The sequence below is a fragment of the Amblyomma maculatum genome, chromosome 1 (genome assembly GCF_055883805.1).
Source record: "Amblyomma maculatum isolate TAMU_Amacu chromosome 1, ASM5588380v1, whole genome shotgun sequence".
Taxonomy (NCBI): Eukaryota; Metazoa; Arthropoda; class Arachnida; order Ixodida; family Ixodidae; genus Amblyomma; species Amblyomma maculatum.
In genome coordinates, this window is record NC_139344.1 from 370,778,455 (window position 1) to 370,922,633 (window position 144,179).

At 44.9% G+C, this 144,179-nt stretch overlaps 1 pseudogene; it reads right to left on the bottom strand.

Annotated features, from left to right (window-relative positions):
* Positions 1 to 10,321: 10,321 nt before the first annotated feature.
* On the bottom strand, positions 10,322 to 93,093 carry LOC146208190 (radixin pseudogene; annotated as a pseudogene).
* Positions 93,094 to 144,179: the final 51,086 nt, after the last annotated feature.

Below are 144,179 nucleotides of genomic sequence, written 5' to 3' on the forward strand. Positions count from 1 at the left end.
TATTCCTACTATATTCTTAAAGACGTAACCTTGATTTGCCCATGTGGCCCTTACCGTTCACCCCGCCGGGGTGGCGCAGTGGTTAGGGCCCACGACTACTGTGTCCACAGATGCGGGGTCGAATCCCAGCCTCGGCGGCCGTTTTTCGGCGGAGGCGAAAAGCAAGGCATCTATATTGTACTGTACGATATCAGTGCACGTCAACACCTCAGGTGGTAGAAATTTCCGGAGCACTCCAAAATGGCGTCTCTCATAGCCTGAGTTTCTTTGGGAAGATAAACCCCACAAATCTAACGAAACCAAACCTAACCTAACCGTTCGTAGTTGTGCTAACACCGTGTGGAATGCAGTGCATGTCTCGAAACCAGAGCTGTAATGTCAGATCGCGGGACGATGCACATTTTCCCGTTCTCGCCGACTGTTGCCTGTTCCGACTTACTTTGACACCGGCCGTACCCTTATAAACCAGTCTTATCACGACGCACCGTAATCGACGCCACAACAATCATCCCGTCATCAATTGAACAGTCTCTGCTGATGAACTTCTGGCAGCGTGCGAAGTAAGCACAACACCGAACTGCTGGGCTGCGCGCAATATGTAGGCGTTTACGCATTTGTACAGCATCGGAATACTTCTAGAGGCGACGGAAGTTGGAAGATTTTATATGAAAAAAAGAAAGAGAAAGGTACACTTCATGCAAGGAAGCCAATTCACAGAAGCCAGCAACCCTACAGCGAATAATTTTTTGTTTGGTACAAGATACCTTTCATAAACTGCTGCAAGGGTTTTGAAATGTATCACGTAATTTTCAGGAAATCTTGTACATGCCCGTCGCACTCAATATTTTCTTTTGTTTTCTTAGTGAGCAACGCCCAGGAGTATCTGGAACGATCTTGTGTCTCCATCTCTCCCTTGCCTGGCTATAAAACCGACATCGGCGCGTTGTTTCTTTTCCTATAAGAGCCCATCGTAAGATGGCACTGTCTCTGCGCGTTAGACGCTAGACATACAGACAGCGGACACACTTTTCGGGAGCGCTCGTAAAAGCAGTATCGCGAGCAGCATCTAAGAGGAGGGAGACGGGAAGGAGCGATACAGAATGAATGCTCGTGGTCGAGCCGCATTTACGGCCAAACTCGACGGCGAATGGTTCCATGGGTGAGCTTCGAGGTGGCGTAGAATAAGGAACAAATGTATCCGAAAGAAAAAATAAAAACAACACAACAAAATCATCCGTTTTTTTTTTTTTTTGTCTCTAATTTCCTTGCTGGCGGGTTTCCAAAGACCGCCCATAGCGAAGCACATTCTGAGCAGTGCTAGTAGGACTGCTCACTGGTTTGCATCAAGAAAGCATGGCGCGCGAAGTGAGCGAATGCATTGATCTAAAGAACGCAACTGTATGATTTATGAACACTTGGATCATGCAAGAAATAGACTAGAAAACGTTATGACCTATTACTACGGGTTCCTAACGACGAAAAATAAAAATAATTGAAAACAAAGAGCAGCTCATAAGATTATATATGAGAGAGTTTAGTTTGGAAGCATAAAAGTTTAAGCTGTTTGGCCAGAACCGTATTGCGCGAAGGAAGCGACCACAAATGCGTTATTTTTCTTTTATTTCCTTATTTCTCTTTCTTTATATGTTATTAAATTACAGAGTTTGGGAATCATAAAATAAAGCAAAACCTTTTTTTCCTTTGCTGCTAACAATAATTGATTGCCTGCTTGAGATTTTCAGGCCCGCTTACCGTTTATAACCAACATATTTCATTCCATGGAAAATCAAAGTGAGGGATGCTACATTTTACAGCTATTCCCATGACATTGCTACGGCGCAGCACGGTATACTGTATGGTGTGGTATAGTATGGTATAGTATGGTACGGTATGGTATGGTATGGTGTGGTATGGATATGGTATGGTATGGTATGGTATGGTATGGTGTGGTATGGTTTGGTATAGTATAGTATAGTATAGTATAGTATAGTATAGTATAGTATAGTATAGTATAGTATAGTATAGTATAGTATAGTATAGTATAGTATAGTATAGTATGGTATGGTATGGTATGGTACGGTATGGTATGGTATGGTATGGTATGGTATGGTATGGTATGGTATGGTATGGTATGGCATGGTATGGTATGGCACGACATGGATACTGTATGGTCCGGTACGATACGGTACGACATGTTATGGTATGGCATCCCATGGCTTGACTGCGTTCCAAAGCTGCATGATATTTTCCAGCCTTTGCATGTCTTAAGGTGAACTGACATTGCAGAACGGTTTGGAGCTTTTACTTATTTCCTCTTCTATCAAAATGTGGCCACTGTTGCCAGAATTCGATCCTGCAGCCTCTATCTCAGCAGCAGAGTGCGACAGCTACCATAAACCATTGTGTGGCAAGCCATTACTGCAAGGCTTTGTGGTTGTGGTAACGTTACCTCCGGGGCACATTCCAGGCGGAAATCATATATTTTTTAGCATGCTTTGGTTCTCTGCGGATAATGGTCAACATTTTTGATGATAGTAAGCGCATAATGCACAGTAATGTAAAGCAAAAATCTAAAGGTAAGCAAGGAACCGTTCTCAAACCACATCACACTCGTGGATCCTCATAAGAGCGCTGAGCAGCAGCCGAGGATTACGTGATGCAATCTGGGGCGAAACCTGTGGCGAGCCCTATTTTATTTTTTTGAAGATTAGGAACTAATATAAATTTAATGACATTCTTGAAGTGATCAGAATATAGGAACAGTGCGTGACTTCTTGGGGCAGATAATTGCATGTAGCCATTCACTTCTTAAGTAATAAAAAGGGCAATAACGAGCTTGTACTCAGAGGGTGTACTGGCATGCACGCGTGGGGGCATGCGGAGGGCTATTTATTATCAATGACTCTAGCTTAAGGACTGCAGGAAAGAAGGCTGCAGGCTAGCCTTATCACTTGAGCAATGATTAAGTATGAGGTACGTACAGGGGGTGTCAAAAGTTCCCAGGCCACAGGGTCTGCTTCTGAGCAGTATAGTCAGGCAGCTACGACGGCCCCAAATCTCAAAATACATGTGGAGGGTAGAAGAAGCATTGTGCTAACCTCTGAGATCATTTATAGCTTTAATGGGATCTCACGCGTCAGAATATGCTCACCAGAAGCAAAACCTGTAGCCTGGGAACTTTCGACCCCCATATACATACCAAACGCATTGATCGTTGTGTCGTACCTCGTACAAAGATCGCACTAGAATTAAGCAATTTGCTATCTCACTGCCTCTTATTTTACCTTCAAGCTCTCCATTGACGTCTGAGGACTACACAATGATAAAAAAATAATCGCATTGGTCTCTCTCTTTTTTTTTTTTTTTCGCAATGTAAAAATCACAAGCGCTAAGATGCAATTCAAAAGGTGCATGACGTACGCATCTTCTAGAGAAGAAAAGAACCGACGGTCATTACTGAACGCTGCAGCCACGCTGCGGGTCCTGGTGCCCTTGACGACGTTATTTCGTAAGCGGCCTGTATTGACGCCACTCAAGCGGCAAAAAAAAGGTGCGGCACTTCAGGCTGAATAGGCACGTCTTACACAAGGGGCGGCTTTGGCTCTTAGGAGGCGATCGCTAAAGGCACGTTGGCTTTCGTCCAGACAATGCGCGGGCGCGCGGAAATTCCTCGCCTCAAAAGAGCAAGCTTTCACCGAACGGCTTTTGTCAGGCCAGATACACTGCATGGATAGCTTTCGAAACCAAGGCGCCTGGTTTTCTTTTGTGGGTGACTTATCGATGAGAACAGGCTAAAACCTGTGTTCCAAAGCGAGAATAACGGGACATCACGCCATCATGGTAACTCAGTGAATGGGCACGGTGCCTTGAAAGACCTCATACTTGCGGTTTTGCCCGCGGCGCAATCAATCAATCAATCAATCAATCAATCAATCAATCAATCAATCAATCAATCAATCAATCAATCAATCAATCAATCAATCAATCAATCAATCAATCAATCAATCAATCAATCAATCAACGAGTCAGAAATTATAAAATGACTCAAAGTACTCGATCAGTCAATCATTCAATCATTATATAAAACAATCGATCTACATTATTCAGGCTAAACGGAGATAACGCTCATTCTTATCGAAAGCGAAGCTCTATATTCCTGCCTTCCCCACGCGTTAGGCGCACTCAAGAAACTCAGCGGCGCCGCCTGGAGTGCAGTTTTCTATATGAATAATTGCAAGACTGCGCCTTGCCGCAGGCAGCGTTTGTGAATAAATTGACCATTCTGGGTGGTGGCGTGGCTCTCGGGGCGCTAAATCGAGATTGCCATGGTGCGCAACAGGCAGTGGCGGCTCCTTTCTTTCTCGCACCTGCTATGACGCGTTGGTGGTCGCTTCACGATGAGCGGCGAGTAATTGCGCGGAAGCGCGGGCTTTGCATAATGCAGCAGCAGCGGGAGCTGCCGGGCAGCGCTTGGCTGCCCGCCGCGTCCGCACGTTCCGTTGCTGTCTCTGTTCCGCTGTATTCTTCATCGAATGTGTGCATATCTTTCTTTGCTCTCCCTTCAGTGTGCATTATGGAACGGAGTCTGCCCGTGGCTTTTATTGTGCTAGCACTGGGCGACTTATGTATTCACGTTTACGACGCCACCTTCTCTCCCCAAGGAACAACGCTTCCCTGTGCAAGCTAAGGTATACAAGACGGAAGGAAAGTCGCTAACATGCCTGTGCCATCTGTTGCGAGATAATTTAGTGACACCGCACTCTCGTCTTCTGAAAGCATTACTATTATTACGTGATATATGCTGCATGACGTCATTACCTATAATGCAAGCGGACGATAACAAACAGCATAACAGAGCGTACTTGATCATTGTTTTTCTTTTATGCGCGGTACTCCGAGTTAGTCCCGAATTAATTTTCCCATCACACAATCTGATTTGTGTTCGAATTGAGTGACACGACTAGGAGAGCTATCTTATAAGAATTCATTGAACGGAGGAAAGGCGGCATTAATACCTCCTGCAGTTCATGACTTGCCCAAGTTGCAGTAATCAAGGTCAGTCAAGTAATCAAGCGAAACAAACATGACTGCCTGCTAGGAAAAGGAACAGGAAGGGGACAGCCCAGGGGGCAGTACTCTAACTACTAAGCCGCCGTGGCGGGGTCAAATTGGAACGGCATGCTGTGTTGCGGCGCATGATCTTATTTGGTGCGCTATGGTAAACATGCTGTCGCGTGGAGTATGTTAAATGTCATGTATGCAACTTCAAAAATGTGTGCAATGCCATTCAAGATGTTCTAGGTCTGCAGCACACTGTTGCTGACATTGACCGAATTTGTTTTATTTGAGCGCCCTGTGCTTCCTATTACTCTGTTTCGAAAGATCTCTTGTGGTCGAGCGAACTCTTTTGTAATGGCAAACAGCGGCGCGTGTGTTTATGCACACAACCTAAGCCTAATAGCGTGATTTGCTTCGTTGTGAACGGGGCGCACAAGGCTCTCCCAGGGGATCCTTCGGTGAACATCATTTGGTAGGGATTTGAGTCTGTCGGGTTAAGCAGGGAATCGAGTTGTGGTGCGTTGTACCTGTCAGCAAGCCCACGCGTTTGGGCGGCGGCCGTGTACGCGACTGTGCTTCCCTCGTCCTCGTCAATATGTCCTGGTGTCCATAAAATTTAAATTTTGCTTGTAACTTCCTCCATACGCCGCAATACTTTCCTGATGTTGCTGGTTATCACGTTTTCTGTCATTGGTACCGTCACCTCCGCAATCACTGCGTAAGATGCTGTTACAATTAAATTTGTTTTTGTTCAATTATAAAAAAAATCAGTTTTACTACTGGTAAGGTGATCTGCATATATCATTAACTGCAATGACGTGCCTGCAAGTAATAGCTGTAAAGTTCACTCTTAGAGCTGACAATTGGCTTACTGCTTAACGCAATTCATCTCTCTTCTGACGTCCGCCATCACTGGCGTTACTATGCCACAAGACCCATCTTTTAACCTTGAAAAAAAAAAAAAAATGCTATTTTCAGATAATAATGGACGGATTCTGTGAAACACTTAGTATATTGCGTGTCTCGCGTAGGTTGCGGTGATGAGACGTCGAGCCTAAACACGTTTGTCGCATGGCAGAAGCCTCCCCTGGAGGCGTGAGGCGTAGCAGGATAGGACATTAGTTACTAAGTTAAAGGGATACTTTTTATTCGTTTTCTTATTAAATTAGTTTTTTTTCACAGTACATATGGGCTATCCCTCGTTTTCCGCGTAATGTTATACTTGTATTTCATTCGGAGACACATTTATTGCATATTTATTGCTGAAGTTTTAAGGTTTTCCGCCACTCGTGATTTACTCGTAAGATCTAAACTGAGCAGAATTTTTTGATCACCGTTTCAAAATTAGTTCCGATGGATTTGAGGTTAGAAAAGAGGCGGAGGGCCAGAGATTCCTCTCAAAATTCGTCGGTGGTGGCCACAATAGTATTTCATTTTCCTCACTTTCTCCTGATTATGAAAACTCATTAGACTTTTTATGATGACAATGCGGTAACCTATTGATAAAAAGCCTATTTCGATTTGACCTCACTGGTCTTTTAAATCAGTTACGAAGGAGGTCGATTCCTCATCGATTTTAAATTGCTCGACAAATAGAACCGAAAACTGTCTGTGGAGGTCGAGTGCGGAGCCAACGTGTACGCACGAGAAGCGTGGCTCACCGAAATCTCTGAACATATTGGTGAAACTAAATTAACTGTAGCGAGCCTCCCAAAAATACAAAATGAACAAAAGAGACAAAGAAACAGGCACCATCGCTACTGTAAACAATTCGCTATCTCTAGGTGTGCTGTCTAACATGCCGCTTGATGACGCTACCAACAAAAAACAAGCAAGCAACCACAAGAAATTCTAAGAACCTTTACGATTCTTCCTACTGCAAAATTTTAGCGCAGCTTTCGAGATGTTTTTATATAAGTATGTGCAGTTATAAAGCACTCTCTATGTTTTTAACAGCCAGAAAGAATTTCCTAGAAGAAGAGAGAGAAGATGCACGAGCGAACGGCGCAGAGCTCTTGTCTCTTTTCTATTTTCTTCTGAGACATTTTCTCCGGCTCCTGACTCTCTTTAGCTTGGTTACACCGACAACAACGGCAACGTGGTTTAACCGCCGAAAGGCCGCATAAAAGCTGAGCTCTAAAAAGTCGCAGGTTGGCGCTGTCTCCTCACGCGCAAGTAAGATGAAAACATCCACGGCGGGACATATCTGTCTGTAGGCATTGCTTTTTCTCGTGTTAAAAAATAATCTTCCATGTTATACGCCAAGTTTCGTCAGGCTCATTTTTAACGATAAAAGGAAGGAGGAAATGGATTGGAAGTAGTATTGTCAGTACGATGGAAAATCTTAGCAACAAATGCGTTTTCATTCGTAACAGTGGTAAAAAAAAAAACAAAAAAAAAAAACAAAGATTAAAGACGCCTTGCGATAATTTTAAGACAAAAATTACGATAAAGAAAGGCCCATGAAGGATGGCCGCATTATCGGGACAAAAGCTGTTACGCAAGCATGGTCGGCACGGTTTTTCTCATTTCTCATAAGGGTACGAATAAGCCGATTTCCAAGAAATTTCGTCACATTACAGCCTTCCAGAAAGTTTTCTATTTCGTATTTCTCTACTTCTTCCAGTACCGCTCGGAGAGGTCTGCACAATGTGGAGCATCGTGTTATCGCAAACACAGAGGAAAAGAACGCTGGCAGACATCTTTGGAGAAACAGACAAGTCGCATGTTCCCTGCGGTCCAATTTTATGCTTGCCCTTGATAGCGTCGTATTTTGAAATCGAGAGATTAATGGCTTCGGATGTTGCAGGTTGTGCCTGGGCAAATAATGTTTTATGCGACTTGAGCGTAAGAACATCTCGAGGACTGGGGCGCACTCTGCCGCGAGCGCAGTCGGATGGAGAGCACTTTGGAATCGCAGTGTATACATCCTGGTGTTTCAGGCAGCTCCTACAAAGAGGAGGCCGTGTTTGTTTGCTTGTTTCGTGCCTCGCTTTCTGGAGCAGAAGTAACTATGAATAATCGATTGGAAAGCAAGCTTTCTTTTTCCCCTCACTGACGCCATGAAAGCCTCGAGCAAGCAGTACGCGTGCCGCCCTGCGAAGGAACCTCTGTGTACCTTATACGTACCTATTTTCGTTTCCCTTCCTTTCTTTTCCTTGAAAGACAGAAGGGAGAGCGAGCGGCCTCGCAACTTGGCGTACATTTTTCACTACAGCGCAGTTGTAGTCCCGACGAAATTTCCACTCAGTTTTCTCGTTTCATTTTTTTGTGTGTGTGTGCTAGCTGCGTTCTCCGAATACAGTGAACCAACGTTATATGTAGCTTTCTTCTGCCATTTCATTTCGCTTTTCTTACTGACTGAAGTCTCAAACTTATTTTCATGGTTGGAGAATGAAAGGCATCGATCGTTATATTTTGTGTGTTTTTTTTTTTTCTGAATTAGGCAGCTCTATCGCGCCTAAGGACGAAGTGTCCAAGAAAACCATTCCCGCGGAAAGTCAGATCTACGCAGCAAAAAAAATAAAATAAAAAAGTTGCTGGCTTTCAAATAGCGCAAAGAAATCTGTGTGGACATGGCAGCCATTGAGTTTGGTTGCGGTTTCTTTTTCTTGTTTTTTTTTTTTCTCAAAAGAAAAACATGTGATAGATGGACTGGCACAGAAAAGAGAAGTGATGAATGGGCCCAGCCGAGGCGTCGATGAAGGGGCTTTTGCCGCCAACTGCTGCGCTTGCAGTGTCTCCGCTCCCCAAGGCAGTATATGCGCCCTTCTACTGAATACATTAGCGCGGACTCTATGATGCGAAGTTTGTGTAACTTTGTCGACGTGTTTATAAGCGACATATAGATCGCTCCGTTTGGTTCAAGGTCCACCCTGCCGTTGTGGCTGGCCAGCGCAAATGAATGGCTGCAGAGGCGTTCCGTATTCATGTTACATGCCCCAGTCACCAGGCCTGGTGAACCTCTTTTGTGGGAGCCCAATGTTTATGCCAATCACTGTGAGGGAGCAACAAGGCCTGCGTACGCCGCCTGGCGGCCGCTTTTGATTGTCGACAACGGCACTAAGTCAAGAACAAATTCTTCGATTTTCCACGCCAACACGAGAATCAGCAGCACCACGGCGCGGTGGCTCAGTGGTTACGCAATTCAGATACTGAGGGAAGTGCACGGTCCTGATAAATTGTATTCGGAGGTCATTTAATCAATCAATCAATCAATCAATCAATCAATCAATCAATCAATCAATCAATCAATTAATTAATCAATCAATCAATCAATCAATCAATCAATCAATCAATCAATCAATCAATCAATCAATCAATTAATAAATAAATCAAAACACAACGTCAGGCAGACTATAGATCATAGCGCATAGCTACTGTTAGAGTTCTTTGATACTTTTTCCATCCAGAAAACTTTTCGTGTATTCATTCCGCTTTCATCCTCTGTTTCTCCGCCTCAACGGATAATAAATATTTCAAGGGCTGACTTTCACCATCGTGACTTTCTAGCCTTTGAGATAGAAGCCGTAATAATTAGCTGTGGTTTAGCTCGTGGTTAAACCTAGAGTTACGCAAGAGCTACCTGCATGGCTACGCTTAGGTTTGGCTTGAAAGTAAAGACATGGCTTTTGCAAATAACAGTTTACTCTGTGGTTCCAGCTTTATTTATTCCATAGGGGGCACTTTTTACCCCTAAGATGCGATAAGGCGAAAGCGTCTCTTGCGCGGGGGTCCGAAACCCTCCACTACGGTACCCCTTCCTCTCTGTTTTAAATCCCACCTTCGGGATGACGCGATAGCGTAAGCTACCAGCCAACATATAAAGCCCCGCTTTAGCCAAGCCGTATGAACGTGCCAGCGTGGCGTTCGGATGAAGTGAATGCAAAGATTTTGGCAGGGTGATTGTGGTATCACCCTTCCATATGTAAGGAGAGACCCGAGTTGGAGTTGGAAGCTCCTGCCAAACGTATTGTCAGGAAGCCCTACGCCCAGTTAGTGCTCGGCCATGTCAGCTGCCAGCTACTGTTTCCTACGACTTCTTTTTTCGCTCTTCGGACAGGCACTGGGCCGGCACGGACAGGCACGGTGAAATGGCGAGACTGTGGCCAATGCAGCTCTCGCTACAATAATTTTTGTGTCGCGAAGACTGAGAGCAAGGCTAGTGTAAATGTAATCTAGCGCAAGTAATATACGTTTAGCCTATCACATAACACGAAGACAGGGTTGAATCGTTTCACAAAAAGGAAACACCCAGTGCTGTTTAGCGTTTCCTTTCTTTCTTTCTTTCTTTCTTTCTTTCTTTCTTTCTTTCTTTCTTTCTTTCTTTCTTTCTTTCTTTCTTTCTTTCTTTCTTTCTTTCCTTCTTTCTTTCTGCCAGGATACGCTTGTTGATCTGCAGCCGCGGAGCAAAGAACACAAAGTATGGGGCTTTCGTGTCGATGGGCTTGGTCACAAACTTCCTGTCATTAAAGGAGATGTTCCTGATTTCACTCCACGGGAAGCCATTCTTGGGCGTGAGCTTGTCATCCTTCTCGTAGATGTTCAGGCCAAGGGCAACAACACCAAGCAAGAGGTCAGTGCCCTTTTTGTTCTTGATCTCGAAGTAGTTGACGACCAACATACATTTCCAAGTCCTGGGAAATCTTTAGGTATTCCATCATGGGGGGGGGGGGGGGGGGCATCATCGCCGTGCAATTCTTTGTGCTCTGCCCACCAGTTGGTAATCCGCTCGTCCCACTGCTCCTTGGTCACTTTGTGCTGGTCCATAACCCTCTGGGGCAAAAGCCTGTCGTTGGCTAGGCAGCCTGGCTTGTGGATCTCTGGCCAATAGTTTCCATACTTGGCCAGCACAGCATAGGAGGCCAACAGGATGGAAGTCTCTGATGGGCAGTAGGTCCCGTCTGTCAGGATCACACTTTTCACTTGCCTGGTAGAAAAGGCGCTGCATGATCTTCTGGATAAGTTCCTCTGCAACTTCTTCGGAGTAGAATTTGGCACAGAATTTGAAAAGCAACGGGTTTTCTACGTGCTAGCCTAGATTGCGAACTCTAGTTCCACGTCCATTTTAACCACCCTCACATATTCACCGGCTTCGGCATCTTGCTTTAGTTGCCTGCTGTCCACCGGCGGAAAAAAGGAGGTAATTTTTTCTTTCTTTCTTTCTTTCTTTCTTTCTTTCTTTCTTTCTTTCTTTCTTTCTTTCTTTCTTTCTTTCTTTCTTTCTTTCTTTCTTTCTTTCTTTCTTTCTTTCTTTCTTTCTTTCTTTCTTCTACTCCCTCCCTCCTTCCCTAGTGCATTGAATGACATATTCTTCATCAACTTCTCTTACTGTGCTTGATGGATAGAGTATGCGATTTTGGGAGAGAACACACCGCTATCGCATTGCCCTCTTAAGGTGCTGGCCTGGCGCCGCAAAAACGCCAAAATATTCCAGCCTTAAGGTGGCTCTCAAATGTGCTTTCGCACGATATTACGTTGAATGGAGGAACTAAATAGCCCGTCTCTCTTTAATCGAAAGCTTCACCACTGCAATGATCGAAACACTCATCGCCGGCGTCCCACTCTCACGGTCCGTCGTCAGCAGTACGAAGGACGAAATACGGCCCTTGCGTGAGAGAGGAGCAGTGGCGAGAGCCGAGGGTAATCATTCGGCACTCGCGTTAAGGACACCCTTTACTTCCGTACTTGTACGGTTCTCTTCGAATTTACGCGTCATAAACATGTGAAGAGCGGACCATCTACATTGGCTTGGCTAGGCGGAGATTTTCCTCATGTTCTATGCATGCCATGGCGCTTCTTCCGCGCGTGGTGGCGAGCCTCCTACTGCCACAACGCGGATCGACATGTGTGATGATTTGAAGAAATGTATGCTTTCATAGAGTAAGTCTTCATTCCGTCAGCAACCTAAGAATTCCGATTTGAAGCATCTCTCAGTACTTGAGCCGAGCATTGAGCACAGACAGCTTAGTGAGTGGACTCCAGCGCGTGAGTGCTTGCATAAGCACGGAAGTGGCGGCCGTGCCGGTGCTGCAGATGTGCAATGTGAGGAGGCATTCGTGGAATTTGCGGTGGCGTTCATGTGTTCGCATTGCAAAATCTGAACTGTCTTAACTGCTCTCCACAAATCTGTTTCTACGCGGTATCACGTAATATGCTTTTTCAAATTTGAACACGGCTAATACCGGACAGTTTTACCAGTGTTGAAAGAGATCAGAAACAAGAAGAACAATGTAAACTAGTAAGTTGCCTGAAAAATTCCTCATAATTAAAATTTTAGTAGTTACATTTAGGCATCTAGGTGCAATGAGAGCTATTTAGACGGCCATTCATAATGGCCATATTAGATTTTAGAATTCAGAAAGCGCAGTTACCTTCGGCGCAGTGTCTCAACGAGTTTGGCTCTTCCTCCTTCTGCTGAAATTCGCTCCGTAATCCTGATGAACCTACATTTTGTACCAATAATTTGGCCTGCTCAGGGTTAATCTCATCTCTTTTAATTCGATAGGGAGACTACCAACCTCTGCTGAGTCATTAAAACACGTGCTGCTCTACTCCGGCCACTTGGTGTTGCCGACGCCATTGTTTCCTTTTCAACTTAACAAACGTTAGCAAATTCCCTTGTTAATCCTAAGCCTACGATCTACCAACGCACATCTTGGACTAGAAGCGGAATTGCCAAAGTGCCCGCTTCATGTGCGCCTCACTTTTCATTGCCAAGACTAGTCAAGGCAAAGCGGGCTTTTACGAAAGCCGAATGTATTCTACCCAGTTAAAGAAAAAAAAGACTGTTGTAGGATTTCGACTTGACACACACACACAGGGCGACGCCAAACAAAAGAAAAAAAAAAAGGTATGAAACTGAAGTAACAAAAACATTCGCTGCTCAAACTTTTCTACTAGTCGGCGCAATACCACGAGCTGCATCGCACCATCTGGCTCCGCCGCGATGCAAAGCACGTTCACGCTCTGCATCTTCGCCGCAAGAGCGAGTGACGCGCCGGCCAAGGCACGGACCCTCTCAGCTACGCGCCGCAACGAGACCTGATGCACCCCTTCAAAATTTTGTTTACTACTCCCTCCGATTCCTTGGCTTCTCAACGCCAGTTTTCTCAACGAAGTAAGCTCAACAACCCCTGTGGTGTGTGCGAGTCGCTTATGCTTGAAATCTATAAATAAGCGTAGAGCTAACTATCGTTTCCTTGTAGTTAATTCCAGATTTCATCACGTCGGAGTGAGGCTGAACTATCTTCTGTCTTATCTGCAATGAGTGAAAATGCGCTGTAGTCTGTTTTTGACGGTAGTAGCTAGACTTGCCGCAAGCTGAATGGGAGCTATATGTATTATGATTAGTAGTGAGAGAACATTTCAAGCTTTGAAATCGCTGATCCAGTCAAATAGTGATTTTTTAAAACAAATAGAATACTATTTCATGCGTATGTATATCGTATAGACACACACACACACACACACACACACACACACACACACACACACACACACACACACACACACACACACACACACACACACACACACACACACACACACACACACACACACACACACACACACACACACACACACACACACACACACACACACACACACACACACACACACACACACACACACACACACACACACACACACACACACACACACACATACATACACACACACACACGCACGCACACATACAAACATAAATACACACACACACACGCACACAGCACGCACGCACGCACACACATACATACATACACACACACACGCACGCACACATACAAACATAAATACACACACACACACACACACACACACACGCACACACACATATACATATATATATATATATATATATATATATATATATAGTGGTACTGAACTTAGACCATTTATATTCGATTCAGTTTCGCGGTAGAGCTATTCCCTCACATCTGATTACTAGCTTCGTACTCTGGAATCTTTGTTGTTGCGTAAATACACGAAAGCTGAAAAGTGCGAACAATGATGTATCGAAAATTCTATCGTGCCATGCATTGCATTAAGATGATCGTCACAGTTTCGCTCGAAAAAAGATTACCGGCAAAAAAACATGTAAGTTGATGCCACAGTCACTGAAACACTGTGGATGACAGAAAAATGGCAACAATAAAAATTAATATTAACTTTAGTAAAGGTTCAGACGGCAACAAAAAAAAAAATGTCAGGATGCAGTCGTCTCTTGTTAAGAAGATATTATCGCGGCCTCCCAAAGAAAAAGACAAGGACATAACAAACATGGCTTATGAAAGCAAGCACTAACGTTGTTAACTATAGACTAAGTAATGAGATTTCAACAATAATTGCCCAGATTCTTAATCGGTGTAAGAGGATGTCGCAACAAGAATTACACGCTGCCACTGTGAACAAGACGGCAGTTTCAAACTCATAATTTAGCATAATGAATGAATAAAAAAAATCTTCGCTGCCAATAAACTAACCGCGTTCGCACATGCGTTTGCTAGAAGGTGTTTCAAGCACCATCCGTGCCTTAATAAAGTTTTCGTAACCGGCGATGGTTGTCCTGGAGTACAAGAGACAGCCGGCCGTTTGAACTTCGGCCGCAATATATTAGCAAGTTTAGCACCTTATTTAGCTTATTTGCGTAACAGAGCCCTAGCGAAGCACTTTTATAAGTGCTCCTATAGAGAGCGAAAGCGTCCGCAATTTTGTTTCGATAACAGCAATAACACCGTGTAAACAACTCTGAGCGAAATATGGCGTGATTAATAACGCGCACTCCAAAGTAATACCGGCCGCTCTAGCGACGGCCCTGAACTTTTGCGTCGCTCCATAGAAGCGAGGGGGCGAACCTTTGAGCTTGTTCTGGTTTAGCACGCATTTCGCAACAGTCGATTGAAGGGCTTTAAAATTATTTTCAAATTCCTGCAGCAAGTCTTACACTGTTTTCTCAGGCCTGGCATAAATTATTATTATGGTGACCTTTATACTTCTGTAATGAACAACACTCTGGTCGGTGAAGGCTTCTTACGTGCGAAAACGCAGGTGATGGCATTTTGCGAAACTGACGATGTACTGCTTTCTTGGAAGCCCCGCGGCTGACGCTGGAGACATCCAGCTTGAATGTGACTGTAGATATTTTAAAAGAAAGCTCATAAAAGAGGAGTAGTTGTGATGGATTCGGAATTGCTCTGTAAATGTGAAATATGTGGCTATGCATGTAAAATGTTCCTTCTCAGCTTAAAGGCGTTTCTCAGCTCTAATTTTATCATAAGTAGTAAGTGGAAAATGCGAAAAATGTACCGGAGGCTATTGTCGTGGCAGAAAACTATTTGTGTGTAGTTTTTATCTTGGACTGAGTTGCATTGTAACTCCGCGCGATTAGCTTCAATCAATCAATCAATCAATCAATCAATCAATCAATCAATCAATCAATCAATCAATCAATCAATCAATCAATCAATCAATCAATCAATCAATCAATCAATCAATCAATCAATCAATCAATCAATCAATCAATCGATCAATCAATCAATCATTAAGACGCCGAAAAGTACATATATGAAAAAAGAAATCTCAGGTGTAGAATGAAAAGGCTATTCAGAGTAAGCCGAATTATGAAACCTGCCACAGCGATCTAAAAACTGGGGTATTCTTTCCGAAAACGATTTCACTCTATCGCGTTCTCTGCCATTGGCCGGTTAAAATTTGAATGTGTGTTTAATGAGTTTGCGTTGCAGGACGTCACAAGACGTCAGAAGTAAGTTCACGTTGTCGTCAACTGCTACGCAATTTTGACGTCATCGTCGAGATTTGAAATCGCTACATTATTCCATGCCTGCTTCCTGATCTTCCGCACAGCAAAGCAGATGGATCGTTCATGAGGCTCGTGTACCTCCCCAATCGTCCTTCACGTCATTGGTGGGACAAATGTCTTCAACCTTTCTCGCATCCATTCCTCACAACGCTCCCCCGATTATTCCCTCAGGTAGAAGCCGCCCATCAGATCTCGCCTTTAGTTACATACCCTGTAGCGAACTAACCATTACCTACATATGAGCGGATATCTCGGCACTGCAGTTCAACTCTTACAAAATCCTTTTCCTATTGACTCGCGTTCTTCTACACGCGGTTCCTACCCAGACCCGCCGGACATCGCAACCCTGGTGATCTTGCGAGTTTTGCATGTTGCTCAGGAATTCGCTCAACTTCCTCCGGCCCTACTGTACCTCATGTGCACTGATTCCCAAGCCGCTTTCTGCGCAATTCAACAGCAATCTAACTACACTTCCGAATACACATTGTGATCTGGTGATCTGGATAGGCCGCTCCTGGATCTGAAACCTTAAGGCATCAGATAATTGGCTGGGGAACCTTGAGGTTTCAGATCCCATTAAGGTGAATCCTTTGATCTCTGGGAGCTCTTAACCAGGCTCCAACTATCTATTGGTCGAGCTCATCAACTTCTGACGAACAAGGATCCTTTCGTGGAGTAAGCCATATCCCACTCCTACCCCAATACGGGCTGGAGCTCGCTACTCTTTCTGACTCAACACCTTGTATCTCCAATTTTGAGGCTCCTACCCTTTATAAAGTTCAGATCTACGCAGATATTACACGAGTTTGACATTTTGTTCACCGCTTCCTCTCTGACTTGTCCTGTTCCACCCTGCAGCTGCTCAAAAATTAATTTCCATCGCGAGCACTGCTTCTTCTATAATTCTCCCGTTGCTCAATCATCTTTATACCTGTCTCCTTCCTACCTAACTCTATCCTGGAAAACCTGGCTAGCTAATTCATCAATGACCAGCTCGGCCTGGCGTGGCAGGCGGTGCCATTTTAGCAGCTGATTTCTGCCCTTAAATTTGGTTCCTGTCTAGTATTACTAGCACTACTACTATATCACCACTACTAGTACTACAACTACTACTCTAATGCAAAATGAAGCATAACGCGCCACGGCAACAAGAACAACTACGCATTCACGAAGCGCGACGAAAACTTTAACCAGAAGATAACATAACCGAACCACCCAATGTTCCAAGGCTCTGTTCTCTGCATAAGCACCGAGCTGAGAGCAAAGTTCATGCCCGCATGAACATGCATATAGTCGAGCTACCTTGGTTCCCTGTGCCTTGCGGACCCAGCAAGCTGTCCCTGAAAGCGCTGAAGTAAAATGAAAGGAAACCCGCCTCGGATGTGGAAGCAGAGACCGCGAGAGACAGCGAGGGGGAGGATGGCACGGTGTGAGCCTCAGGCAGCCAGCCAGGCGCAGTCGGGCCACGTTCGCTCATAAATCGATGCGGCGATGCTGAGGAAACGCTGGGCCCGCAGCAGCCGCCTAGTCCCAAACTGCCTTCGTTCTGGCGGCTCTCATTTTACTTTCTTGTGTTTATTTCCCCGCTGCTGTTGATGCCGTTCGAGCTAGCGGCCGGCTGAGCTGCAAAGTAAAAGATCGCAGGGCGGAACGAAACGACGCCGCTTTGGCTGCGGCTGCTCCGTTGACGGAGTTTTGTTTCGACGGCGTCGCCGATAGCACGCTGAGTGGGATTGCCGCGAATTTTAGGTTTCCCCCAAAAAAACTGCTGCCTCCTTCTGAAACGTAAACAGTGCTAGGAATAGCTCGCTCGCGGGAGAAATTTGTGGGGAAGAATAGATGAATATGTGGAGAACTGAAGCACCTGCAGCAAGGAGCAAAATGCTGTGTCGATGGTGGCGCCTCGCGAGTCGCAACACTATGCCGTTTCGGATGGGTCATTAGCACGAGCAAATGCAATCGTTTTTGTAAGCTGCTCCCGTTTTGTGCTTGTTGGCAAGAGTTATCTGGTGCATATCGGAATAGCTAGATCAGAGTGCATAGTAACTCGCGTGAGGAAGAATGTCTGAACTTAACACTGGTGTTTTCTTGCCGCGGTTGATCGGCGTCGGGTGATACGCCCAAGGCCGTGGAATCCCAGGCACGGAGAAAACATTATGACGGAGAAAAAAAACAAAAAAAAAAAAAACAGAGCAACGCCTGTTTTTACTGGGTGATATATGTGCACGTTACAGAACTACAGGCGACCGAAAATAATCAATCTTGAGCTCAATACTATGGTAACCTCATTCATCAATTTCCCGCAGAAAAAAATGTTAGGTGTTCACCCAGAATTATAAAATAACGGCGCCTTCCATTTCCTCGCAAAGCAAGCGCATTCAGTGCGCATCTTTTTTGCCGTGCGTGGAAGTTATATATATATATATATATATAGGATGCGAGAACATTTAACGTACTAGATAATGCAATCCACAGCACTAGCTAAAAGCACCCACTCAAATTTCAAACATTTTATACGAGAAGATTTAAATTGCGATTCTAGCAATGTTGTTTACATGCTCGAGTGTGGTGACTGTGGTATGCAGTACATTGGCCAAACAGATAATTCCTTCCGATTGAGATTTAATAACCACCGCTCGCACGCTCAAACCCTTCCCAACCTCCCCCTTTCGAAGCACCTTCGCAAGGAGGGACATGAGTTCGATAATCTTAAAGTCACAATATTACAGAGTGGCTTCAAAAACACTCGTGAGCGCGAACAACGAGAATCATATTTCATTTTTAAATTTAATACTCTACAACAGGGCTTAAACGAAAACCACGGGGTCCTGTCCTCTCTTCCGATGTCACGAACACAGGAAATGTGCACACCTGGCCAAGTCGTCTGAGGTCATCACCTTTTTTGAATACCAAAGTGTTGGTGTGTTCTGGTCTTGTCAGAGCCACTTACCTCCTACCGCCCTCCCCCCTTTCTGTTTTCTTTCGCTTGCTTCCGGCATTTTTTTTTTTTAAGCTAACAGCTTTCCTTATCCACCTCCATCCCCCCCCCCCCCCTTTTTTTTTTTCCCTACTCCCACTCTTCGGCCGTCGTGGCCAGGAAGAGTGAAAATAGCCCGCATTCTTTCGCAGCAGAGACTATGCATCCAGGCACCTGTGTCAGCTCAGTTCGACAGGCCTGTCCAGCACCTGCGATGCACCTGCGATGGCACACCTGGACATCATCCTTCCCTACTGTATCTGTCTCTTTCCTCTGTCTCCCACGTTTTGTTTTCCTACCCAGGTGTGGTCTATGTCCAAACGCTTAAAAAGCCGCAACACTATCCAAGAAGATTCACTCTTGAGAAAGATCGGTCTCCGATCGAAACGTCGAGTCTAATAAAATGTTTCTTTAAATGAAGCGTACCCTTCGCTATATATATATATATATATATATATATATATATATATATATATATATATATATATATATATATATATATATATATATATATCAGGGGTAAGCTTTTTCTTTCAATGTGCTGAGAGAGAGAGAGAGAGAGAGAGAAAACTTTTAATGAGCATATAATCAGTAAAAATTCGCAGGAGCTGGGTGGTCGGTGCCCCTAGTCCAGGGCTGCGCTGGCAGCAGCTGACTTGCGGACTAGCTGGATAATCCAGGCTTGCTGGTCCAGGTTGTCGCTGGTCAGGGCCGTCTCCCACTGCTCGCGTGTCGGGCATGGCACTATTAACGTTGGGTCAGGTTTGTCCTGGCATTCCCAAGAGATGTGATAGAGTGTGGGGCTTGCACCGCACCAAGGACAGTAACTCGTGTATTTTGTTGGGCTTATCTTATTTAAAATTTGAAGATTAGGGAATGTGTTTGTTTGTATTTTTCTCCAGTCTATAGCGTCCGAGGAAGGAAGGCACACACAGCTGAACTTGAATGATCCTATTGATGTGTTTTAGGGAATGTGTTTGTTTGTATTTTTCTCCAGTCTATAGCATCCGAGGAAGGAAGGCACACACAGCTGAACTTGAATGATCCTATTGATGTGTTTTTCAGCACATTAAGAAGAATTTTCTCAATGTGCTGAAAAACACATCAATAGGATCATTCAAGTTCAGCTGTGTGTGCCGTCGCTCTGTCTAAGCTGCTGTTTTACGTCATTATGTGATGAGGTTATTCGACGTTGCCATAGCAACCTGCAGCTTGTGGTTGACCTAAAAACCACATGGACCCTGGCACCACCCATTTGAAGCTCGCAGCCTCAAAATTCATCATAACCGCTATCCTGACTACACTCACTCCAAGAAAAAGGCCTCTCCCACAATTAACCTAATCCTGTGCCAGCAGCATACATCAAATCTCAGCAAGCCTCTTAATATATCCGCCTGCCTAAAAAAAATCATAAGCATGCATCTTGCAAGAGACAGTTGTCAGGCACCAATGCCGGGCACTCATTGGCCGGCGAGTGTTGCACGACATGACATCTGAGATGGCATGATCGAGTAGGAATGATATTTACGAACTCGGGCAGCTCAAGTGGCACCACGTCTTTTTCACCAGAAAAATGAGCGTTTTTTTTTTCAATCTTTATCATATTGTCACGCATGTCCTGCGGTGGTCCTGTATAGGAGGAAGATGAGGGGTTGCAGGAGAAGCTGAAGAGGAAGAGAAAGCTGGTTTGGCTCGATCTGGGTGTGCTAACGACCAGCGCATCTAACACCCACCCTGTAAATAAACCACGTAGCAACTGTGGTGGAGGTGCGGGGTAGGAGAGGTTCCGTGGTGATCGATACCCGGAAGCTACTTAACTAGTCTATTCAATGTAATAATTTTTTGTAATTCTTCGATTTTTGTACAAACACCACAGGACTGGAATGACCTTCCTGCTACCGCTCTTAGTCATTGCAATCACATCCACTTCAAGCACTTCATCGAAAAACTCATCTGCATCACCTAATGCCCACCCTTCATGTAAAATCCCTTGACAGGGGCATTTGAAGTATGGAAAAAGAAATAATTGCAGTGCCACTGGAATATGTCGGTATGCAAAACGGCAATTTGATCGCCGAAATGATTTTTCCTAGGAACCCAAACCAGCGCTAGATATGGGACACCAAGAGATGAAAGTCCGTTTCGTGTCCACCGATGATTTCTGCTGCTATTGTCAGGTCTGTTCTTCAGTTTAGAGTTCCTTTCTAGCTGAATAGAATATTATGTTATTTACAAACACAAGAAACACTACAGAGCATGACACGCTTGTGGAGAATACTGATGTGGTGATTATCCCGCTTATAGGTTTAATTCTCGCTGCCATTCTGAAGTCGTTCCGGTAGTTCGCGGTTGTGTGACCTATATTTTCCGTCAGGCCGACTTTTTACGGTTTGTTTCACTCTCGTATTATCTGCACCATTTCTGCGCTGGCCCAGCGAATAGAAAAGAATGCTAAGGGTTCCGATGCCTTTCTCAAAAGTTTTAAAATTTTCGCAATCATGAGCCAAGTTTAAATTGCTCGCACAATTTTGAACATGGCAGCTGCGAAGGCCGCTTTTCTAGCCTGTCGAACAGGGATTTTCTGTTAACGTTCCCCGCTGAATCTCGGTTTTTGTGAGCACCATATACTGCCACTTTGTTTGCACAGTCTTCTTAAAAGATCACAAGGTTTACCCGTAAACCTTCGAGCCGTCATTTCGCTTCAGGCGCTACAGTTCAAGATGAAAATAAGGCACGCGAGAAGTTGGATTTCAAAACGGCCCTACTTTCTTTGTAATAATTATACTGCCACTTACAGTTTCACCACTGGGATGATCAGTCGGCATGTGACGTCCCAGTGGCGATCGATTCATCGATGGAGAGAGAATGTAATCGTTCAAGAATGAAATATTAATAGATTGACCATCAAAAACACCTACCCTGTTCCATCTGCCCAAGAACACAGAGATATCAAGAGAAATAGGAAGCCGAAGCAACTGATCTTAACTAAAGCAGGATATTTGTCGGTGTAAGGTATAAACAAAGAGCAAACAAAAATGTTTGAGAATGAACGAAGGTAAGGATGGTTAGGCTGCGTGAGCAGTTGGTTAGAAACATGTCTTAAGTACGCTCCTAACCTTCTTTGTTTTTATTTACTCGTTAGTAGTTACTTCAATGATACGATACATCAAGTTTTCGCGAAGGGCAGTAGCCAATGGACCTGCTTCATCTCTGAACCTAACCAGTACAGCGAAAGAGACAGATGCTCATCGTTCTCGAAGGAAAAACAAAACAAAAACGGGCTGTCACGTAGTACGGAACACAGACAGTGCGGCTATTATTAGATGGTGGACCTCATCCGGAATAGATGGCGTTTGTAGCTTGCCTGAGGTCAGTGCATTTGGGTTGATGACGCCTAGAAACGGGCTAGGGAGTTAGTCGTGTGCGCAGGGCGTAACCGCCTCGCCCAACCGCGCAGCCGCAGCTGTGCACCAGTCACCGGTGAAAGCCACGCGCGTGGGGTCCTCGCGACAGCACGCCTCCGACCTTGGTTGCCCGGCTGTTCCGGCCGCATCGGCGCCTGCCTGACAGAGCAGCTCATAAAACTAGCAGCTGCTGCATGAATGAGGTAATGGGGCGCGCGCAATAATAGGTGAAAGCAGCGCTTGGCGGCCCTGTTGCCCAGAATGACTACAGGGTCGGGTCGCTGAGCGATCCGCAGAAAGTCTGAACCGTGAAAGAAACGGGCGCGACCGAGGTCTGCAACAAGTTTGCTCATGATGAAAACTGTTCATAATTTTTCAGCTGTGTTTGTTTCGTTTACATCTGGAACGTGATACTACGTTCGACAACCAGCTAGATTTTTATTACAATCAGGGAAGCGTTGAGCAGGAAGTCGTTCAGCGTCCTGTGCAGGACCGCAAAGACGAAACAGAGGGTAATCCGCGCATGCGCGCAGGAAGTGGTCAGACACAACGTCGCATGCTCGTTTGTAGACGACGCTGTGAATGGTCAGCGCTCTGTGCGCATGCGCTATCTCTCCTCCGTTTCTGTTCTCCGGACGAGCATGGGACGCGGAACAACCCTATGATCGATGCTTCCGAGATATTACAAAAAATTACACAGCTGCTAAAATTGCTATGATCTTTGCATACATGTGTCCGAGTGCGCGCGCAAATATTCTATCGCTCGTTTCGGTATTCCGCTCACGGTGGACACTCAGAAGGAGGGGGCAGTATCAATAGCCACGAGTCCCAGATTGCGCTTATAGACATAATCTAGCACAGTGCTCCGAAAGGTGATCTATCGCATTTATGAGCAATACTCTGCAAAGACAAATGTTAATCTATTCCGATTGCGCAGAAAGGCAGTGTGTGTAATGAAAACCAACAAAGGAAGGTTTTCGGCCTAAGACGCCAGGAACTTTCAAGAAAAACAAAAGACTTTGTTCTTGCTTTCCTTTTTTGGTTTCAGCCTTTTCTTTTTTTTTTTTCGGTCGCGACGGGCAAAAGCTTCATTTTGAGAAAAAAGTGATAGAAGACCATCCTTCGCTTGCGGGCTCATCAATATAGGAATCCAATCGTTTCTCCTATCTAGTTGGCCCGCGCGATTAACTTTTGCTAGTCGCACGAGCCGAAATTGGATAGAGCACCTTGTCATCCCATCAAAAGATACTCACCAGTACGCGATCTTCATTATGCGAATAAACGAAAATGACTGGAGAATTCTTGATAGCCGATAAAACAGCTCTTCAAATCGCAATTTTCGCTACTCCAAGTACTTTTAACGAAGCCTTATCAGGAAGCAAATTATCTCTAACGTGCCTCCGAGGGGTTTAGTTCTAGGTTGCATTCAGCTTTTAGGCCCAAAATTGGACTTTCAATCACTCTACCGGAAGAAGTGTTTCAGTCACGTTTTTAAGTTACCTTTCAGAAAAAACTCAGTTGCATTTAAGCCATTCAGAATGCGTGTTACAATTTAGTTTATATTGCGAGACATTTCGGAGAAATATCGCCATTTAAGCAATCATCACCTAAACTGGGCTACGGCTGCGTTTAAGCATTTGGCGAGGACAGTGACTCTTCTTAAGTGCGACGCGAAGGCACGAGCCTCGCCCGAGATGACGAGCCTCGACTTCCTAGCACGAGCCTCGCCCGAGATGATGCCCTAGTTTTAGTTAGTGTGCGCGTGAGTGTGTAGAGGCTAATCACATGACAGTAATAATGTAAAGAAACCCGCGTTCACTAATAGGAAGTGAATGCCTGTATTTCATGGATTCATAGTGAAAAACAGCTCGGGAAATACGGGACTCTCGAAGACAGACACAACACAAGCGCTGGCTCGTCACCGAATTTTATTTGAAGAGAACGGTCTTTAAATGCTTTCATTTCCAGACAAACATCAAAAGTAAAGAAGAAAACCAATACTACTAATCATGCATGACGGTGACAAGACACACCACACCATTGCCATGGTGCATGTATGAACGACAGTTAGATGCCTTTATCGGATAAATGGAAAATTTCTTTATTCTTGAGAACGATAGAAGGATCGCTGATGTACCCGCTGCTGTTAATAATATAAAAGGGCTAATTAATTTTACCTGTTAACTGGCCTTTATGATGATGGTGCTAGAAAAAAGAGAAGTATATGTGTCTTTCTTCCAATGACAGGCAAGATTACATGAAGAATCACTTGAACGGAAATTGTAATGCTCGCGCAAGCAAACATTTATGCATCGCCCCATCTGATCTATGCAAACCGCTCCGCAAGTTCAAGGTATCCTGTACACCATCTCCCCACTGCATGATACAAAGCGATTATGATGGTTTATATGGCAACCACTCATCTTCTTCCTTTTTGGATCTGTTGCATTCGCTTTTATTTTCACTAGTTTGCACATGCAGTAAAGTTTCCTCGATTATGAAAAAAATAACGTCACCGTTGAATCTCCTACTAACATTCTTTAAACCATGCACAACACCATGAGAGTGTGGCACTGTCACAAACATTTTTTTCCGCTTTGGCTTATCACCCTTCTTCACTCATGCAAAAAGTTTATCACATCTCCTAGAAATCAAATAGGAGGGGTAATCGTTTGACCTTAATCGGGCAGCCTCACACATTGCACTCTCATTTATTCTATCTTCACAAAATTTGCAAATGGCGGATGTCAGGCACGAGTGGATATATAATGCCATTTTTACCAGTTCTGTGTGACCCGACCTGTGATAGTTATAATCCCTTCGGTCGACCAAGAAAGACTTGGTCGACCGAAGGGATTATAGCCATCACACGTGATTCACTTTTTGGTGCAGTCATAAGTCGAGAAACTGGAGTGCCCCCTCTTTCGGAAGTTTTATCTTGAAAGTTGGTCTTAGCGCGCTTCCTCGCTCGTTATAGAGAACCTGCATTGCCTAGGTGACGCAGCAATTATTTCGCAGCACGCTTTAAAAATGCTGCTGTTAGCCGCTTGGTTCGCATTAACGACCAATCACAGGCAGCATCATTACAGATACGCGTGTGACAGATAACGTCCTTGCTCAGGCGCTCTCGATTTATAGCCCTGTTATCTGACACACGCCATGCAAAGTTTCGAGAGCGCGTGCAATCTGATCCCTGTAAGTTCATGCAGGTGGCGTGAAAACGCCTTACGAAAGCGCCTCAAAAGTATTGGCTCTTCTCGCTATATGGCGCGACGATCGGCACAGCAAACTTTATTTCAGGCTGCCTATGACTATCGGCGTTCGCAACGAAACAATATTATGAGTGGGACTAACATAGAGCTAAGTCTTCTGACAAAGAAAAGATGGAATACATTGGAAAGCAACTCCGAAGGTAAGTGTATGTTGAGGCCGGGTAGCTGCTATAAGCAAAAACAATTAAAAATAAGCTAACGTAATAACCCAACCAAAGTATGACTGGGTTGCGCAGCCCGGCTAACAATGTTTGTCGCCTATGTTGTTTACTGCCAGGGTTTGTTTATACGTGCAGCGCCGCTGTCACACCTTCGCCGTATTGATTGACTGTCGGGTTTCGCTGCCAAAAGCAATCCCTGGTGGTTCATGGTGTCGTTCGCTCCAATTACAACACTGGTGGTTGCTACGAAGGCCCGCATGTCGAGGTGCTCCACGTTTACAAGTTACGCTCTAAAGCAAAGAAAAAGAAAACGGCAACGAAAAACGGGGGATTAAAAACGGGGCCTCAGAAACCATCTCTTGAGTGCCGCAGAATAAGCACCGGCGGTTCTTTTGAACCGGCTTCTCAAAGAGCTCTTCAGCCTGATAGTACGCGATGCTGGGACATCTAAGTTCTCTCTATGGTGGAAGGACCAATGCAATACGCCACGGTAAACAGGCAGTGTGGTTTAATCAGCCTCCCAGAACTCCCGCCTCGCAATTTGATGTAGTGCAGGTCTAGACTGACAGGATACCGAATTCATGCTCGCAAAAGGTTGCGCCTGGCTTATGTTCATTAAAAACAGACAGCCCTGTGTTCTGCGAACCGGCGATAACGCCGGGAAAGCTTTTCTTCTTTCTCGTCGATTTTTTAATCCGCACAAACCTCTTTACTGCAGCAGAGTCAATCGAACCAAAAGGAAGAACCCATATGAAAATGTGGTACTAAACACGACACATAAGAGAAGGACACAAAGAACAAGGCTGTTTTATGTGTGCTTCTCTTGCGTGCCATGGGTTTAGCGAATTTTGCCATGGTGTTTCCAAGCGATCCGCAACTAATCTCGACAACTACTCTTGCTAAAAAGAAGAGCGGCGCAGAAACGTCTTTATCATGTGATGCTGATTTTAATGAAATAAGGGAAACAGTGACTGTAACCTGGTATATAAAAATGTTGACATGAAGTTCATATCCCCTTTTTGAAATAATTTTCAATATCTATAACAAGTGAGATATGCTAGCAAAAGGTGAACGTTAATTTCTGATTTCAAGTCAGTGATTTTAACATCACACTCACATCACGCACATCTGATTACTTCTGATTTTAGTTTCCGATATATTGGTGAACAAACTGGCCGCCTCATTTCTTATTGAGATTTGATGAGTATGTTTTTGCTGAGGCTCTAATTAATTGTGACTTAAAATGAAATACTTGGGGTGCCTTCTTGCGTGAACTATGATAGCTTTTAACCAGTGATTTGTGTTTCTAACATCACACACATGTTGCTGTAATCCCCTCTTCAACGTAGCCTAAAAACGAATATTGTAAACTTTCGCTTAATGTAGGAACGAACCAGGGCTAAACCAGCCTTTCAGCGAACAGCTTTCATTTTTTACTTGCTGTTTTCAGAAGAAAGAAACAAGTACCGAAAATGTTGAGAATACGACACTAAATTTAGTATAAATACGTGCCACTCCGATGCATATCCCGGATTCAAACATCTTGATGCCCGCACTTATTTATCCCCAATGGGAGGCCCCCCATTCAAATGTTGATAGGGAGCCAATATTAGTAATCGGAATTTTTGTAAAAAACAACTGGAGTGATATACATAGTCTATAGCGGACAATAATTGAGAATTTTAACTGCAAAGCTCTGCTGCTGATGTGCACCATTGCTCAGCGGGCAACTGAAAAAAAAAAAAGTGCAGGCGGCGATAGAAAATGATATTTCTTTGATGTCTAAGCATTACGACTTCTACTGACTTTTTACATCAGAAAAATTCTGGAAAATCCTCATGAAAGTTTTATGATGTCAGTGTGATGCAAAAAACCTGATGCAAAAACTCAGCAAGAATTTATGATATTTGTATGATGTGAGAAAACAAGAGGTGTCGCTTTCTTGATAAAATTTTCATGACTCCTCATGGTTACACCCTAATGTTACAAGAAATTTGCTATTGATTTTTTGCGGGTGCTCCCAGGGAGCTCATAATAACCTGAGTTCTCCAAAAAGCGTCAAGCATAGTGCGTGTAGCCTGCGGGAGGTATCAAGAGATTTAACTGCAAAAGTCTGTTAGGTGATGTGCATCATGTGCGAGCAGGTGAAAAAAAAATGCAGGCGGTGATTGAAAATAACATTTCTTTGATGTCTTCATGCACCACAATTTCTGCTGACTTATCCGCCACACATGTTCAGGAAAAATGGACATCAATTTTTAGGGATGCGAGTTTGATCCAAAAAAGTTAACAAAATATATAGGACGCATAAGCTCTACCAAGACGCGATAGCGCCTTCAAAGGGCAGCTGAAAAGGGTTCAGATTTCGAAAAGCTTAAATGGAATAAATGTATTAAGTGTGTAGATAACGAATGCGAAGTTCTTTTTTTGGGCTTGCATTTCAACTGCCGGCGTAATCGACGAATACAGTATGCGTTGAGACTTGTCCGTAATACACTGCACGGGCTGTGGCCGCAACAATGACGTCATGTATAGGGGCGTTATGTTTCAAGCGAAGAAACGGTACCTTGAAGTGAGAAAAGCAAAGCCACCGAAGATATACATTGTGTAGCTCATGAAGAGGCATAATCGGACGACGCACGAGAGCATGTGGGCGAAACGAGGGGAAATCTAGAAATTCGGCTACAACGAAGTCATTACAAGTTTCTCTGCACTACTTCTGCGTATTGAGAAGAAGATTTAATTTTTTTCTCTCTTCTGTGATTACGTCATATTTTCAAAATGCTGACGCAAAACCAGTTCACATACTTTACCTACACAGTTTTAACATTATAATCGTTTTATATCCTCCAGATGAAACAAAAAAAAAAACACTTCAGTTTCCCTATAATATCGCCTTTTCATTGCACAATTTTCCGACATTGAGAGACTGGTGCAGGGTTTGGCAAAATAATAAACGTCTTTAGCTAGCTTGGTTTTTGGCTAAAGGAACTCGGAGTACCTGTCACACTTTTCGGTTGACACATGCACCATAACAATGAATCCCAGTCGAAAACTACCCTCCTAAATGACACCATGGTATGACACCATTCTTGAAACGGCGCAAGGAAAGGCTGCCAACAATTCTGACACAAAATTATATACATATCGTTTTCAGCGATGGTGATAACACAAGGTAAAAAAGCGCAAAACCACACTCAGGACTCAGAAAGGTGAGACAAACACAGGCACTGAGACGAACAAAGGCACCTTTCTGTATCTTGTGTGTGGTTTTGCGCTGTTTTACCTTGTGATGATCAACCAACTAGCCCGCAATGCGTTATTCAAAATGGTGATAACATTGCATAAAAATTAAGGTTTTACAATTGTCGGTTTGATGCGAGGACAAAATAGACGTTGCCGCTGTGATTAATTTCCGATCTCTCATCATGATTACATATTAATATTGTCAGAAATTCAATATTCATTGTTCTAAGCTTACCAAAATGCTACCTAAGCTTACCAGGGTTAAGCTTAGCAAAATGACTGCAAACAGTTCAAGCATGAAGAAAATGAGAAACGGCATTTGTGAACCTAGCGAAGTGCAGCGCTCTGGTAAAACCGCTCCTAAACCCCTGGTTGCATGCTGGATAAAGTATTGCCTGATATATGAATTCGCCTGACCGGCTTATGAAGGACCTGTTCCAGCATTTTACATAACTGCGAGGTCACTGCAATTGTCCTGCAGTATGACAAACACTGCGTATGAACAGAAGGTGTGCACAGTGTACCATACCCGCTTGGAGAGGAGAGTATGGACATTAAACTATCTAGTAGCGTGGCACTGCGTTTTCTTTAGAACGGCCTGGATTCACACACACGCACGCAGGTATGGACACACACACACACACACACACACACACACACACACACACACACACACACACACACACACACACACACACACACACACACACACACACACACACACACACACACACACACACACACACACACACACACACACACACACACACACACACACACACACACACACACACACACACACACACGCACGCACACACGCGCGCGCGCGCGCGCAGTGTATACAATGCGCAAGCATAATCTAGCAGCAGCCGCACCGCTCTAAACTAAGCCGCCAGCACGTCCACTTCATTGCTCACGCTAGCATGCGCCAGGCCGATCGCAGTTTGGACCAGAGAGCGAAGCAACACTTGCTCCCGCGCTAAGCTCCCGCGTAGCCTTTTATGACAAAGGACGCTGTCCCATGCTATCCCGGACGCCCTGCTTCACTGCTGTCCCAGTTTCCACGCGGCCGCAGAGCTTGCGAAAATCCAGCGCCACGAACTCTGCAAGTTTTGAGTGCAAGGGCTCAGCGCGTTCCATCCCAGCCCCTCGCTGCGTTGACCGCTTCTCGCCTTCCACATCTCCTCGGAGAGAAGGGAACGGGCACTGCTGAGAGAGAAGTATGAGAAGGAGGAGGGGAAAGACGCTGAGAAATCACTGTCTTGCACCGCAAATCTCGCGGGAGGGTGAGTCGAGGCAGCGAAACGCTATCGCGCGCTCGTGCAATTTGCAGCAGCTTTCTAGCGAGCCTAACGCGATCCCAGACCTCTCTGATTACCGCGGTGGCTCGCTACCCGCGTAACGGTGGAGTCGGCCGAGAAAGCACTGCCGCTTGGCTCCATTCGTGTACGTGAGGAGCACTAGGAAAAGGGGCTACTCGAGATTGAAGACTCAAGCGACTGCTATCATGTGCGAGGGAAGTGTGCAGCCACGGTGGCGTTACAACGGGCTTGTGATTGGGCGTGTCTGTTAACATTATTCCTCGATGTACAGTGAGAGTAATTATAGCAGAATAGTGCCGATCTTGCTAGGTTATATGGGCGCATGAAACAATCGCTCGTGAAGGTTCAATATGTTTGGAACGAAACATTTAGCTCACTAAGTTTACAGCATATGTTTCGCCTGAAGCGTTTAGATGACTGGTTTAACTATATCGAATTTGACTGTGTTTAAGATGTGGCTTCAGTAGGTTTTCAAGTGAGGTGCACTGATTTTTACGTGTTGGTAAAGAAAAAACCTGCTTCAAATCGCGATTTCACTAAGGTTGGGTAGCTTGTTTAGGCCTGCAAGGACGTTATTCACTTATTTAGAACGGCATTAATCGTGGCTTGAAAATGTACTCTCTGGACCACTCGGCCACACAAATGAAAGAGAAAAACGAAAGCTGGTTTTATTGTATTAGTGTCGGCAATTTCGTTCTTAAAACCAGTTACTCGTCATGGTCATACGGCCCGTGTAACCACCCGATTACGGACGGTTACAAATAAGGCGTTTCTTGCGTAACAGGCGCGAATCTGGTTCAGATGATAAAATAGAGAGATAATATCAAAACTAAGACGAGCGACGCGACAAAAGCGATAAGGGAAACAACGGGCGCCAGCAATGGACGACCGCGGGGGCAGCGGCCACAAAGCTGCTCTCTCTATTATCGGCTGAAAAATGGCTTTTGCTGGGCACTTTCTGCTCTGGACATTGTCCCCCAACATCTTAGTCTCAGCGCTCCCGTCGCGCAGCGTAGCGCGTCTTTTGTCCCCGACTGCACCAGCGGCGGCCGCGAGAAGACGATCTTTCCCTTTTTGGCATTTTCCAAAGCCGTTTCTCCCTTTTCTCCCGTTCCGCTTCAGTTAACTTGCCTCCGCAGCATCATTTCTTTGCGGCCATGCCGTATTGGTGGGGGCGACGCTTTTATCCGTGACGGCCGCCGCCTACGCCGACGCAATGCTTGCATACGTGTCCATGTATCGCACAATGAACTTAGTCGCTCACACTGGGCCGAGCCGAGGACTCCGCACCCCGCCCTCTTGCCTTCCCTCCCCATACTTCTCTCCCTCAGCACCCTTGTTTCCTTTTTCTTCTTTCTTTTCTTCATATTTTATTGCGTAGCCGCCTCGCGTGGATAGGAACCCTGCATAGTGGGGAAACTTGGGGAAAATTATTGCCATACTGAGTTGACGCTATATAGCTATATAGCTTCGCGCCTAAAGCCTGCCTTCCTATGCATTCTTTTTCTTCCCTTTTCCTTTTTTATTTTGAGCTTTTTTTTGCGCTGTCCTGGAAGCAATAGTGCTATTCCCTCACTTCGTGAAAGCAAAGCGTGGCGTCTTGAGAAACTGTGTCTTAAAACGCCTTGTGGCGGTTCATTTTCTGTTAGCCGGAGCGTCCGTCTTTCGTGTTTCTCGTCCGATAAGTATTTACTTTTTTTCTGCGGCGAGCCTACACCCCAACTTCGCTCTTGTAGTGAAAGATGCATATGAGACGCATCTTTGGTGGTTGCCGAGGCGCACTTCAGCCCGCGCAATCACGTGACCACCGCCTGCATCTAGCTCACATTGCTCCGTCGCACACCGCATCAGATGAATGGCGCTGGCATCGCTTGTGGTGGGAGTACGGTTGGAGGTTAAGTAACTAGCTGTATAATAACGCCGAAAACGGGCCTCTATTCTATGCTTCTTAATTCGGGGAAACGCTGAGATAGCGCTATCATCAGTCAGCACAGGTGAGGCTTTACAAACGATTCTTAGCACAGCTCGAATTACGAGCATCCTGGTTTGTAAATATACAGAGGGTGGGCGTCAGCGTAGGTGTTAAAGGCCAGGTTTTGAAGTTTCGGTGTAAAGCAAACTAGAAACGGTTAAATTCTATTAAAGTCAGTTTTTGAAGTTATGCTTGAACCGAAAATATCAGCATTCACGAATTCCGTACTGCATGTGAAAATTAACAAGTACGTAGAGCAATACAATAGGAGCGTTGTAGAACGGTGGTACTGTTTTGATGCATTTCTCCACTTCTTTACAAACATGCGCACGCCATCAGGTGCAATGCCTGTTAGTCTAGCTCCAGAGTCTGGTAGTGCTGTTCTCTGTTAGCCTTGGTTAAGCACGATTTTCATCTCATGCAAGAGACGTTGAGGCGCACCTATAATTGTTATGCATCTCGATAAAAATCTCATATTCGGGCTAAAACAAGCAAGGTGATGATGTGACACGTAGGTCCTGTCCAGTGCCCTCGCTTAAAGGTATACTGAATAAAAAAAACTGCCGCCGAGATTTCTAGCGCAGGTGGTAGATATCGCATTGACAGTGACCAAAACGACCCACTTTATAAACGGAAATGAGTGGAAAGTATTTTAATGAATATGTCTCAAATCGCCTCACCAAGTGGGCTCCTGTGAAAGCTCTGGCAAAATTACGGGATATCACGTCACAACTACCCCCATCGCGGCCGGTCGCACCTGTTCATTTTTCCTTTCCCCGTGACCCAGAACGCAGGGACGGACGTGCTTTTCTTCTTTTCTTTTTTGCTGCTCGTGTTTCTGTGCACTATTCATCGTTCCCTCCCAGCGCGCAAACAATTGTCCGCAAAACGCGCCCTCTCTACGCGTCCCAGTCGACACCTCCCTCGTGTGCAGCATTCCACACTTCGCAGCATTGTGCACGGCGCGACGCGGAGGAACCGACACTGCGTGTAGCCGGTCAACCAACTTCAGGTGCGGGGGCGGCGGCGGCGGGATCGCGGGGCCAGATGCTGAGGGTAGTTGTGACGTCACACCCGCCGGCTCGCAGTCGGGAGCGCGCTGCCTCTGATCCGGTGGCCGTTCAGAAAACGTCAAAAAAACAACCATCCGATGAAAACTAACCCGAATTATGTGTCCTTACTAGTGTAATCATGTCTTAAGAATGCAACTGAGGTGCTTTCTCAATATTCTTGGATATTTGTTCAGTATACCTTTAAGTCATTGTAATGAATTCAACAATTTTATGACAACTCTTTACAGTCCACCTGCACGTGAGTTTTTCTGACCATTACATGACTGAACTTTTATTGCTCATCTTTAGGCCACACAGCATTTATGAGAACAACACTAATTGTGGCACCATTTGCGTTATTTAGTTGGTGAGAGCTCGCGCTGAGACAAATGCAAGATAAACTTTAAGTGACCTTTGAATGCAAATTAATCCTTCATTATATTACCGAAAAAATAAAAACAGGCAATTAACTCGAAGAAAATAATGTTTGCTTAAAAAAAAAAAAAAAAAAAAAACCTCACAGGGCGTTTAGCGCTATGTACTGTGAAATTCAGTGAGAGCCGATAAAGAAATTTCGTTTCATAATATACTTAGGTGGAGCAGTTGAGAGCGACGTTCATAAGAGTGCAGTTATAGAGCATTCATTTTTTTTTTCACCAGTACCACCGCTACTTACTATTAGCGAAATCATGGAAAAGAAATTTCACATATGCTGGTGTAAAAATGAAATACACTTCTACTGCTAACCTCCGACTACGTAATCCTCCGCTCTATGCATATCTTTCTCATTCTGCGGTAACCCTAATTTTTCGTCGGTAACAATCATCCGCATGGTTAGTAACAGCCAACCGCGAAGCCAGGAGAGGAGCCTTTAACGAAAACTAAGTCCCGAAATAAAACATCGAAAAATAATTACGTGCCGCACTCTTGAGAAATCAAAACGTGAAAGTCGATATGAAAGCTTATGTAAAGAATAGCCATGAAGCAGTTCTGTAAGTTGAGCTTCAGAATCGCAGTGTACACGAAGGAAATCATGAAAGGGAATAGGGGCTCTACAACTAAGCTACATCTCTGTCTAAATAGTGGGATGCGCGCAACGAACGTAAACATTGATTTTCGGTATCATTCTGCGTCTGGGTTGGGATGGTAAGGTTACGGACATTGGACTGCGATTTCAGAACCACTCAGCGATGAACTTGTCTTATTGTCATTTTTTTTTTCGAAGGCAGCGTATTGTTCGGTGAAACCAGTTGTGAGTGTGTGTGTGCAACTAGAATGAATGCTTGTGGGTATTGCATATTTGTTGGGAAAACAAAAATTGTATAGGCAGTTACCGCCATCACGACGCAGATATATGTACTTACGTGGTAAACATACAGGCCTAGTTCCTTGGATATACATTTAGATTCATCTACTTCCTGCACATTCGATTGAGAAACGTTTACCATGGTTTTATAGTTTATGTGCACGTGTTTGCCCTGTAGTTGAAAATTGTGTGCTTTAGTTATACAGATGATATGTACTGTTAAATGCTTTATTTATAGACGGAAGTCGGCTTGAGCCCGGTACTACAGCGCGAAGATTCTGAGCTTCATCGCCCGTGTATTCCTTTTTCTTGTTCATTCTTCGGCATCCGAAGGCGAAGTTTGACGACATGGTAATAGCGCGTTCCTACCGAATGTTCTTGATTGATAGCTGAATATTTCTATCGCTTGTGGTTTGTAAAATGAAATATATCCTAGAATAAAGATATCGTAAACACAGAGTTTGTTTTATCAATGCGAGAATATGTTACCAGTCTTATTAGCGCCATTTTCAAGTCGTGGTCTCGTTAAATGTTACCATTGGTTATTAGCGGCGTTGGAGCTAAATAAAAAAAACTAGCCAAGCGAAGGGTGTGACCTCTGTCATCAAAAGGTGACATAAAAGTAATGATTCATTCCCGTAACATTAATTATTCAGTGAAGGAGCAACTGGCCAGGAAAAGATTCGTGCAAGAAGCTACACTAACATTAATCTTAGTTAGCAACGCGCTGCATAGCACGCTTTCTTTCAAAGAAGAAATAAAATAATGGAAGGAGGGGGGGGGGGGGGTGGGGGGAGCTATCTGAAAACTTTGGTCAGCTGCCTTTACGATGGACAAGTTCATTTGATGAACCAGAAAACAAAGTTAAAGATATAAAGAAGAGTAGAAAGGCACAAAAGATCTCTTCGATGGACCAGAAAAAACGACTTTCTCTAATGGCTGTCCCATTTTCTTCTATTCTTTTATCAGTGTCCTTACAGGGTGCCATGAGAATGAAAAGAGAAGCTGAGACGGCAAACAGTGCTCTCGACACAATGAGCGGCGGGTGGAATGGAAGGACATTAAAGGAGATCGCCACCATCGGAGCAAGCAACAAGGGGGACCCGTGTTTTTCACTCGGAGTTCAAACCCGTCCAGCCTCGTCATTTTTTGGTTTCTTTGTTTTATGCTCCATCTACTCTCGAGAAACGCTCAGCAGGAGCAAGCCCGACCTCAACGTCCAAGTTAAAAAAAAAAGAAAAGTGCGAATGGAAGGTAACAGAGTAAAATGGAGGCTTCGATATATTTAGAAGCTATTGACATTGGCTATTAAGAAGCTATTGACATTGGCTATTCAATAGCAGTCAAGCGAAGTGCCAAGAAAAGAAGCTAAGCTTTATTGTCGTCATATGGTGACAGAATAAAGAAAAGAAAACCCGTTCACAAAGTATCTGTTCGGATTGTTCTGCCAACAGGCATCGTAAAGTCACTGGCCGGTTGATTGATGCCGCTAAGTTCAGGCGTGACAAGGCGAAAATTGGGATGGGAACGAGGCTCATAGAACAAAGGCAGTGAGGTAAATGAACTGTCGCTCTGGAGAAAGACGTGCGGATTTCGCAGTAAATTTCAAGGTTGGCCACTTTTAACCGCCGCGCTTACTTGTTTCAGCCTCCTTGCTCAGCTGCAACAAAATAGCGGGAACCTCGTAGCATCGCCTTAAACTGTTTTTATTCGGTGACAGACGCTGTCACTTGGTCTTGGTTTAAGATATATTAAGATACTTCGAGAAGCAAGAACTCTATATTGTCTATTAGCAATCCCGCACGCTGATGCAGTGCTCAACTGTGCACTCCGATGTGCATGGCCACTCATAGAAATCTGTTGGACACATTCTTTGTGAGTGCCCAATATGCAGTGAGGAAAGGTAGTGTCTGTGCCGTACGCTGGAGCATCCAGATGGACGCCCATTGAGTGAAACTAAGATATTAGGTCCCTGGCCACGGCGATCGTCGGCGGTGAAAGCCTCAAGGCCTCCCAGGCACTGCTCCGCTTTATGAAAAGCACAGGCCTAATCGAAAGACTATGAGTTTGCTATGATATGGCTGTGACGTGATGTGATGTGGCGTGTCTGTTATCAGTGTTATGTGACTTTACTAACTTCAACTATCCCTCTCTCACAACTTTTATATCCACTCATCCCCTTCCCCCAGTGCAGGGTAGCAAACCGGTTGCTTTTACTGGTTAACCTCCCTGCCATTCTTCCTCATCTTCCTCCTTCTCCTCCTGTTGGCATATATCAATTTTCACTTCTAAATACGGTAACTCTCGCCCGCCATAGAAAATGAAAAGTTTCAGCAAACATCGTGCTTCCCAGCTGGGACTGCGTTATGTACTGGTTTTTGCTGCCCTGGGCGGTCATTTGCGTTTCTTGTTTTCGTAACAATTGCAGTCACTGCGGATGACCGGGATTCTCTCGAATCACTTCAACGCCAAGAAGCAAGATAAGTACTCTTTCAATGGGTACTCATAGCCCAGCATTACTACATGAGCTGCTAAACACATGTACCGGTGCGGGCAAAAGTAAGCAGAGCACGTCATTTCCTTCTATTATTTTCCACAGGTTCTGTAATTGAAACTGGCAGTCATAGTTTGTACACGCCGGTAGCCGACACCTGCGCGCTTTCACTTGGAGAATTACAGTTTTCACATCTTCAATATGGAGGATGTGATTGGAATCTGAACGGAAAAGCGTACTCCGTTTACTTATGTTCGCACCTGCACGTGTGCTCGCTGAAATGAGCCGTGGTAATATGACCGCTGAGAAGTCTGAACGACCGCCGCGTAGAGTTTATGCCTGTCTAACTGAAAATAAATAAAAGAAATGGATAAAATCTGTAATATGCAGTGCTCATCAAACAATGAACAGGAGGACTGTGCTAGCCGCGTGTACCCACTTGGCAACGAGGGCTCACAGCGAACGTCAAGACAGAAATGCAAGATCGGCGGTGTGTACATAAGGATGTTCTAAGTCGCCAGGCTTGAAAGAAACCGAAGTACGACCAGTGGGACGCATAAAAGAAGAAACGCGGAAGTTGGAACACCGTTCCCAATCATTTTGCCCAACAACCATGAAGTGCACCCCCGACACGACGATTTCCCTGACATACAGACGAGCTCGGCGTCCAACTCCGATAGGGGCGCATTGGAGCGTGTCGAGTCCGCAATGCCCTCTTTAAAAAGCTCCAGTTCGGAAGGAAGCCCTTAAAAATTTATTTGCGCTGGTCCTTAGTGGACCGACTGAAAGATGTCGTGTTTTCTTCAATCTAAAGGAGGTGTATTGACTTTCCTTCTGTAGCTTTTGCCTGCTGGGAATTTCGGCCGTATTCTTTCTGATGGCCAGTGCTCGTCAGTCGTGAAAGCAGATCAGAGGAGCTTTGAAGAGGAGTGGAAGTTAGGACAAGAGGGGGCTTTGAAGTGGAGTGGAACCTATCATATGTTCTTGATGTATTTCACTCTGTAATGGTTAGGAATCCTTCGATGTCTATACTGGGTTATATTAGATTACTGCGACTTTTTTATTCGCAAAGAAGACAGAGTTAAATTGCAAAGGGCCCTGTGTAGGGCTGTCAGGCTTCTCCAGGAAACCAAGTAGGCTGAAACTCTAGAGCCGGCCTAGCTTCCTTATCAAGCTGGCGCACAATTCGTAAATTGAAGAATAAAGTTCCGTACCGTCTGCGCCATAGGGACAGATATAGAGCGAACTCTGAGTGACACGAGGTCTTGAAGGACAAAGTGCTAAATGTTGTATTGGTGTCTCTTAGTGATAGTCATTGCAGAAGAATCTCAAGCTTTTGGTTTGTTTTCTTTTTTCTTTTTTTTTTTTTTTGCGAAAGCAGCACTACGTCAGTCAGCTCGGCTCGTGGCGTATGCTTATATGCCGCAGTCGCAAATGACCGGAGCTACCAACTTGGGTCTCTTGTTTCACATGAGACGGTTATGCCAGAATCAGCCTGCCAGAACCTTGGTATTCACGTTACCCATATAGGCCACTAAGGCATGTTCATACGGCTTGGCTAAAGTGGGGCTTTATATGTGCGCTGGTAGCCTACGCTATCGCGTCATACCCTTAAAGCGGAGCTTAAGTACCCCCCCCCCCCCTCCCCCCTTTTTTTTCCTATTTAGATGCAGGTGGTGTTCGATACAACGCTCGGTTGCCCGCAGCCAGAGCTTTCGCTCCACATTCGTATGCCGTAGGCACAAATGACAGGCCTAACGAAACCCTCAGGAGACGGCGTGCAGAAGGAACAGATGAAGAGCGCGCTGCACGTCTCGTGAAAAGAAGGAAGAGGGCTCTGGCCTGTTTAATCGTCGAGCCTGGAGACGTCGAAGGTAGATGGCGTGCAGACTTTCACAAAGAGTGGGCGAGCACGAGTCGGCCACTCGTGGGTTAAACCGCCGTTTCACGAACAACCCCTTTGGAAGTGTGTGTTCTGCGTGCGACCGGCTATGGCATAAAAATTACCTATCACCGGTGAGTGAAATTATGTATCTGACTCTTCATTTGGCTGCAAGCGTATCCACGCAATGGATTCGGCTAGGGTGAACCAGAGCTAAATCACAGCCAGCTTTATTTTTTTACTCATCCTTGGTGTCGAGGTTAGTTATGGCGAAGATGCCGATAAGTATTTACGGTAACACAAACCCGGATTTTACGATTTATGATCAACCTTCTTTGCAAGTATGTACTAAAATATAGGCATCAAAACAGAATAATGAAATAGAGAAAGAATTAGCTTATCATCAGCCTCAGTCAAGTGAGCAAAGGTAAATTCAAAAAATTTGAATTGAAAAATAACAGACGATGCTATAACCTCCATTCAGGGGAAAAAGCTGAAAACTAGCAAAATGCAGAAGTGTTTACGATGCTGCAGCTTTTGCATGGCTCAAGTGACCCCAAAACCTCTTGTGCATGTGATGCCAAAGTATTACTTAGATCCACTTAGATATGATGGTTACTTAGGTCCACACGCCAGCGCGCCAGCGGCATTGCTAACATATTGTTACGCCGAGTAGTGGCTTACTCAGGAGAAGGATGAATAAGAGAGAGACGCGTGCAGACTGATCGGGGCTTGGAGCCGCCTGTGACCAGCTTTCATTCGTCAAGCTTTCACCTGTATTAAAACCGTTTCGTCTGCTACATTTGGTGGAGGTGCTGGGTGAAAACGCCCTGGATTTGCCAGTACTTTGTCACAGCCGCCGTGTAGCATGTTTGCCACCTTTGTCACCTCAAGAGGTTCTTCCGATGGCTACCAACCAAGAGACGCAAACTCAAGAACAGCGAGCTGAAGAAAAGACCTTGACCCATCAGCATCAGCCACTTTCTATCAATCGATAAGTTACGGCTGAAAAAAAAAATGATATTGCTATGACCTACGCTGCTTATAATTTTTGGAACCCTGCGTCACTGCCACCACTGAGGTGTTGAAACTGAAGCAAAATAAACACGAGAGACAGAAATGAAATATTCATTATGTACGAGCCACAGGACAATCCCACACGGGATCTACGTTTACTAATGTCTCATAAAACTCTTTGAACGAAGAATACACTTAAAAAATGTGGTTTCCTTGCTTTTAAGATCGCGATTATTTCTTGAAAGTAGCACAGATGACGTTAAAGAAATAAAATAATCCTGTGTGGTCAAATTTACATTGGATTCATCAGTACGGCTTATATTATAACGAGGTGCCCAGCTCTTAAGCAGAAAATTGAACTGGAGATGAAGGGTTCGCTATATTGAGCTAACGACAGAAGCCAGCAGTTGGTGAGGCCAAGGAAAGTGTGGAGGATTTTTTTTTCTGCTGTTGACATGATTAATACTGTAATCATCACACTGCTGACTGGTTTGGTTTGTGGGGTTTAACGTCCCGAAGCGACTCAGGCTATGAGAGGCGCCGTAGTGGAGGACTCCGGAAATTTCGACCACCTGGGGTTCTTTAACGTGCGCTGACATCGCACAGCACACGGGCGCCTTGCTTTCTGCCTCCATCGAAAAGCGGCCGCCGAGGCCGGGATACAATCCCGCGTCCTTGGGAACAGTAGTCGAGCGCCGTAACCACTGCGCCACCCTGGCGGGGCATCACACTGCTGATGGGATCTGAACCCCTGACCTCCGTGGGTTAGTATTCCGCTATGGCGTGTTGTTTTTTCTTCTTTTACCTTGTATTCGATTATAATTATCCTTCAACCCTAAACTGATTACATTACTAATACAGGTCAACAAAAAATACAAAAAAAAAAAATCCCCCATACTTTTTTGGTCTCGCCGACTGCTCGTTTCTTTCATTAGTGGTTTCAATTAGTTACTGAAGGAACCGACCACACGTGTGGCATAAAGTGTGCAGAAAAAGCAGTAATTGGAGCAGGAGGAGAGGGTCGAACATAAAGAGGCTTGCACTGTACCAAGCGCGCTTTCGTGCTCTTTATATTGAGCCAGAAAAACAAATCGGAATAAAGTAGGAAGAAAGACGGAAAGATGTGAAGTAGGCGACACCAGTAACAAAGGGTGACATTGTCCCGATGTCGTTTTTTGCGACATGTCCGCTTTGATCGCGTTGATAATGCCCAAGTTGGCCCGAGCCCAAACTTTTAAAGACTCGCGCCAGTCGCAGTGGACGCCCGACTGACTCGACAAAGCAAAACTTGATGATCACGTCCGGGAGCATCATCTACGCGATAGAGGTGGACGTGCAACAAACTGCGACAGCGGGATAATACCATCTTTAGTTGCTTCGTTTGCGTGAATAATTTCTGCGCAAAGCCATATGTGCTCAGTCTATGCATGCGCCTGGAAACGCTTGTCAATTAGATTTTTGTGTTGGCAGCTTACCCCGGCTCAGTTCAGCACCTGCTCCCGATCACTTCTACCCTCTGCTGTACTGTCTCTCAAGAGCTTTGTGTCATTTAATTGGTGCGCACAGCAACATTTAAAGCTTTTCAGATTAGCCGCTTACTACAAAACGCCGGCTAGCTATTAGGAAGTTTTAACGAACGCTCTACGGTATTAAACAAGAGCTCTATGCAGTTAAGTTGTTCCAGCTTAAAGCATTCGAGTACGTTACCACTGCACTAATTTTTTTTTTTCCCTGCGTCAGCGACCATTTGCACAGAGCGCCGCGATGTTTTTTTTTGTTTTTTTTCGGAAACCATTTTATTCCAGGGTTAGGCCCCATTGTTTGAGGAAGCGGGGATGACTATTTTTGCTCACACTGAGCTGGCTTTGCGCCGTTATTATGGTCCCTGAAGGTTAGTACGCTTTATTCCTTTACGCGACTTATTTCAGCTTCCCTTCAAAGCCAGAGACGGGGCTCAGACGGCTCGCGCCTGCCATTCCAGCAGAGTTCCAAAACAATTGAAACTTCCAGGGCTGTCGGGTTCTTACGTTTATCTTTTTTCTTTAAATCATTGTTCTCTGGCGCTACGGTTAGAATACCTCGCCTTTCAAAGCAATCCGCTAAGGTGGCACATTCAGACGAGGCAGTGTCAGCACAAAGCGCGCTCCCGCTGAGCGCGGTGTCAGAAATTAAACGCCACCGAGGTTCAACTTCAAAGCATGAATGCCTTACTCGCTTTCAGAAAAAATAAATAAATAAAACGATACAAAATGACGGTAGCGTTTACTTATGCAAAGTAGGCTCAGCGGGGCTAGCTTAAGTACTCGGTAGGCTCGTTAAAGTCCGATGTGACCTCGAGCTTAAGGACCGCGGGTGCTTTAAAATGAACATCACTTCCGCATTTTTTTAGTTTCTTTTTTTTTTTTTTTGAGATATGTGGGGGTTTCCAGAGACTATGAGCGCCGGATTTTATTCTAAATGGTCTTCTGCAAGCTCGGCGCGAAGTATTAAACAGTTGCTAATTTTATCGCTGCCATGAAGTAACTTTGAAGGCGATGAAACTTCGAGCTGGAGGAATAGGACGTGGGCGGAATTATTGTGCATGTCATTGAGAAAGCCCATTGTTGCTTCTAGATTTTCATTCGTACCGTTGCTCTAGGCGGCAGCACGCTGGGCAAACATTTTAAATTGCCGAGAGGAAGTTAGTTTTCATTCTCGTCTCACACTCGGGGTATCCATTGTATCAAACGCCGGTTAGATACTACTATGCGGTCTCGTTCAGTGCATCCTGGTCGCTGAGTGCTAAGAAGATGTCAAAGTAGTGAGTAGACACAAAATAAGTAATAATGCCCGATTGGTTGAAATCTTGGTTGGTTGAAATACGCACATTGAAGCTTCATGTTCTCTTAAGATGCTTTCATACCTGCTGAGTACCAAATCCAAAGTCGCTAACTTAAAAAGCCACTAACCTGACAACTGAGATAACTAAGTGCGTAATTTGTTTCGCATTCTCAGCTTTTCTTCAACACAAACAATACACACATAATGTCCTCTACAGTGCGATAATTTTCCTCATTAGAACAAGATGCTGCGAAGAAACGAAAATGAAAGAACTGGCCTTCCATCGTTTCCGAAAGACAGAGTCCTCCGCCTATACTGCCATCAAAATCACGCTGCTCAGCGATGGAGAGTGATTGTCCACCAGGTTCGCCGACGGAGAAAGAAGCAACACGTCGCAGCACGGAGAGAGTGGTCGCGAGCTTTCGCACTCTTCTTGGGCATGTTTTTGAACACACCTGTCCCACGTATGTTTCCGCTCCGGGGGGCCGGCAGAATAAGGTGCCAGCGCTTTGCCGTCCTTTCTCCGCATCGCCCGTCGATTCTGGGAGGTCTGTCGGAGACTTAGCCCGGGCCTAAGGGATTAGGCCGGAATAGAAGCTCGGCTTTTGTGGTCGAGGTGCCGTCTGGTAAAGACGGGGAAACCGGGAAATAGATCGAAAGAAAGAAAGAGAGAGAGAGAGAGAGAGAGAGAGAGAGAGAGAGAGAAAGAAAGAACAAAAGAAAGAAACAAAGACAGAAAGAGAGCAAGAAAGAAAGAAAGAAAGAAAGAAAGAAAGAAAGAAAGAAAGAAAGAAAGAAAGAAAGAAAGAAAGAAAGAAAGAAAGAAAGAAAGAAAGAAAGAAAGAAAGAAAGAAAGAAAGAAAGCCATGCTGGCAGCTACGCTGACGCTCGCTGTGCTGTGTAGGTGGCGGTTAGGGGATTGCTAGAGCGGGAAAATGGGTAAAGGGGGGGGGGGGGGGGAGACGGTCAGAATGCGTCTTTGAGTTCGACCTCAGCTATGCCCGAGGCTTCTACTTGCCTTGGTGCAAGGTAATGGAGACGTATGATCGGCCGGTCCACCGCAGAGGCAAGCTACCGCCACCAGCTAAAAGGAAACTCGGCTTCGTCGAGGTTAACACTTTTCTGTTATTGTTTTTTCTTTTCCTCCTCTTTGCATTCTGCTTTGCCTTTTCGTTGCGCCCACTGTCCTGCTTGATTGTTCGTTTTGTTATTAGTAACGGAGATGCTGCGTAAACATTCAACGGCCTCTTTGCGTACAGGAGGATGTACTCCTTTCTTCAAGCTGCCACTAAAAGAGCACGGAATACACACAGAATCACAAAAAAGAATCAAGTTAGGCCCTATAAACATCGCTGTATCGATCATCGGTTTCTCTGCAATCGAGACACGGGAGGAGGTGACGTCGTTTCCCTTCATCACATGCCTGCCCGTTCTCTTTCTTCGCACTGCGCCCGGTAATGTCATGTCGTTGATGTCCATCGTGTCAACGAAGAAAGGAATAAAACAAGAAGGTATAAAATATACTCGAAATCCAACAGCACGAAAGAAGGCCACGTTGATGACACGACTTCCATCGGAATGGAAGCAGCCCGGTAGAGAGCGCCGCACCGCGTCCCGAAGAACGCCATGACAGAGAGCAATGTAAACGTCAGAATGGAAGGGAAGCGTATAATGAGACAAAGAAACGATGACTCGGAAGTTGTGTACAGCACTGCTTATGCTGGCGATGCTGCACAGAGGCAGTGATGATGCTTTTTCGATCAGTGGCATGGTTCCAGGCGGAACCGTCCCAACTAGCAGCTGGTAGGGATTCGACGATCAGAAAAGATACGTATTATAATACAAGTATTTACTGCAACACCTCAAAATTGAGAGGAATGAAGAAAAGCAAGTAAGTGCTGGAAATAAATGGATATGGCGAGACCGACACGTTTGTTTACTGTATCGTTGTTCGAAGGGTGGGCTTCATGGCCCTAGCCGCATTTCGCACGTAGCACTGCACACAATTTTCAGAGCGCAGTCGTGCCACAGTGGCGGTTTGTTTTCTCCCATTGCGAGCTTTTCCTTTCCATTTTCGTCTCGTCGAGTCTCTTAAAACTTCTCGGTTGTCATTCCGGATGCCGTTCGTATAGAAGGCGCGGACGCTCCCTCCCGACAGATGACCGATGTCCGAGTTGTCAACCGAAGCACGTAGGGAGAAACTCGGCCTTTTTTTTTTTATTTCTGGGTTTCCACACACTTGACTCTATGGTGTGCGCTGCGCTGACGCTCCAATTTTCTTTCTATTTCGCAAACTTGATGTCGTGTTATAGCTTCTACATGTGCGTAGAAAGTCAAGCGGGTATAAATTGGGCTGCTTTGTGCTCCTACCTTTACTTTTGTTGTCAACTCAGGCATCGGAGCCAAACAAGCTTTTCTTTAGTTTGCAGGCCGCGAATGCCGAGCAGTTTTATTCAAAAGGTTTGACTGGCGGTTACTTCTTTGTGGAGGAATTTAAAGTGAGATACGGGTGCACTTAGTTCTCGATGGGCAAGTTGACCACTTATGCATTCCGCGCGAATAGTGTGCACAAAACTAATGACCGAACCGTTCGAGTGCGCGCATTTCTCACCTGAAAGCATGCACATGCACGCACGCACGCACGCACAAAAACAAACACACATACACACGAACCCCCTTCCCCCCAAATGAAGCAACAGAATCCATGGAACCAGTGTAAGTTTTGGTACGCAATCCACCCGTGTACAGTCGATTGGTTGGTTTATGTATGGTTTAACGTCTTCAAGCAACTCAGGCTATGAGGAACGCTGCAGTAGAGTTCCAGGGAAATTTCTACCCGTTGGGAATCTTCAACGTGCATTGACATTACACAGTACACCAGCGACTTGCTTTTCACCTCCATCGAAAAGCGACCGACACAGACGGAATTCAATTCCGCATCCATACTAGGTATAGCAGTCGAGCGCTCTAGCCACACGGCCCGTTTAATTTAGGGTGAACCATCTACTGATTAAACTGCTACACTTGTTGCGCAATCAGCACTCTGTGTATATGTAAAGTCGATAAAGAATCGCAATGGGTATTTTATGCTATATGGTCGATGGCGAAGCAAAAAAAAAATGCATGGTTCCCACCTAGGAGGCCCCACGAAATCTGTGTTTGACTTTTGAAACGTGTGTAGCGTCCGGGAAGCGTATAGGAATTTATGCCATTGGCATCTGCTTTTCTCGGAGTGCACTACCTGCTAATATTACACAATATTTAGACCAGAACCTCATGCCACTCTAAAACGGCTTCATTCCGATGGCAGTTTCCTGGCCTGCTCATAAATGTGATGCAGTTTTATTTTATAATTTGGAAGATAGCAGTGCTCGAAGCCTTTAAAGGGGCGTTAATTGCTGCAGAAATGAAGTATTTCAGCATAAAAATTGACGGATGCCCGCCCTCCTTTGCTGCAAATAACCCAGCGGATGTCATTCCGTGCGTAATGAAAAGAGGAGAATAACGTTGAACACCATGGAAGCATCAACCAAGACTGTGCGTTCCTAAATAAATACTCAACCTTCTATCATGTAAACGACATATGTATGATTACTGGGAAACCAAAACTGTTTTGCAGTTTAACCGCCATTGGTGGAGTGGTTAATAATTTTGTTCAGTGTAATAAGTCCTGCTAAAGGTATAAGATAGACACTCTGAGCAAGTGGCGCGAAAAGCGGCCAATAAAACAAACACAGAGACGTTTGTGCTCTCTGAGAGAGCGACCTCGAAAAAATATTGTAAAATAGTAACACTTAGTGGGGAAAATTCACGGAATCTCACAGTCTCAAAATGAACATGGCGTGATTCAGTGATTAATAATCCCTACTGAATCCTGATGCAGCGGTTTGTTGATTGATAAACTTTATTGGGGAAAATTGGGGTTGGGGGTAGTGGGTTAGGAAAGAACAGTAGTCGGCAGTCCTCTGTCCAGGAGTTCGTTGGTCCTCAGCAGCGGCTCTGGTCCACTGCACCAGCATGAGCTGATGCTGTGCGGCCGTCGACTAGAAGGCCCTCCCACTACTCAGGACTGGGGCTATCTCATTCTATTTTAGGCATTATGGGACTTGCCCTACATCAGCATATTGTATGGTACAGTGTAGCAGTGCCTCCGCACCGGACATATTCGCTTTTGCATTGTGTTGGCCATATCTTGTGGTACAGGGCTCTGTTTGGATGTGTGTTTGTAGGCGCCTAAGTGTAGTGACTTGTTCTCGGCTTAGTGTGTCATGTGGAGGTGCTTAGTTTCTACACCTCTCCCTACAAGCACGTATTGTTTGCCCTTATGCTTCTGGTGTTGTGAAATACTTTACCGATGGCTCCGCCGCCTGGCTAGTGAAACCTCGGACTACGGCAGCTACTTTAATGTTACCCCCCACCCCAGCGTCGGGGACTTAATCAATCGTGTGTTGCCTACTTGGGTCTGTTCCTTCCGGCCGGCCGGCTAGGAACTTGTTTGCTATGCGATGAATCCTGCTGTTTTGGGAGGCTCGATAGGCGGCTTGCGAGTCCAAGGCTATCAAGTAACTGTGTTGTCTTCGGTTTGCTTGCGAGATTCCTACGGCTATTGCCACCTCTTTCGCTGTGCAGATGCATCTGGTTCGTATACTTGTTCCGTATATCAGCTTGCCTCCTAAGCCAGTGACCGCGGATGCGGTCGCCTCTCTGCCTTTGTACCTCTCTGCGTCGACGTACTTCGTTCAGGTGTTTGTCAAGAGTTTTGGCTCTGGCATTCCTTCTGCCCTTATGATTGACAGGGTCCAAATTTGGGGAAGTGGTTTGACCGTGAAGGTGTCCCTGATGTCTGGTGCGATATTTGGGGTTTCTGCGCTAGAGTATCGTAAGGAGAGCATGACCCGTCTTGGTCTGTTTAATTCTTACGATCTGGGAGTCGAGCCTAGCTTCGCTATGTTCTTCGAAGGTACAGTGCATGTCCAGATCGTCAAACTTGCTATTAGAGGCGTATGGTTAGCACGTTTATCTTGTTACTTTCCGTCTTGGTTGTTTCAAGATAAGAGAGGCTGTAGGTGAGGAGGCCGGTTTTGGTCGTTTTAGAATTCAGTGAGCAGGAAACTTTAAATATAAAGCAGAACAAAAGAAAATGTGCAGTAGAAAGTGGGCTAGAGCTTTGCAAAAAGTACACTGAGGACCAATTAATTTGTGCCCTATGTTGATGCGATGTACACCAATCTCAAATAAAACGAATGTTTCTTGTGGACTTGAAGAGCCATAAAAAAAAAAAAAACTGAAGTACATGTCTTCAGTAAGAGCGCAGGTAGAAAGAAGGGATGGGATATAACACAAAAGAATAGAGCGCGGACCTCTACCTATTTATTGCACCAAACGTGCATGTATATACATACATATATATATATATATATATATATATATATATATATATATATATATATATCATTCAAACAGGATGTCACACAACTTTCCCGATTATCTATTTTATTCCAACAGTTTCGGACGGTGGACCGTCCTTCATCAAGGAAGAATTGATAATTGAGAAGATATATATATATATATATATATATATATATATATATATATATATATATATATATATATATATATATATATATATATATATATATATATATATATATATAATTACGGACGAAGGAGGAAGAAGAGGGCAGTGGCGCGGGCAGGAGCGCGCGAGCTAGGCCCGCTCACAGATTCATTAAACGTCATCTCACGACCATCGAACATCTTCTCTCTGTCCTATGTTTTGATATTTGATTTTTTATTTTTGATTTATATCAATAGCATTGCCGAAAACGTCGATGAAAGTGTAAGCGTGAAATTGTCGACGATTGTGTCTTGTACAGTGTCATAGACAGTGTTTCACAACAAACTGTGTTGAATGAAAGCCTTTGTAAACTTGCGGACTGGTGTGAGGAGAGCGGTATGAAGGTTAATTTTGTAAAAACTGTATCTATGTCAATAACAAGAAAGAAGAAGCCCCTTGGTTACAACTATCACATACAGGATCAGTTTATTAATTCTGTTTCAGCTGTTAAATATCTAGGGTTAACGATTACAGACAGCCTCAAATGGGACACCCACGTTGACAATATTACCATGAAGGCATTCAATAAGCTTTGTTTTCTTCACCGAAAATTAAAACGCGCTACTCGTGGCGTCAAACTTGAAGCATACCGCTCTCTAGTCAGACTAGTTCTCGAGTATGCCTTGGTAGTTTGGGACCCGTGCTATAACAAAGATATAGCATTACAAAGATATAGCATGGCGTGACATGGTCCATAGGGTCACGAAGAGTCGGACACGACTGAACGCCTGAACTGAACTGAACATAGAGCGCATCCAGCGTCTTTCAGCCAGATTTATTTTTTCTGATTACCGTTCAACATCTTCGGTCTCTAACATGCTGAGTCAGCTTAAGCTAGAACCCCTTAAAGTACGCCGTCAGGTCTCTAGGCTGAAATTCTTTCACATGCTGTATAACAACAAGTCTGGTTTGTCACGTGATACCTATATTTTTGCTGCAACCCAGAGATCTAGTAGACTGAACCACTCCAAAGTAGTAAGCCCATATTTCGCCAGAACCAAACTTTACCAGAATTCATACTTTCCCCTCACAACACATCAGTGGAACCGCTTGCCTCAATTTATTGTTGAATGCACCAATGAAAATATGTTTGCTGAACTGTTATTGCAGACCATGTAACCCCTCTCCTGCTTGGGCAGCGCTGCTGCCTGCAGTATTTGGAAATAAATAAATAAATAAATAAATAAATAAATAAATAAATAAATAAATAAATAAATAAATAAATAAATAAATAAATAAATAAATAAATAAATAAATAAATAAATAAATAAATAAATAAATAAATAAATAAATAAATAAACGTTCTCCTGTTGTCATTGCTTGCCGCCACGTAACATTTGGTGGAGGTGTTGGGTGGTGATCTCCATTCTCGCCTTGGAGCATCGACGCTATCTGTAAGCCGGGACCATCGACCGAGGGCCCTGGGACGTCGCCGAGCAGCTTCGCCCCAGCCCTTCAATCCAAGAACAGACACACCAACCAGAACCGAGACAAAGAACCCAAAAGACCCGAAGGAACCAATGGACACGAACACGCAAACCCCGCCCAAGCTGCCCGACGTGACCTCGAGCCATCGGTCCCATGGACTCTGGTGACGGATGGTTGACAGCTCCAAGGGAGGCGGATCACCCACGCATCAGACATCGTACCGGCAAGCCGTTCCATTCTTCCTTCTTCCTCTTCTTCTTCAAGCATCCAGACACGCCCATCATCATGCCATGGAATCATCATCGGTAAACTTTCTCGTCTACGATCGGGACGATCGCTCGGTGGCCTCGGGTCATGTTACGGACAAAGGAGGAAGAAGAGGGCAGTGCGCGGGCAGGAGGGCGCGCTAGGCCAGCTCACAGATTCATTAAACGTAATCTCACGACCATCGAGCATCTTCTCTCTGTCCTCTGTTCTCGTGTTGTCCTCTCTTCCCGCCACGTGATAATATATATATATATATATATATATATATATATATATATATATATATATATATATATATATATATATATATATATATATATATATATATATATATACATAAGTGAAAAATAGCTTCCTGCTGTTTCCAAGTTTATTCGGAGTCGACGTTTCGACAGCAGTCCTGCCTTTTTCAAGGCTTGATAAAGGCAAGACTCCAGCCGAAACGTCGACTCCAAATAAACTTGGAAACAGTATGAAGCTATTTTTCACTTGTGTATAACCTTTAGCAACCAAGTACGTCTATTAACTTATGCTATATACATATATATATATATATATTTGTAAATCAGCGCTATATTCTCTTGTGTTCTATCCGATCCCTTCTTTCTACCTGCGCTGTTACTGAACTGATGTTTAACTAACTAGCCCAACAAGCATCAATCTTGAAGTATATGTGTCACCAACACCGCACGATTCGGCAAGTTTAAATGCGTGCGGCGATGTAGATCTTCGGTTGCGGATATCAGAGGCCACGGTGCACCGCATCTCGCTTGAAACAATGGCGGCCTGCCCTTCTTGGTAACGACGTCAGTAGTTTGAATTGCATAATAGCAATACTTTTTAATCAAATTTAAGGCCGATATATGGATGTGCCGCATGCTTCTGTAGAAATTTCAACGTAACAAGAGCCAGGTTAACAATTTTGGCATTAATGGTATGGAGTTGTCCTGAGTGTCTGTCAGCTTAGAACATTCGGCGAAAGCCATCCCTGAACCCAAATCTCACCTGGAAGCAGTGGGTGTGCAGCGCTAAAGCTTTCTTCACTCTCACCGCTGCGCAGTCTTTTTCTGGTCCGAGCTTCTTCTGAGATGGCAGCTCAACCACATCTCCTTCGAAGAAGAAATCTGTGTGCATGTGTGCGTATAAAGATAGGTTGGCAGGTGGGTCCTGGTGCTTCTGAGGAATGAAAGTGGGCGTGTAAGGAGCCCACCGAGCTTTTTTAGAGGATTGCACGCAGCGAATCTGGGAAACTTCTGGTCACCCAAAATGCCCAACAAGTTCCACAAAACGCGCCGGAAATAGACCGAAGGCTGCACCCCCGGGTACCTCATAAATTACGCGGCACATGACTTCAATAAAAGCCTGTGTAGGTTCCACTTCACGCACCGTCAGGAAAAGCGTCAGTGATTCTACGTACAGTATATACATTTGTTTTGCTTGATTTGTGCCTTGAAACGAATTTTAAGGCAAAACCTTTTCTTGTCTCATGGGTGGCTTCCGAAGGAATATGTCAAACGAGACATATTCATAGCTAATCGAACAGCATCCATATAACCAGCCAACATTGGCTAAATTGGCTAAAGTATATGAACATTGGGTAATCATTAGCCAAAAATCATAAAACTATCCAGAAAGATCGTTAATAAATTCAGAAGTCTAGAATCCAATCAAGCAGCCACATAAAAAGCTGACATTAGCTTAATAGGCTAAAGTATCTACAGACTGAGTAATGAATTGCAAAAAGCCATATAATAAATATAAAATAAATTAGATAACAGAAAGGAAACAAATAAGATCATAGAAGAAAAATAAAATAAAAATTTTGAAATTCAAAATGAAAATTATTAGGAACGGCTTTCGCTTTCCTGCCCCTAAGCAGTCTTAAGTGCACGCCTCCCAGAAAATTTTACTGTTGCCTTTTGTGATAAACTAGATATATAAATCACAGCCCTGAACAGGCTTAAAACACCGGAATCTCGGCTGACCATCGTAAAGGCAGTTCCAAAGCAGTAAGACAACGCACTGGTACCATGATTACGCTGCTCGCTGGCGTTAGATTGGCACACTGTAGTAATTAGTGAACCCCTTTGCGCTGGGAGTTTGTTTTTCTCCGGCATTTTGGAGGCGTTTCACCATCTCGTTTATGCTTTTCAGTGCAGCGAAGCGTACGTTCATTGCCGCAGTCAGGCTGGAGCTCGCTGCCGGGAGTGGCCTTTCGTGTTTTTTTCCACGCCCTCGAGCAGGCTAATGAACGCCCAGACATACTCGGTTTTTTTTTTTTCCTTCTTAAAACACCCGGCACTTAGGCTATTTTGTTTGTCTAGCGATGGCCTTCATTTTTCTTGGACATGACAGCGAGAGCGCTACAGCTGCTTCGTACACCCACGAAGACGGTTAGATTTTACTGTTTTTTTTTTTTTTTTTTTTTTGCTTTTACTTATTTTCGACTTCTGGCGAATCTGGATTAGTGCGGCTGTGTGATTAGTTCTTTCGTGGTGTGAAAATATTGAAAGCAAGTTATGGCCATTCGCACCACACATACGCGCACTTATTTTTAAACCGTTTTTCGTTCGCGATTTTTGCTGGCATATTATGGTTTAATTAAGCATGAAAAAAAAAAAAAACAGTTTTCGGAATCTGATGGCCTGGTATGCAATACTATTTCACAGTACTGAAGTCCTAAGCTTGTTCATTGTGTTGAGTATCCAAGCTCGTGACGCTTGGAGGCAAAATCGACAACGCCACTCGTTTCCTTTTTTTTTTTTTTTTTTTAGGAGGGTATATACTCTGTTCTTATAAGTGTCTTGACTAACGTACGCTATTTAATATTGCTCTGGTGTTGAGTCATAAATATATTGTGCGTTGCAGCCGTACCATGTTGGGAACAACTTTGTCAAATCCTGTGCTGAGTCATCTCCTTCAACGAAAAGAAGTGGCCGGCAGCACCTGTTAAAAATCAACCCCATTTGGCGTAACAAGTTTTTCGCGGCCTCTCACCGCAAGAAACTTCGCTGTCGGCTTTTGTTTGCCTAAAAAAATAAAGGAAACGATGAATGCTATGTAAAAGGACACGATGCACAATAACGGAACGAATCGAAGGGTACAGTTTTCAGATTGTCCTCATCGGTGACAACGCACTACTGGAATACATATGGTGGTGCAATTGTCACAAGTCTGCATGTCGAAGTAGTAAGAAAATGCTGGGCTTCCGTCCTGAAAGATCAACCGCAATGGCTAGTACAAGTATCCTACTCGGTTCTATTGGAATGATCTTCGATATCAGTAAAGCGTTTTATCAAGCCTAGTTCTAATTCCCGGTATAAGATAATTTTCTTTTTGGATTCATTCCCGAACGTGTTTATTTGTATTGATCGGTGAACTATGGCTAATAATGAGGACTGAATACACAGTAGGGTGCACAAGTTTGAAAGCAAATGCGGAGAGCGTAAGGTTGATACCGAATCTAGCACCTTTTTGGGACGAAGCGAAGCTCAATATGCTAGGCAACCACAACCATTAACTATCGCTCTTTTCAGTTCACGCGGACGCCACCACCTAGTGGATAAGATCGAACGACAGTAGTGTAGTACATGCCAGTGCCATAGAAGACCTCGCTATTTATTCCGTCTTTATTTAGGCTACATACTAGAAAAAAAGGAAACAAACACATATTTTTTATTAGCCTATAAACCGCGCTTCCAGCTCATCCTGTTTTTTGCACGAATTACCTGACAGCTTTATATGCGTTGCTTAATTATGCTGGATAAGAAACTGCGGTGTCGACTCCACACAAGAGGAAACCACTTCTGCCGCATGCCGGTCCTTAATCAAGAAACGTCGGGGAACAGATGGAGAAAAGGGAAAAAAGTAGAGTAAATGAAATAAAAGACCACGAGCGATGCGATGTTGGTCGACAGCAGACACGCTAGGCAGATGCAGGAATTGAGCGAGCGAGAGGCGCTCATATATCTCTGTTTCATTACGTTATTGAGCCTCCGCTGATCTTATCAAAATAGCTGCCCCGTGGTGAGGCCCCGAAAGCTGCAATGTTTTAGAGACTTCCTTACTTGAAAGTAGATTGCCGAACCTTTCTTATTTTCGCATTACACGTCATTCATTTGTGGGTATACTCAGGTACAAAACGTCGCGTTGTATCCTAGGTTACGTTTCACTGCGCGGTGACTTTTCATACCGCGCCCCAAACACTCGGTACTACGTTAACTTATTTTATGCATTTATCTCTCAAGAGCATGCTTATAAACGCTAATTTTCATGCCTGCTACCATGGTTTCAGCAGGGAAGCACCATACCTGGTGATGTCCAGTGAGTAACTTAAGATCCATCCGCTACGATTGCTTGAAAACGGCAATAACGGCTGGGGTGACCTGAATTGCCTGAAACCACGTGCAGAGAACAGGTCGTGATGTTCTTCAGTCTCTCTGATCTGTCGGTGCAATATCGTGCCAGCGCTTACAGCCTTCTCCTTCCACCGCGATGTTTCCCCCGTCTCTATGGGTACCTATACGTCCCGATGCCGTACCATTTCCTTTCATAAATCGGCGAATCCTTACACTTCGATTTCGTGCAGTCTTCACCCTTCTATGCATGACCGCACTCCCGTCATCGCTGATGAAAGAGCTACGGCATAATCGTTCAAACCAGAGAGGCAACGATGGCGTATCTGCTACATGCCGGCGCGAATTCTGGGTCGCCCTTCGTATGCACACGTACGGGGAGCGGTATTGGAATTCGTTAATCCCGACGGCCAGCCCCCCGTCTTCTCATGCGGACGTTACCGCCGCCGCGAAGCCATGCGAGTCGTCTCTATCTTTTCTTATTTTCCTGCCCTCCCTCGATTCAGCTCCGGCCTTCCCCTTTCTCAGCGTCTCCGAGCTTCACTTACCGGTACATAGCAGCCCTTTCCGGCTTCCCAGCCGAAGCGCCATTCTCGGGCCGGTCGATAATGGCTTCGAGTGCTGTATCGGAATGACTCACAAAAAATGGGAAATCGCCACGACGTATGGCAGCATCGACACAAGACGGCCTTTACTTCCTGTCTTCATCCTGAACTGCCTAACATCGATCTGCGCTGTCCTTTGGGACGTTCGTTATTAACAGGAAGAGTGGGCTGTTAGCCTCGGGTTAGTTCTGCGTGCCAGCTGCTGCTGCGTTGATATTGCAAGCTGGTGAGGCTAGCTGTTTGTGGGCTCAGAGAGGAACCCGTCTGGTGACCAAAGTCTTTCAAATATGTAGCTTTTAAGATGCTTAGGTTAGAGCTCACTGACGTGCCCGTAAGCAATTCTGGTCTTATTTTTTTCTAAATTTCTCATCTTTTTTTTTCTCTTTAAGCACGTGACGTAGTATCGAAATAATAATACTGAATCATTCGTTAGATATGACCCACCCGCTTACACGTTACTCGTTCACAAAATCACTCACTGAGGCCCGTCCATTTACTCAAACACTCTCTCATTTTGACCAGGTCGCTTGCTCGCTCGCGCACTCACTCACTCACTCACTCACTCACTCACTCACTCACTCACTCACTCACTCACTCACTCACTCACTCACTCACTCACTCACTCACTCACTCACACACACACACACACACACACACACACACACACACACACACACACACACACACACACACACACACACACACACACACACACACACACACACACACACACACACACACACACACACACACACACACACACACACACACACACACACACACACACACACACACACACACACACACACACACACACACACACACACACACACACACACACACACACACACACACACACACACACCGAGCCACAGCCCCGGTGCCGATTTCTCGAGGCTGCAACCGGTGCTACGTGCAACTAAGCGTGCAGCGAAAGGTAAGGAGATATCTCATCTTCAACTTCCCACAGCTGGGGGAAACAAAAAAGTAACGGGGCCATGCCCAATAGCAGTCCGCTGTGCTTGATGCTGGCGCTTACAACGACACTCATTGAGTCCACTGTTCTCCACAACATCCATGCAAATCGTCGACCGGTCGCAACCATTGGTCCGTTTCGGCAGAGACTAATGCTCAGGCACGCATCTCCTCCGTCTCTCGGTACATCGTCACCATATGTAGAGCAGGAGTATCTACACGAATCTCACTTGTACGCAGCATCTTGCAAGGCTGCTCTGCTGCTGTTCCTTCATTCTTTTCTCGCGGCCTCCTCTGGTATCAGGAACGTAACAATCTGCTGGCAGGCTCGCGCTCAGCTTCCGAAAGCAGCTCGCTACACTCGCCCACACGAAAACACAAAGCGATGCCCGCTTTGTGCTCGCTTGCTCTCGCATACCACGCACTGGTCGGCGCGCAGCCTTTTTTTTTTTTTTTACTTCATCAGAGTGTTCCTTTTATCCCATTTTCATTTGCTTTCTTGGATCGACTTCTTACTTTTTTGCTTGTTTTTTTCCTTGGTGCTCACTACAGGGAGAGTCCGGCGTTCCTGGCACCATCCGCTCAGTGCGTTCGTATTGATTTTTCCCGCTAGTGCTTGGTTGCAGAGTTCCCGAGGAAAAGCAGGAAATAAAGTAGAAATGGAGGGTGTTGCTGCGGTTGTTAGTATTGCGACGAGGCCGTTCATATTTTCCCTTTTGTATTATCCCTTCTTTTCCTTTTCGTGTCTTCCCCCATCTGCCGCATGAGGAAAGTTCCCATGCATGCCCGGGGAAGTAAAAAAGGGTTTGGTTGAGAGGACGGGTCCGTGTTTCTTGGTCGAGGACACACACACTGCACTCATGCCCTAGTGGAGGCCCGCTGTATCGGCTGCATCCACCACAGCCTTAACGGCTACACCAAGAAGCATCCACTTCCCTCGCCCATTTCCGTCCCCAAGGCTACAGCAGAGTCTTCCGGTCCTATACCGGCTCCTTTGTCGCATTTGTCCGGCTTTGCTTTATTTCCTCCTTTGTTCGCCAAAGTTTTATGCACTAGGCAACTGATTTTATACAAGCAGACAAAGCGAAAAACAAAGATAAAGCGAGGTTGCGAGATTTGTCAACGCGGGGATAGAAACAGTAGTGTGTGGGTTTCTATGCAGGAGCCCACTGCCGCTTTAATCTTTTGCGATCTCACGTCAAGCGTGCTTTTTTGCAAGATACTCGGTAATAGGCTCCGCTTCCTGTGTTTCGAGCTGCTCGCACACCGAGGTTGTCCCTCTGGCGTTGGGTAACTCCACTTTCCGCAGGAAAGAAGATGGTCTGGTTTTCTTGGGCGGGTGTCCGTTTCTTGTTTTAGCGATATCAGTGGTACACCGCAGGTTTCTGGATGCCTTATCTGTTGCTGTGACCGAACCCCACAAGTGGAATTCGCCTTCCGGTGAAGTAACCAGAGGAGCCAGAGAAAGGAGTCTCTTTCACCGCGACGGTCCGGATGAAATGTGCGTATTTCTCAGAAGCCAAGCGTATGCAGGCTATTTTCCCCGCTCTTCCGTGGACTGTGGCTTTGAGTTTGTTTATACAGTCGTCTATAATATTTTTAGTGCGACCTGACGCCATTCAATTTCTCAGCGGTATTCTACCGACCGCTGTTTATTTTTTCATAAGTGATGCCGGAACACGGTTTACAAAAAGATGTCACAGAAATCATCATTCAGAGATCATAGTTAATAATTTGCATTGTTTGTGAGTTTTGCGTTCATAAGACTGGTGAGCGGTCGCATATATGGTAGCCCTCTAGCCTAGTGTGGCCGGCATTGTCGATCATTGCAGGCGCGTCCACGCATGAACTGCAGCCACTAACGATTAAAATGAGTAGCAACAATATCCCACTACATTTGTATTAGGGACCGTATTTCCAGTTTGCCTCGTTATCGAGTCATCCGATTGGTTGAAATGCCAGAACATGATGTTCCCACTTCTTTTGGTTCCGCAATGGCAACATCCGGTTCCGGCGTTTCGACCAATCGAATGACTCGAGGTCACGTGAAATAGCGCCACTTCGATAACGACGCAAAACTCGGAATACGGGCCAAGGTGTTTTTCTGAAACCGAAATCTTTTTTTTTAACGCTAGGCTTTATAAGACATAAAGAGGTAGTGCTTCTGCGGCAGGATTGTAGTTGTGTTGAGAGGCATCAGACAACAGAAGAAAAAAAAAAAAAAGAGTGTATCTGGAGAATGGCGAAAGCCTACCCCTCCTCTCCTATCATTTGTCTCTCATCGTTTGCCTGTTATCGGCGTTGGTTGCAGGGTTACATATAATTGGGTCACAGGAAATGAAAGGCGCAGTATCTGTCACACTTCCTCCGCAAGTGTATTTGGCCGGTTCACCATCGCTCCTGTCGCTTAACGTTCCTTGGCGCGCCTCGAAGTGTGGGATTGCAGATGTCAGGAACGCTAAACAAGAACACACCTCGCGGAATCTCGCGAAATGTGACAGATCTCGCGCACAAATATCGCGCACGAGATTTCGTCCATGAGCCTAAAAATGCTTTTGCCTTAATAAATTCTTGTAAACTGGCTAAATAATTTCGATAATTAAAGTTTTACCTGTTGCAGCTAGGCGTGTGTCGAAATAGAAGCACTTTGAATAAATCCAGTACTGTCAAACAATGGTGTAAGTGCCACGTCACTTTCTCTCTCCTGTCTGGATTGCAGCAGCAAGCAGTGGCTGGCACAGCAACGCTGGCGGAACAGAGTTCAATGTTGTCGTGGAGGTAGAGCATCCGCCTGGCGTGCAAATGGATTGTGGTTTGACCCCTGGTACACCGTACTTGGTTGGTTTGTTGGTTGGTTTGTGGGGTTTAACGTCCCAAAGCGACTCAGGATATGAGAGACGCTGTAGTGGAGGGCTCCGAAAATTTCGACCACCTGGGGTTCTTTAACGTGCACTGACATCGCACAGCACACGGGCGCCTTGCTTTTCGTCTCCATCGAAAAGCGGCGGCCGAGGCCGAGATTCGATCCCGCGTCCTTGGGCGCAGTAGTCGAGCGCCGTAACCACTGCGCCACCCCGGCGAGGTGGTACAGCGTACTTCTCCATAGCGTTAAAAAGGGAAGAAAAAGATCTACGTGAAGATGTTTTTGTTGTGGCTGTAGGAAGAAGGAAAAAAAAATGCACGGGCCTGCTACTGGCTCTGTAGCTGAGCCACCTCCGCCGCCTCGTGCGGACAGAAGAAAAAACAGAAAAGAAAGAAAAGGAAGAGGAAGAGAAAGATGCGCGCCGCAAAAACAGCCGTCGTCCACCACCGAAGCGGCGGCGGGCGCAATGACGGCCCACAACAGATAAAAATTCGGTGGCAGGCCAGCTTCCGCCGCAAGCGGCGGTGACCCACCTGCCCCAGCCCCATCAGGGGAGACCTTCATGCGTGAAGAAGGAATGGCACAAATCAGGTCTTGGCTGCTGTCTGATCCCGGTGGCCACCAGTGAGGGATCTAGCCGTAATACTGCAGTAATTAGCCGCCACCTCATATATATGAACGCTGCGGTAAACCCCCGGCACCCAGTACCAAGCGGCTGCGAAACAAAAAAACCACGGTGACGGTCGAACTTATAACGCAGCGGAAGGTGCTAAGAATCTGGCTTCAGACTCTCCGCTATCGTAAACTGAACCTGGTAACGTTTAACGCTACAGCCTTATCTGATGATATTCGAGGAACGCTAAAAATTTATCCGGCGAGGATATTCGAGCAATTAGAGGGCAATCTATGGGAAAATGAAGGCAAATGACAAATGAGTACTGTGGTTTGGCCGCACATGTACCTAGTGATGTGGTTAACGATACACATCAGCAATCTATAGGTAAGTGAAGTGCAAAACAATCTGAGCAAAATCAAGAGTTCTTGGTTAGGTGCCACCTAAAGTAACCAAAGTGCCTATTATATTATGCACGTGCAAGTTTGGTAAGTTAAGTGAACCGTGCGCCATTTGAAGCGCCTTAGAAATTATGCGAGGAGCAGATATATTGTATTCAGTATATAAATTTACCAGACAAAGCTGAGTCTAGACTAAAAATTATGCAAATTAGGAGCAAGTTAGCTCGTGTTAAACTCAGCTCAGACGGCACTAAACTTATTCTCTGCATAACGTACAGCTGGAATCAATATGAGAGGGAACACGAGAGCGCGTGGCTTTTTGATTTCGCAAAGGATTGCTACCAACAGAGTACCTCTAGTTTACCTCTAGTTTACCTCTAGTTTACAAAGATGTTTGCTGTAGCAAGCAAATATTAATACAACTCCGGGAGCGTACCCATCGAAAGTATGACTTTCTGCAAATTTGTTGCCAATAAATTATTATTATTATTATTATTATTCATATTATTAATATTATTATTATTATTACCTACAAGAGCCCTCATCGCCTTCGCTTAAACGCCACGCTTACTTCTTGTTTGAACGCCACGCCTCTTTCTCAAGCCTGCGTTTTACCAAGAACCACCGGAAGGTGCTGCACTATCTTGTTTTGAGTTCCACCCCGCACTCTTGGCATAGTAGAGAACATACCTCATCAATGCCTTATCACTTAAGGTACCATGACTAATCGTACATAAATAATGACTAAATGCCTCCCGTTGCCTATAGTTATTATACTCACAGTTCGTGAACTTTGGTAAAGAAAATTCTCGTTGCAAATACAGCTGATATGCACTTGGGTAAGGCGCGGATACACGAAGCAAAAGCTAGGGGGCCACTTAAGACTCCTTCATTAAAGTTCTTAGCCTCATTTCCATATAAGTGCTTGCGTCAGTTTAGCTGCTGCGTTCATCATCTCATCTCCCGACACCTGATGGTGGTTAAGGTGGACTCAAAATAATATAGAGAAGCCAAGGAATATCCTTGAATCTCGCATCTTTAGAAGGAGCCCAGTGATACGTCCCTCGTGGTTTCGTGCCTTCTGTAAGGTCATCACCATGACGTCCACTCAGGCAACTTCGCTTTTTACGGGGCAGGGTTTTGATGAGACTGCAGCTCTAATGCTGTTGCATCGATGTGCAACATTAATAACGCTCACAAATACTAGAAAATACTGCCCGCAGAGTTTTCTCGGAAGTAATAACCACATTTGAGTTGGTTGGTATAATGTCTCAAAAATACGCAAAGATGCGACGGACGTGTAAAGCACGCACTCTAATGTCGACAGCAATTGAGCGTTTATTGATAAAGTAAGCGACAAGAGCAAATACTGGCTGGAAAATATATGCAGTATGACACAAAAACACAGAATGAATTCAGTGTGGCGCTTTTAGATATGGTGACTTTCTTTCGGGAAGGGCTACTAATGAATCACTCACAGTTGTGTGCTCAAGCATAATTATAGATATGACAGGACCCCGACACTACGCTGCTCAATTTATAATAGATATCAAACCAGAATGGTCACAGCCACGGTATTCACTGCAGTGATTTTATAGATTTGAGTACGTCAGTCTTCCAAGAGGCGGATCGCACTTGCTAGCGCCGGCCACTTTGTCCGATATATATTATACGGCAGGAGAGCCCCGCTATGATTCGAGTTGGTTAATGTATCTCCATGTAGGCCCGCCCACCCCATGACGCAAACACATTCAGGCAACTTTGTTTGAGGAGTAAAATAGCCTACTGACACTGTTCTGACTGTCCCCATTTTTCACAACACTGAACCTAGAGAAGAACAGAAACATTTCTTCCCTCCCCCTCTTCTACAGTTGCGGGTTATAACTTGTTTGCATGTAGTTCCTTAAGCAACTTTTTACAAGCATGAGACAAGGCATCCCCTGGAAAATCAGCCATCCTTAATCTCCCTGTTTAACAAAAATAATTCATTCAGCGAAATCAAATATTGTGAAGAGACGATTCAAAACAAGCTACTTGGTTGATTTCATCTGTTTTGTTGTTCTTCTTGAGATTCTTTATTCCTGACTATGCACATATTCTGGCACATATTCTGCGTTTTGTGGATTAACGCTTGTCTGCAAGCCAGCGCTTGTGATACGCGTTTTTTTTTTTTTTGTGTGTCTGTCGTCTTTTCGACTTGTTGTTTCCTTCAAGGTGCGGCTACCTCTGTGCGCGCGATATACTATTTGCGCCCTATTTTCTGTCAGTGTTTTGCGCAAGTGGACTACTTCACGATGCAGTCGGCGTACGTAGTTATCCGCTTCAAATTGACATCTCTCGACACTCCTGGGAAGAAACATTAAAAGCCTAAAGAAAACAGTAACACGCCAAGCAACAAGTGCAACACCGGTAGCAGTTCCTTTTGCAAAGAAAACGGCACCAAAAAAGACACACTGATAGAAAAACAAAGCGCACAGCGCACAGCGTTGCCTTCGGCAAGGGCAACCGATTCTGGTGCACTAAATACTGTGCAGCTTCGTGGAAGGTAAAGAGTCACAGCCAGTCCTCCTGGGGCCGGCATGACAACGCAGTGCGCGCGAAAGAAGTGTTCATCATTGTGGGGCAAGCCTTGCCATGCTGCAGCGCCCATCAACCACGGCAGGTACACGCAAGATCCACTCGAGGATGAACCGTTCTCACTCAGAAAACCACATTTTGTGAAATTGTCCATGATTAGGCAGTGTGCTAACTTAGACAACGCTGCACTAATATAGAGAGATGGATTCTAAGACGAAGAGCCAGTAGACACCGCAGATTTCAGGAACAACACATTGGGGAGGACCGCGAGGCACTAAGGGGAACACGTCCGGCCACTGACGGGATCTGGAGGGGGCGGGGGAAAAGAACGGATTTATTTACGGATAGGTCCCAGTCGGCCAAGCTGTGCTCAGCGCCGGGGACGGCCACCTACGTTGACGAAGGATCCTGCGGAAGCCTTTGCGAACTGCTCGGCATGACGTCGCTTGCCGGCGTGATTAACAAGCCTGGGCACCACAGGAGGGGTGAGAGGGGTTATGCAGCAAAGCGGAAGCGGCCCGCGGTGGCAGGTATATGGGAGTTAGCCTTCGGTGGCAGCAGGGATTTGTCGCGGGAGACGAGCAGCGTGGGAGGAAGTGCGCCGACAGCTGCTGCTTCTGCAGCCGCCCAGGATGATCTTCCGCCCTTCTTCCCATTTCATCCCCACGCTCCGTCTCCCTCTTGCTCCTGTTCCTCCCCATGATTCTTTTTGCTTCCTTTCATCCCGTCTTTCCGATTTCCCCTCGCTGAAGGTCTGCTACCGTACAACTGCCTCCCAATATTCCCAATTCTGTCCAGTGCAGCTGAGATGCATTAAATACAGAACCTCCCTCCCAAATAGCAATTTTCGGCTGCGACCGATTGGGTAGCTTTTTGTTTTGTTTAAAGAGAAAGGCTTTTATTACCATCTTCGACAATAACAAGCGTTTTTTATCATATCTATTAATAATAAACGGTGCGAACAAGAAGCTTGACATAAGCGATGATACGTTTTTTTTTTTTTCTTTAGGAGGTATTAAAAAAAAAAAAAAGAGAAAAGAAAGCAACAAATGAGCGACAGTCAAAATGCTTCCCTCAGATAGTTGCTGCTTGATAGCGTTTGCTTGTTTTTGGATACCAATGTAACGCGAGATGTGCTATTAATATTACAATAGGTGGTGTTGTCTACAGCGTTTGTCAGGCGGCGAGAAGATGTTGTAAAAAAAAAAAAAAAAGGTCGAATAACGTCGCCTAATAGCTTCCTTATAGATTCTAAATCTTCTAACTCGGAATACAAATGACGGGCGATATCAAAAGAAGCGGAAGAGAACATTCGGACGTAGAACTTCAAATAAAAAGCGAAAAAATAGGAGCCCACCAGAGGAAAAGAGCTCGGAACACGGAGACTAAATCAGGTATGCAGATTGAGAATCGGCTTCGCAGCTTTCGATGATTAATAGCAACGACCACCTTGCGCACTGGAGACCGGCCTCCAGAACATCCGACGTTTGCAGAAACATCGCTCTGAATTACTCCCGCCGCACCTCCTCCTTTTTCTCAATTTATTTTTTTTTTCTCCGCCCATCGCTTGCTTCGTTCTTGTTCGCATCTTGTCCGCCTAGCCCAATTCAGGCACGAGAGCGAGTTTCTTTTTCGTTTTAGGGCATTAGGTGCTGCATTCCTATAGTTTTTTTTTGTTTTGTTTTACAAGTAAGAAACTTGATTTTTAAATCAGTTGCTCGGCTCGTCCCCTTTAGTTTTTTCTTTCTGCCAGGATGCAGCCTTCCGAAAAATAGAGGAGTTGTTAGCCAGTGAAGGTGTTCGTTTACCGAACAGGAGCCTCGTTCTTAGTACGCCATTAATTTGTCTTTCTTTCTTTCTTTTTTTTTTCTTGCAGGTTGGTCGTCTTGACTGCGTAACGAAATGACGAAATATATATATATATATATATATATATATATATATATATATATATATATATATATATATATATATATATTAGGCGTTCGAGCTTGACCTACCATTGGCCGATATTTGGCCGATGTCGTTCCAGTTTTCGCCCTCCGGAAGGTGATAATCGAAGTCAAAAAGAATTAGTGCGCCATCAACACAGCCGAACGCCCGAGTGTTTAACTGTCAGTCTTTTGCCTCGTGCTTGGCATGTCGTCGTCTTGAACACATTCCAGCTGTGAGCAGTCGATCCAGAAGACACCGTGGTCTGGTTGCTCAAAATATCCATTAGGCGCACCAAAAATCATATACTGAGCTACCAGCGCCATTCACTGATTTCGCCCATCCTTGAAGACTACTTGAACTTGAAAGCTGAGATTTGCACTGCAACCGAAATTGTAGCGAAATATAATTCACGTTAGGCCTAATCGCGCTAAATCAGCCACAAATTATTCGCAAAGAACACAGTTGAAGATTAAGCTGCCGACTGGAAGCGATGCCGCGTCTGCCTACGTAAACTGTTGTACTGCTTCTGGAGACAGTGCAAGCAACTTGGCACTGGTGCAGTAGCAGACTTGGAAACAAGTGTAATGCGCTGGGGAGGCTGTGTCGTGTACACGCATAGCGAGGGATGCATTGTCGAATTCGGGCTGCTGTGGCTAAGTGGCCGCTCAGACCGAGAACGCTGGGATGTGGAAGGAAGGAACGGGGCACACGAGCAAATACGCCGTGACCAGCGGGGTACCATCTCCGCGAAGATCGCGACGAGAAAGATGAGAACGCGAAAAAAAAAAAAAAAAAAAACAAGAGTAAGAGTAAAAGAATAATAAAGCGGCAAACGAATGGATAACCTACATTGCGTTGCGGTAGTCTGACAGGCTTCTTTCACAAGAGGGTCATTTGTTCTGTGTTGATTCGTACAGGCACAGCAGGGAATAATAAAAGAAAAAGAGGTAGCTAGGAAAGGCGGGGAATATTCTTGGCTGGATATATGGGGGTCTCTTGCTGCCGCGTGCGAAGCTGAAAAAAAAAAAAAATATGCAATCCCGTTTTCGCTGTCTTCGTGAGAGATATATATAATTACCAACACTCTGCGAGTGGCAGCCTTGAGAACGGTGAGACGATCGCACCGGTGAAGCCACAGACGAGAGAATTGAGCAGGATATGGACAATGGTAACACGAAAAACTTTCATCGCTCTTCGCGGTCAGTTGTCAGTGAAACTTGCCGGAGTACTTGAGAAGTAACCAATATGAGAAAATCATCCTTCTCTCCTTCTCCTTCATGTGCATAAGACAACTGAAACTTGTTTATTGTTTGCGTATTTTACACTAGAGCGCTTGCGCAAAAATTGATATCTCTATGAGAGTGACTGAGATAGAGAAGAGCAGAGGTTTTAATAGACTTATTGAAAGGGCGTCCAAAACTGCTGCCTAAGCGTCCTTCCCATTCGTCTTACTTGAAGACGTACGCAGCGAGGTGATAGGATAAAACCGAGTCGAGGGCTTGGAGAACAAAAAAAAAATCAAACGTAATTTTAAATGAACGTTACTTCTAACATGACATGTATACAGCCGCTCCTTCCATGGTTATAATTCAGAAGTAACGTGTTTCAGAATACTTAAGTCTAAGCTACCCGAAATCTGCACCAGACACCTATTCCTAACGCCCTATCCTGCGCCCCTTCGCTGCGTTCAGGCGTTAAACGAAACGACGAACTGTGTCTTATAACTAACCGAATCAAGTTAACCAAAACAAAAATGCTCTTCGACTGTATCACTTGCCAGGCTTCCTACAGGCACCATATGTCAGAATCCCGCACTTTGTTCATAATAACATTCGTAGGCTATTTGATCGTCACACCAGTAAAGTCGCTGGGACGAGCCCTTGTGCGTGTTTGATGCGCGGTTATCCTGAGAGAAGATATGTTTCTAGGAAACCACGGATAGACGACAACCCTGTTTATCTGAGTTACGCCCGTCGACAGACCTCTAGTATAGCATGGGAGGATTTCAATTCGGAGACAATTATTAGTCTGTTTAAACAACTGCGGTCAAAACGTATGGTTAACGCGTAAAGCTGTGGCCGAAAACAGAGATCGTCATACAGGTTGCCACAGAGCGACTACTATCTGGTAAACACCCGGCGATGAGGCATACAGCATTACGTTAGCTAACGACGTACTTCGGGAGCCATGCACACATCCCTGCGCTTGTTGACCCTAGAAAAGTAACCGTCAGCGTTACAAATAGGTGAACGCCGAATGAACGCGTCCTCACCCACCGCAAACCCTTTCTTCTTTAATCTCTCATAGCACGACAAAGCATTATTTGATACCACTCCCTAAACACTATGCGAGAGCCTGGCTGGCGGCGCCAGCGCTCTTTTTGCCCCTCTGCCGCGCTGTGCAGTGGCCTGACGAACGATGCCGCGCACGTTGTGCAGGGGTGACGGAAAATTGTTTTCTCATTACGTTCGCTTCGTGCGCGATGCCATTAGCGCAGCGCTGCGGCTGCTGCTCGCTTATGCAACCTTCAATGTGTCCTAGTGCTCTGTCTTCCGCCCTCGAGTGCCTCCCTCCTCTCACCTCTCCCGCCCTTTACCCCGAGAAGCACGAACTCGCGTCGTCGTATTTTTGCTCGGTCGCTTTGTGTATGTGCTGTGCTGTGAAGAAAGCCGGTTCTCTTTTGACTCCTTCCATTCTAGATCTCTTTTCCCTCTTATCCGGCTCTAGCGGCATTTTTTTGTCGTGAACACCCACTTGTCCCCCCACCTCTCACTCACTGACTCACGCGCGCGCGCGCACGCACGCACGCACGCACGCACGCACGCACGCACGCACGCACGCACGCACGCACACACACACACACACACACACACACACACACACACACACACACACACACACACACACACACACACACACACACACACACACACACACACACACACACACACACACACACACACACACACACACACACACACACACACACACACACACACACACACACACACACACACACACACACACAGGCTAAAAGTAATTTCCTGTCTTCTGACTGGTTATTCTCTTTCCGCTGACCCCATTCTCTCAACCCTGGTCTCGCCGCCTTCTCGCCTTTGTGGATTTCACGTCTGAGCACCCTTTTTCCTTAATCGCCTTTCTGTCTCCCCAGGCGCGAACGAAGGCTGCCCTTCCAAATATTCCTCTGCCTACCGACCACCACACCTCCATTTCCGTGCTTTGGATTGTTTTCTTTTTTTTACGTAAATTCGCTTTCTTTAGAGCGAAATAATAATAATTATTTTCTTTCATCTTTTCTACTTGCTCTTGACCGGCCGGTCAACGTCCATTTCCCTATCTTCCCCCGCTCTTCCCGCTCCATACATCCCCATTTCCTCCCTAAATAGTACACCCGCGGATGAGCTGCGTGCGCGAAGCCTGCTCCAGAGGGGCTCACAGCGATGCATCCGCCCAGCAGCACTCTTTCTTCCCCGCCCTCTCTATGCGCGTCTAGCGTGGCGCTTCCAAATGCACTCGAAGGCAGAATCGCCGGCCACGATAGAGCGTGCCTAGGAATGCGCGCCGAAGAGGGAGTAAAAAGAAAAGGACTTAAAAAGAAAGGAAAGAAGCGAATAAAATGGGGAACAAAAGAGGAAAAAAAAGAAGAACGTGAAAAAGAATGGCAGGCCAGTTTCGTGCTAGGGACAGAGGCATGCGATGCTCGAGAGTTGAGTGGGAGAGGGGGAAGTCTGGCTCCTCGAAAGGACGTCACCTCCTCGAGACGGGAGTGCGGCTCCCTTTTGCGCAGAGTGAGATTGAGGAAATAGAAGGAATGAAAGAAGGAGGAAGTGGCGCGCCTTCTGTCACGCTTCGCACGCCACGTGATTGACGAGGTCGCCAGAAGATGTGAGAGACAGCTGGGAAAAGCGGGTGCGATGGCAAATGGGCGTCCTGTCCTAGAGGGAGAGGGAAGAGGGGGCAAGCACCGTTTTCTTGGCATCTATTCGCAGTGACTTAATTTACGCGGTACCGTGCATCCTTGCCCCTCCTCCTTCGTTAATTGCTTTACGATCAACCTTTTTCTTTCTTGTTCGTTTCCTTGGAGAAACTCACCATTAAAGCTACTGGACCTGACTTCAGCTTATTGCTCTCCATTTCAGAAGAGCTGCCCTGTTGCACGGCGATCCGAGTTGCACCATTTGCGTAACGTGAAAGTTGAACACCGGAAAAATATAAACACACCAAGAACGACGTCAGCAACAGCAACAACAATAAAACAAAGAAATCGCCTTAAAAAAAATGGAGTGGCTTGAGCCATTTACCGCTCGACTGGAAGCTTTTGGGCCACTGTCAAGCTGCTGACCGAACTAAGTGAAAGCTTGTGTTGTGCGCTGAGTAGAAGCACTTCCCGAACAAAGCTTAAATGATACAAATCAGAACGGGGCAAGTGCTAGATAAGTGTCCGACAAAAAATAAAGAACAGGGGAAGGTGGCCTTGACGTCCTTAATGCCCATGTCTCCAAGGTTTGTTGATGTGATGGCTTCTTATATGGTCTCTATGTTCCGAATGTCGAGAAAAGACCCTGGTGTCCGCACCAAGCAGTAAATCGCTCTGTATAAAACAAAACAGAACGAAAAGGACTATGTGCATTGCCCGCTTTTCCTGAAAGAAAGAGGCACACAAAATGTGCCAGTGAGTGACTGAGGACAAACGGTCATTCTTGAGAAGCCAAACTTCCGCCGTATAAAAACGTCCAAGCTTTGAGGGTCTGCACAAAATGTCACTTGTTCGTGGGCTCTGTCTTTGTTTTCTCAGTGCTAATTGGTATGACGTTTCTGTATTGGAATCATAACTATTTATGTATATTAGTCGTGTGTTTGCTGAGTAGCGAAGCCTCTGATGTTTTGGAGTCAAGCTACGTAATAATGTCGCTCCGGACAGCAGTCGTCTTACAATAGAAATAAAATACAATTTGGCGCCTTTAATATCATTTACCCTTCACAGCAGAATAAGAATACAGCGTTAAGAGCTCTGTCTTAACATTATTTTACAAGAATAAACAGAAAGCAGTTGTGACGCAGGCTATTATTCAAACAGATATAAAGAGAAGAAGAAAATAAGTCTGGTTATTCCGCGATGATATTGTACATTTTTTTTTATAACGCAGCCTGATTCTTGCATGCATGGAACCATTAACGTGCACCCCTTTCTCAGAACTGCATCGCCCTGCTTTTTCAAGGAAGAGAAGGAAGGAGTAGGCCCGTCAGGTTGTTTAACTCAACAATCATTAGACAATCATCAAGGAGAACATTAGAGCCGGCTGGCGCGAAGGCACAGCGAGATGGTGAGAACGCTTGTCCAACAATGCTCATTGAGGTGCGAGCAGAGTTGGTAATTGCCAGACCAAAGAACTTCGCACCTAGTTTGCACTGCAGGCTGCGTGGGAGAGGCGTTGAGTTTTCATTCAATTGCATTGACGGTACAATAAATCAGCAAAGAAAGCTCAATTTGATGACAATTGATTTTCAACTGGCGCAATGCTCTATTTTGCTGAACTCGACGAAATAACGGTGATTTTTCTGCTATCACTCCGCAGTACTGCGTTTCGGACGGAACAAAATTGCACACGTTTAACACTTTAATGATGGTAGAAGCCAACAATTAGACGAATTCAACTACAGAAATCAAAAGCACCAAAGAAGAAAAACAAATCTTCTAAAAGGACAAAATTTGGAACCATCGCTAACTAAACAGAGGATGAAGTTATTGTTTGTTCCTCTGAAGAAGCGTCTTCGAGCAATTGTTTTCAATATTTTATTGGCTATACTGTACAGAAATATCAAAACATTCTTCTGTGCGTGCGTGCGTGTGCGTGTGTGTGTGCGTGTGTGTGTGTGTGCGCGCGTGTGTGTGTGTTCGCGCGCGTGCTTGCGTGCTTGCGTGTAGGTTTATCGCGCTACTAAGTATTTAGCACATCTCGTGGTTAAGACTACAAAGCGTTTTAAGCACCTCACGTTACTGTTGTTAGCGTTCGATTTGCATATCCTATTTTATAAAGAACTGCCTACTTAGGTAGCTTTCTTCGATTTGAGGGCGGTAGGACGTACATAGAAGGTTAAGGAAAATCCGGATCAGTAAAATGCAACGTTTAAAATGTGCTTATTTTAACATTTATCATTTGCATTTTCTACTCGTTTCTTCATTTAGCAGCGAAAAAAAAAGTAAAAAAAAAAAAAACTGTCGCATAAAGGCTTATCAGGCGTATCAAACGCTAGTCGTGACAGGCAAGAAAAATTTCCGCATAATTAGAGCTTGAATAATGGAGGCCGGAGTTATCTCTAATGTTCACGCTCTTCTGCTCGGCTGTCGTTACGAATGAAATATCTATACATATGCAACAACAGTACGTTGTGAGGCTGCACATTTATTCAGTCGCCATGACAGTCTCTGCTAATGGAAGGTCTCGACACAATGTGAGATATAAGAAAACAAGAAAAGACGACGTTGACAGGCTCCTATCTCACCCCAACAATGCCTCCAGTCGGGGCTATTTAGCTTATTTTGCATCTTTAGCGCGGTTTTCACCTCTGGACAAAAGTAACAAAAGTTATTTTTTAATGTTCTAGTTTTGACGTGTAGCTTGTCGCCAAAACTGCTTCCCTGAAAAAGTACGTGGCGGAATGCCTGCTTATTTCACACTTGCCATAATCCGTAAAATATAGGATGTGAAACGCTCATTGTTAAAAATTTACATTGTCAAATCGTCTACGTTCGTAACAGAAACTAAGCGATGATAAATCATTTGTGCATTGAAAAGAAATTGCAAGTGAATTACAAGTTCCGCAAAGCGCACAGTGTATTGCTGCGGTCGGGTTTCACAGCTGCACAGCTAATAATAGCTAGTGAATACAAGAATAGTTTTATACTAAGCACGCGCTATGAAAGTATTGCAATGTGGCAGGTTCAATGTAATTAAAAAGGCCAATGTTTTTCGCCTATGCTGAAGATATCTGCACCTGATGAGCGCGTGTCTGTTGAACAGGAGCCTGCCTTGACTGCTTTGGAGCAGAGAAGCGATAGCATCCGTCAGAAAGGTTAAAATGCAAAGATGGACGTCTCCGAAGGCTTCCTACAACGAATGAGAAAAGTCTGTTGTTGTCCACGATTATAGCAGCCCAAGGTGGAAATGAAGCTTTCAGTTATTTCCACTCATTTAACAGTCATCTGCACTCCCCGTACCGCAATACTTCTTAATGACAACAAAATCTCTCAAACGCCACACGTGAAACGTTACTGAAAAGTTTCTCCCTAGATAGCAGCTCTTTTAGCGGATGCCGACGAGTCTCTGCAATGCCGTTCCTCTCCAACGAAGGATTATAAAAGGGAACGACGATGACAGATTAGGGACAAAATCATCCCACTGATGTTGGCAAATCCTGTTCCATCAGATCGAATTTATTTTCAACGTTTGCCCAAGGTTGCGTCACTCCGACTATATTTTCGCGTCGTCCGACCCATTTGCACCACATTCAAATCCATCTGCATTTCTCGTGGGTGAGGGAGGAAGCGGGTACATTTTCAAAGCAAACAGACTTGAACGCGTTGTGACTCGGCGCCTGAGGCAAATGCCCCGAGATGCTCACTTCGCTGCAATCGTATCGAAAGGAATAGAAAGCACGGGACACGTCTCTCTCCGCTTCACTGTTGATGTCACTTCCTCTTCCATTGTCCGTGTCGAGAACGCCGTTTTCGCTTCCAAGTGCCTTCTCTCTCGTCGCGGCACTGCCAGCTTTCCCCTCGATTTCAGAGACGAAAACACATCTTTATGTAAAGGCGGCAACAGCTATGGACACGAAGGAAAAACGTAAATACGATAGACGCTATTTCCGACGACGCGTTGAAGTGCATAAGACTTTGACACCCAGCAGGAATTGAGAATGAATGTGCACAGCGCCGAGTAGCAAGCAGTTCAGATGTTCCGTCTGCTGATGTAGGAGAAAGCACGGCGAATATCTACATAAATTTTTAAAAAATAAAAAGGTAACACATAGACAACAAAATACCCCCCCCCCCCCCCCCCCCCCCCCCCCCCGCCCCCGCCTCGAATAAAATCAACGCCATTCGAAGCGTGAAAAAGAGCGGCATGCATTACTGGTTTTAAGATCAGAAGCCCTAGGGGGCGTACAGCTTGTGCAGTGACATCTCTGGTCTAGAGATGACAGAAGCACGTGCGCTTGTGTATGCGTATATCTCTTCGTTTTTTTTTTTATTGTTTGAAACTGACATGCATTCTCGCATTGGACATGCACCCCCTCGTCTCCCTTTTTGCTTTTCGCGCTCGCACTTAAGCCCTTCATTTCTTTCCATCCCTTTCAGTAGCACCGATGACAGAAAAACAAAGAGCACTTTCGGCAATCGTCGAAATGGCTTAGCATTAGGCTTCAGGCTGACAAAGGGACAAATTCAAAGTCAGTACAAAATTTACAACACAAAGCCCGACAATGGACTCTGGCGATGATCTTGGTAACAAAGGCTCCAGAATTACGACTCCTTCAATGAGATGTACAGACAAGAAGTGAGCGAGCAGCTTTTATTCAGGGGCACCCTAAATATGACTCTATTGTGTCAATTTTAAGTGTGTTACATAAGAATGATGTCAACATTCAATGGCTGTCGGCTATTTCTTGCTGGCTATATCTTTGTACGGATCGCACAACGAATCTCTCAATTTGTTTGCTGATTTGCTTAGTCAGGTGCGCACTCCTTCTCTCACTTCTTGGCGTTCGATAAAACCCCACACGGATGAATAAATAATCTTTTAATAAATTGCAAGAGGTATACTCCAAACATCGGTGCACTCATAGCAGTCATCCGAATCTGAAAACTATATTCGCACCTGTAAGGCTAATTCATGTAATGTGGCTTTGTTACACAACTATAGTGCGTGCAACAAAGCACGCTCTTCAGGAGAAAAAAAAAGCATTCTGTCGAAGATTTTGGTTCAGACTGTTTAGGAACACATGTTTACAGTGCGTAGCAATGCCTACGAACGCGAAGCCTCGGATTGCGCGCACTGGAACAAGTGGATTAGATAATACACAGCTCCAGATTAAGAAAATTGAACGAAGTTATTACCGACAAAAAAAACAAAAACAAGTAAATTACCCAACTCGCCCCAAGAAAGAACCGATAATTAGCAAATGATTTCCGTGATAATTTCGTCACTGTACGCAAAAAAGAATGATGAATAGTCGCAGAAACTGTTTTAAGCAGTGTTAGATAAAGGAGCAGAAATATACGTTGCTAAAATTAGATTCGAGCAAAATTATTTTTTCCTCTTCAACGACCACTATTTTCTCTTTACTGAAACGCAGCCAATTTAGGAAGAGCGATTCATATACCGTTTTTTTAGGCGATTTATACACGGCATAAGCGAAATAGATTTTGGTGAATTTAGACTATGATGGGACATATTTTATTTCTAATTATATATCCAGATCTTGCAAGCGTGATAAAACACTCGACCAGTTTGGTTTGTGCCTGTTTGACGCGTCATGCCGCGATTCAGATAAAATATAATGGGGCATTCTCAATACTGCAGAAGCGACACGCAGGGCTAAAAAAGAAGCGTGGCGGCAATATAACGTACAGCGCTGTTTCTTGTACAATCTATAGCTACTGGCCTAGACGATCACTTTTCATAACTGAGTACCTTATGATATGACGAAGCTGTTCTTCGTTAACGGTCGGTTTGTCTGTTTTACGGATGAAGAGTAAATTATGCTCCGGGAACTGCGTAGCGCAGCCGGCCTTCAATTGCAAACGCAGGAACCTAGAATGGCCTTCTCAGTAGCAATGTGTGCACGAGGTCTTGCCTATCGTACGCGAATAACAGGACAAGTTGGTTTGTTCAAGAATATTTTCTTTGAAGCCATTATGATGAAGTGAACTTCATCAGTGACAGTGAACCTTTACGTCTTTCGACACGCTGGCTTAAAGCGTTTCGCACTTGAAACAAGGCTTTTCTGAGTTTTCGCGTGTGCAGGACACGACTCGTTTTCAGTTTTGAACCCCGTGAAACACGGTAACTCGAACCACCTTTGCAGGCTGAAGTGTTCGAAGCTATTTTGCCCCAGAAGGAGTGCAGCGGGGTTTGCGGAGCCTCTTCCAAGCGCACACCCCTGTGAGAGCCGGGCGCCAGGCCGGGGGACGCTTGTACCCATTTTTACCGGTGGGTGTCCGGCGATGGGTTTCGAACCCTAGTCAGACCAATTATTGAATATGCCAAAGTAGTATGGGATCCTCACACAGCAACTAACATTCACAAGCTAGATAGGATTCAGCGGCTCGCAGCAAGGTTTATATATAATAAATACCGCCGTAACCATTCTTCAACAGACCTCTGCCAACAAGCCCAACTACCAATGTTAGAAAGCAGAACCAGGTATGAAAGACTAAAAACTCTTTACCTCATTATCAATAATTATCTAAAAATTATTAAATCAGACTACTTTGAGATCAAAACTAATGAGATATGAAGGCATCGTCATAGTAGGTTCATTCCATTGCCGGCTATAAAAAATAATTGCTTCAAGTTTAGTTATTTCCCGCGAACTTGTAAGGACTGGAACTCTCTTCCAGATTCTGCTGTTCGATCATCATCATTATCTGAATTTGTACGCCATTTAGAAAATTTCATCTATGGCACTACCACAGGGTGATGAGGTACTATTGCTGTTGTGTAGGATGGCTGTTGTTCCGATTTCTGTGTAATTCATTTTTGTTTTGTTTGTGTGTGTATTCAGAGACAATTTTTGATTGACTATTGATTTTCATCGTGTTCTATATTGCTCATTTTTCGTTTTGTATTTTCCACTCCTGTTACAGCCCCTTATGGTGGCTGACAGTATTAATAAATGAAATGAAATGAAACCGGAGCAGCTATCAGAGAAAGAATGTTGCTTGTTGGAGCGACGTACTTTTTTATGTGCCTGCTCCAGCCTGAGCTGCGAAAATGTGCCTTTTTCACACCCCCTCTCAGCCCCCCTTTGAGAGCTATGAGAGGGAACATAACACCTTCGTAATGAATTGCGTCGCAATGAACCATTGTTAACATTCAGAGCAGCAGGTTATCACGACCGTATAGCAATTTTTCATTCGCTTTTACAGAGCTTGTGCAGGGTTTAATTGTATTACCAAGAGCTGCACTGTGGATACGCACTGAATAAAGTAAATCAACTGGAAACGATGTACGCTTATAAACAAGAGTTTAAGAGTACCTGACCGTATGAATGAGACAGTTAACATTGGTATAGAAAGCTGAAAGGCTTTCATGTGTGCTGTTCCTGATTTGAATCTGCTGCTCTGAGCAATGTGCCAATCCCATAGAAAGATGTCTTGCACAGGTTAACAGAGTGTTTCAACAAATGTACACTTAATTATGTCAAGAAACATTAAATGGATATCTCTTTTTACACAAGGCCGTAGTCGACATTACAATGAAGCACTTCTCACAGGTTGAAATGTCTTTTTTGCAGCACACCGCTGGGCTGGTTAAGGCGCTCGACTGCTGTACCCAAAGATGTGGAATCGAATCCCGGCCTCGGCGGCCTCTTTTCGATGGCGGCGAAAAGCAAGGCGCTCGTGTGCTGTGCGATGTCAGTGCACGTTAAAAAACTCCAGGAGGTCGAAATTTCCGGAGTCCTCCACTACAGCGTCTCTCATAGTCTGAGTCGCCTTGGGACGTTAAACCCCACTAACCTAACTTAACTTTGTTTTTGCAGTGAACTTATCAGTTGAAATTGGAGGCCATACTGACCGCGGAATAAGACCAAGTCGATACAACGTTCCCAGTGTTTATTTCAGCAAAGTTTGTCTTCGATTTCAGTACCTACCATGCGCTGCGAGATGAGATGGCGTCGCAGTGTCCGTGCTTCGCGCGAAAATAGACAATTGGAGGAAATTTGTACCTTTCGTTCGTAAGAGAAAAAGTATTTTGGATAACACATAAGACTGTTTATGTGCTCTGAAGCCAATGCACATCTAATCGTGAGCTCACATTTGGTTGAAATCCCTGTGAAGAGCTAACTTTCAACTTGGCTGGTACCTGCACGCAATGTGCACCGAGAAACCGAATGACACCGCCGGAGCGGTACGACGAGAAGCATCGTTGCAATCGTTGAAATTCAGGAAAGGCGCAGCATTAAACATAAGCAATAAACGTCAACGGCTAAAATTATTGGCCCAAGCTAGCCTGCAACTCGAGTAAGAAGTGTGATACGTGCAACGCCAAATCGTACAGCAACCCTCCGAGCGTTGTGCGACAAATTGTTGTGTTACAATGTTGGAACGAAAGTCCTTTGTACAACGAACCGTCGCCTCACAACTATTAAACGGAAGTGAAGGAAAGACGTAGCGTTAAACGCCCATATGTCGCTTGTTGAAATCTTTGTGTCGAGCTAACCTGCAAATTACCTAAGAGGCGCATAATACGTGCATCGTGAGGGAACCTGGAGAGGGTCCCTCAATAGGGTCCTGGTACTCCCCTGATGAGGCTGGGACAGGTAGGTCACCACCGTTTGCGGCGGGGGCTAGCCTGCCACATAATTTTTATCTGTTGTAGGCCGTCATTGCACCCGCCACCGTTTCGGTGGTGAACAACAGCTGTCGTTGCGGCGCGCGTCTTTCTCTCCCTCTTCTTTTTCTCTCTTCTCTATTTTCTCTTCTGTCTGCACGAAGCAGCGAAGGTGGTTCAGCTACAGAGTCAGTAGCAGGCACGTGCATTTTCTTTTCCTTCTTCCTACAGCCACAACAACAATTACAACGTGCATCGTGAAATTGTATGACATGACTCTTAAGGCTGTACGAAGAACGGTTGAGCCACAGTGCCGACACGGATCTCCTATGTAGGCTGAATGATAGCGGCGCAATCAGAAGTATATATGTAGTCCGTTTGAATCCTTATCGAAAATTAGCCTCCAGCTTGACCAGTTGTTGTATGCTAAATGGCATGCCAAATGGGATGACACCATCCTGAACGCTGTTAAAAGAAAGGCTGCATAACATTTTGGTATGAATTCATGCGATATTTTTTACATAATGTGTGGATTGTAAATTCGTTTTTACGTAAGGATTCTCTGTGAATAACGTAACCGCGCCATAAGGGAAGGAAAGAAAGTGGGAGGGAAAAAAGAAAGAGGTCTCGTATAGTGGAGGGCTTCGAAACAATTCCGACCATCCCGCTCAGTTTCTGCTTACGCCACTAATGAGGCAAGTAAGGCTGTCGCCTAAAACAACGGACTGTGACATCTTTCCAAACTGTATACGCATGATTACTCAAGCCTAAAGTAGCAAAAACTAGAGAATTGCACTCAGTTTCGTTTAGCAATTTAATGGCGAAAAGTCTTTCCTCCTTGTTTTCTTTCTCTTCTGTCTACCTTTTCTCTTCTTCCTCTGTCTTGCGTGTTTGTGAACTGGTTATAAACATTAATTTTATTCTCTTACTTCGTCGTCAAAACCTATTACGACGTCCTCACCAGGGAAATTATGTTGACGTCAGAACCTATTCCAACGCCTCACTGACACATCTCGCGGATTCATGCGGACAAATCTAGCAGGCGCGATATATTCACCACGAGCCTATAGATGATTTCACCTTAAAAATAAACCATGGAGATACCCTGAGGCAATAAAGAGCGATAAAGCTGCAACCTCGAGCGGATCTGTTGAACGCTGAAGGAAGCTTTCTGCACTGTGAACACAAGAGCCGGTATAAGCGTCGCACCGCCTACCGCGATGTGGTTCCGGGCAACGAACATTCAAACGTTGAGCTGGAGACGGTGAAAGAACGAGCAGTGCTTTCTGTGTCGTCTCGTACATCATCATCGTCATCATCATCGTCATCATCATCGTCATCATCATCAGCCTGACTATACCCATTGCAGGGCGAAGGCTTCTCTTATATTTCTCCACTTAACCCGGTTCTGTGCTAGCTGCATTCACTTGACCCCTGCGAAATTCTTAACCTCATCCGCCCACTTAATTTTCTGCCGCCCCCTGCTACGCTTTTCTTCCCTTGGAATCCAGTTTGTTACCCTAAGCGACCATGGGTTATCCTCTCTTCGCACTAAATGTCCTGTCCATGCCCATTTCTTCTTAATTTCCACTAGAATGTCGGTAACTTAAGTTATTTCTCTGGCCCACTCTGCACGCTTCCTATCTCTTAATGTTACCCCTACCATTTTTCGTTCCATAGCCCTCTGGGTTGTCCTCAACTTAAGTAGAACTCTCTTGGTTAGCCTCCAAGTTTTAGCCCCATAAGTGAGTACAGGTAAGATGCAACTGTTGTATATTTTCCTCCTGAGCGATACCGGTAAGCTGCTAGTCATAATCTGCGAGTGCTTGCCAAATGCGCTCCATCCCAATCTTATTCTTCTTGTTATTTCCTTTTCATGGTCCGGATCTGCGGTTACTACCTGTCCTAAGAAGACATATTCGCCTACTACTTCCAGTACTTCGCTACCTAATGTAAACTGCTGTTCCTTCCCCAGGCTGTTGAACATTATCTTAGTCTTCTGCATATTGATTTTCAAGCCTACCTTTCTACTTTTCCTGTCTAGGTCATCAATCATTATTTGCAGTTCATCCCCCGAGTTGCTTAGCAAGGCAATGTCATCAGCAAATCGCAGATTACTGAGGTATTCTCCATCTACCCTTGACCCTAACTGCTCCGATTCCAAGTCTGAATACTTCCTCTAATCAAGCTGTGAATAGTACTGGGGAGATTGTGTCTCCTTGTCTAACACCTTTCTTTATGGGAATTTTGTTACTTTCTTTATGCAGAACTATGGTTGCTGTGCAGCCACTATATATATCTCCCAACACTTTCACGTACGGCCCGTCTACCCCCTGATTTCGCAATGCCTGCATCACCGCCGAGGTTTCAACTGAGTCAAAAGCTATTTCGTAATCAATGAATGCTATGTATAAGGGCTAGTTATATTCCGAGCATTTCTCTATTACCTGATTGATGGTATGGATATAATCGATAGTAGAGTACCCTTTCCGAAAACCTGCTTGTTCCTTTGCTTGATTGCAATCTAGGGTTGTCCTGATTCTATTAGTGATTACCTTAGTAAATACCTTATACGTAAGAGACAGTAAGCTGATTGGTCTGTAATTTTTAAGGTCCTTAGAGTCCCCTTTCTTATTAATCAGGGTAATGTTTGCATTCTTCCGTGGTTTCGGTACCGTCGATGACACCAGGCACTACGTATACAGGGTGGCCAGTTTTTCAAGCACGATATCCCCCCGTCCTTCAGCAAATCTGTAGTTATCTGATCCTATCCAGCTGATTTCCCCCTTTTCATGGTTTCTAATGCTTGCTTGACCTCATCCTTCGTCACTGGTAGAACGTCTGACTGTTTTTCCCTGCCGCCAATCTCGTTACGGTCCTGACTACTTTGGCTACTGTCGAGATCTGTATAGAACTCCTCGGCTACTTTGACTATCTTGTCCATATTCGTGATGGCGTTGCACGCTTTGTCCCTTAACGCATACATCTGGTTTTTGCCTATGCCCAATTTCTTCTTTACCGCTTTAAGGCTTCTCCCGGTCTTTACAGCATGCTCAATTTTCTCCATGTTATACTTCCTTATATTGGCCACCTTGCGCTTATTGATTAGCTTTGATATCTCGGCCAATTCGATCTGGCCTGTTGGATTGGAAGCTTTCATACTCTGGCGTTTCTTAATCAAATCTTTCGTCTCTTTAGAACGCTTACCGGTATCCTCTCTAACTATCCTAACGCCTACTTCTACCACACACTCAGTAATGATATCTCTGAAATTATTGTTCATTGCTTCTAGGCTAATGTCGCCATCCTCGGTTAGAGCTGAATATCTATTCTCTAGCGAGATCCTGAACTCTTCTGCCCTCCCCCTCACCGCTAATTTGTTGATGGATTTCTTTCTTACTAATTGTTGCGTTCCTTCTTCAGATTGAGGCTAATTCGGGACCTCACCATCCTGTGGTCACTGCAACGCACTTTCCCGATTACCTCTACATCTTGCATAATGGCGGGGGTTGAACACATTATGAAGTCAATTTCATCTTTAGTCTTCCCGTTAGGACTGCTCCATGCCCATTTCCGGTTCTTCTGTTTGCTGAAGAAAGTATTCATGATTCTTAACTTATTGCGCTCTGCAAACTCAACTAGGAACTCCCCCTGCTATTCCTAGAACCAATGCCATAGTCACCTACTGCCTGGTCTCCTGCCTGCTTTTTCCCTACCTTGGCATTGAAGTCGCCCATTAGTACAGTATACTGCGTCTTTACTTTTCGCATTGCCGATTCTACATTTTCGTAGAAGCTTTCAACTGCCTGGTCATCATAACTACATGTAGGTGCATAGGCCTGTACAACCTTCAGTTTATACCGCTTATTAAGCCTAATTGCGATGCCTGCCACCCTCTCATTAATACTATAGAATTCATCTATATTACCCGCTATATACTTATTGACAAGGACACCTACTCCTAGTTGTCGCCTCTCTGGTAAACCTCGATAACACAGTACATGCCCATCCTTCAGTATAGTATAGGCCTCATTCGGCCTCCTAACCTCACTAAGTCCTATGACATCCCATTTCATACCCTCTAGTTCCTCGAACAGCACTGCTAAAGTAGCTTCACTAGCTAGGGTTCCAGCGTTAAACGTTGTCAGGGTCAGTTTCCAATGGCGGCCTGTCCAGCGGAGCCAGGAAATCTTAGCACCCCCTGCTGCGTCACAGGTCTGACCGCCGCCGTGGTCAGTTGTTCCGCAGCCGCTGGTGACTGAGGGCCGGGGTTTTATAGAGCTTATCATGAGAGGTTGCGGCCAATTACTGCAACATGGTGGCCAAACTCCTATTCTGGTGAGGGAGTGCGTTGCCGGAGGTGTTCACCGGCATCAGGTCGCACCCCAAATTTATTTATGCAATTCCATCGACAAGCGGATTTTTTTTTTTTTAATCCGGTGGAGAATTGCGCGGTACCGGGATTTTAACCCCGGTCCTCTTGCATGCAAGGCGGATGTTCTACCGCTACGCCACCGCTGCACGAATGTGTACGTCTTGTTCATTGCATCCCTCCAAAATCACCGCAAACTGACTAGCACAAATTGGAGCGTTCAAGATATAAATGCATATCTACTCCGGAATGTTTGGTAATATCGGCACGCTTCTGAGAAACAAGCCTTGCGTTAGCGAACACACGCTCTAATTCCTCCCTGTTCGTACCATCTCCACCGTAATCTCACTTTGGAGGAGGAGGAGGCATCCTTGTGCCAGATTTGGCAAGGAGAGGCTCTGACCACTGTTGTGCGTCATCGGTCGCGTGGCAAACGGTTGCAAGATACTGAAAAATGACTCCATCACGATGCTTCCCCGCAACTATATGTTGTGAAACACTTGTGGACGTGCCCAGTTACAGCTTCTGTGACATAACGATTCCTAAGCAAGATAGCCCACCGTGGGACCTTGAATGCGGCTATTATAAGTGGATACTGGATAATAGCTTTATAGTGAAGTTTTTTAAATTTTTAACCGACAGCGGACTACACTCTTTCTTCTTTCTCCCAATTTCCCCCTTTCTTCCTAACTATGGCTAAGGAAAAAGATCTCGAAAAAAAAAAATAAAGGAGTGGAAATTAATAGGAAGGACTAGCTGTGTATGTCTAAAACATTGCGAGGGACTTTAACGACTAAAGTAGTGAAAAAAGAGTGCGTCGTTAGGCGAGTCGGTCATACGTATCTTCAACGTATACTGCGCAAACTAAAACAAGGACGAGAAAGGTACACAACAAGCGCAGACTCGTGACTGAATTTTATAAACACATTTTATATGCCTTCAAGCATCATATCCAGACCCATGCACGGTTCAGAAATCTGCCTTCTTTTTTTCATAAAGGTCGACTGAACGGTCACTTACACAATCATCCCCACGCTCACCGATGAAAAACGCCTCGGCAAGTTCACGTGCGACCTGGTCTCTGCTTCTATTTAAAATTTTTGTTTTCTTTAGCAAAAGTAGGCATGGCTTGTCGCGTGTAGCTTGCGGACAAGCGCCGCAGTGCAAGGCTAAATTCGACCCTGTCTTAGTCCTCATAGAAAGCTGGTGCTGCCCTAAGCAGTCATTCAAACACCTGCCTGTTAGACCGATGTAGTACGCCCTTCCACAGGTTAGGGGAACCTCGTAAACAACGCCCGTTCGACAACTAACACATGGGTTGGCATGACGCTTCTCGCAGTCTTGCGTACTTTTCTCTTCGGACATGATAAGCGGGCAAATCGAGGCCAATTCGCATGGTGCAGAAAGCACCACCGGCACGTCGCCTCTCTTCGCCACATTCTTCAAGTTCTGGGAAACCGCAGGCCTTCTTTTCTCTGACCGGCCACCCTCCTGGCACGGTCTGGCTTTCAGCTTCCGTAGGCGCTTCTCTACAAACAGTAACAATGCAGTAACAATGACAGAAATCGGGAAGCCAGCTTTCACCAACCTATTGGCCTGATTACTTTGACTCGCATCTACCAGGTGCACGTAAGACTTATCCAAGGCGCCTTTCAAGGTGTCTTGCAAGCAGTGAAAGGCGAAAGCCTGTGTGCCGCAATCTGCTAAGCAACTTTAGCTAATTAGTGAATAATTATTATTTACTATTGATTAGTTATAAATGAAGTGCCTAATTAGCCAATAATAAGTAATTACCTAACCAGGCATTATCGGTTATTGATTAACTGGTCATTACTAGTAATTAGTAATTTATCATTGATTGTCATATGGCCATATAAGGCACGCATTCGCGCATACTATGATGGTGCTCTGTGATTGGTCGGGACCTCTATGATGTCATTCCGCGTCGGCCAATCGGAGCCGCCGCAAACGCGCGACACATTTTGGGCACGACAGCATGAGCCATTAAAGGCTTTCGCCTTACAATTTCTCATCACAGAAGACCTCAGACAATGATTATCCTCGCATTTGGCGACCATCCTGAAGTGTGCGTTCCACGGCAGCGCGGACAAGAAGGCGCGTCCTTGTGCCTAGTTGCGGAAATAGCCCCCGGGTCGCCACCTTAGCTGCTAGAAGAAACGGCATTTCGCATCGCTTGCTTTTGCAGCGAAGCTTCCGGGCGGCTCGCTGAAGTGCCTGTTCCGGCTCGGGTGCTCCGCACGGTCTCACCGGCGACACCTCCCTTGCGGCATTTCATCTCGCCAGTGGCCGGACCGTAATTAGGTTAGCCGTGCTTGCGGGCCCAGCTTCTGGATAGCGCGCCACCACGCTCGCGGCACAAACCCAATTGCTGGTGTCGGCGTTTCGGGAATTGCAGCAGGCCGCAGAATAGCGCTATATTCGCGGAAAAGGAAACAAAGGAAGATAAGAGGGATGAAGCTAAGGAGGAGGGGAGTGCTTTTCCGCATGAAAGTATCCTACTCGAGTGGCTTGCCGACCAGGCGAGCGGGCGAGTCTAATGTTTCCGTGGGGCGCGCGGGGAAATACAGCTCGAACTGTATTCATCTGTAGGAGCGTGCTTAGGGTTGCGGGTGCTTGCTTGCTAGAAGGAAATTCGATACCCACTCGCGAGGTGGCGCTGATGAAATCGAGAGGGGATATATCTTGATGAGGGCTTCGTAAATCCGTTTCTTATTCCGGCAGTAGTTGCTTGCGAAAAGAGTGACTTGGTGCGGGATCGATAAACTCCTGGCCCGTGACCAGAGTTTAACGTCTGAATATTAGTGAGCTTTTGCACGCAGCAGTTACAAAGAACGTTAATCAGGTCATAACGCCGAAAGAGCCCGCTCTTTAAGATTCGTCATAAACCAGAAATAAGGACTCGCGACGTATTCCCCGCTTACGTACGCACATATTCGAACATCCAACATCATCGTATTTAACCTTCTTTAACCTTCTTTAACATTTAATCTTCTGCTGGACGACGCCCAACTTCAACGAATTGGAAAAAAATGCGCTCTAAGGTTAGAAGTTAGTGAAATACTTGATAATATTATATGTATTTTAATCGGCCGGCATTTTTGGCCATAATGGAAATCGTGAGCCGCTCAAGATTGAACTTGCATTCAGTGAAATTAATAAGAGAGAATGAAAAAACTGCACAGAAGAAACAACCCTTTTCCTCTAGCGCAAACACCGTCCATTACGTGGTCACAAGCAAATTAAATGATAAATGCCTCAATTTTTCTGCAGGCTTTAGAAAGGCCGCATAGCGAGGTAATAGAAATGCCCACACGGCCTCCGGGAAACTCGATACCAGATGACGAATCATAGCTCTGGAAAGTGGCCGGCGTCGTTACGCGATCGATTATATCCTTTTTGCCGTTGAGAACAGCCGCTGGCTCGTGTTATTCAATTCTTATGCAGGCTTGAACTTCCCCTTATTTTAATCACTTTGACTACTTCGGTAGTTATGATTTCTTATGAATGCTTGAACTGAAGGTAACATTTGTCAGAAAGCGCATGCGGTTGTTTTCAGATTTAATACCTGTGTCGCGTCTCTCTGAGATGTTTTTACTCGTAGCTGTATAAAACACTTCCTATAGCGTAAACGGCGCCGTAGGAATCACTTACGTAGTATGTCAAAACATCAAACTTCAGCACTCGTTTGCAGGTCAATGCGAATATATAATTCCATAGGGACAGGAAGTTGGCTTTAAATCTGCAACAAAGATAGCGGGGGGGGGGGGGGGGGGGGGATGTGCACTTTATTCCATCTCTGCTTCGGGCTGAATGATGGCGAAGCCTCGAATGAGATTTGTTTGTCTCCACCTTCTTTTGATTAAGCAAGACTGCGGCAAGCTTTCTAGCGGACTAGCGGGAAGAAAAACCACGTGTTCTGACGCAAAAAGAAGAAGAAATACGCGGAGCTATGTTTAGCTTCTATCGCATCGATCAGCGTGGACTGACTTACATTTGCCGGTGAAAGGTCTGGAATGATAGAATGCTCCACTCTAGGCCACGGACACGGACGGCCTGCTTTGATCTCAATCCTTGCTCTTTTTCCCGCTTCGACAAGCTAGCGCACTCCACAAAGCCACTAGCGCCTGGAGCGAGGCACGGCTGTTCAAGCGGCTTGAGTGACGGGGCTCAGCCGAATGATAGCCCAGGTGTTACCGAAGCTGCTCCTTTCATGCCCGCAAGGCAGGTGACGCTTTCACGCTCTCCAACCACCGACACGGCCCGGAGCATAGAGGAGGCTATGCCCGGAGGCAGCGGACAAGAAAGCGTGCGCCGAAATTTTTTTGTGGCCACGCACCCACTTGCACACGGTCGTCGTGTCATAACTGGTATAAAGAACGAATGGGAGGGGATAGGGGAATGCCTAAGGGGTGAGCATTTGCACAGAGGAAGGAATGAGCACCTTGCTTGGGAGGCCTCGAGCGGCGCCGAGATCTTCGGTTGACGTAGGACCTATTTAAAGCTCTGGTCTGCTGAGCCAGGAGAAAACCTGAAACTCATGGCTGCGTAACTACCATAACCTAGATATTTTACATATGATAAGGCATGTCAATGATAATTGAAGAACTGGGTTCAAATCTCCCGCCGTTTAGTGACTCGCAGCCTCTCTACGAGATGGCGTATTTAGAAAGCTTATTGTTGTTATCTTGTAGTTGTCTCCAATAAACTACATGCATTCGAATTTCAACTTGCGCGAGATGTGGCGATGGCAAATGGCCTAACGCACAAACTAGCGAAGTTGGTCTGCCCGTGCAGCTGAGGGCTTTAATTTATTTATTACGTGCTTTATTTATCGGGTCACCATCACTTGATCTGTGATGTTGCTCTCAAGACACGTGTTTACGGCGCCTGAATGTGTCGTTTCGTTTGCTGGCTTCAGAAAAATACAGTGACTTCCCTACACTTTTCATAGGAGAAAGGAGGAGGTGGGGGGTGTACGCATACGACATTTTGTTTTCCTCAAGGGGTGATCAAGGGGCCCCATTAATTAATAGCGAATCTTTTTATATTCTTTACGCAGAGTCACTGAAAGGACACCCTGGGCGGGCATATAAGTGACGAAATTGGGGTCATATTCTAGTGACCAGGACATGGCCTCGATAAGCTGATTTTGTTTTAAGTGCCTTCATTGAACAGTTACCTTTTTGTTATCGCGGGTCACACACTGATGGTAGAATTGCGCACTGAGGACTTAGACTGGCGTAGCGTTTCCCTTTTTTTTACACCCTCTCTTAAAGCAAACCTGTAATAAAACTCACCACTGCGTCCCACAGAAAAGAAATCTATTAAAGAAAAAAAAAAAACGACCCACTATTTTCGCCCTGACCTAAATCACGTAGAGACGTACGTTACGTTGCCAGGGCGAAAATTCCCAGGCCTACACGTACCGGCAGAGAGGTGGTAGCACCCGTCAAAACTGGTCCCTCAGGGACCAGGGCGTCGGTTCTATGCACGTGGCCTAGCACGTTTTTGTTATACTTAGGTTAGAAAGTGCATTAAAAAAAAAAGCTGAGAAGGACACAAGAAAAAAGGAAGCGCGCGAGCATTGAGCTGCGCCGACCTCATCTATCAACAGCTTGATTTTTACTCGACATTAATAACGCTTGAACAGACCTGCTCGTGTCAAGACGAGCGGGATATCAAGAAACGACAACAAAAAAGCAGCGTTAGTCTTCTTTCACCGCCAGTTTAGAGCTGGTATAAGGGACATCAAGATAATGAGGTCAAAGTTTTGCAGAAACTCTTTTAGGCAGTCGATACACAAGGTTTAGATTAATTGGCCGAAAGGCCGAACACTCTTCTTGAACTTTTGTCTTAATACAGAGAATTTTATGACTGCCTATTGTCTATAGATAGTCCACAGATGAAAGGAAGCGAAGAGGATTAGAGGCTTTAGTCTATAGACTGTCTATATACAAAAGAATGAAAATCTAAAGGATGGCAATAGAGTCCATAAAATGTATATAGAAAGTGTATAAAAGTTTATAAACCATTTTAATAAGGGGTATTATTATCGCTCATGTGACTGTGACCGCTTCTGAGCAAATCCGGAATTATTTAAGATGGCACACGGTGGTGCGGCTCGTTACAGCGTGGATAAATAATCTTTTAATTTCGAATAGCATCCCAAAATATGCTGAAATTCACCACTTATGTAATAGCCCGAAAACATTATCAACAGGAGAAGGCTTCGCCACAAAAAATACTATTAAAGCGTACAAGCTTTGTAATTTATCCACTCACACCGATTACAATTTACAGGGTCATAAATATTTAATTATTAGCCCTCTGCGGGGCTAAACTGAAAACCGAAAGCAGCAACCTATATAGTGCGATCATTAAATCAAGTTAAGCGCAGCATGAGCTTTAGGTGTGCCGAAAGTCAACATAGCCCTGATGACTTCACAGCAGCACTGTTGTAAGAAAGATCGACTGGCGCCCATTTCAAGGAAACTGCCCTTAACATGCATACCATATTATTAAAAATTGCAATATAAGTGTTGCCATTCAAAATATGTGGAACATGTCTGTTCGCAGCAAAAATAAAAACAGGCGAAGAAAAAACCCATATAGCATAAGAAAATGGTTAATATTACATACAGAAATAAACGACGCAACAAAAGCGTGCCCGTCTCCCCCAGCGCTCGAGCTGGCATCCTTTTGACTAGACTACGACGATTACCGCTTCGCCTGGCTTATGTATATTCTGGGCTGAAAAGAGGCGCCCATTAGTCATAGCGCCAAGAATCAGCCATTTCATATGCAAGTAATCGTAGCGCCGCTGCGAAGTTTTCCAGCCTAAATCCCTGAGTCTTAGGCACATCCCGCCTGTTGATGACTACGCACCGTGAAACAAAATCTAAAACAAAAACAAAACATTCATACGTAAAGTAAGCGCCAAAACCTCCCCGGCGTCCGCCCTTCACTGGAAGAGGCCGCCTTTCGTGCGATCAGACGGGCTCTTCCTTCAGACTTAAAGTGAGGCTTTTGTTTTGCTGTACACGCGTAGCAATTGCTTCTTGCTTTTTTTTTTTGTCGACATCATTGCCGAGCTTTACTGGAAGCGCAAGTGCCGGCGAGGCGGCCGGGGTGGCTTAATTAGTATGCGCTGCTCTGGAATAGAGACGTCTGGCCGCTACTTTATGCAAAGCGCTGATTTGAAATGCAAACGCCCGCGCTTTGCGACGTTCCCATAATTTTGAAGCCATTTTTTTTGCTCGTGATATACTTAGATGCATATCACGCAGCTCAAGGTGGTTGTTTTTCTTGTAACAAGCATAATCTTTTCAGGCCACTTCTAGCCTTTTCTATCTTTGTTGTGGTTTTTTGCTCACACAGCCGCGCATAAGTATGGATTACGATATAACCGGTCGTCTTTATAGATACTTTTTTTTTTTTTCATCGAGCAGGCACGTCAGTGGATACATAAAAATCACTGCCTTAACCTGGCTTATTCAGTCATACAAGCTGTCAGCGCTTTATCCTGCCAGCTTATGCGAAGTTAGATCACGTGGATCGACAAACAGTGCCACAAGGGTTTAATATCAGTGGTTTTACTCAACCAACGCGTGTTTCAATACAAGGAAAGAATTAAAAAAGGTGGCAAAATAAAAATTGATTTAAGGAAAAGAAAGATGTACAAACTGCCTCACTCCTGCGTGGACATATAACCACACCGTAAGCGAGAGGAGGAAAGTGCGAGTGAAATAGGAAAAGAAGCGGTGCTGTAGAGGACAGATGCGGAAATTGGCAGAGGTATAACACAACATAAATCTGGTTAAGATCGAAAGCACCCACGGTAGTCTGTGCACCACGTTGATTTTTATATTCGATCTCTGAGCGTTAACTATGATTGCGAGTGTCATATATGTTCGAGAGATTTTCAAGGTACACAAAGAGCTACCATCATAGTGTTCTGTGTTAGACGAGTGGGCTAATTTCAAGAGCTTTTAGTACTGTAACAACAGCCAAAGTGTTTTGTTTTTTTTTTTCACAATTTCTGTATAAGCTGCAATAAATAAAACATCCACGGTGGCTCAGTGGTTAAGACTCTCGGAAACTGAACCAGAGTAGCCGGCTTTGAACTTGACCTGTTCAAATCCACTCTTATCCGAAGATTCCTTTTTTTTTTCTTAATTGTCAAAGCAGAACGCGAGGACCCGCAAGCCTGAGACGATTTTGCTAGGCTCTGAAAATCCGGATTTTATTTTTTATTTCCTTTTTTTTTAATTTTTGCCTTACACCTCAAAGTTCTTTGTAAGTGTTTTGGTTTTATTACATTGCAAACTCTAAGTGCGTTTATGCTGTATATTGCTTCGTTTTGTATAATTTATCTGCTTGTTTCTTTGTTATGTATAGTGCCCTACCTGCTTGGACCTATACCACGGTCCGCAGTATGTCTGTAAATAAATAAAGTAAATAAACTACTCCTTCCGCACCACCGATTTCGGAGACCTTCAGCGGGCATTGATACCCCACAGCATAGGTTCGCGTTTTGCCTTTCGCCTCCATAGAAACGCACCCGCCGTGGCTGCTTTCGAAGTAGGATTAGGAGACATAGTGAGGATGAAAAAAAAATATTTAGCTCGATAGAGCACAGATGCGAAACATAAGAGCTGGGCTACAGGTGCGAATTGCGAAAGAAATGGTTGCGTATTATCTGCCAAGTATCCGACGAATGCAAATAGAGCCCTCCAGCGAAAACTAAAAAAAATCACCAACCTACTTAACCCTGCATTATAACTAGCGAAAGCGCTCATCAGAGTGTATCAGTTGCTAAGACTCGTTTACTGAACCCGAGTGCCTGTTTCGAACCCATTAGGTTTAAATCAGCACTGATAGCTTTCTCTCTTTCTCTCTCTCTGTGTGTGAGAACAAAGAGCAGAGAGAGAGGGCCTTACACGTAGACTAGATAAATCCCCACTACAATGACTGAATCCTAGTTGGGCCTTGCAATGCCTCAAAGGTCATTCGCCGACGCACGACGATTCCTGGAGTTCCCCGCAAAAATATCATTATCTCCACTCAGAAGCCTGAAGAGAAGAGCACGAGATGTTCTCGTGAAGAAATAAATCATTATTCTCACTCATAGGCTTAATGAGAAGAAGAGGTGAGATCCCCCTCCCCCCCCCCCCCCTCCCCCTTCAAACTCTGGAGTTGCTAAACAAGACTCTCCCAAGACTCCCGGCACCAGCCTCCCTTCACCAAGACCGGCATGCGGTGTAAAGCATGTTTTCAGTAGTAACGATCACCGCAGAAAAGTTCCAGGGAGCAATCTCCTATGAGCGTGTATGAAACTTACACTACCAATATCAGGGAGCTTTCGAATTTTAGAATTGAGGGACCATGTCGCTTAGGGAAATAGGGGTAATAGCGGGCTGCGAGAGCGCAGCGCAAGCCTGGAATGATTACTACCCCCATCCTCTCCCCCTATCGCCTTTTCATTGCAGCATTCCGCGCATGCGCATTGTCAGCCCGCAAATATTATATCCCCCTAACCAATAATAATAATAATCTTTATTCAGTATAGTTAAAACTACATACACATATGGAAGCGCCGAAGCCACAAGTGGGCTTCTGCGGCGACAACCGGCAGCCGCGGCAATCTTCGCGCTACATCAGTGCTCCATCGGAAGCAAAAAAAAAAAAAAAAAAAAAAAGAACAAGGAAAAAAAAAACGAGAAACATTTGGCACAGCCCACTATCAAAAATGCCCTGATAACATCAGTACATAATATACGTTATCTAACGCTTGAACAGCAACTCTCAGTGTTTTGCGGGTGGTCAAATAAAATGCATCGTCCAGTAGTTCGTTGAAGGTAGCTGAAACATAATAGCGTCTTGTTGCTTTACCGTAGTGTGTGCGCACTCTCGGTTTAAGATAACAAAGAACTTGTCTCAACGGTACCGGTTTCGTATTTACGTGCCTGTATGCACTGCTCTAAAAATATTGTAGTACTACAATTTGTTTAAAAAGATTGTCAAAAGAAGGCAAACCAGCTGTTCTAAAGAAATTGCTGGGCAAATTCTCCTGTGACATGTAGAGAAAGCTTGTAGCGGTGTTTTTTTAAATCCTATTACCTCGACATTTCCATGTGAAAGAGCAAATAAAAAGACTACACATATCATATCTTAAAACGCTATACCCCCGAGCCTGAGCTATTAGTTTTCTGATAGAAAAAGTTGTCATAGTTTACAAATTAAACAACAAACATGCAACATTTCTAAGGTTCTTACAAATGTGGGTCAACTGAGTATTCCATGTCAGATCACTGTCTATCATACTTAACCGACGGAACGCTAGCTATAGGTTGACAAGAACACAAAGAGCTATATGAGGGGTGTAAATATATGGAACCTACACTTGGTACATCAGTCGATATTGTCGACCATAAACTCTGACTGCTCATTGGAGGGTCAAATTCTAAAGTTAAAGCTCAGCTACTTTGGTCATCTGATGAGAAGAGAGGAGTCGCTGGAGAAAGATTTGATGTTGGGAAAGGTTGAGGGTCGCCGGAGAAGGGGTAGGCAGCGAACGCGATGGTTAGATGGCATTCTCGAGGCATTGCAGATGAAGCTATGTGATGTTAAGAAGGTAGTGAGAGAGCGGAAAGCGTGGCATGACATGGTCCATAGGGTCACGAAGAGTCGGACACGACTGAACGCCTGAACTGAACACTTGGTACACATTTGTGCGGGTTACGAAAACCGACAAGTGTGGATTTGGTGCTATTTATTCGTATTAAGTTTGAGGCAAACCAATCACTATCTTTAATAGCGTCCTCCTGAAGGTTAGCCAGGTCACCCTTTTTCTAAAACTCTCTATTGCATCTTGATTTGGACTGGCCGACCGCTATTTTTCAGTTCACTTTGCTTACGTCGGTCGAGCTACTGTCATTTTCTCTGCCTCCAAGTTTCCCTTCATTTGATGTTTGAGAACAGCGGAGTTCCCCTGCTCTAGAGAAGATACGTGAGACAGAGAAGAGGTATAGCAAAACAAATTTTACTACGAAAATATTATCTACGGAAACGTTAAAACAAGGCGTTTAATATCTCGACACGAGCCAGACAGGCTCTGGCCATTCACCAGCCGCGTTTGAGCGCATCGGTCTCTGATGTGCTTTCGTTTAAGACAGTAACGTGTGGTGGGCTGTACAGTCATCATTTCTAGCCTATTTCATCCAACATTCGCGTATCTAAAAAAAGCATCTATCTAAAAAAGACGCGCGCCACTCATAAACGGGTGTATACGCGAAAAGACAGGCAAACTGCATCACGCGTTCTATCAACTCACGCGACGTCTGATTGCCGCAGAACTTAAGAAGCGATACTGAGAAACTGGTTCTTCCTCTGTTTCTCCGCAGAAAATTTCATTTTATTCTTCTGCGCACGCCAGAAAAACGCTACCGTCAACCAAACGACCGCACGCGCAGCCAGAAAGCCGAGGGCACGAAATGCGCTGGCGGTGCTCCATTAATCGTTGCGTCAGGCCCACGTTGCGACGACATCGCGACCGAGTGGACCGAGAGAAAGAGGAAGAAGAACAGCGTTCACGCACGGTCAAGCCATGTTAGCGTCTCTTCCCACTCCTTCTCTTCATCGTAAGGATCACAGCCTTGTAGCAGCATCGCCCAGCGCGGCGTCATTCTGGCGCGCTTACTTTCTCTTTCATGAATCAAAGTGCCCGTTCGTCTATTTGCTTGCGTGCGTCTACGTTTTACCGCAGCGGGAGTCACACACAAACATACACACGCTTGATTGCGGATTGATTTGATAAAGTGCCTTGACGAACGTGCCTCGAGTCAACAGGGGATACGCCGCCACGGTGGCTGGGCTGCTCTTTAATCAAGCGTGGAACAGCGTGCCGCGCTGCGTCGACTGCCGCGCGTCTGGGGAGCGTCTACGGGGCCACAGCTCGGTGGCGCCCCGATCTCCGCGACTGGAACATCTGATGATGATGGCAAGTGTACGCGGCCGCTTCGATTGGCAAGCGTGCGTACGCACGCTTCTGCGTGCGGTGCAGTATGGGCGATTTGGGGAACGCAATTACTGGGCAACCCTTTCCGAAGAAAAGGTGGCATCGGCAGTTTCTCGTTCCTTGCGAGTTTTATGCCGTCTCTAGCGTTGGGTAATTTGTCACCTTGTGTACGCTGCTGCGTGCAAGCGGACTCCAAAAGGACTTCGTGAGTGTGCGGCTTCAGCGGGTAGTTTTAACCGCTAAACGCTGGGAATGCAGGTGAGTCGGTGATTTTCAGAGCAAACTGCAATGTCCGAGACGACGCGTGTTGAGGCAGCCGTATAGTTCAGACCGAAATTGAGCATGAGAATTACGCTTATATGATCGAAACTCACAGTCGGCCTCTGCGCTACATACATACATACATACATACATACATACATACATACATACGCAGACACATACATACATACATACATACATACATACATACATACATACATACATACATACATACATACATACATACATACATACATACATACATACATACATACATACATACATACATACATACATACATACATACATACATACATACATACATACATACATACATACATACATACATACATACATACATACATACATACATACATACATACATACATACATACATACATACATACATACATACATACATACATACATACATACATACATACATACATACATACATACATACATACATACATACATACATACATACAACCCACACACACGACGGCAAGTGTGTGTGTATCGCCATTGCCTTTTCTGTAGCGCAAGGTAGCAATTATTACCTTACAGTTGTCACTCTCCTCGCCTTATAGATAAGTTACATCTTTCCTAGTATCAGTTTCAATTACAAGGCTAGTGTGGAAGATTTTTAGATCCTGTTATAAACATATTGACGGTGATGGCCTAGCCATCCGATGCGTGGGAAACTTTGGTTTTAGTTTATCCTGCGCTCGCCCCGTGTAGTTATGACCGTCATATAAAAGAAATGGGTTGCGCTTTTGAAGATTTCTGGAAGGCAAATCTAGAATATCGTAAGATACTCGTGTGTGTATCGATAAGAACGACGTTATCTTCTGACACGCTGAAACAGTTCGCTTTTAAAGCGTGTTGATGACGTCCTCAGTCGTAATGGCGCATATACCCACGTCAGAGGATTGACTGGCCAGACCGCATTGTAGATACAAGATATTCTTAAACAAGGAGTGCAGTATTTTTACAATTTTGAGTATTAAACTAGAATTTTAACAAAAAGGAAAGAAGAATCAATGAATTCTCAATTTAGCAGAGGTACCTCTCCCTGATGTGATTATATAGCAGTGATTGGAATCCCACACTGGTTTCACAGCCTGTCATATGGTGCTCGCCATGAAGGATAGGAGAATCGGAATAGATAGAGAAAGCCCGAGATGATAGAGGGGGACCTTCAAGTAAATACTACGGAGGGAAGTAAACTGCAGACAGGAGAGAAAAAAGTTATCTATTGACTCAATTTCTCCACAAGGCTCGCAAAGGTTGGTCATAGATAGCCTGGAACGGTATAAATATTGAGCCATGGTATTCTGCAACAGAAGCGGATCGCGGAAATCTCAGATTGCCTTCAGCTGCACATCCGCACACTTCACGGAAGTTTCAGGTATTATTAATCCGGTTCAGCAAGGAGAGGTTCATGGCTCAGGTATTGGAAGCGTTGAAAACGTGCCATAGTTAAGTATACTGTGTTTGGGATGAACGGAACAATTGGTCACCAAAGGGCGGACTCTGCTAACAAATCAGTCCTCTCATTAGGTGTAATTCCCCAGTGGCCAGAGACCCAGTGAAAGCGTACTTCTCTAATATATGGCTTAATAACAAAATTATATGAACGGCTGAGCGGAGTATCCCTCGAATTGTCGGGCGCTGTAAATACGGAAAGAATGTCTGAAAGTATATTAATTTTAGTGATATTGCAGGGAATGTTGTAATGCCAGCTCAATAGCTTGAAACTCAGGGACTAAACAGCAGTATATTCAGAGACCCGAAATGAATAACTTCAATCAAGTGTCCGTTAGTATATGCCAATAGCTGCCTTTTCATTTCGCAGGGAGGCACCTGTAAAACCGGCATTACGATTAGGAAAATTTTCTATCTACTCCTCTGCAAGGCCACTTAATACACAGGCAGGCAAATTCTTAGCATTCCTTCGGAGAGTATCGTCGAATGAGAATACAGTATTAGGACACCGGTGGTCAACTTGTACTAAAGAATTTATTGAAAGTTTTCGACAGCAGGGAATTAGTGAACGGAACCTGCGAAAGCTTAAAGTTACGCCTCGCGATCAGAAATTGTCAATGTTGGCCGAGGATAAGACGCGAGATAATAATGTTTATTACAGCTTTTTACTGAGTGGTTTCTTCTTCCCTACGTCTTTTCATTTCTTCTTTAGAGCGAACCTGAGGCCGCAGCATTGCTTCTGTTCCTGAGATGGCTGTTTGGCCGGGATATTACGGTCCTCCAGCGCGATGGTTGCGCAGCATATATCACCCTGCCCGTTTTCCCCCTATAACGGGCATATCACGTGCTCAAGCGAGACCCATAAAGAGTCCGGCTGCAACCTGTGACGCGCTCCGGTAGTTTGAGAAGGCCATATGCTCGCTTCGCCGGACCACTCTGGACGACTTACCCGCCTAACTCTCCCAACCGTAAGCACTGGAAGCAACAAACACCACTGGGCCTCGAGAAAGGTGGAAACCCTAAACTCTCACGCGTGCCTCATTTTGTGTCGCACCGCCTGGCCCCGACAATATGTGTGTTTAGAGGGCTCGCTTTGTGAGCGGGAGGTTAGAGTGGCCAACCGGATGGTGGAAGAAGGAAGAAAAGGGGGCTTGCGCTTTGCAAAGTCAGTAGCTGTGAGATTGGTCGCGGAGTGGACCGCGAGAAACGCGACAGCTGCTGGCCTTCGAAGGCGGATCGCTTCCACCGCCTTCTAACTCTAGAAATGGAAGATGCTACTGGGATAATGCGGCAGACAGTGTGCTTCTCGAGCAAGTAGAAGTGCAGTTACTCTGAGGACTTGCGGTAGCACTATCATCCGACGCTTTCCGGGAAACTTCTATCAGCGCGCGATGCTGGCGAAAATAAGGAATGCCGTGAGTGACAGCGCTGGAGGGAATTGAGTTTCAAAGTGAGGGATCATCAAAAAAAATTAAATAAATAAACGAAAAGCATGCGCTAGCTACATATTTCACGCTGAGTGATTCTGACGCACGGAGGATGACGGAAGAGGTCTGAGAAGAGATTGCGTCAGTATAAGGAAGAGCGTACTGACAAATTTAAGTTACAGACTTTGTAGGGTTCAAGGAATTCCGCCCAATGTAGAGAAGTATGGGCCTTTTGATAGTAGTTGTTTGACTGTGGACGTCTACTGAGCCGATCGCTGCTATAAAGTACTTTATACTCAAATAATGAGTGCCCACTTGACGCAGAGAGAAGGTAGTTGAAAGGATCTATTTGGGGTAATGTGAAGAAAAGCAAATGATGCAAGTTTACAAGAAAAAGTGTAGCATTAGAACGCTCACTTTAGCGAATTCCTCGTAATGCCGCTGCCAACGACTATCCCCGGGGGTACCATGAAGCTCTCCTGAGAGAACGAAATGTACTAGAAAAAAATAGCGCCACTTCGTACCGTCATTAGCGTTTAAGCCAGCACTGTATGCCTAAGCGAGATGAATGCGAAAAAAAAAGAAAGAAAAATGGCATAACGATATGTGTAAGTGCTCGAGGTTTCACGTTTTTAGTGACAAGGCCCTTATAGCCTAGGACGATGAATTTCGCCAATTTCTAGTTCCCGTCCGCCTAATCGAGTGTTGCTACGGCAACACTATATTAACAGGTCTATCTATAGCCAAACTCAGGGTCAAGGTTAAAGCAAAATGGACCTAATCGAGCCTAATTAAGCACAGGTTAGAGAACGGAGTCTGAAACGTGACCGAACACTCTCTGAGGCTATTTGACAGTGTTAGGCTCTGTTAAGCCGAATAGGTCTAGCTGAATGTAATGACTCCATTACAGCAGCACACTCCTGCGTGAAGGCATATTGGCCGTAAAAATAGGATCTTCCCAAGAGGATATCCGGTGATATTGATTGTTATAGTGCACTTCGCGCAAAACTGCGTTCATAAAGAACTTAATATGACAAAAATATACGTCTGGCCAGAATTCCTTCTTACGTTGAAAGCTTTTCAGAAATATTTCTTTGTAAATTTGAAAAACACGCTCCTCTGGGGCGATCAAACTGCGTACTGCGGGCCCCTCTCGGCTAGGCGCGCGACATCTAGCGATAATATTTGATTCTAAACAGGCTATGTGTAAGCATGTGCAACCAAACTGATACCACTGCCTGTATTTTGATGCTAATACCATCTCCAAACTGCTACCACAACCGCGGCTTCGCCGCCTGCTTTCATCGTCAGAGATAGCCGTCCGCTTACCGCTACGAGCTGTCCGCTTACCGCTACGAGATGAAAAATTTAGCACTTGAAGCATGGTGATGCTTTTTTCTTTTCCTTTCCTTGCGGAAGCTCTGGCCTGCAGCATTTTACTGCAACACGGCTACGTCAACGTACTGTATGATCACTGGTAAAAGCTGCAGATTGGCGCACAAAGCATTCGATTCGCTGTTTCTGATGATAAGAAATACGCATGTGATTGTTAAAGACACCATAGGAACTCAGAGATTCGCAGGTGCACAAGATCACACATGCTATAACTGAAATAAAATTTTGATAGTCACTTGCGATTGAGTCAGTCTCTTGAAGACTGCCACTGGCATCGTGACTAACGATTGATCATATTTCTACCCCGAAGATGAGATGGTGAATGTCCCAAATAGACGTCGCCGAAGTCACGGGGCGTTTTTGGCCACTGTGTACAGAGTGGTGCAAGTATTATGAATTGAGGGCAAACCACGTGATGCGGCTCATGGTTGGCCACAAAGAAGGGCGAATGACGACGAAAATCGAGTGATAGTCGCGGCAGCCGCAGATGACAAATTGCTTGTCGCATGGGAGCTTCGCGGAGTGTTACGATTAAACGCACCTGTTCAGACAGTGCAGAACAAACTGCGTGTACTTGGTTTGAAAAGCAGAACTGCTTTGCAGACATTGCGTTGAGCCGATATGAATATGCGTCCAGAATTCGCATTATTTTTCGACGGATGGACAACAGCCAACTGAAACGCTGACGTCTTCAGGGATGAAGGCTCCGTCTTCATAATCTTTGAACAGCAGAAACGTGTGCGACAACCAGAAAAAACAAAAACAAAAAAACTGTAATATTAAACTAGTTTGCACTTGTCCTTATAGGTCAGAGAAATTTACGAAATACATATTTATAATAAAGTGAGTATGTAAAAGGTACCCTATGAGACAACGAGTTGCTTAAACTGAAAGCTCCGTTAAATTAAGGTGGCTCAAAAATATGCGAAATCACATATTCACAACGATTGCAGTTTAGGCCTAATTCTCATTTATTCGGATATACCATTGCTTCAACCACATTACAGTTCCTTTAGTCCACGGCTCAAAATCCCGACATAGCTTTATACTATATATAGTCCGTAAAGAATGCACAGAGAATGCTTTGCTGGGGCGAGCCTATCTCTTAGCAGCGTACCTTAGGCGAAGATTTCTGTTTTAATTTACTTCGCTAATGGTGTACGCGGGAGAATTAGTCCAGACCTCATTATCTGAGTAGAAAGACAGAGTGAGAAGAAATAAATATTTCTGATACTGATGTTTCAGAGCCATGTATTTCATTGGAATCGACCAGCAAAGCCAGTTGGTTATAGGGACCTGGTCCAAGGCATGTCTAACACGCGACAATGAGGAAGAATTGTTTAGAAAACAAGTAAACTTAACTGAATGCAAGGAAATAGAGTAAAAGGTTATGTCTCAAACTTAAGCAGCAGAGTGTTGGGCTATATTGTTACAGCATTGAGAGCTTGGTACCCACAGTCTTGCACACCTACCACATTATTATGGCTATTGTCAATATATTTGCTCTAATCAAACCCAACGTCGCTATCACCAAGTAGAGACGCAGAAAAATATGCAACGTATGCGGCAGCGGGCGTACCTGATTACGCGTGTCGAGAACCGTCAGCTGCCAACAACCGCTGCCACTGAGTTGCAGGACGCGTGACAAGATCAAGTCGATGCAGACATCATAGAAGGTGTCCTTTTACCCTACAGGCCAGATGATCCGTTCCTAAACGAATTGTAACATTTTCTACAAAATGGGGAGTCTGTTCACGAAGCAGATGCTGTTCAAGGCCATTTCGAGATCAGTGAATGTCAAAATAGACCCTGCTTTGGCATGCATGACGCTCTGGTCTAAAGGTAATTGAGGACGTGAGAAAATTGGTAATGTGAAGCCGTTCCAAGCAATCAGGCCTCTCTCAATAGCCTAGCAGCTCTGACAAGCTGTGGACAGCTGTGCAGGAGTGGGCAATGAGCCCACGTTGTTGATTTCTTTTACGGGCCATTCCTGGACAGGATGCATAACCTCAAGCCATCCGACAGAGCTGCGATCCGTTACTATAGCGCATCTATACACCCCTTCTGAAACATAAAAAAAAAAAAAAACTCTGGAAGCAAACGTGGTTTTAGTGATAAACCAGCGTTTCATTTATTTTTTGCATGAACCTCAAGAAATATCTGCAGTCGAACTAAACCCGCCGCTTACACAGTTAAGACGCAATGTGACTCATTCTCTTCGGTGCGCTGAAACCAAACTCGATTATCGTTTCCCGGGATTCACCGAAGATCGGAAACTGCCAAGCACTGAGAACTAACGTACTATTTGTGCCAGCAATGATGATGCAGTAAATCAGCGTAACCATACTGCGCTGAAATACTGCGCACAAATACATAAAAAGACAAAGAAAACAAAAAGAAGCCAGCAGCGTGCGGTCAGCCGCTAAGTCCCTAGGGCCACTTGTTTAACTTACACCAGCTACATCAGTGTAGGAAATCACCTACACCTACAACAGGTTTTTGCTGCACTGGTGTAGCTGGTGCAGGCTAAACAAATGGCGCTTTTGTTGTAGGCTTGCACTGCTCATTTTTCTGAAGACATTCGTGTCACACACAGTTCTATGCTAAACAATGACTCTTGGCATTGAAACCGGAAAATTCGTGGACATGCCTCTCGCATTTGCTTATAATTTCTTTGGAACACAGACTGAACTTCATATGTAAAAATCAGCAGTTGATTCTAACAGCAGGTGGTTGTATGCCCTGGTAGCAATATGCGCTGCCTTCCAAAGCTTCCTTTTAGCTTTATTATTATTTAATGCGTTGCTCCGGTAAAGTATGGCCAGTCAAATTAGCATACGGCTTACCTTGCCTGTAGCAATTAAATGAATTTATCGTCCACCTTACAAATGTCGCGTGCTTCCAGTAAAATATCTGTTACAGCGCCACCGACGCCGGCGAGGGGTGCATATTTACACTCGCGTTACACTCAGATGAATATTTATCATTTTACGTTTGAAATAATAATACAGCCAGAAAATACCAACTGGTACCACACGCTAGATGAGCAGACAATGTTCATCTGACATTTTGTATTTGTTTATATGCTTATTCATTTTAAGCACACTTTATCTCGATCTCACTTCGCAGTCGTACTTGAAATTACAGGCTGCTGTAAACGATAAAAGAATGCACCAATAGGGTTGAACAATAACAGTTGAAAAAAAAAAAATCTACCTTATAATTGCATTTTATATAGGCGCGGCTAAACAAGTTTCTTCATACAGTGTATACGTTAAGCACAGTAGCTCGAACTAGTAGCACTTATTTTGACTGGCCCTTTTTCGCAGGAATGAGGTAACCATGGCGTACCAGAGCAGATCACTTGCTAACGTCGAAACTGCGTAGCTGATCGTGAACGGTCGCTGCGAGTGCTACAGCGCGGAGATGCGGATAAAGAGAGTCCAACAGGGTAAACGTGACTGCCTTTCACGGTTCATGGCTTGGCACAACCGAGGAGGACGCGCAAAGCAGTTCCCCCTATACATCGCCCATCGGCGCCTCGTAAAACCGGCCGCCGTAAAACTCGCAGCCGATCACCCGGATGAAACTGCGACGCAGTTGCAGCCCCCGGACAACTAAAGAAGCTTCACGCATATATGAATTCACGTCAGGTGCATAAAATGTCTCGTTCGTACGAGGCAATTTTATGCTCAGATGAGCGCACTGCAGCAAAACGTCAGAACAGCCCCGCGGGCTGCTCACTTGTGCCTTTTTGGGGCTCAGATATCGGTTTATGTATACAGTGTTTTCTCTGAACCCCTATTGTTAACTGTGCGCATAGACCACTTCATGCTATTTGATTCAGATTTTTTCATCAAGCAAGCAAGGATAGTCTCAAAGGTGCCCCTTCTGAGTTAAAATGATAAGGTGGGAAAGCCTTTTTAATGACAGTATGAATGTTGACTGATTGAATACGTCACACGCAGTTTTGATCAGCTTCCTATTTCTGGTGTGTAGATAAGGGTATGGTGATGAGGTTTTTTCCATAAACGCATATGTGAAAGAAGCTAGCAGAGTTTTTTGGCGACTGCTTCATTACCATCATCATGATCACGGGGCTCACATATCGGTTTATGTATACATTGTTTTCCCTGAACCCCTATAGTTAGCTGTATGTATAGGCTATTTCATGCTATTTAATAAAGATTTTTTAAATACAAATATCGAACAAGTATGAATAATTTCAAAGGTGCTCCTTTGAGATCCAATGATAAGGCATGAATGCCTTTTAATGACAGTATGAATGTTGAATGATTGGATCACATGCGGTTTCGATCAGCTTCCTAATTCTTGTGTGTAGACAAGGGTATGGTTATGCTTTTTCCTTAAACGCATATGTGAAAGAAGCCAGCAGTTATTTGGCGTCTGCTTTATCATCGTCATCATTATCAGTAGCAACAGTTTATCCATGCAAACGTCCTAATTCAGTCCGTCAGCCTAACTACCTGTCGCTCCCAGCCACACTTTTCTCTTAGTATCTAGTCATACAGCCACCCTTAGCGACTATCGGTTGTCCTCCCTTCCCATTACATGTCCTCCTCACGCATTTTTGTTCTTGATTTTGACTAGATTGTAATTAACTCGACTTTGCTCCCTGACCCATCTTACGCGTTTCCTATCAAATACATCCATCTTCCTTTCCAGAGCTCCCTGCGCGGTCCTCAATTTAAATTGAATCCTTTTCGTTAGCCTCTACTTTCCTCCTACCTCTAGGCGAGTGCCGTGGGAAGATAAGCTAGTGCATATTTATCTCCTGATGGGTAATGGTAAAGTGGCATTTATAACCTAATGCGCTCCACCTCATTTTTGTCCCTCTACTTACTTCACTCTTAAGGTCCAGATGTGCATTTACTGCATGCGCTGATTATGCATAGTTTTACCCCTTCCAGTGCCTCGCTACCCATTGTATATTAATGTTTCCCTCCGAGGCTGTTAAGAGAGAGAGCAAATATATTTATTCAAAGTGTTCGATACTGAGGTTCAAACTGTAGATAATTACTTTGGTTTCATTCACCTTCGTAATGTTTTATGTCATAGTTCATTATTTTACTGATTAATATAATACAATCTTAATATTTAATGACGAAATTAAATCGCTCCTGAAAAATGTTAAACTAACTTCTAGCTCTGGTCCTCTTGGGTTTTAACAACAAGATTCTTTAAACCATCTCTCAGGGCATTGATCCAGTATTGTCATCACCTTTTTCTCAATCATATCATCTGGATCGATTCCTAGCGATTGGCGCGTAGCTAAAGTAATACCCACATTCAAATCTGGTGACCACTGTAATCCTCTGAACTATCGTCTAATATCCTTAACTAGCTCCATATCTAAGTTTATGGAACATGTTGTTTTCACTAATATTATCAGCTATATTGAGCACCACAACATCATATTTAAATACCAGCTCGGATTTAGAAAGGCTTTCTCATGTGACGCTCAACTTTCCGGATCCCCTCACGACGTTGTTTCATCAGAGGACGCAGCATACAAGTCGATGCGCTATTCTTTGACTTTTCTAAGGCATTCGACCGAGTCCCTATCACAGACCTGTGCTCAAACTAACCCACTTGAACATTCATTCTGACGTTATTGCCTGGGTTAAGGCATTTCTTGCATGTCAATCTCAGTTCATTTCAGTCAATGATCATCTTTCGTCCTCCTCACCTGCTTCGCCCGGTGTTCTCTAGGGAAGCGTTCTGGGACCTTTAATTTTTCCAATTTACACAAAAGACTTACCCCTTGCTTATCATCCAGAAGATTATTCGCTGATGGTTGTGTTATATACCACATTACTAATGACTCTGACCGCCAATATTTAAAAACTGATTTAGATTCCATTAGCAACTGGTGTTTCATCCTGGTTAATGACCCTGAATTTCTCTAAAACAAAACTTGTCTCTTTCAGTCGCAAGTCATGCCACATCCCGACATTTTACACTCTCCTTAATAGCCCGGTTCAACTTTCTACTTCCTGCAATTATTTGGGACTACACCTCCAGTCTATCTTAACATGGAATTTCCATCTTAGCCGAACTCTGGCAGCTGGTAATCGCTCTTTTGGTCTTCTAAAACGTAACCTTAAACAAGCACCTTTTCGCCAAAAAAAAACTAGCATACGTCACCTTAATACGGCCACAAAATCGAATATGCGTCGGCCATCTGATACCCGGATCAAGCATACCTTATAGATGTCTTGAAATCATTGCAAAACCATGCCGTTAGATCATCTTCTCAGAATATTCTCGTCATACTAGCGTCCTCGCATTAAAGGGTCCCGCCGAACGTTATGACATCATCGCAAACTTACCCGATTGGCTCTTTTCGATAAACTTTATCATCATGTTTTGCTGCATGGCAATTTTTTTTCAATGCCCTGAGTTATTTGTTCCACGTCGCGACTTCCCGCTGAAATAAATAAATAAATAAATAAATAAATAAATAAATAAATAAATAAATAAATAAATAAATAAATAAATAAATAAATAAATAAATAAATAAATAAATAAATAAATAAATAAATAAATAAATAAATAAATAAATAAATAAATAAATAAATAAATAAATAAATAAATAAATAAATAAATAAATAAATAAATAAATTGTGCGCACCCTTTTTGTATCGCGAGCCGGCTGTTTTGAGGCAACGTTTTTTAGAGAACGCTTTCTACATAATTCCAGGTCTCATAGATTGTATGAAGCCCTTGGCATTCCCATAAAAACACTGTTATATTACAGTAGAGCCTGGCCTTCTAATGTTTCAAAATGGGTCATACATACCCTAGCTCTACCTTCCTCTCCCTAGTTAGGCCTCGAGTCAAAGATATTCAATGAATATATCTCCTCTTTCTCTCTTATGCAACGTTGTATATGAGCATATTTCGGCCGTAATCTATTGCATCTGAAAGCAAACGCTTTAACAAAAAAAAAAAAAAAAAACGTCTCGGTCGACTTTTGGCAATATTCTTTTGTGCAGCAGATTGAAATCAAAAGACTACGTTCCAATCGGGAGAATAGCTGGTCGAGTTGTCCATAACTATATCGATCGTTCAATATAGTCAATCAGGAGATTGAATCAGGCTCGGAACTTACCCATTATAGGCTGCGTCAAGGGCATCCTGAACACACGATTGACACTCTGCTTCCAAACGCAAGCTAAATTAGGACGCTTTATAACTCGTTCTTCACCGCAGTTATTTTGTTGGTACCAGCTTTAGAGTTCCTGTCACTTCTCACTTATATTGTTTTACATTATCCAAGCAGCAATTTACCTTGCTGTGTGCGGAGCAAAGGAATCCGGCATACTCTGAGCGCAAAGAACGGGACTTTGTAATTAACAGGTGTTACCACCAAATGAAGCAACTTCACATCACAAAACCCAAAACTTCAGAATTCAGCACTACCGAAGCCAGGAGGCTGGGGGAACCTGGAGGAATTATTCAATTAAGGACGTGTTTGCAAACTCTTTAGCATTCGCAACTTTTCTTCGTGTTCACGCGTTGTTTTGTGACATCCGAAAGACAACTAAAGAGCACACACACTAATTAAAGCACGAAAACCGTTGCTGGTATCGCTTCCTGGTAGTGCGTGTTTTCTTCCAAGGTAGCTCTTTTCTTGCCACGGAAAAGCAGCAATTTCAGGGTAGTGAGGTTACATTTTTCCACCCATAAATATTAATATGTTCCTTTATGGCAGCGCATAGCAGTCTAGCTAATATAATTTATTTTTAACAGCATCAAAAAAAAAAAAACGCAGAATAGACATGACTTAATAAGAATCACCAGTATTGCATTGGAAAATTTTCAGAGACTACGAAAAGCCCTTATAAACGTATTTTAAATATATACGGCGCTCACGTTCGGCGACTAAACGGAAGTGCGCGAGCAGGAGTCGTTGGGGTCTGCTTAGGATCCGATTGATTCACATAAGGACATCTTGGACGTTCAGATATGTTTTTTCTTGTTTGGTTTTTGCGCTCTTCAGACGTTCCGGAAGTCTACTCCCATCCGCCTTTTCAACTTTTAAAGCTGGCACGTCATTTGTTTATGATAGTTTGAAACACAGCCGGCACAAAGATGCTGTGATCGGAGATCAGTAATGTTTCCGTCTCTTTATCTTCGTTCGTTCCTGAATTCATTTCACTGCAGACAACGCGCTGTGCTGCGAATCTCGAGCCCATTCACACTTTACATGAGAGGCCAGCCGACGTGTATAGGCATGCAACCAGGCTTAACAAAGCCTTTCACACATGCCTGCGTGTATTTGTCTGTCTGAGGATTCAAAATTCCCGGCGGGTTTGATTAGCACCTCCCCCTCCCATCTAAAATATATCTGCGTGAGTGGCAGTTCCTGCTATATCCCGTAGTCTCGGGACGGAACATATCCCGCCAACCCATCATTGTCCCATTATGTTATCTATCAACTGCTAAATACATACCTGATATTTCGTAGACGTATATATCCCTATGGTTCTGTGCATGTGCGGCCAAGGGCAGGGCTGCGTTGTTGGGTGAGGTAGCGTACTAACCACGCTGCGTTCTCAGCGGCTTGTGCCCCGTAATGTTCCCGCATTACTATATCCCATCATAAAAACAGGTAAGCGAGAATTCTAGACCTTTGTGCCTTTATCGGAGAAACGAGTATTCCATAATAATCAATTAGCAGAGCGTTTGGATCGTCAGGTGTACTGTTTGGGCATGTCCATGCTATGTAGGGCAGGCTTGCCTTCTCCCCGCACGGTTTATATTCGGGGTCGTAGGGCCCGCCAGTGTTTCAGGTCTGAACCAGCGAGTGAGTTGCCAGTTCCTGCCTGTAGGGGTCGCCATATAACTTCCTCCTGTTTAGAGAGATCCTCGGCTGGGGGCGGATGTTTTTTGCGAGAGTCTGCAGTGTCGCAGCCTCTCCACGTACATCCCTTATGGGGCCGATTTAGGGTGAGGAAGAGGGGGGAAAGAGTCCCGAGGGACGAGATCTTGAGGAGCGGTATGAGCTCACTCATTCCCTTCCACACATCGATGGAGCACTGCGCTGTTATAAATGGCATCGTACCACTCTGAAAAAAAAAAGACAAAAAGCTAAAACTCAGGTTGTACGAGGTTCTGGAGCGACGATGCAGCTGTCGCGTAAGTGCCCTCCTCTCAAGACCGTGTAATATACCCAGCTGAAGCCAGCGATAGTAGCCTCACCAACGCTGAAAGAAATTCTCGACTCGGTGTCTGTACACTGGGTTCAATTTCCTGGCTCGGACAACGCCGAACCTGACACGAACAGGAGCCGTGTTTTTTCTGACCCCCTTCTTCTCTACGTTCATCGAGCGTGCCGCGTTGCACGGTCGCGCCAAACTTACGGCACTTAATGGTGTCCGAGCGGAAACGCGCCGTGCCTTCGTAGTGGCTGACCGGCTAGAATATACGCCGTCTTCCCAAAGTTGCACCCTTTTTGTATTGTTTTCTCACTTTGCGAACGTGGATATTAAAACAAAAGGAAAACAAAATTTAATATCAGATGCTTACCATGAAGACATATTCTGTAAGGTGAAAAAAGTTGCCCTCGTACCGTGCTTTGAAATGCGGCGTGCAAGAAGTTACCGGTTAATAAAGCCACTTAAGCCTACGTTCGCGTGAGCTTACGGAGAAAGCTCGGAACTTGGAGGCTAAATATGAATATTAATCAGCAAAGTTCTCGGCTTCGCCACGCATTGAGTACAGCGAAACCGCTCTGTTGCTGAGCGTGAGATTGTGTTCTCAGTCTCAAGCCAAGGATTCCCTATTCTGACCTAGGTGAAACAAACTAATGGATAGCGGAGATTTTCTCCGACGTAGATGGGTTGGTGGTGGGGAAACACGATGCGCAATCCTTGACTGCGGTATACCTCTTAACACCTGCAATCGTGCCTAGTGACATCGGACAGCTTTTTTTTTTATATTTTAAGAAGAGAAAAACAAAGTGCATGCTTATCAGATACTTAGCTAGAAACTTACACTCATATACTTTCTTCTTGAAATTACTTTGCTGCGTTGTTTCGTGCCTACACGAGGGCACTGCTAAGAGAATATTGCAGCGAAAAATGGGCTTTGCAGCAAATATTTCTTCGGTATATGTGCGCCGCGGGCTCTTTCTCAAAACTAAAAAAAAAAGGAAACAAGCACCTACCGCGATTAGAAAATTAGGAATCTTTATAAGCGCAAGGAATGCAGCAAAAGAAAGAGTAGGAATGAAACTACGTCACATACAAAGACAGTTCGAAAGGTTTGATGCTTGCGCCCCGCGGGAGTGCATTTCAATGTCCGTTAGTCGAGGTCGTTTGAAGAACCTTTCCTTGTAAGTTCCTTTATTCTGCTTGACCACATGCAGGTATGTTTAATTGCCCCATTTAACTGTTTGGCGACAGAAAACAAAGCAAATGGCAGTCATGAAAAAAAAAAAGAGGATGTTGTGCCCTAAATATCTCAAAAGGCCAGGTTACTTTTGAAGCATGGTGAAGCCCAAACAATCTAAAGTTCTTGAGAATTTTGTGGTTGTTGTTGATGTGGTACGAACATTACAATTCGTTACATTCGCACTTGGCAAGTAATCAGAGCAGATCTAAATCTACCGAGCACTTGAGTGTGTCAGAATTTCTATACCTGCTTGTCAGGAGGAAGTACACTTTAGATAATAATCACCTACCATGATTTGAACGTAGATAATCCTCACCTAATCCTCAGAATTCCTGCTTTCTGAGCCCACAATGACAGAAAAAAAAATGCCGCGAAGGGATTTGCCGCGCAGAACTAATACGAGAGCCGGCGTGACAGCGGCGTATATTTTTTTTATTGCTGTAGACAAGCTAAGACGCCTACAGTCCCTTCTGGTTACGACAGATACCCAAGCACATGGTGATTTGCGGTGGAAAAAGATGAAAAAAATTTGTTCGGCTGTTGTGTAAATACTGCAGTTCAAGTGCAATGCAATTACTAGGACGGATTTTTCCCGCGGCCCCATCACACGCTCTCTTCTTATTATTCTGCTAAGTACCGACTTCAGGAGCGCGTGACTATTTCTGTTAACGTCTACAAACTTACCTAAAGACTTCGTGTTCATTACTCGCATTTCAATCCGACTAAACACCGTGATATCAGGTAGGGCTCAGATAAGCAGACAAAAAATCGACTCACTTTTGACAGAGCAATGAATACCAAAAAAGATGATCTAGTTATTAAACGACCCTTCGGAAGCAGCATTGATTATTACATTACAGCATTTCGGCTGTGAAATACTGTCGCCGATGCACAAAGCTCGCGTTTTCTGTAATACTCAATACACAAATGCGAATGGAACAGTGCTACTGTAGTGTAGTGATGACAGTACCGCTCCCCTTACCATTTATATATATATATATATATCGTAATATCGATCGCCGACTAAGGGGTAAGTGTAGTTACTGTGCCGCAATTTGAGCGAAAACGCAGTTTATTTTTAAAGGTTACGAGGGCTCTAGTTACGGCTCCCGTCAAAGCAAGCAAATTCCACTTTAATAGGGAGATGTCTAGAACTATTGGCTTCTGTTTTTGTATCTTGAATCTACTGTTATAAGTATGAAAATTAAGTACTGTTTCTTCAACTGACATGTCGAAGAAAGTTTCTTACGCAAAAGAACGACAACGAGGTAACTACCAAATAGGCCCAAAGCCGAATATGGAGCATTGTCTACAGGAGCAATGCGAGGTAGCACTTTCAGTATGCCGGCGCTGGCGAAGAAACCTTCACGTGGTAGTTTAATGCGACAGGAATAGCCTTATGCCGGGCCTGGACTTCCGCGAGTTACAGTTGCCAAAATTTGCGAATTCTTTCGATTATCGACTGGACGAAAACTGATGTCTTTCCCGACTTAACGGTGGGAGGTTAGTTTAGAACTGTTGCCAGCAGCTCACAGCATCTCTCCAATGCTTCCCAGGGCCGTGGCTCAGCTGCGAAGCGGGGCGTCTTTCAGAGACAGCTATTCATTGATCGTGCTGGGTGACCACGCAGTGTCTAACGGGCTGGCAAACCATGGGGTCTGAGGCAACGTCAGGCTTCGTGCGTCTGCCTATCGACGTCTCGCTCAGCTTTTGCCTCGTCCCCAAACACTGGCTCGCACTGGGTGGTCGATGTGTTGGAGGACCATCGGAAAGTGCTCCATGTAAATTGTGGGTCTTCACACTCGCGAACGCGGTCATAGAAGCCGCGCGCAGGCCACGATGGATTGATTCGTCGCGACTGAGCCAAAGCCGGCTGCTGAATCGATTCGAGCGTGAGTGGCTGCGCCGCGGTGATTAAGGGGTGAGCTGAGGCGAGACTGACAGTGATTTCCCGAGCTGTTGCCGAACCTTCCAATAGCTGGAAACACGAAGTGCACAGCCGTATCTGTGAATTGCGCGAGCGTGCATCTGTGAATAGGGGTTTGCGCTGCCAAATATTGCAAGGAAAGCGGCATTTGCTATAATCGGTTCAAGACATGTTTTCGTTTTATCGCGTTCAACTAGCGATGCTCTGTTTCAGGCATTACTTTCAAGACAGAAAATTGGCTACTAGAATGAATGTGCACCATTCTTCTTGCTTCAATTTGTCTCCAAACGGCAGAACGTCAGTAGTTTTAGAAAGACTCGGCCACATGCTTGCTTGTTAAATGCATGCCAGTTACATGCTTGCCTGTTGCATGCTTACTCTGTTTATGAAATGTTTGTGGGCTTACGAAAGTGTATGAATGCATCAGTTCCAGCATTTGTGAATTTTCATTTGTGAGTAGAATTCCCCTCAATAAGTAACAATTTCTTTTTTTATTTTAAGTGATAGCGTAATGGTCAAGTGTAAATAAAAAAACCTGTATTGTCGTCGGCGTTGTTGGCACTGAACAAAAGATTCTGTTGGTCTAGAGGGTCGTGACGTCACAACCACATTACCTTGTACGGGAACTTTAAACCCGCCGCTATGGTCACGTTAAAGGGGACGTCACGCGTTAAATAAGAGCGAATAAAACATGGCATGGGGGCTAATGCGAATTAACGACCCTTGCATGTTAGATTCTACTGTATAACCAAGCGATTTCGCTCAGTGAAAAAAATTGGGGTATAGGAGGGGGTTAAACCGAACATTCTCGGTTTACGAAAGACAAGGTATCTGCTAGGACACGCAAGGTACACTTTTACGGCTCGAAAACGAGCGGCAACGCATCTCGTCCGAAAGCTGAGGGTGTGAAATTTTTCCGTCCAGGTTGCCTAAATTTACCTTTACCTTTTCCCGCTTTGCATAATGCCTAATACTAGCACTCTGGAAAAATAAGTTCATTAATTAACAGCTAACATTAGCTGCAAGTTGTGCTCAATGGAACAGCACAGGCTGCGTCACTGTGAGACAAATCTCAACAGCACGGCGACATGAGCGGGGAGATGTGTGTTCAGCGGACTACTACGCTTAATGCCTCGAAACGAGCATGCGAAGGAGACAAAACGTGAAGATAACAGAGGCGCCGGACGGAATGGAGGACCCTCGAGCTGCTAAAGCGTTTAGCAGAGTCACGAATTCTCGATAACGCGACGCGCCATCGTATTATCCAAAAAACCCGACGTTGAAATACGAAGTCAAGAAATGCAAAACCTTGCCACCATCAAGCCTGTTTTGCATCGTCGTCGAAAATAGCTGGTCTTAAAAAAAAAAAAAATTAAAGAAGAAGAGCGGAGAAGAAGCACGGCCGTGCGTCGTAGGCTATTACTTTCCAACCAGTTGCCAGGCGAGGCAGGCATCGTTGCTGACGTGACCCGGAACCCCGGCGAGCTGCGGGCACGTGCCTACTTAACGAGCGCCGTGCAGCCGCCGAGCCCAGGGACGGCCGTTCACTGTCCGCTTCACTTTCGGAAGCTCTTTTCGTAGCGCCGAAAGGCGCGCTTTGTTTGGAATGCACAGAGAGCAAAAATTTTTCGCGCACGCACAAAGCAGTGCACAAAAGGGAGGAGGCGAAGAAGAAGGGCAAAGAATGCATTTGGTCCAAGCGGTACATGGGGAAAAGCCGGAAGAGCAGCGCTTCTGCCGAGCGGCGCAGTCTAAATCTGATAAGCCGAGAACGTCGAGAGCGCCGAGAGGGTAGGCGAAGGATGGAGAAAAGTGGAGAAAGGAACCTTGCTATTGATCCCCAGTGCCTAATACTGGGCACACAACAGCCAGCGCATGACGGGCCACTCGCCTCCAGACTGGAGAGTATCTAGTGACTGCTTTATTTCGCACCCCTGGCATTTTTTTTTTTCACCCGTTAGTTGTGAAAAAAACGCGCACATTTCTGGCGCATGATCAAAATACACAACTCCTGCCGCTATGAGGGTGTTTATTATGGAACGCTATACCCGCCAGAGCTCAGGAAGAGCTTTTATATTTGAAAGGCGAAGCGCAAAAACCGTGCAAAAGAAAACGGAAGTGCGTAAAACGTTGTCTTTGGTTTCCACACACACAAGGATACCGAAGTGTCAAATGACGTTTGTCATCCCGGAGCCCGAAATCGATCGGACGGTTAACCATTCGTATCCAAAGTTGATTTATAAATTCAGCGAGTGAAGTGTATCTAAAGGGAAAATTTTCAGCGGTGATGTTTAGTTGGACGAGTAAATAATTCGTTTCTTTTTGCTTACTGATCGTGTCAATAACACTGAAAAGAAACCGCAAGACCCATGCGTCTTTTTTTCTTTTTACTTATATCGCTGTTGGTTTTTTTTTTTTTTTTCAGGACATAAAAAGGGTTGTTATAGAAAACAAAGGCTTTAAGCAAGCTTCAAAGTGGAAGTCAATAAACTTCAAGGGTTGATTTATATGTTTACAATGCAATTGAAGTTTTAGCCCAGTTGAAAAAAGCTACAGAAATTTTTTGTTGTTGTTGTTACGGCAAACGTTGTATGCTGTTTTTAGCAGGAAACCTGTAAAACCATAATTGTCTGTAACTACAATAAAAAAAGTACAACAGAACTACAGAAAAATCTGGCAATTATGACAGAACTGACAGGGTTTGCCCCATAGTTTTTTTTCCCCGCCGGGGTGGTGCAGAGGTAAGACGCCCGACTCCTGTGCCGGAGTACCCGGGTTCGAACCCGACCTCGGCGGCTGCGTTTCGATGGAGGCGAGACGAAGAGGCGTCCGTGTGCTGTGCGATGTCAGCGCACTTTAAAGATCCCCAGGTGGTCGAAATTACTCCGTAGCCCTCCACTACGGCTCCTCTTTCTCCCTTTCCACTTTCACTCCCACCTTCCTTATTTTCCTTACGTCGCGGTTGAGGTGTCCACAGAAACAAGTGTGACAGATACTGCGCCTTTTTTTTTTTCCCGTGAACTAATTATTAATATATTTAACTGACAGGATTTTGTAATTTTATTCGGCTGGGAAAAGTAATCCAATTTTGGTCCTTTTCCGCAGTTTGTATAGTATCTGTATACAGGAACGTACTTTTGAAAGAATATTGAGGGTTCCCCCACTCACTCCAAGACCACAACTTCAAGTTTAAAAAGCTTCATTGACTTTCATGCAAGACCAAAAGATGTTGCAGCCTCAGTTTGACCGATGCAGTGTGCAGAGATAATATAATAATCAAAATCAAGCATGAATAACAAAGCACTTATTACCACTGAAAGCCTTGCACAAAATGACGTTTCTGCGAAATCGGCACGAGAATAAAATTGCCATATATTTTCGTACTTGCATATTTACCGTAATACTTGAAAGTAATTGAAATGCCACACATTATTTCTGACAGCGGATATAAATTATTTCATGACGTACTGAATTTGAAATGAGTTAAGAAAATAACGCTTCTAGAGACGAAAAATTAAGAGTGAAACAATAAACAGCCTAAATACCATCACTAGCATCAAGGTATATGTACTGGTGGGCAAAGGCAGCCCCCTTGCTGACTTACAATTAATATTCGCCTGCGCCAGCAACAACCCTCTTTTTCCTGCTAACTTTGAGCAACTCCTGCAACTCTTCCCCTTGCTGTTCCGCCCCTGCAATGTTTAAATATTCGCATTAGAATTGAATCTTTAACCCTTTTGGCCGCTGGTTTCTTTTGGTCTTACTTAGTAGATATCGCTGGCCAGGTACTTAATGGTGTGCTTTTATGGGATCCGGTAAAAACTTCCCCTGAGCAAATGTCGCTGGAAAAGATATCCCCGGAAAAAATGTCCCTATTTGCGAAGTAGAAAAAAAAATGTCCCCGAACGGGAACTGGGGTCTTGCGCTATAAGAAGTAGGCTGCACTTCCCCGTGGCGAGCTGCAAGGATGAATGATGCAAGTTAACTTTATTAGAGCGGCTTCACCTGCCTGCTTGGAATTGACAGCGAACATCGAACTGATGCGGGCATTCACAACAACAACAACAACAAACGATGGCAGCGGTAATACATCGACAGCGCCTCGTCTTCGCTTTGTTTGCGGGGGAAATGCGAGCTGACCACAGCCTTTACCACGGAAGCACGGAGCGATGGTTTAGTATGGCCATGACGCACGACCGGTTCAGCATTGTCCTGCTTAGGCCATCATCACCCTTATCACGATTCTGCACCATCATCACAGGAACGGTTGAACCTCGTCACCAGACGGTCTGGAAAGTGATTCTAGTGGCGTCTTCTGCTTTGGGCGGTTCCCCGAGACAACCATACGCCAATTCGCTTTTACCTTTCTCAGTTGGCAGTATTACCAAGCCTATTAGGCCTGCCATATGATTGCTTAACGAGCTGCGAAGCTCGGAACCTTGCAACTTAGAAAGAGCCAGATGGTTCTTTCACCATGTTTTTACGCAGTTCTTGTAAACTTTTCCGGCGCACAGATGGTGCAGGTTCCAAATGATGATTACATTTAACTCAAAGCCAAGAAAGAATGGCATAAAATACCTTTTTTTTTTGTTCTTGTGAGTTCCAAAAGAAATCATTTTTAGGGCCGGATTTTGCCTTGGGGATGTTTTTTCCTAGTTGCCGCTTCCTCAGGGGCCGTTTCTTCCGGGGATGAAGTTTCCCGGCCGTATCTTCCAGGGACGTTTTTTCCGGGGACGTTTTTACCTGCACCCATGTTTTATATGCTGACTTTGCTGGCTCGTCGCATGCGCTAGGGAACGGAGAACTCCTTGCCACCTACTCTTTCCCTACCCTGATTGACTAGTGTAGTGCCCAGTCGTGGCACAGGTATTGTATACGAATATCGCGTTGACTCTCAAGATTAGGCATCAACTAGCTCTGGACGAATACTGTGTACAAAGTCAAGTAACGCTCTTTAAATGTGTGGCACATATGACAACCTTAATGACATACTGGCTGGTGAAAAACATCCTGCATAATAAATACCGCTATAAATGAGCAATTGCAATTGAAGTGTGTGAAAATAAAGGCTACTTTCTTGCCTGTCTTCATACAGGAGCCTATTTTGTTTTTATTGAAGACATTTCGCTGAATCTGGGAAAGATGGTACCATGCACTTGACAGGCAAGGTCTAAATGTTTAGGGCACACACTTCAAACGCTGAAGCTTGCCTGGTGTGTGAAAACGTAGTGAAGTTTAGGTTGCGTTCATAACTGAGTACACTACCTGATGACACCTTTAGACCTAACAACACTGGCCCTCAACGATTGCGTTGAGCCGTTAGCAACTCCCACCGATAAAAAGCGCGTAAAACGTCTAGCTTGCTTCCTCCGGAGTAAGTTGTTCGCCGATTTAATTTTTATTGATTAAAGCATGTGCCGAGTCAATAAACGAGACTGTGGCTCAATCAATCACTGCACACTGCTTCCGAAACGATGGCTTTTAAAGCTAGCTGCCGGCGTCGCCACGCTCTTGAGCAAGCAACTGCTGGACGCATTAAAAATGCTTGGCGCCTCACCGAACTGAATTCTCCGCTCGGAAGAGCTCTCATGTGAGAAAATTTGGATTTAGAAAGGCTTCAGCGCGTCATGCACTTCATGTCATACTGATCATTTTCTTCCTTTGCTTGCTTACAGATTTGATTTTTTTTTCTGTCTTCTACTTTAGTTCTGAAGTTCTATTCGATAAAAATAACCCAAAATGCTGCTGGCTCTGAGGGAGTTGATAGAGGTATCTGCGTGTAAATACAAAACAATGAAAAGAAATAAGTCATAACATAGTAAATGTATTTATTATTGTTTGTAATAGCTCTAATGACCGCTCATGTTTGGGTCATTGTTCTTGGAAGGTTCAGAACGACATAAATGTTGACATTAAATTCGAATGCAATAGCCAACAAAATTAATTCTAAAAGCGGTGACAGTCGGTCATATTTGGGGGCGCAAAAGCGAACCTGGTGCTCTTGAATAGTCTAAACAAAGGATGGAAGCGGAAAGGAGCGGCATCAAAACTGGAAATATATCATAGGAGGCCGCAACTTGCGTGCTTAGACTATGATGCGAAAGGAGGTAACGGCCTGGAAGCCTTAACCCTTGTCCAGAAAATATCGTAATTAACTTTCGAGAATTTGTGGTGTTTTCTTGGACGAAATATAAGTGGTTTCTAAGTTTTTGGCCGAAAGGTCGTAGAAATAATTTTCTGTAGTCTTTTGACGCTTATACTCCGAGGAGTGCGTTCGTGTACCTCTCTCCAGCGCTTGCTACGGTGCGACATGACCCGACAAAGTTCACAGAGAATGGTGCCGATCCCACTCGTCAGATGTTGTCCTTTCTACTACGCTGTATTAATTTGTCCTTTAAGTACAAAATGCTTACTCTTTCGATGTACATCTGATCAACAAAGAAATTTAAAGGCAGACATTTGAAATTACTTCCCTAAATTGCAATGACTGCAAGCTCCGTTAATGTGCGTGCATTATCGATCCCTTCGTACCCCTGCACGAGGGCTCTTCAGTTCTGGCAGTCGTGATGCCATAGGTTACCATAAGTGGCTACTTGAGCAAGCACTGTCCCCTTCGCCTAATTAAGTTTTACTCTGTCGCCGAGGCTGGCACCAGTGAAGACTCTCAAGGTTACGTAATGGCAGGATTTAAACAGTACATTTATTATTTTTCAAAATTGTTTGCAGATTTCATCTGTCTTCTTTTCTTGCAAAGCTCAACTTTAGTTTCTTTTTAAGCGAACGTTATTTTCTACGCACGAATTGCCGCTTTTTTTTTTGTTTTTTTTTCAGCGTAATTTTGATATCGATGTGCTGTCAAAGGCAGCTTATAGTTTATCTTAGGGCTTCTTTTTTAGAAACGAGAGGAGGAGGAGGGCGAGAATCGGCGTATTCAGCATGGTATGGCCGATGGACGAAACGAGATGTTCAAGAAGAAGTAGCTAGCGCGAAATGAATTGTATATAAATATTCTAGAAGAAGAAAGTCGAATCACTCGCCACAAAAAGGAGTTAAAAGAAGGTCGAAGATAACTGTTTGGGTCACGAGGGAAGACTTATATAGTAGAGGAATACGCTTAAGGTCAGACTTAAAGGTATGAAGCTGTAGCGTAGGCTATCAGCCTACATATAAAGTCCCGCTTTGATCAAGCCGTATGAAAATGCCTGCGTCGCCTAGGGGTCACGTGAATGCAAGGGTACTGTGAGGCTGATTCTGATGTCACCCTCTCTTGTTAAAGGAGAGGCCCGAGTTGGCAGTTCCTGCCAAACGTAACGTCAGACGACCCTACGTCCAGTCAGTGTGCGGCCATGCTAGCTGCCAGCTATCGTCTGGCAGCGCCACGCTCGGAATCTTTCGCTCACAACGACGACGCTGTATTTTGTGGGGAAGGACGTTCAACACTATCGCGTTAAAAAAGTCATTAGATATTTTAAGTTTACCGCTACCGCCGACCACAACCACCTACCCTACCACGACAGCGTCAGTGCGCATGAGCAGACCACCCTGATGACGACAGATGGCGCCACATTCCCGTCAAATAGCGGCAGACTCGATACGCAGGGACCAATCAGCGCATGCTATGCTGGCGGCGCGCGGTAGCGGTAGGCGGCAGCGGGGAATTCAAGTTTCTATTGTCGCGTCCTCGTTGCAGTGCGATGGCATGACTCCAGCCGTAAATGAATGTTTTCAAAGTGACCGTTCGTTTCCACGGTTACGAACGTTATCACCACCTTTATACCCAACACAAAAACCTAACTATTCAGTCCAGAGTCTCCAATAAATCTCGCCATCTGGCCCCAGAAAAAGCTTAGCTATTGGTTTGAACCTTCGAATCGGCATCTGCGTGTCTGAGCTCACGGATCTCTGATCCAAACCTCACAATCGGAGTACTAAATTTTAATGAAATGGTCGTCTCACCTCTTTCCTCTCACAGTATATCAATTAGTTAATTTTTTTTTCTTGTCCCCTTCTGTAACAAGTACAAAACAGCCAGCCGGCTAACTATGTAATGTATTCCAGATATACTGAATTTTTTGATAATGCTGAATTAAAGGATGAGTTCAGCATACCTTTATTGATGTTCTCGTGAAACCGGGAAGTCCGAACCCTACTAACCGCTACAGAGGTACATTAAAAAATGGGCTGGGCAGGCACTGCTCTAGCTGAATGCTAGAGTACCATACGTAACTTGAAAAGGCCGTGGGTTTATATTTCATCGGTGTCATAATGGTGCCTGTTCTTCCTCTTTGCAATGAATTATCGTGTGGGTGGAGATAACTATACTACTAATTCATTAGTAGTCAAATAACATCGGAAATTAAAAACCTTAGACATTCCTTTATGCTTTTCTTGGTTTCAATAATTATTGGCTTTTATAATATTCAAGTCACCATAAAATGCCCTTCTCTTCTTAAGCATCAAGGTAATGTTTGATGTCGCGAGGTCAGGTTCTGAAGGGTGACAGTTATGGAGACGAGTTGCATATCTTCCAGAGTCATTCCCTGATGCCTGCATTTAAGCATGGTGAGTTAGGTATTAAATTGTACTATGCCACAGCTCTGTAAAAGAAAAAACACCGTAACAGAAATGATTCCGCACAACACTCCAGAATTAACCTAATAAAGTGGGTGTGGACGTCCAAATGTGGCACGCGTAGGTACCGCCTAATGAAAAAGTAGCCAGGCTGCATGGGTTGCTTTTGTGCGGTGTAAGTTTATCAGCCTTCAAGCTCTAAATCTTCATAAGCTTCTTAAGAAGAATACTTGTCCTCCATTTCGATTGAAGTTTGCTCTTTAGAAAAACCTTAAGGTCCCTCGTATACGAGTGAAAAACTAACCATGCAGCCCGGTTACTAGTGGTAAAATAGCGTAGGTAGTATGGTTTAAAAACCACCGCTTGACCTTTGTTTCAAATGGCGTATGTCGGCAGCCTTACGTCACCAATGAAGCGATGCATGCCTTACATGGATTAGGAAGCGCCGTTCGGGGAACTATAATGGAAATTCAGGATCAAATATTTGCTTAGAGCGGGCGAAGGGACGTACAGCTTCCGGCGTTAGTGGCTTGACTGAGCTTTCGGCACGTGGGAGCTTCCAGTCGGATTTTACTGAAAGATGAGACGAGATTGAGCAGAACCTTGCAGGCATCTCTATTTCTCCTAGCTATCTCGTTTCTGTAGATTGGTTCTTTTACGAGACCATTTGACATTTCTAAGCTAGACCCACGTGAATAACTGCTATTCTTTTTTTTTCCTTCGACCTTTCTTGCTTTGGTGAGCCGCTGATACTATTGGAAAGGTCATCGATAGGCACATTTAAGAGGATCCTTCATACCAGCCGTTAATATCGAATCGCACTCCTTACTGCCCTTTAGCTTCGGCTGTTATCTTTGCAGGTCATCTCTCGCTGACTGAACCTAAAGGCGTACGAAATTAAAGCCGGTTCATTTAGGTATGTTGCCACAGTAAGGTTGCCTACGACACGCTGTTGACGCTATACCAGCGACATTAAACATGAGTCGATGCATTAAAAATATGTAACTCCACAAAAATAATGATATTGCGACTCCGCTGTAATGCGAAAGTAGTACTTCTTTTTAGTTCTTAAACGACAGCAGGCTGTTAAGTCTTTACCTTGTAAAGCAGCCGTTCCTATACATTCTGGTAGTACCGATAGTGACCCCCCCCCCCCCCCCCCCTAATGCTTTGATTACGTTGCCTTCAACAATATCTTGTATTTATCTTTATTTTCAGCAGAGATGGCCCTGGTCGATATAGCGCATGTTAAAGGGTACTAGCTACTCTAAATTACTCCTAAGTTTTTCACAGCACCCACTGCCGTACTCTAACCATTCGACGGAATCAGCTAAGGTTTTGCAACATTTTTGCACAACATCATTTAATCTTGCCATTACGGATTCTAATCTTATCACACCCTTACGGGAATAGAAGCTAAATAAGATGTTGTTCAGGCTTCTGAGGAGAACAAAAAACTGATCATGAAACGTATGATAACGATTATAAAACGTAAAAGCATGAAAAGCTCCAACTGCGTGAGTGTAACAGACCTGGCAGAGATGCAAAAGTCAGTTAATAAGGATGAGATAACCGACATAAGGAACTACATTATGCAGAGAAGCGAACATGCGCTAATAAAAAAAGGTAGACTAAATGCATATGCGAGCCGAAAGTAGGCATATGTAAGAATTTGATGCACAAACGCCCAAGTCTTTAACTGGCGTGTCTGAAATTCTGTGATTCTGAGCGTTACAGAGGAGATAACCTGCGAAAAAATCAAGTATAAGCAAATGCTCACCAAGTCCTTGCCTAATCTTGAGGACCACGTAAAAAGGCTGCCATCGCGCACGCCACTTACGGATTTCGGCACCTGTACGTGCTAACAGACTAAGAGGCCAGTATGATTAGAAATGCACATGTGATAGTTAGGAAAGCAGAAGCAGTACATAGGTATATATAGTCGCCAAAATAATCAGGACAATACTGACGGAGACAGCGGTGTCGCAGAATCGAGCATTCTGCCTGGAATAACTGAGGAATAAGAAAACCTTACACGTAAAGAAAAGTAGAAAACCAAACTTGGTTGACATCAAGTAACTACAGATCCATTGAGGACAGTGATTAGATCGTGCCACAAAAAAACTGAGTCATCCGTGTATGATTTGCTTCATGATCTCAGCTACCCCGGTATCTATAAAAGAACAACAAAAAAAGCCCTAATAATATCTTAATCTACATAAGAAAATAAAAGGAATGCCAAGGATTTGAAAAATTACAAACAGTACAGCTACTCCTTATTTATTGCAAGATATTGGCTAGGGCAAGAAGTAGTGGAGTCAAACCAAACTTAGGATGGTCTTTCGTTTATTTCACACAAGAATGCCCCACATTCATATTGACAATCAGATGATAAAGAAATGCGCCGAATATAACCAATTCCTAGCATCTATAGATTACAAGAAAACGTCCAACAAAGTCGAAACTTCAGCAGTAAAGCAGGCATCAATGAACTATGGTGCAGAAAGGGCATATGGAAAAGCAATTGAAAATATCTAGAAAAGACCTAAATGACAAAGCCTAACGAAAGCTCCAAAGGTAGTGAAAAATCTGGTTTCAGAAGAGCAGGCAAAAAGTTTAAGTGGAATGCCTTAGTAAACTTCTAATCATCGATGTCATTGGATCGCTGAGGTTACTCAGGGAAGAAAATTTAAAGTATTATCGTGGACCAACACCGGCAAACCAGAATAGTGGGTCATAAACTAGATAAAAAAAAAGTAATGCTCAATAACTCCGGGAGGGAGCAGTAGCATACAATAGGTAACAAAGCGTGTGCAGTGGTAAGAGCGACCAATGTGCGAGCTAGGACAGAGAAGTAACCAGGTATAATAACAAAAAACTGGAGTGCACTTTGAAATTTAGGAGCATCGCTCCGATGAATGTATAAACAGGTCTAGCTTGTCGGTAATCATTAGGCAAAATATGGAAGCTAAGGATGGAGACTGAACTTAAAACTGCGGGCAACTCTGGAGGTATGGAATGAAAATTGGTAGGCATTGCGTCAGGAGAGACTGAGTGAACATGATAGGTAGTGTCGAAAGTGATAGTTAATGATATTCTAGTCGAAATAAAGAAAGAATAAAATGATAGTGGCATCATGAGGGCAAGTAATGCAAAGTTAAGGTAACAGAAAGTTCGTTAAGTGTAACAAATTGGATCTCAAGAAAAGACAAGCTTAGCACGGGGCGACAAAAGTTCATGTGGGTGGATCAGATTAGGAAGTACATGGGGTTTATGCGGATTCAGCTTGCACATGGCTGGACGACAGGATAATTGAAAAGCCTCTATTGTTCAGTGTGTGTAGTCCGGCTGATGTTGATGGTCATTATTATACAATATTATATAATACTCATAGTTCACCTCGTGACAGCCAGCTTATCCAACCCGTGCGTCGAACATCCCGCACAAGCCACTATAACAGCGTCATCCTGCATCGCGCCCGCACTACTACATTCCAGAAGTCTTTTTTTTCGTGTACACAGCTCGTGACTGGAATGACCTTCCCAGCAACCTTGCCCTAATCTCCGACCCTGCTTATTTCAAGACTGACATCGAAGAAGCCTCCCCATCTTTGTAATCACGTTACAGAAACCATTGTTAACCGCCGTTCAAGTGCCCACCTCTCACGCAATGTCCCATCTGAGGCCCTTGAGGTTCAATTAAATAAATAAATAAATAAATAAATAAATAAATAAATAAATAAATAAATAAATAAATAAATAAATAAATAAATAAATAAATAAATCATTGATACGTATTGATCACACCAGAATAGTTGTGTGCTCTTGGCTCAAATGCGACGATTGGCTAGGACAGTATTAACTGTCTGTACTCTCACAACGCCTTATCAAGCGACATTACTCCGAACGACTGTAGGTGCGAGCGGCAGCATTGTGATATGAAATACAGATAAAATACATCGTTCCTGTCCGCAATGAGATGGGCTAGTTTGTAATCTCGTGTATTTGCACATTAAACGGATCGCGCCAGCAACCTGGAAATCAGTAGTCGAGGTGCACCGCATGCTTGTTTGATGCACGTTTCCGAATCATAGCGAACAACAAAGCAAGATGTACGCACAGATCTGTATAATAGAGTAAATATCAAAGGAAAAAATACAGTAATTACAGCAACCTACTATTTGTGCATGCTAAAGTAGTTGGCAGCTCAGAGAAACGACGCTGTCCTTGAATGTTTTTTTTTTTTTTTTTTTTTTTTCAGCCGTCCAAAGCATTGATACCCGACTGAGTTCCCCAAGCTTGCGGCACTGACTGTTGACAAGAGGATGGCGAGTGGCCCACTACTGTAAGTAAAAGAGCAATGACTTGCCTTGTAAAGAGTTGACCTCACCCTCTCTGTGACGCGACAGACATAAGCATGAAAGGTACAGACAGGATAGCCTATAGTGCAACGTAACGACAGCTTTATTGATGAAAAGTAACCAATTTCAGAGGTGTCCCGTTTTAAAACATGGTCGCGAATAGAGATTGGCGACGTGTTGAGGTTGTGCATTTTAATAGAAAAATACAGACTGAGGAGTGATCTCGTCTGAATGTATTTCGAAATCGGACGCCTTTAACAGAAACATATTTGTGCATAACAAATCAAGCTCCGGGCTACTGTTTTTTTTTCTTTCTTTTTTTTTTTTTTTGACGACCAGGACACACAGGCGATCAGGATATAAGTGGCTGTTGCTTGTGCGCATATATGGTGAAGGTTAAAGCATTAGAGAGCAAGCACCCTTGCATAAGTACGCATGAAATAATACAGAAAGAGATCCCTAAATCAGAGATTGAGAGACGACCTTCTATATAACGCGCAACAATAGAGTATGGATAAAGCAGTAATACAATATGCACGCAGTTAATTCAATGTACTTGGAACAATAGAATATGAATAAAACAGTAATACAATATACACACAGTTATTTCAATGAACTCACAACTGACTTAATAACATGAATGAAAATTATTAAACAATTTAAGGAGTTACTTCTGGTGATACAAAAAAAAACACATAGAATATGAAACCAAATATTTAAGTGAAAGAAACAAAAAGCGCCTAATAGAAAACATTAGGTAGAGATTACAATCGGAATTGTTGAGAATTAGAAAACAGGCGGAAAAATTTATCAAGTTTCAAGCGAGAACCCTTTCAAACAACGATTAAATGAACGAACTGGTGACTCCATTTTTATCGACATTGATAATGAGTTCTGCTCTAATTAAGCCTGAAAATTAGGCGTAAATACTCCGTAATTAGTTTTTAACCTTGGCAACAAAATGTGTTTCGTGTAAATAAGGTGAAGCTTTGTCTAGGTGTCTTATAGGGATTAGTTATTTGATATGCAATGCTATTATTGATAAGCTTATATACCAAAATTTCGATATAATACTTGTATTTGCGCAATGCAGGTATTCTGTTATGCGCATGAACCATCTGAGATGGAGTAATTGATTTTTATATGCGTAATGTTTGATTATGAAGATACTTTGTGAAGGAAAAATAAGTTTTATAAGTACCACCTCACGAATTTATACATTAGCTACTGTTGCTATGAATAAATTCGTGGTGAGGTGACATTAGGATACTGATATTGAAATACAGGCTTATCTTATTTAACACTCTGCCACATGCCGCTTTTAATTTTATAGAGCGAACGTGTTTACTTAGTTTTGATGCTTATATAAATTCCAAGAAAGGTGGTGCAGTCAGTGCGTGCCTCTTCATCACGGTTTCCCATGCGTCTCAGCCAAACTTATTGTTACCATGCAGCTTTATTTATTCATTGTCACCTGATGAGGTGTTAGTTAGAGTGCACTGTGGAAATTATATCTGTTCTGCTTTGGATAACTTTCACGCTGAGAACATGAAACTAATTGCCCACATAATCTGCAATCCTTTCTCGTCTGTAGTGAACCTGATTTTCAATATAGCCCTCTTTCCTAAATTAAAAAAAGAAGCAAGGATTACTCTTATTTGCAAGAAAGGTGGCTGAAAACTGATATCCAACTATCGTCCAATCGCAATAATAGCCTTCTTCACTAAAATAAATATAAACTGTTCCTTAGATGCTTAACAGGATGCTTATCTAGTTTTGACTACTTATTTTTATTTTTTAGCTTGGTTTATTTCATTGATATATAAAATTAAAATGCTATAGAATCTGGTCTACTGTGCGGCGCTCTGATTATTGACATTTGTAGAGCTTATCAATTCATTAATTATAACATACAACATTCTAAGCTGAATTTCATTGGCGTAACCGACCCAGCTATCGATCTAATACGTAGCTGCCTTCTTAATGGAGAACAAATAGCACAAATCTGTGAAACCTGATACAATTTTAAGATCACTAACACTGGCGTACCACAAGAATCTACATATAGCTCTCTTTTATCTCTTATACATATCACTGATCTTCCAAACTGTGTTCGCTTAGCTGATTGCTTATTATACATGGAGGATACTATATTTTTCCTTAAAGATCTCTCTATGAACTGATATATAATTCAACCTAATGCAGACTCAACTAACTTAGCCATTTAGTGTAATAATGGCACGCTCGTTATTCATGCGCATAAATGTGGCTTTATAACCTGCATTACTCAACAAAAATTTTTATCAGCACCCGCATCTAATAGAATGAGCCCCTCCGACCTAATTAATACAACTGACTATACCACTGTGTAAGCGTGCACGCATAATAAATAAGGAGGGAACAGTTGGAAGCATTGATCGTTTTAATAAGCAAGGGTTTCATTTGGTTTGACAGCAACCCCTGCAGTAGAATGAACACCTTAAATTTAAGATTGGGACTAATCGTGCCTTGTAGGAATTGTTTCAAAGCCTGTTGTCGTGCGTAGCACCAAAAATGCTAGTGCAGAATAGCGGCATCAAGTACGACTAAACAGCGCGTTTCGGGAGTGTGACGAGCCCTCCTTACGTAGATCACTTGGTTAGTTATAGTTTGTGCCGAAAGTTGAATTTAAAGAGCTATCAAATTCATGCACAATACAACTACGCGTCTTTCCATGTGCAGGTTGTACATCTATACCAGTTGAATGAAGTTGCTCTTGCAAGTTTGCAGCTTGTACTATATACAGACATTTTATGTTCGCAATGCATATGTTCTGACTATGGCTAAAACAGCTGATGAACGTGCGAATAACTTTAAACGGAAATGGCAGGTGGTACAGAGCGCCGAGTGGTACTTCAATCACTTGAGTTAGGTAGCCTAAAGTAAGTGAAGGAAAACATAGTGGGTGGTACAGCGCGAAGACACGAAGTCTCCAAGAAGAGTAGCCTAACAGACAACAGATTAGGAAAACAATGTGCTTTCTTGTAGAAACAAAGTTAAAATTTCATAAAACTGCGAAGGCGCCCTAGTATTAGGACAGTATTGCGACACGAGCAGAAGAGGGAACAACAACAACCACAAAAAAGATGATAGTGCAGACGATCTTTTCACAATTGCAGTGCGCCCTTGGCAGGAGAAATTCGACGAAGCAATTCTTCAACATTTTCGTTGATTTTTAATCATAAATAAAATCAAACTTAGGTGTTCACTGGGGTCTTTAAAGTATCAACATCTCTCGATAGATTCAGTGGCATTTAGCTTGGCCAACCCTTAATAACCGTAAAGATCAGGGACTCGTTTAGTGTCAAGCAGGGTCATAACCCTTTACTTATGTAACAACAATTTTATGTAGGTTTATATCTGTGCACAAGGCTTGCATGGCGGTGTCGCAACCTGATCCGAGATCAGTTTAGTGACTGCAATCGAATAAAACTTTTTATGTCGTGTCATGAGCGGCAATTTCCGTGCCCGTTTCGGCTCGAAATGTGGCGAACGGTAAACTACCATCCCATCAAGTAACTATGCCGAAAAAAAAAAAAGCTTCTAGTATTATCCAGTGACTATCCAACGATACAGCTGCCGTACAGTTAATCAAGACACTCGGCTCATCACGACGACGGCTAAAACGCGATGTTCCGTGCCCGAATCATAACGGCAATGAAGCCATTTCGAAGGCCTGTCGTTTCGCCGCTCCCGTCCTCAGGCCTCTCCTTCCTCTTCAACCAATACTACCACGACATCGTTCCATTGACGACGTCGTCTCCGGCTCGCTAGTGCGGCTTTCCCTAAAAATGAGGCCAATGCACATCACGCGCGAACGAATGACGTCCCCAACCATCCTCGGGCTCGCGATGCTCATACAGGCGCTGGGACGTTCACGACATGGATGCATCACGCAAAAGACTAGGCAAGATGAAGATAGAAGAAGATACAAAAATGCAAGCAGTGAGCCATAGCGCTGGTGTTGGGCAGCTCTCTCACCATGGCTAGGGTGACAGCAGCAGAACGCGGCGGCGCAAAGGGCGAAGCCGGAGGTCGCAAACTTGTTCACTACTGCACGCCCGCTGGCACCGCTGGCACAAAAGGCGAAATCCAGTGCTGGATCAGTGTGCCGGCGGCAGCGCGCTGGAATCAGCGGCAGCAGCAGCAGCAGCAGCAGCAGCGACGGCGGAGGCGCGCCAGGCGACCACACGCGCCATGCGCACTTGGCCTCGGATGTCGGCGCCGGTGGACGGACCGCCGCCGCGTTCCCGGCATCCCTCACCCGCTCCTCTGCTCCTGCCACTCTCTGCTCTTTCCTCTCCTCTACTCACGGCGGCGGTGGTGGTTCCCGAGCATCCTCACCCTTTCCTAAACGGGAGAGCCCCTTTCCTTTTCTCCCCGTGCAGTTCCTCACTCACTCTAGCCTCCTCCTTTCTCCCACCCCAGATTCGTCGTCCTCGCCCTCTATTTCTTTCCAGCGCGCGCGCGCGCCACGAGGGATGGCCTCGTCCGGCGTCTCCTTTATTTACGTCCCGAGAAAAACCCATCTGCTCCGGGCGCGCCACCTCGTGGTGCGCTTTGCCGCCACGGCTTACCATTGGCGGTCGCCAAGGTAACCAGGCGCCACGGCGTCCGTGGTGATGGCGCTGTTGGCGCGGGCGCCTCGTGGACTTCCCTACAACTACAATTGTGAATAGGGAACTAACAGCGAAACATAGGGATAATTTTGTTCCTATTCTGACCAATGTCGACAGCTCTTTCGCAGTTTGATCTCGGCACGCCCGATTCTATTATCAATAAGTGCTGATATTCAAGAAAGGCGATATTCACACTGTATCAACGTGCTTCACATTTGGGACACTTCGCATACATCGGCTAACCAAATATGGTGTTCCAAAACATAGCTGTTCTCTAAGACAGTAGGATATCACTAGTTCATTGTCTGCGTAGAACGCATTGGAATTCGCGTCAGGAGTGGGGACTTCGCATCGTCAGTATTTTACCGGCTTTTGCATTCGAGAAGCCGCCGTTTTCTGCATAATTTTCATCCTTGTGTGTTCCTTTATGCACCTCTCGTCATCCCCTTACTAAGACCACCGCGTCTCTCATAGCCTAAGTTGCTTTCGGACGTTAAACCCCACAAACCAACCAACCAACTAAGACCACCGTAGCAATGACAAACTGCCGTCGAAAAAAACGCAAAAAACTAACTAGGTGGTTTGCGCGGTTCGGTGCGTCTTTTCGTTTCGAGTTCGTCGTTTGAGCCCCAAACTCATACCCCCCTCTCCCCTCCCCTCCCCCCACCCCCCCCTCCTCTTTTAAATTGTGTTGTGTTCCTGTTATCATAGGTCGGCGCTCGTGCTTCTGACTTTGCTCTAATTCTTCCCTCTTTCATTAGCCTGATCTCGTCCTTACTTCGTGTTTTTATCTTCGTATAGAGGGCCGGGGTCAGACGCTATAAATAGCGCGCCCCTGGTTTTGGAAGGCGGCGCGACCTCGCGTGTCTCTGGAGCAAGAATCAATTACGTCGCGCAATAAAAGAGTCGCGTGCGTGTAGAGGGTGCCTTCTGAAAAAGCTGGGATTGCTCAAGGCTAGAGCGCTATCTGCGAGCACTTTAGGAATGCGCCTATATGGGCTTTTCGAAAGCGATCGTTGTTATAGCCGAAGTGAGCAATTAAAACGACGAATTAATCCCATCTAAAGGTCGCGTTGCTTTTCTGGATGGCCTTTTTCTGCAGTTAAACTGCGCACACTTTTCATATCTCGCTGTAAAGGAAAATACCCGTGGCAGGCTGAAATGTAAGCTTTCCCCAAATGAGCCCGTAGCAGTGTATCGATTGGAGGAGGTTTATGTTTATATATATGGGGAACAAACATTTATAGCGTATACGGAAATACGTATGGAGATGTATCCTCGTACTCCCTGGCTCTCAGTTTTTGGCTGTTTTGAGCCGGGGCAGTCTTCTAGTGTTGCTATTTCCTAGCTTTGAGTGAGCATGCCTGCAATCATTCCATTAGTCCAAAGGCGGGGCGTGTTTTGTTTTTGAATAATATTGTATTTTCTCCGTGAGTATGTGAATAATAAGAATAAAGACAAATAAAAGGAAGTCACAATCAAGACGGCTATGGTATTGTTAAAAACAGGCAAAAGTGACAGTGACGACCGCCGTCGGGTGTGTACAAGATCGGCCTAGCCTGAGTGAGGAAAAAAAAAAAACCCGATAAGGGAAGAAGGCAGCATTAATCACAAGCATGGCGAACCCTCGTGCCCATAGCCGCAACTGAGCAGTACTGCCAAACAGCTTTGGTGTACCTGGATCCATCCGATCGTTCAACGTCTTCTCCTACTACGTCCCGAGAGTTCAGTTAAGGAAAAAAATAAAAAGAGAATAACAAAGCAGTCGGTTCGCTTTACCTCAGAAGCGAGGGGAAGTGCGTGCTATGCACACAGCCCCTTCCAGTTCTTTGAGACAAATTGCGAAACTCTCGAAGGGGCGATTCGCGGATGAGGTGGTGGCGTTGGCGGCGATGCAAGCAGCCTAGCGAGCGAAAGAAACGAAGAAAAAGGAATACGCCGCTGTGGCAGTAATGGAAGAAGGAAGGAGAAAACAGCGAACGAGGAGATATAAAAGGTGTGGATGGATACGGGCACCTAGAGGACGAGGAGGTAGGCTTCGTCTCGTCCGCTTGGCATGCGCGCATGCATGGGAGTGAGCTATCTCATCCGTTTTGGCCTCCCCTAGGAGGAAACTCTCGTTCCTGCGCAAAAAAAGAAGCTACTCAGGCGGCAGCCGCTGGCGTCGGATTACTGCGCGTCACTCGGCGCTTTCTTCGCTCCCTTGTGTGCCGGCTAGGCAACGGATGCGCCCTGGAGAGCAGCGTTCCTCTCCTTTCCTAGCTTATTCCCTGTCTCGACGCCGCATCCGACGTTGCTCCGTCCCCATCGCTTCTCTCCCACCTTTTTGCCCTCCTTACTTCTCTCCCAACGCGTAACGTCTCATCTACCTTTCTGCTGCCCTGTTAAGCCTCTACCCTTAAGAGACAGCAGCGATTATACGTTTTGTATATTTAAAAAATAAAGATTAAAAGAACTCCAAGACCGATAACAGAGGCGGCTTTAATAAAAGGATTAAACTCACACCAGCGGTTGCAGGAGTTAAATATGCACGGTACGACGAGAAGTGATCTAACTTCTAGTTCCCCTGTGACTCATCTAGGTTGAGAGCAGATCGACGCCCACGTAATCTCTTTCAGCTTGTTCGGTTTCTGCGCCGCTTCGCGATAGCGTTACTTACTCTACCCGGTCCTGTCGCTTATCAATAAAATCCCCCCCCCCCCCCCCCCTGGAGTGATGTCCCCAACAACATAGCTGGAGTGATGTCCCCAACACAAGTCTACAAGCTTTCTTGGCCGGCTCGTGCTTATGAGCAGACTGCGCACTTTTTCTCTGGCCCCTGTGCAAACCCAGGAGTCTAGGAGCACAAAAAAGAAAGAACGTTGTAAGAGAGGGGTGAGTGTGCAGCCTATTTCGTAACATCGCTTATCCGCAGGCCCCCACGTACCCACTCTCATTGTCAACCGAACCATTACTACATATCACGAGCGAAATCGTGACTCGACTGGTCTCCTCGTCCCGCTCTGCCGTCACTGTCATAAGCAAACATTTCGTAAGCAGCTTTTCGCGATACAGCCAAATCTCTCCGCGCCAGGTCGACGTTTAGGAAGGAGATGGGGAGGCGTTTTTCATGCGCGGCTCAAGAAGGACATCTGCATGCACTCGGGTACGACGCCAGCCGTCGCCGACAAACTCGGAAGACCCTCCGCGCGACCCCGGCGGCAAAAGCTGCGCCGGAAAGAGGCAATAGCCAGCTAGCTGGCGCTGCGCGCGTTATCCCAAAAAGCGTGCCCATCCCCCATTCCAATGTCGTACATCGCACAATGCGGTTGTTGTGCAAGCGATGGCCTACAGCCAAACTGGTTCGGATCGGGAAGATCGGGATGAGGGAGAGTAAGGGCAAGAGGGGAAGAGACGGCGGAGCGGAGCCGATCGGGCTGCTCTAATGGAATTGCCCCATCCTGTAATTTACTGGCGTCACTCCATCTCAGCGCGCGCCCTTTCTCTCTCTTTCCTTCTCTCCCGCCGACGCGCGATAAAGGCGTTTGATCAACCACCACCTCCACCACTGCAACCATTGGTGCCGCCGCTGCTCCCGCTGTAGCGCCAGTGATCGGCGAGCGGCCTAGGCAGAGACGCATTGTTGCGTCGGACCGGTTTCAGAATTTGTTGCGTTCGCCAGTTACAACGAGCGGCCGAGTTTTGTGAACCCATAGCGGGGGCAGCGCGATGTTAGAATTCCCACTATAAGCCAGAAAGAGAAGAAGGAAAACTTTTATGGGAGCGTGTAACGCAAGGGGAAACGCGAAGGCGCCGGTAGGGAGGAAAAAGAGTTTGTCTCTTTATACGAACGCACTGATCAACGAGCTGGCAAAGCGTTTCGCTTCGGTTGTTACACGTAGGTTGCTACTAGACGAGAGGAGATTGCTGTTGGGAGAGAAAGAAGGTTGTTTATAAAGGCGGAGGATGCCATCTCGTTGTCTACGGCGCACGGCAGCATTTAGAGCTAACTTGTCTCGCGATCGATAGCCTGAGGAAGAAGGAATATTGAAAAAAAAAAAAAAAAAAAACAAGGATACTGAAAAAGAAAAAAATAACCAACTCTCCGTCGCTTTGTCTGCCGACTCTTTTGAGAAAGCGTCTCGAAGAGCAAGCTTGTTCGTTTTGCGCTTGCTTAAGCAGGGTATATGCCGGCGAAACATGCTTGGGGAGAAACTGAAGCGAGACAACCGCGGGAACAAGATTTAGGATCCCGTTGGGAGAGGGAGAATAAAGGGAAGAAAGGATGAGAAGTAAGGAAGAAAGAAAACAGTTTTATGCTGAGGCCGTGCTTCTAGTAGGCGTTCCGGGGGACGGGGGCCGTTGTGTATTGGTGTTGCCGTTTATTCAAATTTGACTTCGCGTAAAGCGGCGCTGTAGAGCGTTGGAGGTGACCTCTGTGGAGCTGGAAGTTGCTTTCCCCCCGTCATATATAGAGTCGAGCAAGTGGAAAGAAAGAAGAAAAACTGCGCGCAACGAACGCGAGAGGTAGTTTTGGCGCCCCTATTATTATTAGTTTTTTTTTTGTGTGTGTGTGGTTACAAGAGAGGCTGCTTGCGAGTGTTTAGGACAGAGATATATAGCCTGACTTCGAGAAGTGAGGCGCAGGATCAGTTATGCAGTGTACAAGCGGCCGCTGGATAGGCTCGCGTTTGACGATGGTGCGATGTGTGTGCGCAACCGTCGCTTGCTTTCCCTGCCTGTGTCGGAATGCTTTTCATTTTCGCTTTTGTGGTGAGCTAGCGGTATGGGCTGCAGCAGGGAGAAATTGGACCTGCGAAGAAACGCGCTTGTACGAGACATGAGTTAAAAGAGGAGGCGGGCAAGAACAGCGCGCAGTGCTTATCTTTGTGCTGTTTTTGGTGTACAAAAATTGTGCTCTAGCAGAGAATGAACCTTCAAGCTGCATCCGCCGAAAGGCGGAACGCGAACTTTTTAACGCCGATTTCGAAATTTGGTCGCATGCAGGTCTCACGTATGAGCTAGATCAGTGAGCCATAATGTATGTAAACGGTTACTCCATCGATGTTTGACGGCATATTTGAAGTGAGTGATACGCATTAGAATGTATAGGACAAGCTATATTGCCTTTATATGTGACGTACATTTTTGATTGCACGTTTTTACTGCATTGAGCTTCGTTTAGCAGCTTCGAGTTATTTTCGAGTCAAAGCCTACTGCGGAAAAGACTGAGAAATTCAAGACACTCCTTAAGCCAATGGAATCCAAGCAAAGCCTAGTAGTGACCACACTGTCTGGAGCGAAGACAGAGACAGAATTAGACTTGCAAGTCGCAGTGCACTGCACGTTCTGAGCACCACGTCTTCCCCGCTGCAGCGCTGCAATTGAAGTGATGAAAATTCACAGCCGGAGAGGCGCGTGCAAGGAGAAGACACGCTTTGCGCCCTCCGCACCGCGTTGGGCACCTCACGTCTGGAGCTTCCGCAGACGGCGCTCGCGCCAGACGTTTATCTCGCTCATTAAAGCAGCAGGCCACTCAGTAGGATTATCTTTGCAGCACGACGAGCTTGGCTGCTCGGTGCGGAGGACAGGCGTCTCGCGAACGACCCGTCCAGAATTGAGTCGTTCGCTCCCCAGAGCATTCCGGGGGTGCATTTGATTAGTACCTTTTTTTTTTTTTTTAGAGAGAAATTCAAGGCCAAAATGCCAAGTCACTCTAGGATGCGAGATTCGAGTTAAGGGGGAGACAGTTCTTGTTTTTATTCGTGGTTAGAAATAGTGGGGTAGAAAAGAAGAAAGAAAGGGGAGATTAAAGAGATAAGGTTCCGGTTTCCAACCCGAAAACTTTGGAAGGAAATGTATATTATAAAAGGGAGAGCGAAGAGAGCCAAGGTAAACGGGGCGAATTTGAAATAAGGATGACAGCCTCGGGATATGGAAGATTACTCGGCAGGCGTTCTGAGCCGGCGAAGGCAGCGGCTGCCGCCCGACAGTCTATCTTTGGTAGGAGGCGAGGAGGATCTAGACGACCCAGTGCACGGCACTGCTGTTGTCTCTCGGTGCTCAATTCAAGGCGTGTACAGAGTTCGTATTTTATCGTGTCCTAATACCTCCATTTAATACAGGCATTCTTGCCGTGCAGACCATAGGCAGCAGAAAAGATGAGGTGACGAATAGGAACAGTGCTCGGTTCATATTTTTCGTGCTTATTGATTTCCTCCCTATATTTGACTAGAATTAAAATTTTTACACTCAAAACGGTAACAGAAAACAGTTTTGGGAACACTACAACCCCGCCTTTAGGGGTATGATGCAGATAGCGTTAATGGCTCCAGTCTGCCGGCACGTCCCAGGCATCACGAAGCATCGGCCCAATGTCGGTATGTCCTATATAGTGCCGGGAATTACGCACGTAGTGCCAACATTGGGCACATGGTTTTTGCTGCTCTGAACTCCTTGCAGATGCGGTTTCACGTAGATGCAGTTTGCTACTGGCATGTCACTAATATTTTATTCTGTGCCTCTTGTTTTGCATATAGTCAACAGCCATACTCAAATAAAAAACCACCCGACATCAATATAAAAATGCAAAGCCCCGCTTGAACAATGTCGTAAACGTATTTACGTGGCCTATGTTCAATGTCTATTATAAATGATCTGCTCGAGTTCTATCTTCTAACGTACCCGGAACCTGCAAAACTACCACTCGTCAGAGGCATACGGATTTTTACCTTACAGCGTTGACGCCAATACTGACAGCTCTAGGTTTTTGCAGAGCGGTGAAATTTGACGCTATCGTGTTAAAACTCCAGGAAATGGGAGGCGCATTGTCGAGAAATACCAAGTTCTGCCGGCACGGACACACTCAAGCGTGCAATCTAAGCTTTGCGCATTCCTCAGAGCTGTCCTCGACGAGAAACGTGCGCTGTATAGAGAAGTCGACCCCAAACCAGGCCGCATACAGAAGAACGTTATTGTAGGTAGTTGCAGCTCATGTATTACGAATCAGAACTTGTTTTTAAGCATCGATGGTTTTGATCCAGTGTACCCTGCTTACAGTACAGATTGTGTATGCCATCAAAATTTTCAAATCCTTAGTATTTGTTTGCGATTAAAAGAACTGGTAGACAGGCTAGATGGTTTTCAGCTTCAGACGGCATTCTTACCACTAAACATACACACGCACTCGAGTGAAAAGGAAGGATACGGGACAGGCTCTACTACATCTGGTTTATTGCGCTGAAAAGACCTACATTATATAGCAATGAACACACAAGCGTAGACGAACCAACCACGCCCCCTTCACCGAAACCGCTCAAGAAATCTCATTTCTGCCCCCAACAGAGCGACAGACGTGTCACTAACACACCCCTCCCCCCTCTTTTTTTTATATGAAATGCTTCAAGCAGTTCACGCGCCTTCTTATCAACGCTTCTACCCTGAATCCGTATCTCGTTCAGCCGCGGCTCACTCCCACTGCAACGAGCACAGTGCTCAGGGAGCCTAGCGCCCTTGTCGGACCTCAAGGAGCGAAAATGTTGAGCCGCGCGGTCGTTAACACATTTGCCTGTCTGGCCTATGTAAACCTTCCCGCAAGTCAACGGGATCTCATACACAACCCCCGTGCGGCACTCCACAAATCGTTTCTCATGCCTAACACTGCAGGTGGGCCTTCTGTCGTCACGCATGACACATGAGCAGAGTCTTGAAAGCTTGAAAGCTTGAAAGCCCTACACAAGTGCTGTGCGCAGGGTTTTATCTTGTTTTTATTATAATGGTAAGGTGTTGGGTTTTACGCACGAACTCCCTTTGCAGGGTTCGTTGCAGTTTTTAGACATTACGATTAACTTCGGCGGTAACCATGTATGCTGGAAAAACGCACCGCGGGCACAGAAGGCTCTGATTCCTTATGAGTTAGCCCATTCTAAAACAGCTAAGAGGGCCATTGCTAGCTTTTGCCTAGAGTTCGCACTCGTGAAGTCGTGCCCGCATGCCATGGTTTCGAGTTTACAGAGGCAGGTCGAGCGGCTGCATACAGCAAGCTTCCCCTGCGCGGTCGTCACGTCAGTAATAGAAAGTCTGGTCAAAAAGAAAAAAAAAAAAAGAAACATGTCAGGAAAGCTGGAAGAGCGGAGTAGGGCTGCGGTTAAACCTGAAGTGGTGCCGTACGTCCACAAGTTATCCCACAACACCAAAAAGGTGGCGAATAGACATGGTGTTCCTGTCGTGTTCTCCGCTCCCCAGAAGCTTTCAAGACTCTGCTCACGTGTCATGCGTAACGACAGAAGGCCCGCCTGCAGTGTTAGGCATGAGAAACGATTCGTGGAGTTCCGCACGGGGGTTGTGTATGAGATCCCGTTGACTTGCGGGAAGGTTTACATAGGCCAGACGGGCAAATGTGTTAACGACCGCGCGGCTCAACATTTTCGCTCCTTGAGCTCCGACAAGGGCGCTAGGCTCACTGAGCACTGTGCTCGTTGCAGTGGGTGTGAGCCGCGGCTGAACGAGATAAGGATTCTGGGCACAAGCGTTGATAAGAAGGCGCGTGAACTGCTTGAAGCAATTCATATAAGAAAGAGGGGGGAGGGGTGTGTTAGTGACACGTCTGTGGCTCTGTTGATGGCAGAAATGCGATTTCTTGAGCGGTTTCGGTGAAGGGGACGTGGTTGGTTGGTCTACGCATGTGTGGTCATTGCTATATATTGTAGGTCTTTTCAGTGCAATAAACCAGATGTAGTAGCGCCTGTCCCGTGTCCTTTATTTTCTCTCGTGTGTATTTTTAGTGCTAAGAATGCCGTCTGTTGCTGCGATTGAAATCATTATCGTGGAACTACTTATGGAGCGGTGGAAGTTGCAATGCGTAGATCGCTTCGAAAGATCGTAAATGCCTAAAATAGCCTCGTACGAAATAGAACTCGGGGCACGCACCTACGCTTAGCTTAGCGAGAACGGACTCCTCGTAATTAAAAGCATGCTGCGTTGTTGAAGTAAAATATCAGTTGTTGAATAACTCGATTCACAACCCACAAACGTGATCCAAGATGGTCGCAGCACGTTGAGATGAAAGTACGGAATGAATACGAGAGCATTTGGCGCGATTTATAAAACGGTTACCTAATTGACTAACAGATACAATAACCCTTGAAGAATCGCTTAATATATTTTTTTGTTGTTACTATTCTTCGTACCAATAATCCCTAGAAACATATGTAAGAGACGCTGCACTCGCTTAAAGAGCTGTCACGTTAGAACACATCAATGTCTCCTGCGTTTTACGTATAAATAGCATAAAAGGCTTACTAAAGCTTACTGTTAGATAATTTTGCGCTCTATCGAGTTTTGCCGTCATTTATTTGTCTTTTTTTTCCCCACAAGATGTAAAACGTGAAGGGTGAAAGGAAGCAGCAATAGAATGAGGCGCATCATCATCATTATCATCAGCCTGACTATACCCACTGCAGGGCGAAGGCCTCTCCCATATTTCTCCCCTTAACCTGGTTCTGTGCTAGTTGCATCCACTTTACCCCTGCGAACTTCTTGATCTCATCCGCCCACCTAACTTTCTGCCGCCCCCTGCTACGCTTTCCTTCCCTTGGAATCCAGTTTGTTACCCTAAGCGACCATCGGTTATCCTCTCTTTGCACTACATGTCCTGCCCATGTCCATTTCTTCTTCTTAATTTCCACTAGAATGTCGGTAACTTGAGTTATTTCTCTGACCCACTTTGCACGCTTCCTATCTCTTAATGTTACCCCTAGCAGTTTTCGTTCCATAGTCTTCTGGGTTGTCCTCATGTATATTCAAATGTTTTCTGAAACGCCACTAGCAACTAAATGAGAAACAACAAAGGAATCACAAAACCCTCGCAAGGGTTTCGCTCTCGAACTCCCTTTCTATTCCACGCCCCGTAATGTAATTATGGCGCCGACAAATAAAATTTCCGGTCGTAAGTACAACTAACCAATGTCTAACGCACATGCGTCTTGATACAAGTATCTCGGCGCTAAACGCAAGCTACGTCACTATTTTCTTCGAAATATACTATTTATTTTCTATGTACAGGATAAGGATAATAATTTATGTAAGAATCCTTTAAATAAGATAAGAGGCTACATTAAATTACGCAAGATCAGAACACAGAAAAACGGTAGTTTTGTTTTATGCTGTAAATACTAGGCGGTATTCTTAAAGTGCCACTGGAATATTAGTTCTTCAGAAAAATATTTTGCACAACAAAAGAGCATGTATAAAGGAACCAGTTAGGAAGGAAACAGAAAGATTGACATGAGAACACGACGCACGTAAGTTACCATTGAAACGTGGCATGCGTGTATGAGCTTGAGCTGCTTCTTCGCGGTTGCATACATCGTTCAAGTTGCGTTCTCGTGTTCATTTCGTACTTAGGGGTAATGCAGGGGAGGCACGAAACACGACATTTATTTGCTTAAATGTCTGTCCTGTAGGTTAACTCAGCAAAATTATGCAAATTAAGAGGATTTAAAATGCCTTCGGTAAATACCGAAGAGATAAACAGCATTTTGGTTCAGTAGCTCATTAGTGACGACGTTTCTCGAGCACGACGTGTGAGAAAGATTATCATATAATTTATAAGCCATTCTGAATGATTTCTACTACATTTTGAGTATATTAATGGCGATGACTACGGCTGATCACAGCTTGCTTCAAGTAATGTTTCTCACTCTAGGGGCGCAGGCGTGCAATCACTTGAGAAGTCATGCGTGCATAGACAACAAATAAACATAACAAAAATGCCCCATCATCCGACTTGTCAGCACCACCGACCCCTAAGCGCACCAAAAAACTGTGGCATAATCCGACCGACAGAAAAGTAGCAGACTGAACGGTACAGATACCAAGGCTACATACTCACGACAAGATATTATTGAGCAACTCATCGAAGAAGAACGACAATGCGATGACGAGATATATTCATAAATATCGAACAAAGATTTTGAGTCATCATATTGAGCGGGAATAACGGTTGCTTACTTTTAGGGAAATCTTTCTAGTAGCCTCAATTTGTATATGTATTTACCACCAGTATCGTAATCACCATTATCCCCATTTTGTATCACGTGTTCTAGACAATATATGCCCATCCCTCAGTATTCCAATAATACCTGTCTTGTGCCGGCATCGTCAACATATCCCGACCTTATATGCCTGTCGCAGGGAAGAGATTTCGCGAATCGAATGGCTTTTCTATTAGGGGCCTAACTAGCTGACAACCGTTGAATTTCCGCAGTGCTACGTGCCGTTGGCGCGAAAATTATAACCGAATATCAGTTTCTAAGCGGTCGTTCGAGTAGAATTAACTACTGACATACATCTGTCACTAATAATGGCCATCGTAGCTCAGTTCCTTTCACATTTATTAATTTCATGGTTTTACAAATCTTTGGGCAGAGATTTGAGCCTTGTTTCTGAGCAGTTGTTACGTGTTCTGTAAATGTGCCTTTTTTGCATAGCACGTCGTCTTACGGTGATGCACACCTTACCGGACGCTACGCAGAGAGACTCGTAATAGTGCGCAGCATGCGACAATATTTAGCGTTTCGTCTTAGTCTGACAGGACCACCGAAGCCAGAAGACCACGTACGCTGGATTTATAAAGCATGTAAGTAGTGCTGCTGTCATCCGATTGATCCCGCGCTTTGAGTTGTGGGGTGTGCAGGCGACGACGACATGACCTGGACGAAAGACACCCGAATGGATCTTCCGGTTAAAAAAAAGTAACTCTTACGGGGCTGGTTTCACTCGTATTCTACATGCGCCTCATTGGTGCAAGCTGGATGCTACCCAAACTTAAATGGCGAGGCTTTAGTTACTGTGTGGCTGTAATAGAACGCGAGCGCTTGCAAATGGATGACAGGGAGAGAATCATTTCACAGGATCATCTTACGGCAGTTGAGGGAATACATGTATGCATTGGAGGGTGATGAAAGCCTATCACATTCACCCCACGCTTCGTATTCCGAGTTTACGTCATTTTCAAAACTGTCGTCTTCTTTCTGTCTGCCCTCATCTCATTGTTGGCAACTTCTGAAGCGGAAGTGGAGGCGACTGAAATGACGTCCGATTCCGGTGTTTCCATCAATCAGATGACTCGAGGTCATGACGAAAATGTTACTTTTAAAATCGACGCAAACATAGAATATTTACCAGTTATTCATTTATTATTTAAGGATACCTCAAAAGCCCTATTGAAGGGGTATTACATGAGGGAGTGGTACATTCAGCAGATAACGTTTTCGATATATGATCTGAATGATGATGGGTCGGTTTCGTTCACGATGACCTTTGGTAGGTCATTCCAATTCCTTGCTGACTTGACAAAGAAGGATGATAAATGTGCAGATGTTCGGGCAGGGGGAGGGTAGACAGTCTTCCCATGGTTTGTGCGGTCAGAGATGCGGTGGGTGGGGTTGATGATGCAGTTCAGGAAATGATGGTAGTGAAAATTATAGAGCAACCACAGTCTAGCCCTCTTTTGGTGGTTAGCCAAGGTTGGCAGGTTAGCATTGCGCTTTAGTTAAGTATACTGACGTTATAAGAATAGGCCGAGAAAATGAATCGAACAGATTGATTTTGTACTGCTTCGAGAGTAGCTGAAAGGTTATTGAGATGAGGGTCCCAAATGGTGCAAGCGTATTCTAGTTCAGGGCGATAAGTGTTAAATAAGCAAGGGATTTAACTGATGGGGGTGCTTGACGCAAGGTTCGACGGAAGTAACCGTGAAGACGATTTGCCTTGTTAGTGACGTGAGTTAACCGAGAAGACCAGCATAAATCGCGTGTTAACTGGACGCCTAAATATTTGTAAATTATTGTTGGAGTTATTTCAGTGTCACCGATGACATGACACGAAGATGGTTGGGAATGACGTAGACGGAAGGATAAGAGAGGTGTTTTCTTCTTGTTAAAGGACATCTAATATGTTTGACACCACATTAGTACGCGTTGGATGTCAAACTGAAGAAGCACGGTCACCGTTGTTATTTATATGGCGATAGATGACACAGACGTCTGCGCACAAGCAAATATTAGGCAGTAGGCAGAAGGAGGATCGTTTATATATATATATATATATATATATATATATATATATATATATATATATATATATATATATATATATATATATATATATATATATATATATATATATATATATATATATATATATATAAAAGAAGGGGCCCCAGGATGGCGCCCTGGAGTACCCAAGATATAACAGAAGATAAGGAGATGAACATTTATTAGCGTCTAAATAGGGACACAGGTCGGAAGCGGTAAAAAAGAAAAAGAAAATGCGGTCTAATCTGTGATATGCCTTATCATCCCGTTACAAAAATGCACAAATGCTGTGCAATATTTCGATCTCATCCATACAAAAGCAAAAAAATACAAGGAATTTTACCTTAAAGAAACAACAACAAATCTTTATGCATGGTTGGATCACTTGTAAGCTCAACATAGGGGTCGCGAAGGTGCAACACAAAATAAAATTCTAACAATCACATTTCAATATAATGGTCACGGCATGGCCAGCCCTGCCGACCGGATAACAAAATACTGCGTGTGTGAGCGCCGCAGAAACTGCGCCTCCCCATCTGCATCTAACCGTTCAACAAAATATTTTCATATGAGGAGGCGCAATCTCTACACAGCTGGGTACATTGCCCTCACAGGAGTGCGGCATGCCTCCGCCAGGCAGCGTCGCTACCATAGAACAAACAATGCTGCCTGAAGAACGGGTTGCCAAACGCGTCGTGCTGGCGCCTAGCAAAGGAGCCGTGCGAACATTAAAGCTCTGCCTCCCAATGGCACATTGCCCGTGCTACCGTGCACTGAAATAAAACATGCTGCAAAGTTTGCGTTGCGCCACAGTTGGCGCACTGCTCATTTGGCACAATTCCCCAAGGTGCTAGGCGTTCCCGCGTTGGGAGGACGCCCCGTCGTTTTTACTATTTAAAGTCAGGTATCTCGCTGGGTACTCTAGCGCAAGTCTACGAACACCCCTTCGAGGTCGAGGTTTTCGTATTTTCTTCCGGCATGAGCCGGCTACAAGCCGTCAGCTCGTTAACACGTGCTGCTGTTGTGGTTTTAACATCGACATCTGGGAAGCCTCTGTCGAGCGTAGCCACGGCCCTGTAATAGGATGATATCACCCTATTACAGGCCACCTAGGTTGACAAGCCGAGCGTCCATATGGACGCTCGGCTTGTGAACCTAGGTGCCTCTCAGGGGTAAACGCTCGCCGCGTTGTCCCTAGCCAGTATAGCAATAAGGAGCGACCTAGGTGCGCTTCAGAGTCGAGGAGTTCGTTCACCAGTTTCAAAGCCAAAATCCGTGCTGTTGTTGAAACTCAGGGCAGACCAGGGCCTCCCCTGTCAAATGGGAGGTGTAAAATGTGGCGGGCAACACGCGGAGTAGCGCCATTCCAAACAAAGGTGCCTGAGAGTGACGCCAGACGGCTCAACGTGCGAAATGGCATTATCGTCACTCGAGCAACATAGAAATTATGCGCGCACATTAGAGTTCTCACCGTGAACACTCTGGCGGTCAGCGATAGGTTGTACGTCATTGCTTTGGCTAAAATACGCGTTGCTCGGCACACTGCCTCATTCCAAACAAGTGGAGAGACTCCACTCGGCTCGAAAAAGACGCCGAGAACTCGCACGACCTCCACAAAATAAATGTGTAAAGTCAGCGGGCCTAGAAAAGCGCCAAAAGGGAGGGCATTGTTTTTTGAACCTTTAAGAGCAGCTTCAGAGATGCCTGCGTAGGTAAGGTCGCATTATGTGATGTTTTTTAAATCTTAATAGCCGCAAAACCAGCCGTGAACAGAGCCATGAAGCATGATTCCGTTCCCTCAACGGTAGGGTTCTCTGAGCAGTGTCACCTGGCGGCAGATAACGGAAATATTGTAAAAAATGAACAAGAGCGCATTTAAAGCACGCCCCACTTGTTCTGAGCGGCTGAGCTTGAAAATGTTGCCTGCTGGAAACAGCGCATCGGCCGTTGGCCGAGGTCTTTCGACTCCTCAGGGGACTACCGAAACGTACGAAGTTGTCCTTCCACGCCTGCCCACCGGTAATGTTGTCCTTAATACCGTTTTCCTGCATGCCAACCTTAAGAGTCGCCCGTACCGAGCACCTGACTTTCGAGACGCACTTGCACAGATTTTGGACCTCCGGAAATTTTGTGCATTAGTCAATAACAAATGAGCCACGTGTGGATGATTACCTGCGGGAGTAGTTCTTCAAAGCAGAAGCTAATTAACAAAGCAGAGTTCCCTGTGAAAGGACTTCGGTGCATGGTTTTCGACCCGGATACAAAGAATGTCAAGGCTAAGCTCCTTTGGCTTCCCCGCTATATGGAGCACCGGAGGATTGTGGAAGCCTTCGAGCCTTATGGAACGATTTAACCTGTGGAGCGTGAAAAGTGGCGGTGCCCAGGGATGGAGCACATGGAAATGGCGAACCGTGAAATCTCCCTCACGCTCAAGGACGGAGTGTCAGCAAGTACAATTCCTCACACTCTTAATGTTTATGGGGTGCATACATTAGTTCTTATCCCAGGGAGACCTCCACTGTGTCTTCGATGCAGCCGGGTAGGACATGTACGGCGTCAGTGCCGAACGCCTCGATGCACCCAGTGCCGGCGCTTTGGCCATACTGTGGAGAACTGTGTATTAAGTTATGCCGATAGACTGCATCAAGGCCAGTGGTCGCGAGAAGATGACGTGGCGTCCGAACATATCATGGATGTGTCAGAGGTTGTTGATATAACTGGTGAGTTAAGTCGTGAACCTCACATTGATGGGGGCCAGAAGCCTTCTGCACCTCACATCAACACAGAAGAATCTGCAGTGACTGGCCATCAAGAACCAGCGTCTCCAGAGCCAAAACCGCCGGACCCGGGCCCGCCTGTGAGTGCCACTCAGAGTGCTGCGCTTGCTGCCCAAGAATCACCTGTCATTGAAGGACGTCTGGATATGCCTCCTGTGGAGCCAATGGAGAGGATACTGCCAGTGGATGCTCGCCTATCTTCCTTCGTCATTGATTCTCCTTCGTCGTTGGAGGGTAACAGTGAGCCGTCTGAGGCGCCGATCTCTGGTGCGTCCGGTTCTCTGTCGGCTGTCAGTGTGGCAGCGAACGATGTGCTCCAATCAGGTTCGTGGGCCGAAGCCTTGAGTGTCTCAGAGGAGGACATAGACAACACAGTGCCTCTGAAGCGTCCC